Source organism: Lepus europaeus, chromosome 2, assembly GCF_033115175.1.
Source record: "Lepus europaeus isolate LE1 chromosome 2, mLepTim1.pri, whole genome shotgun sequence".
NCBI lineage: Eukaryota > Metazoa > Chordata > Mammalia > Lagomorpha > Leporidae > Lepus > Lepus europaeus.
The window spans coordinates 83066318-83207910 of NC_084828.1; the positions used below are offsets into that span (position 1 = coordinate 83066318).

Below are 141593 nucleotides of genomic sequence, written 5' to 3' on the forward strand. Positions count from 1 at the left end.
TGAAAAAGAGACATTTAGCAAAGTGAAGAGGCAACCGACAGAATGGGAGAAATTATTTGCAAACTATACAACTTATAAGGATTAATATCCAGAATACATAAAGAGCCCAAGAAACTCAACAACAACAAAACAAACAAGCCAGTTAAGAAATGGGCAAAGGACTTAAATAGGCATTTTCCAAAAGAGGAAATCCAAATGGCCAACAGTCATGAAAAAGTGCTCATGAGGTTTCCCCTTTCCCCTACTAGAATGGCTTTCATGCAGAAATCAACAAACAACAAATGCTGGCGAGGATGTGGGGAAAAAGGTACCCTAATCCACTGTTGGTGGGAATGTAAGCTGGTTAAACCACTATGGAAGACAGTTTGGAGATGCCTCAGAAATCTGCATATAGACCTACCATATGACCCAGCCATCCCACTTCATTTCCCAAGGGAAATGAAATCAGCCTATGAAAGAGAAATCTGTACCCCCATGTTTATTGCAGCTCAATTCACAATAACTAAGATATGGAATCAACCCAAATGTCCATCAATGGAAGACTGGATAAAGAAATTATGGGATATGTACACCATGGAATACTACACAGTGGTTAAAAAAGTGAAATCCTGTCATTTGCAACAAAATGGATACAACTGGAAAACATTATACTTAGTGAAATAAGCCAGTCCCAAAAGGACAAATACCATATGTTCTCCCTGATCTCTGGTAACTCATAGAGCACCTAAAAGGTTATCTATGGAAGTGAAATTGACACTTTGAGATGCGATGACTTTGAATAGCCCCTGTCTCGACTGCTGAGGAAGAGTTTTTTTTTTCTTCATACTGTTTGTTTTACTCTTTACATAGTATAGAATTATTCTTCTGTGTATAAAGTTAATTGAAAATAGATATTAGTGAAAAATAAGAATTGGAATAGGAGAGGGAGGAGGAAAAAGGGTGGGAATACAGGTGGGAGAACAGGTGCATGGAAAGAGTCACTATGTTCCTAAAATTATATATATGAAATGCATGAAGTTTATATACTTTAAATAAAAGGTTTCTGGGGGAAAAAAGAGTGCCCTAGGTCTTTCGTGATGATGATATCAAAGCGAAAAATATCAAAGCGAAAAATCTGGCTAACCGTCATTAGAAGCTACTAAGTTTTTATTGAGAGCTTCTAGTATTCAATTAGAGGTTGGAATTAAATACAGATTTAAGACAGGATTCCTGTTTTCATGGAATTTATTTATTTATTTAACAATTTATTTATTTATTTGAAAGGCAGAGGAGGAGAGAGAGAGAGAGACAGAGACAGAGAGAGAGAGAGAGAGAGAGAGAGAGAGAGAGGTTTTCCATCTACTGGTTTACTCCCCAGATGGAATTTAAAATCTAACTGGGTGGGGCCAGTGCTATGGCATAGCAGGTATAGCCATTGCCTGCAGTGCTGGCATCCCATATAGCCACCAGTTTGGCTGCTCCACTTCAATACAACTCTCTGCTATGGCCTGGGAAAGCAGTGGAAAATGGCCCAGGTCCTTGGGCCCCTGCACCCACGTGGGAGCCCCCAAAGAAGCTCCTGGCTCCAGCTGTTGCGGCCATCTGGGGAGTGAACCAGTGGATAGAAGACCCTTCTCTCCTTTCTCTCTCTCTCTCTTTCTCTCTCTCTCTCTGCCTCTGCCTCTCTGTAACTCTGCCTTTTAAATAAATAAATTAAATAAATTTTTAAAAATCTAACTGGGGACTCTTCTCCTCCTGGAACCACAAAGAGTGCTGAAGAGAAGAAGCCCTTAAGAAAATGCAACGCAATTTTTAGAGCTGCAGATCAAGTGCCTGAGAAAGAAGTTTGCTCAAAAGACACTCGGAAAGGCAAGGAAGAAGGTTCTCTATGCGAAAGCTGAGCTCTATCACAAGGACCATCGCTGGAGTCTGGATGGCAAGAACAGCTGGTAACCTCTATGTACTTGCAGAACCCACACTGGCCTTTGCCATCGGGACCAGGGACATCAATGGTGAAAGGTTTGAAAGGTGTTGTAGCTTCCCTGACAGATCCTCACTGACTCGTATGTTAATCTCAACAAGGCTTCAGTGAGCATGCGGAGGAGGTGTGTGTTTTGTGCTGTAGTAAGACATCACTTGGGACACCCATGGCCCATGCTGGGGTGTCAGGGTGTGAGTCCTGGCTCCACCGCCATTCCAGCTTCTTGCCAGTGTTCATCCTGGGAGGTAGCAGGTGACAATTCGGGTACCGGGGCCCTGCCACCCACATGTGAGCCCCAGATGGAGTTACTGGCTCCTGGCTTAGGCCTGGCCCAGCCCTGGCTACTGCAGCCATTTAGAGGGTGAACCCATGGATGGAAGAGCTCCCTGCCTCTCTCTCATGCTCATACTTCCTGCCTTACAAAAAATGAAAACAAATAAATTTCATAAAAACTTTTAGGCAAGCAGATTTGATGAACTTCTGCATTGCTGAGTACATAGGAGTGCTCAGAGGGTTGCACCCCAGAAGGGGGCATGGGATGCCCATGTCCCATGTCCCCATATGTTGGCCTATGCATCCGTACATCTGGCTATTTATCTGTATCCTTTGCCATATCCTTCACAGCTAACTGGTAAATATGTTTCTCTGAATTTCTAGGCAATTAATTGAACCCAAGAAGTAATGGGAACCCCAGTTTATAGCTGTATCAAAAGATAAACTCACAACTAATTTAATTATAGGTTTTTAGGGTAATTCCTAATCTGGGCAGCCTCTATTCTACAATTCAGAACAGGAGCTCCCACTAGGCAATAGCAGAACAGTGGGTTTTGTAAGGTGGAGACAAGGAAACAAGACAGGAAACACTGCTTGATGAACATCCTGTTACTTCAGGTTACTTTTTTGTAAGGGTTAAAGCAGAAGGAACTTTCTTATTACATGACTCAGGTAGACTGGAATTTGCTGTTTTCAGGAAAAACTGTTCTGTTTTAGGATCTATCTACTTCCTTAAAGTTTCAGTTGGATTGTGTGCATTGAGCATGAGGGACTCCATTTTAGTTTGGTCTGGTCTGTTGGAGCCTGTTGCAACAGCTCTGTCCAAAACAATGGCCTCCACTCATTTTTGTTTAAGAGCTGATTGGCCACAACTTGGTGCTTGTGTTTGCCGTGTGCAGTGGAAAGCGGTTTGTGGAGCTGAGCTCTTTCCCTAGACTCCAGCGAGAGAGGGTCAGGATGGAATTGAATGACAGGGCACCCAGCTGATGTCCGCTGGAGACCACTTGGTGTGTTTTGCAGTGAGTGAGTAGAGAGAAAAAATTGTGTGTTTTCCTTTATGGGTGTTCAGGATGGATCGAAGATAATAGGAATAAAACTAGAGATGAAGAAGCTGTGAAGGAGACTTTATTTTAAAAATTATTTCATTTATTTGAGAGACAGAGAGACCCCTCAAGCTCCCATCTGTCAAGGAGACCAGGACCTCAGTTTGGGTGTGAGGTCATGTCCTGGGAATGGAAAGACAAATTGACGGTTAGCAAGGACGAGGCCTCCTGCGGGTTGGAGGCAGTGAGTCCCACAAGAATCTTCATCAAAAGTTTGGGTGTCCTGGGGCGGGGGCGGGGCGGCGCGGCTGGCGCCCACGCGTCCCCATGGCCGCCGCGCCGGAGCCCGGCGAGCCCGGGAAGGGGAAGAATACCTACTGCGTGTTGGGCACTAAACCAGGTACTGAGGATCCAGCCCTGATCAAAACAGCCTTTTAAACTCCTAGGAATTTTAGATGTGGAAAACATTCCCTGTGCACGGGACTCAATATTATATGGCTCACTGGGATCTGCTGTGGCTGGCCTCGGACATTTTTTGTTTACTAGTAGAATCAGAAGATCATGCGATGTTGGAGTAGGAGGATTTATCTTGGTGACTTTGGGATGCTGGTTCCACTGCAGGTACAATTACGCAAAGCAACGAATCCAGGAAAGGATTGCCAGAGAAGGAATTAAAAATAAGATTTTATATGAAAGTACCCACCTTGATCCTGAAAGAAAACAAACCAACAGCAGTGGCAGCAATTAAGTCTGAAGCACTGAAAACCAAACAGCTGCTTCAAGAGTTGGGATCAACCACAAGAAACATCTTATGTACAATAAGAAGGCTTTAAGCAAGTAAATAAACCATGTTTTAGTTGTCATTTTTTGTTTACACTTGCATAAAAATCTGCCCATGTATTCTGGCCCCGCCTCTATCGCCAGGGTAGCATGCCTGTGTGTAACATACTGTTGTGATCTGCTGTATCCAAAGAATTATAAAACCCAGTGTTTAACAGGCTTGGAAAAAGAATTCTTAAAGGAAGCAGTGAATTTAATGATGAAATTTTCAAGAAATAAAATACCTATACTTGGATTTTTAATCTTGCCTTAGAAACAAAAATTACCAGGGTGCAGGTGGGAGGGAAGTTACTGGGGGGAAAGCCATTGTAATCCATAAACTGTACTTTGGAAATTTATATTTACTAAATAAAAGTTTAAAAAAGCCCCAATAAATTAAAAAAAAAAAACCAAAAAAAAAAAAAAAAGTTTGGGTGTCCTGAGGGAATCCAGCCCTTCCTTGCCTCAGTGGGAAGAAACTTGCTGGGGTTCTGGCAGCCCATCCAGTGGTCATCCTCCATTGCACCTGCTGCTTTGTTTGTGTTAACAAACATCTTCCATCCATGGCTGTGTGCTGGGTAGCCACAGGCTTCCGGGGAGCCTGTGCCCCTCTCCACTCTCGGGGGGGGGGGGGGGTGACTCTTCATCAGATTAAATCAACCACAGCAATTTCACCATCATTGTTATTATCATTGATTTAGGATTGGGAAGGTGGCAGAATTCTGATCAGGAAATGTGCAAAGAAGTCTGCTGTGAGGTTCCTATGGGGGAAAAAAATTTTTTTTTTTCATTTTATTTGAAAGGCAAAGAGGAAGAGGCAAGGGAGAGAAATTTAAAAAAAAAAAAAGGAAGAAAAAAATCCTCTTCTTGACATACTAGTGCAGATAAATATCTGGGCAGAATACACCACCCCCCCACCACTTTTTTTTTTTTTTAAGATTTATTTACTTATTTGAAAGTCAGAGCTACACAGACAGGGAGACAGAGAGATCTTCCATCTGCTGGTTCACTCCTCAGACAGCTGCAACGGCCAACACTGGGCCAAGCCAAAGCCCAGAGCCCAGAGCCCAGAGCTTCTTCTGGGTCTCTTTTTTTAAATTTTTTTTTAAATTTTTAAATTTTTTTTGACAGGCAGAGTGGACAGTGAGAGAGAGACAGAGAGAAAGGTCTTCCTTTGCCATTGGTTCACCCTCCAATGGCTGCCGCAGCCGGCGTGCTGCGCCTGGCACACGGCGCTGATCCCAAGGCGGGAGCCAGGTGCTTCTCCTGGTCTCCCATTGGGTGCAGGGCCCAAGCACTTGGGCCATCCTCCACTGCACTCCCTGGCCACAACAGAGAGCTGGCCTGGAAGAGGGGCAACCGGGATAGAATCCGGCACCCTTCTGGGTCTCTTATGTGGGTGCAGGGGCCTAAGCACTTGGGCCATCTTCAGCTGCTTTCCCTGGCACATTAGCAGGCAGCTGGATGGGAAGTGGAGGAGCCGGGACTCAATATGGGCGCTATAGAATACCAGTGTTGTAGGCAATAGCTTTACCTGCTCCACCACAACATCAGCTCCAGAATGTACCCTCTTAGAGACTGCATTGTGAGCCAAACCAGATTGGCAGCCCCTTGGGAAAGTTTCTTTTAATAACAGATCTGATTTCCATCCACATTTGCTTCTGTAATTAAACTTCTTAAAGCAAGGTAGTCAATAACTACTTTATCAAAGGCACCTTAATCTCTGGTTTAAAAAAAAACACACACACACACAAAAAAAAAAAAACCCAAAAAACAAAAAACAAAAAACTCAGGTCTTTTCCCTGGCTCAGAAGCCTCTGGCGATAACATTACCTTATTGGTAACTGTATCTTGGTCTCAGGGCTCAAAGTATCAGCATATTCAACTGTTAGCCCTTGATTCTGTTCTATCATAACAAAGACCTCTGCTGTTTCTAGGGACCTCTATCAGTGGAGCCAAGCACCATTTACTTGGCACTGGAGTATAACATCCTTCTAAGTTCTATTCCCTGAAACAGGATCTAAGCTGTAACTTTGTTATAAAGGAGTTGGTAGGAAAAAAATGTTTAAAGTCACATCTGATGCCGCTGCAGGTATTTGGGAGAATGAACCAGCAGCTTTCTGTCTCTGTCGCTCTCTTTTTCTGCTTCTCATATAAATAAATAATTTCAAAAATTAGTACATAAAATAAAACATTTTATCAAGCAATAATGAAAATTTAACATATAAAACTAGAAGGACACAGCTACAGGTGTACTTAGAAGGAATTTTATACAGTTTTAAATACATATATGGAAAAAAGAAGGCTGAAAATATTAAATGTTTAATCTCAAGATGTAAGGAAAAGAGCAAATGAATCCTAAAGATGTTAGAATGAAGGGCTGGTGCTGTGGCATAGCTGATAAAGCCGCCCCCTGAAGCGCCAGCATCCCATATGGGCGCCGGTTCTAGTCCCGGCCGCTCAACTTCCGATCCAGCTCTCTGCTGTGGCCTGGGAAAGCACATGTGGGAAACTTGAAAGAAGCTCTTGGCTCCTGGCTTCGGATTGGCCCAGGTCAGGCTATTGTGGCCAATTGGGGAGTGAACCAGCAGATGGAAGACCTCTCTGTCTCTCCCTTTCTCTGTTTGTAACTCTGCCTCTCAAATAAATAAATAAACTTTAAAAAGAGAGAGAAAGAAGAGAATATGAGAATATGCACCCCATGTTTCATTGAAATGATAGTCATAATGGCTAAGATATGGAATCAATCGAAGAGAGTGAAGACAATGTGGTATATCTACATAATGGAAAATTGGCCTCAAAAAAGGGGTTCCTGTTATTTGCAACAACATGAAAGAACTTCGAAAGCATTATGTTAAGAGAAATAAGTCAATACTGAAAGATAAATACTGAAAGATCTCACTTATGTGTGAAAATTGAAATGTCAAACTCACAGCAGCAGAGAGGAGAGCAATGGTTACCAGGGGTTTGGGGGTTGCTGGAGACCTTGGTTAAAGGATACAAAATTCCGAGAACTAGGAATGAGTTCAATGGAGCTGTCCTACAAAAGGATGATTAGAGTCAACAACACTGTATTTCATTCATGAAAATTGCTCAGAGAGGAGGTTTCAAGTGTTCTCACCACCAAGAAATGGTATCATGAGCTAATGCATGTCAACTAGCCTGACTTAGCCATTTAGCCAAAACATCATGGACACCAGAAATGTATACTGTTTAAATGCGTCAGTTAAAAATGGTCCTTTGAACAGACTATTAGTATTGAAAAACTCCTGACAAGACTGATATAGGAGTAGGTGGGGCAGGTGTTTAGGGCAGCAGTTAAGGTGCCTCTTGGCCTGCATTCCACAGTGAAGTGGCTGGTTCAAGTCCTGGCTCCTCTCCTTTCCTTCCAGCTTCCTGCCAATGCATTCCCTGGGAGGCAGCAGATGAGGTCTTGAGTACTTGAGTCCCTGACACCCACATGGGAGATCCTGATAGAGTTCTGGGCTCCTGGCTTTCAGCCTGGTCCAGTTCTGGCTGTTGCAGGCATTTGGGGGAGTGGGATAGTAAAAGTCTTTCTATTTTTTAAATAAAATGAAATATATATATATATATATATATATATATATGTATTTTTAAAACACCAACAGGGGTAGGTGTTGTGGCATAGCAGGTTAAGCTGCTGCTTGGGCTGCCCTGGTTCAAGTCTCAGCTACTCTGCTTCTGATCCAGCTCCCTGCTAACGTGCTTGGGAAGCAATAGATGGTGGTTCAAATACTTGAGTCCCTGCCACCCATGTGGGAGACCCGGATGGACCTTCTGGTTCCTGGCTTCAGCCTGGTCCAGTCCAGGTCTCTGTGGCCATTTGGGAGAATGAACCAGGGAATGGAAAATCCCTTTCTCTCTCTTTCTGTCTCTCTCTCTGTCTCTCTCTCTCTCTTTCTGTCTCTTTCCCTCCCCCTTCTCTCCTTCCCTCCCTCTCTCCCTTCTTCCTTCTCTCCTTCCCTCTGTCTGTTACTCTGCCTGTCAAATGAATAGATATTTTTCAAAGACTAATAAATACAAGAAAGAAGCCACAGACACCCAATAACAGGATCGAAGACAAAGACATCATTCTACATGTAAACAGACATCAAAGAGGATAACATAAAAAAAGTCATGTCAATACGTTGGAACATCTATACGGATGTCCAGGTAGTCCATGAATCAACAATTTGTTCCTTTTTATTCTGAGTATAAATGCACTCGAGTTTGTTTAACCTTTTTGGGGTCCATCAAAAATAGAGCTGCTGTAAACATTCGTGTGCAGTATCTCTCTGAGCTAGCTGCCCAGGGCTGCAGTTGCCAGGGAGCATGACAGTCGAGTGTTTAGTTTTGTAAGAATCTGCCAGACCACTGAGAGTGGCTGCACTATGACACAGTTCCTTCAGTGGTGTCTCAGGGGTTCGGCCTCTCCACTTCCTCATTGGCGTTCAGTGTTGTCATTATTATTCTGTACAATTTTAGTCATCCTGATAAGTATTTATTCTTGAAGGGTGAGTTGATCTGTGATATGCTAAATTACACTTCAATATATAAAATTAGTTGTTTTACTGGTAATCCTTTTTTTTTTTTTTTCTGAGAGATGGTATCCAGGCATCTAGATATATTTTCCAAATCAACAAGGGTGGGTCTAGTTTGTGGCCGGGGTTATGAATCACTGGTCTCAGATGATGAAAGCTTTGAAGGGAAAGTCATCCTTTGGGGAAACAGCCATATGTGATGATAGGAAGAGATAGTAGAAAAAGGTAGCACAATAGAGACGCCAAATGATGTTTCAGAAAAGCAAACAAGGAGTATGTGAACCTAGAAAATAATATTTTTAAAAGGTTTAGTTTATTTATTTGAAATTCAGAGATAGAGAAGGATAGGCAGAGAGAGAGAGAGAGAGAGAGAGAGAGAGAGGTCTTCCATCTGCTGGTTCACTCCCCAGTTGGTCTCAACGATTGGAGCTGTGCAGATCCGAAGCCAGGAGCCAGGTGCTTCTTCTAGGTTTCCCACGCAGGTGCAGGGACCCAAGGACTTGGGGCATTTTCTACTGCTTTCCCAGGCCATAGCAGAGAGCTGGATCGGAAGTGGAGCATCCGGGACTTGAACCAGCGCCCATATGCGATGCTGGCACTGCAGGCTGCAGCTTTACCCGCTGCGCCACAGCACCGGCCCCCAAAATAATATTTTTTAAAACACTTTTTTGAACTTCTGAAAATTCGAAACAGATTGCTTTTAAAAAATAACTACTTAGATCAAAAATAATTTTAAATCTGTCAAAATAATCAATGGTTACATAGAAGAAAAGTTCATTACTAACAAAAATTAGAGTTGAAAAGAGATACATAATTGTCTAACTCACCTATAAAAGCAAAAATAGGAAATGTTCCGGTAGTGGCTAGTAAAGTTAACTGGTTAATTTGAAGCCATCAAAGTGTCCTGTGACACGGGAAGGTTGTGGATCGTCACCAGAGGGAGCTAAACCTTCACAGAGCAATGAAGGAAAAGGAAGACATGGAAAATTCTATGAACCAAAAAAGTGATGCCTCGAGATCAGTGATGTCAATTGGAAAACCAGAGTACGCGGTTTCAAAAGGAGCAAGTCTCAGAGTGAGATGTGAGGGCGACAAGAAGAAAGTGCCCTGCCCCACTGTGCCTCTGCAGTGGGGTTCTGCCACACGTGCCCCAGAGCGCTGACTCATCTCAGAAGCAAGGTGGCACTTTGGAGAACTGGTGGCAACGCCGTGCAATGACTCGTCAGGGCTGGGCAGGGCAAAGTGGGACTGAGCAGCCAGACCTGCTCACTCTCTGGTGCTCCCTACCTGGATTTATGGCCCCAGGACCCGCCCAGTCACTGAAGCCAGAACCCGGGTTTCGTTCATGACTGGGATATCTCCTCCTGGTAACATACTAGTTTTCCTTCTGTGCTACCTTAGGGTTTACACTGAAGAATCCTCTGTGTTCCCCAGAACACCCCTTTCCACCGCAGATTAGGGCCTCTTTTTTAAAATTTATTTTAGATTTATTTATTTATTTGAAAGGCTGCTAGAGAAATAGAGAGAGGGAGGGAGAGGAAGAGAGAGACAGAGAGATCTTCCATCACTGACTCACTCCCCAGATGGCTGCAATTGCTGTGACTTGGCCAAGTCAAAGCCAGGAGCCAAGAACTCCAATAGGGTCTACCATGTGGGTGGCAGGGGCCAGAACATTTGGGCCATCTTCTGCTGCTTTCCCAGCTGCATCAGCAGAGAGCTGGATCAGAAGTGGAGCAACCTGGACTAGAACAGGTGCTCCAGTACAGGATGCTGGCATCACAGGTGGCAGCTTAACTCATTGAGCCAAGACACTGGCCCCTAAAATTTAAATTTAAATTTAAATTTAAATTTAAATTTAAATTTAAATTTATTTTGTTATTCATTTGAAAGACAAACAGAGAGAGATCGCCCTGTATTCTTTCACTCTCCAAATGCCTGCAAGTCAGGCCAGGCCAAAGCCAGGAACCAGGAACTCAATCTGCATCTCCCACATGGGTGGCAGGAACCCAACCACGTGGGCCATTACCACTACCTCTAAGGGTCTGCATTAGCAGGAAGCTGGATCAGAAGTAGAGCCAGGACTCTAACCCAGGTACACCTATATGGGATGCAGGGTTCCCACGTATTGACTTAACTCCTGCGCCAAATGCCCATCCCAAACTATGAGTTCTGACCTTTAAATACCCCCATATTCCCCAGCTACATCTGTGACCTAGACCTTCTTATGTCATTGGAGATATTAAAGGTCACTCAGGAGGATTTTCAATGGCAGTTAAAATGCTGCTTGGGGCACCCACATCCCACATCTGAGTGCCTGGGTTCAACTCCTGGCTCTGCTTCTGAGTCCAGCTTCTTGCTAATTCATACTCTAGGAGGTAGCAGGTGATGGCTCAAGGAATTGGGTACCTTGGGTTCCTAGCTTTGGCCTGGTCCAGCCCTGTTTGTTGCAAGCATGTTGGGAGAGAACTGTGGAAGGAAGATCTCTCTCAGTGTCTCTCCTTTTTTCTTTTATTTATTTGAAAGGCAGAGTTACAGAGAGAGAGAGCAAGACAGAAAGACAGAGATCTTCCCATCTGCTGGCTCACTCCCCAAATGGTCCCAACAGCCAGGGCTGGGCCAGGCTGAAGCCTAGAGGCAGGAGCTTCTTTTGGGTCTTCCATGTGTGTGCGGGGGTCCAAGCACTTGGGCCATCTTCTGCTGCTTTTGCAGGAGGTGCATTAGAAGGGAGCTGGATGGGAAGTGGAGCAGCCAGGACTCGAACCTGCCACCCACGTGGGATGCGGCATCATAGGCAGCGGGTTTACCCCCCCCCCCCATGCCACAGTGCCAGACCCTCTTCTTTTTTCAAGCAAAGAAAAATTAAAAAGAAAAGAAAATATGTTTGGATTTCCAGAGTTGACTGTAAATTAATTATTAATTTTTCTTGCATAACGCTGCTTAAATATGTCCAAAACCCACATTAGGTACAAATATTTTAGGCATATAACTCTTATACAACTGTAAAATCAAAACAAATCTACACATAAAATGCAAATTAAATGACAACTAATAAAATGAAGTTGACAGCATTAACGTGCTCTGATGGTTGTTTGCTCAAACTAAATCACCTCTCACACCATGGATTTGAAGCAAGCTGCTTTAGAGCAAGCTCTTTTGCATTTGTCAAGTTATTATCTTGGGCAGAGAAACGACTCAATCATAAAGCTTTTCTCTAACTCAGCCACATCATCATTTGTTATATGTACTGTCTGGTGCTATATATATATTTTTTTTGTGATATATTTTTGATTTAAAAACATTGAATATTTATATCTATCATTTATTCACTTTTTAAAAATATTTTTATTTTCTATTTTTTTTCAAGCCAAAGATTTGTTTAAAGATTTATTTATTTATTTGAAAGGCAGAGGTACAGAGAGGCAGAGGCACAAAGAGAGAGAGGTCTTCCATCCACTGGTTCACTCCCCAAGATGGCTGCAACAGCTGGAGCTGGGCCAATCCAAAGCAAGGAGCTAGGAGCTTCTTCTGGATCTCCCATGCTGGTGCGGGGGCCCAAAGACTTGTACCATCTTCTACTGCTTTCCCAGGCCACAGCAGAGAGCTGGATCAGAAATGGAGCAGCAAGGACTCGAACTGGTGCCCATATGGGATGCTGGCACTGCAGGTAGTGACTTGATCTGCTACGCCAGAAGACTGGCCCCCTAAACCGAAGATATTCTATGATAAACTATTCCTGTTCCTTCCACCACTACTGTTGCTGAGTGGAGAATTTATTACGAAATATTGGGGAGAGGGTTTGCTTATTTAAAACACTTTGAGGGGCTGGCGCTGTGGCATAGCGGTTAAAGCCACTGCCTGCTATGCCAGCATCCTATATGGGCACTGGTTCGAGTCCCGGCTGCTCCACTTCTGATCCAGCTCTCAGTTATGGCCTGGAAAAGCAGCAGAAGATGGCCCAAGTCCTTGAGCCCTGGAACCTGCATGGGAGACCCAGAAGAAGGTCCTGACTCCTGGCTTCAGTGGGCTCAGTTCCGGCCATTGCAGCCATTTGGGGAGTGAGCCAGTGAATGGAAGACTTCTTTCTCTCTGTCTGCCTCTGCCTCTCTGTAACTCTGATTTTCTAGTAAAATAAATAAATCTTTCCAAAAACATTTTGGGGGGCATGTGGGCATCCACTTTGGTGAGATGTCTGTTCAAATCTTTTGCCCACTTTAAATTGGATTGTTTGTCTTCTTACTGAGTTGTAAGAAAACTGTTCATATTTATGATATAAATCCTTTAGCAGATATATGTTCTACAAATATTTTCCCTTACTCTGTGGCTTTCTTTTGCATCTCCTAAATAGTTTCTTTTTAAACCAAAATTTTCCATTTTCTTTTTAATACATATATATTTTTCATTTGTTTATTTGAGAGACTGTTACAGAGAGAGGGAGAGACAGAGAGGTCTTCCAGCGGCTGGTTTATTCCCCTAATGTCTTCATGGCTACAACAGCCAGGACTGGGCCACTCCCAAGCCAGGAGCAAGGAGCTTCTTCTGGGTCTCCCATGTGGGTGCAGAGGCCCAAGCACTTGAGCCATCTTCTGCTGCTTTCCCAGGTGCATTAGCAGGGAGCTGGATCAGAAGTGGAGCAGCTGAGACTCAAACCAGCGCCCTTATGGAATGCCAGCGCCACAGGCAGAGGCTTAACTTACTATGCCACAGCACTGGCCCCAAAAGTTTCCATTTTGATTAGATACATGTCAGTTTTCTGAAAAAAGTATTTATTTAATTACTTGAAAGGCAGAGAGACAGACAATGAAAGCTAGCTCTTCAGTTCTCTGGTTCACTCCCCAAAATGCTCACAACACTCAGGGTTAGGCCAGGAATAAACCAGGAACTGGGAATTCAGTCCAGGTGTCCCACATGGGTGGCAGGGACCCAGCCACCTGAGCCATCACCCCTACCTCCACAGGCACTCGTCAGCAAGAAGCTGGGCTGGAAGCAGAATCAGAACCTGAACCCAGGGACTCCAGGGACTCTGATATGGCATGTGGGCATCCCATGTGGTGTCTTTTTTTTTTTTTTTTTTTTTTTAATTTTTGACAGGCAGAGTGGATAGTGAGAGAGAGACAGAGAGAAAGGTCTTCCTTTTGCCGTTGGTTCACCCTCCAATGGCCGCCGCGGTAGGTGCGCTGCGGCCGGCGCACCGCACTGATCCGATGGCAGGAGCCAGGTGCTTCTCCTGGTCTCCCATGGGGTGCAGGGCCCAAGCACTTGGGCCATCCTCCACTGCACTCCCGGGCCACAGCAGAGAGCTGGCCTGGAAGAGGGGCAACCGGGACAGGATTGGTGCCCCGACCGGGACTAGAACCCGGTGTGCCGGCGCCGCAAGGCGGAGGATTAGCCTAGTGAGCCGCGGCGCCGGCCCCATGTGGTGTCTTAATCGCTATGCAAAACCCCTGCCCCTGTCAATCATTTTTGATTCATTTTTTTATGTGTCCTAAGAAATCTGTGGCTATCAGAAGTCACAAAGATCTTCTTCTGTGTTTCTTTCTTTCTTTCTTTTTTTTTTTTGACAGGCAGAGTGGACAGTGAGAGAGAGATAGAGAGAAAGGTCTTCCTTTTGCCGTTGGTTCACCCTCCAATGGCCGCCGCGGTAGTGCACTGTGGCTGGCGCACCGCGCTGATCCGATGGCAGGAGCCAGGTGCTTCTCCTGGTCTCCCATGGGGTGCAGGGCCCAAGGACTTGGGCCATCCTCCACTGCACTCCCTGGCCACAGCAGAGAGCTGGCCTGGAAGAGGGGCAACCGGGATAGGATCGGTGCCCCGACCGGGACTAGAACCCGGTGTGCCGGCGCCGCAAGGCGGAGGATTAGCCTAGTGAGAATCGGCGCCGGCCCTTCTGTGTTTCTTACATTTTATAGTTTTAGCTCTTATTTTGGTTCCATTACCCATTATTTATGGTGTGAGGTAAGGGTTGTGGTTCATTTTTGGGTATATGGTATCTGATTGGTCCATCAACATCTTTTGGAAAGACCATAATTTCCCTCATTGAATGACCCTGGCACCTTTGCTGAAAATGTGTTTGCCATAAATGTGTAAGCCAATACCCACATGAAAGTAGGCTCAGCATCATTAGCCATTAGGGAAATGCCAAGCAAAGCTACAATGAGATATTACTGCACACTCACTCAGATGGCTATGATGAAACAGATAACAAATACCAGTGCAGATATGGAGAAACAGGAACCCTCATACTCGTACTTTAAAAAAATTGTTTATTTATTTGAAAATCAGAGTTACAGAGAGGGGGAGAGAGAGATATCTTCAATCTGCTGGGTCACTCCCCAAATGGCCGCAATGGCTGCGGCAGGGCCAGGCCAAAGCCAGGAGCCAGAAGCTTCTTCCAAGCACCTGGGCCATGTTCCACTGCTTCCCCAGGCCATCAGCAGGGAACTGGATGGGAAATGAAGTAACTGAGACTCGAACCGGCATCCATTTGGGATGCCAGCATCTCAGGCAGCAGCTTTACCCACTATGCCACAACACCAGCCCCCACAGTCATACTTTTGCTTCTGGGAGTATAAAATTGTGCAGTTTCTTTGGAAAACAATCTGGCTGCTTCTGAAAATATTAAACACCAGTTACCATAAGACCCATCAATTTCACTCCTAGGTTGTACACTTGTTCACAGCAGCATTATCATAACAGGCTCAAAGTGGAAGCATCCCAACAGCCATTAGCTGTAAGTGGTTAGATGAAGTGTGGGATATATGTACAACGGGGTACTATTCAGTCTTTTTTTTTTTTTAGAGAGAAAGGTCTTCTTTCTGTTGGTTCACCCCCCAAAATGGCCACCACGGCCGGCACGCTGCGCCAATCTGAAGCCAGGAGCCAGGTGCTTCCTCCTGGTCTCCCATGCAGGTGCAGGGCCCAAGGACCTGGGCCATCCAGAGAGCTGGACTGGAAGAGGAGCAACTGGGACAGAATCCGGCGCCCTGACCGGGACTTGAACCCGGGGTAATGGTGCCGCAGGCAGGGGATTAGCCTAGTGAGCCTCGGTGCCGGCTTATAAAGAAAGGAGATTCTAACACATGCTACAACATGGATGCATTTTGAAAACATAATGCTAAATGAAATAAGCCAGCCACAAAAGACCACGTATTACAAGATTCCATTAGTACGGAATGGCCAGAATTGGCAAATCAATAGAGACAGAAAGCACATTAACTACACTTAGAGTAGGGGAGGCACGGTGGGATAAGAGGAAATGGAACTTTACCAAGATGGTGCCGAAGGCGAAGAAGGAAGCTCCTGCCCCTCCCAAAGCTGAAGCCAAAAACAAAGACTTTGAAGGTCAAGATAACAATGCCGAAAGGTGTCCATAGTCACGAAGAAGGAGGAGGAGGGGGAGGAGGAGGGGGAAGAGGAGAAGCCGCAGCAGCAGCAGCAGCAGCAGTGCATGTCACCCACGTTCCAGCCACCCAAGACACTCCGCCTCTAGGGGCAGCCCAAATATCCTGGGAAGAGTGCCCCCAGCAGAAACAAACTTGACCACTATGACAACATCGATCCCCTGCCCTGAGTCTGCTATGAAGAAGACAGAAGACAACACCACACTCGTGTTCACTGTGGATGTCAAGGCTAACAAGCACCAGATCAAACAAGCTGTGATGATGATGTGGCCAAAGTCCACACCCTCAACAGACCTGATGGAGAGAAGGCGTGTTTGGATGTCTCTGAGCCCAGCTGGCTAATTCTTCTTTTTTTCTTTAATATTTATTTATTTATTTGAAAGAGTTACACAGACAGAGAAGGAGAGGCAGGGGAGAGAGAGAGAGAGAGAGAGAGAGAGAGAGAGAGAGAGAGAGAGAGAATATCTTCTATCTGCTGGTTCACTCCCCAATTAGCTGCAACAGCTGGAGCTGTGCCGATCCAAAGCCAGGAGCCAGGAGCTTCTTCCAGGTCTCTCATGTGAGCACAGGGGCCCAACCACTTGGGCCATCTTCTACTGCTTTCTTAGGCCACAGCAGAGAGCTGGATCCGAAGTGGAGCAGCCGAGACTTGAGCCAGCACCCATATGGGATGCCGGCATTGCAGGCGGTGGCTTCACCCGCTATGCCACAGTGCCGGCCCCAGGCTAGTTCTAAAATACATGTTTTTTCACCTTAAAAAAGAGGAAATGTAACTGCTACTGGATATAAGTTTTCCTTTTGAAGGGAGAGGGATTTTCTAAAATTAGATTGTAGTGATGGTGGTACAACTTTGATTTATTCTTGTTTTCACCAGTATTATAATTATTCCTAGAGTTTGAAACAGGAGTTGTCCTTTCTCTGACATTGTTAAAACTTTTTCTCAAGCCACAAAACACACATAAGCACACTAAGAGGTAAACGTTTGATAAGTTTCCCTGATGTGTCAGTTACACAAAGAACAGCAAGTTAAGGTAAAAAGAACACACAACAGAGAACTCTAGGCGCTGACTCAGCCTTACTCGGGCTCTCCCTGGATTCAGGGCGTCACCTGCCCAGTGAGAAGACGGGGGACTGTGCTTCCCTAGATCTCACGGGATGGTTGCAGCCCTGTGGCCTTCCAAATTCTCCTTGAATATTTTCCTGTTCTTCTCACTTTTAGGAACAAAAGTTTTCAACAGGTTTAAGTCCTCCTTCCAAAGAAGAGCTACAGGAGAGAGCCACGCTTCAGTTAAAGAGCAGCGCTCTGCCACCACCTACTTCACAATTTCAGCATGTGTGCTCACTCTTGCTGTCCTCAGCCCTGTCTTGAGCTCCTAAATCTGAGTCGTATACTTAGAACGCCTGCGAACAGCTGGCCAAGTCCCGGGCTTGGAAGGAGAGGAAAACAAGCTAAAAGAAAGGTTCTGGGCTGGTGGGAATGCTAGCCTAATCCTTCCCATTCTCAGGGAGAAGCACAAAACTTCAGAGGCGCCCCATCACATAGTGAAATGAAACCCACAGAACCCTGTGCCACGGCTCTATTCAATCTGTTCTCGATTCAAGTGCCTGATTGGTTCATTTGCTTTCCTCCGTGAGTATAGCACACCAAGGTACACCACCCTGTGGCTTTCCTCGCCAGTCTGTAGTTACATAACCCTGATATCTGGCACAATGTGATATTCTACTATATCTTAGTTGTTTGGGATAAAATATATGAACATATTGCATTTAAGATTTATTTACTTGCAAGTCAGAGTTACACAGAGAGAAGAGAAACAGAGAGAGAGAGGTCTTCCATCCGATGGTTCACTCCCCAATTGGCTGCAATGGCCAGAGCTGTGCCGATACTAAGCCAAGAGCCAGGAGCTTCTGGGTCTCCCACACGGGTGCAGGGGTCCAAAGACTTGGGCCATCTTCTACTGCTTTCCCAGGCCATGGCAGGGAGCTGGATTGGAAGTGGAGCAGCTGGGTCTCGAACTGGCGCCCATATGTGATGCTGGCGTTTCAGGCCAGGGCGTTAACCCACTGCGCCACAGCACAGGCGCCAACATATTGCATTTGTCTACCCACATATTGGATTATTTGCCCCAGATATAATACTTAATGAACTAATAGCAGAATTCCTGCGACTGTAACTAGTTATCTGTGAGTAAATTCAGGTTGGAAAGGTAGATTCAGATTTGGTCAAGTCTGCTGACTCCGAAGGCATACAATTCTTATAAACACTTTTCACTGTCCTGTTCATGATAAATCACATATTTGATGATGTACTTTGTCCAAGTTCTAAGTATTTAGGAGCCCTTCCTGTGACCTGTGTGTCACTGCATGCTCTGGATGCCTCTTATTCACTGGCTGGAATGACAGGAAAATCATGCTCCACTGAACGTCGGGCCACCCTCCCTGGGCATTGTTTATGGCTAGAGCGAGGGCCTGATGGAGACTCTACTCAACCCTGCCCCTTCTCCCACCAAGAGTACCAGGGGACGGCAGGGACCCTCTGCAGGGGCTGAGCAGCTGGTCTGGATTCCTCCCACGTCCTCCCCGCCGTGGACACTGAATCCTGCTCCCTGCCAGATGACTCAGGCAGCCGTGGTGAAGGCAGGAGCCTCGTTCACGCCACTAACACTACACACTCTTCCACAGTGTCCTCTGCTCTAGCAACCTTGTCCCTAAATGAACTCTAGCTCAGCGCTAGGGACAATCTTTTCCCTGAGACATCTCGCGAGAAGAGGGTTGACCACAAAGGAGACCTGCTTCTGCTTGGGCTACAAGGTCCCTCTTGCTGCATCCTGCCTGTACTATGATTATCCTGGAGAGTGTCCTTTTTCAGGAGACGCATGCTAAAGTATTTTGAGATCAACAGTCATGGTGTCCCACTTCCAAACAGTTCACAAAACATACACAGAGCGAACACATATGCAGTGTATGACTGGTTTTCACTAGTTCTCTGCTTGTAAACAGGAAAAGTGAGGTCAGGGCAGAGCTGTCATTCGCACCAAAACTACACAGGGGTCAGCCAGAGGGTGAATGACTGGTCCTGAAGGTATTTCTGCTCGTGGCAGGGAGGAATGATTGGGTGGCACTGCAGCAGCCCCAAGCTTGTGTGTTCTGGGTCACACCTGGATTGTAATTTGGAGAGGGAACATCGCATGTGAAGTGAGCATGCCTGAGAGTCTGCAAATGTGTCGCCCTGACAGCTGGTGTTAAGAGTAACCTGCAGCATAGGCGGAGGGTTTGGCCTGGTTCGCCTCAAGCTGACTATACTTTTTTTCCCCCTCTACATTTTTTTTTTAAAGATTTATTTGAAAGACAGAGTTAGAGAGAGAGGTAGAGACAGAGTGAGAGGTCTTCCCTCTGCTGGTTCACTTCCCAGATGGCCGCAACGGCCAGAGCAGCGCCGATCCAAAGCCAGGAGCCAGGAGCCTCTTCTGGGTCTCCCATGCGGGTGCAGGGGCCCAAGGACTTGGGCCATCTTCTGCTGCTTTTCCAGGCCAGAGCAGAGAGCTGGATGGGAAGTGGAGCATCTGGGTTTTGAACCAGCACTGGCACTTCAGGCCAGGGCATTAACCCTTTGCACCACAGCGCCGGTCCACCATCTACATCTTTTCATGTTTTCACCTTTTCCACATCCCTCGATTCACTGAATATTTAATGAGTACGATTTGTGTTGATGTGTGTGTGGGAGGGGGATTTAGGACAGACAACACCGTATACTCAAGTGAAACAGGGCAGTCTTTACCTCAAGCATCTTATACTCTAATAGGAAAGCAAGTGTACAAATATTATTTCTTCAATATAATCCTTTAAGGTTCACAACTGAAACAGATCTGCAAAGATCCTTTTACCAAATAAGGAAATATTTACAGGTTCTGGTAGTTAGTACGGATACGTTTGGGGGACATTTTTTGGCCTACTATAGGTAGGGTAGGACAGATGCGCATCTCTGAGAGGTGATCATTGAAGTTCCTTTGTCACTTGGGTGGACAGCTGGCTAAGAGAGCTAAGCTGTGTTCAAAATGATACCTCGTTCTCTGGAAGCGTAGGCAGAGGTGCTTCCTTCCACTTCACCCTTACGTATCCTTAGCCCTCATTGACTAAAATGTTCTTGGCATGCCTCCTGCACACTGAGAATCAAACTACAGAAAAAAAAAAAAAGCCAACATTCCTAAGAAGTTAATTTTGCACATAATTTTCACACTGTAAATTTTTTTTAATAACTGGTCCTTAGTTCCTGGGTTTTTTTTTTTTTTTTTTTTTTAAGATTTATTTATTTGAGAGTCAGAGTTACACAAAGAGAGGAGACGCGGGGGGGGGGGGGGGCTTCCATCCACTGGTTCATTCCCCAATTGGCCGCAACGGCTGGAGCTGCGCAGATCCGAAGCCAGGAGCTTCTTTTGGGTCTCCCACACAGTTGCAGGGACCCAATGACTTGGGCCATCTTCTACTGCTTTCCTAGCTAGAGCAGAGAGCTGGATCGGAAGTAGGGCAGCCGGGTCTCTAACAGGTGCCCATACGGGATGCTGGCGCTTCAGGCCAGGGCATTAACCCACTGCGCCACAGCGCCAGCCCTCATACTATAAATTTACTATAATATTTGGTTGTAGATTTTTGGGGCTTTTGACTCAGCCTGTAGGGTGGCCCCTTAGGCAACATTCACCTTCCAGGACAATGCCCTCCGAGCAGAGCGGATTCAGTCAGGGGTGAGAATGTGATGATGGACTAGATTCTCCTCAGATCTTGGGCCTTGACTCGGCATCGAGATGGATTGCAGATGTAGCCCTGAAATGCCATCTTTGCTAAGTGAAAGCTATTATGTACAAAGAAACAGAGCCAAGCTAATATAGGAAAGCAGTAAGGAGAAAGCGGAGGTCAGCAGCCTCTCCCTACCATCTCACCTACTCCCCCAACACGCCTCCCTCAACCTGTACTGCAGAAAACAGCTATTTCTGAGAAACCGCCTGGAACTGATGCCAGCTCAAAATATAAATGTGGCTGCTGATGGCATTCCCCCCACCCATGACATGTAGCGAATTATATCATTATAATAAAATTATCATGGTGACATACTTAAACCCTGCCCCAAACATGCTCCCATGAATATTCAATTCCTTCAGATCATATAAAGGGATAATCCTGAACCTCGCTGAGTGCAGCTCACTCTCAAGTGTGTTCAAACTCCCCTCTCAAGTGTGTACTTTTTTTTGACAGGTAGAATGGATAGTGAGAGAGAGAGACAGAGAGGAAGGTCTTCCTTTTTGCCGTTGGTTCACCCTCCAATGGCCGCTGCGGCTGGCGCATCTCGCTCATCCAAAGCCAGGAGCCAGGTGCTTCTCCTGGTCTCCCACGCAGGTGCAGGGCCCAAGGACTTGGGCCATCCTCCACTGCCTTCCCGGGCCATAGCAGAGAGCTGTCCTGGAAGAGGGGCAACAGGGATAGAATCTGGCACCCCAACCGGGACTAGAACCTGGTGTGCTGGCGCCGCAAGACGGAGGATTAGCCTGTTAAGCCACGGCGCCGGCCACAAGTGTGTACTTTTGCCTTGCTAATAAGCAACTTTATTCCTTGAATTCTTTCTTGCATAGGAGACAAGAACCTGGATCCAGTCATCCAACAACAAAATGATCACAGACTGGAAGTGCAAGTAACTCGCTTTTTGTTTTTTCTTTTTCAAAACAACTGTCTTTGTCTTATTTTACTGATTTATTTTCATTTTATTTGGGAGAGACAGACCAAGAGAGAGATCTTTCCTCTGCAGGTTTGTTTTCCAAAGGCCTGCAACAGCCAAGGCTGGGTCCAAAACTCAATACAGGTCTCCCATGTGGGTGGCAGGGACCCAAATGACTTGAACCTGCTGCTTTCCAAGGTGCTCACTAGAAAGCTGGAATCAGAAGTGGAGCCAGGACTCAAACCCAGTACCTCTGATATGGGATGAAGGTTTTCAAGTGATGTCTTAACCATTGCTCCAAACTCCTACCCCATGTCTTGGTTCTCTTTTTTTTATTGTGTGCTGAGAGTTTATTTATTTATTAAATTTTTGACAGGCAGAGTGGACAGTGAGAGAGAGAGAAAGAGAGAAAGAGAGAGAGAGAAAGGTCTTCCTTTTGCCGTTGGTTCACCCTCCAATGGCCGCCGCGGCCGGCATGCTGTGGCCGGCGCACCGCGCTGATCCGATGGCAGGAGCCAGATGCCTATCCTGGTCTCCCATGGGGTGCAGGGCCCAAGGACTTGGGCCATCCTCCACTGCACTCCCTGGCCACAGCAGAGAGCTGGCCTGGAAGAGGGGCAACCGGGACAGGATCGGTGCCCCGACTGGAACTAGAACCCGGTGTGCCGGCGCCGCAAGGCGGAGGATTAGCCTAGTGAGCCGCAGCACCGGCTTATTTATTTATTTTTAAAGATTTATTTATTTATTTGAAAGTCAGAGTTAGAGAGAGAGAGGAGAGGCAGAAAGAGAGAGAGGTCTTTCATACTCTGGTTCAATCCCCAATTGGCTACAACGGCCAGAGCTGAGCCAATCCAAAGCCAGGAGCCAGGAGCTTCTTCCGGGTCTCCCACAGGTACTGGGGCCCAAGGACTTGGGCCATCTTCTATTGCTTTCCCAGGCCATAGCAGAGCCGGGACTCGAACCAGTGCACATAGGGGACGCCAGCACTGCAGGCAGTGGCTTTACCTGCTACATCATAGCACCGCCCGCCCCCCCTTGGTTCTTAATGGCTTTCCTGGTTAGAGATCCAAGTGAAGCAGAGCTGTATCTCTCCTCTAGATTAAGAGAAATCTACTCCCTGTTCCCACCCTTCTCTGGATGATAATTTTCTTTTTTGCTTAGCCAGTCCTAAGTGGATGTCTCTTACTCATACTTAATAGCTAAAAAAATGTTGCAGTACCTTTTCAAAAGATCCTTCTAAAAACCCCAGATTGCCCAAGATTTTTCCTGACATTTTAATCAGATTAGAGCCATTAGAAAAGCATATAAGCACAATATTATGGTGGCCCTACTTTCATTTCCTAGAACAGTGGCATGGAAGATACCTTAGGGGACATCTAATTCAATACCTTCACTCTCAAATAAAGAAACAAAGGCCCCAATGGCCCAGAGTCTTGCCCAGTACTGGGATTAGACCCTAATTTCTGCTACTGGAACCACAGCCCTTTGTCATAAACTTCTCAGAGCCAACAACGGTACTCCCTTTTCCTTAAATTCTAAGTGAGATCATTAAGCAATGTTTACTGACTGCCTACTTACTGGTCCAGACTCTTAGTTACAAGTTAAAAATCTAGTTTAAACTAGTTTAAGGTTAAAAAAAAAAAAAAACACAAACAAACCGGTTTCAGGAATGGCGGCTGTTTTCATGCTCAAAATTGCTGAGTATTCTCTCTCCACCTCTAGACTTCCCCAAGGTGGGGCACTTCCAGGTCACACCCTGTCCGTGTAGTACACCAGCAGGACATGCCTGACTACTCTGCAACTTCTTAGATCTGTGAGTCAATGAATTTCTCTCTACTCCCTGAAAGCCAATTTGAATTTGATTTCTGCCATTTGTAACAGAAGTCCCAACTAGAAAAGCTTACTAAAAAAAGCTCCCCATAAACAAGGGTATTGGTAAACAGATTATCCCTTCAAAACTCTCTAAGAGTAGGCAGTATTAGAAAAAGATGCAAGAGGCCGGCGCCGTGGCTCACTAGGCTAATCCTCCGCCTTGCGGCGCTGGCACACCGGGTTCTAGTCCCGGTCAGGGTACCAGATTCTGTCCCAGTTGCCCCTCTTCCAGGCCAGCTCTCTGCTGTGGCCCGGGAGTGCAGTGGAGGATGGCCCAAGTGCTTGGGCCCTGTACCCACATGGGAGACCAGGAGAAGCACCTGGCTCCTGCCATTGGATCAGCGCAGTGCACCGGCCACAGCACGCCGGCCACAGCACGCCGGCCGCGGCGGCCATTGGAGGGTGAACCAACGGCAAAAGGAAGACTTTTCTCTCCGTCTCTCTCTCTTACTGTCCACTCTGCCTGTCAAAAAAAAAGATGCAAGAACGTGCAGAGGCAACGATGAAAAGAAACTTGTATTGACACACGACGCATGGCCTTTGCTCTATCTTGTATCTTCTAATCATTTACAACTTCCACTCATTGCTCCCACCAGCATCACATCCTGGATCGCTGCCTAACAGCCCCACGTGATTCAGCTATCCTGGAACCCCTTTCTCAGAAACACAGCAGGAGGTGACTGTGAGCAAAGCCTCTGAACGTTACACAACCAGGAAAAAAGATTCCTCTTCCAGCTTGGTAAACCTCCTTTTGACAACAAATGCTATAACTAATGCAGTGACTGCATTTGGGTCAGGAGGTGGGCTTCCCAAGGCGAAAGGCTTCACAAAACAGTCAAGGTCCTTTCCAGGCAAGTCACGGTGCCTGCAATCTTCCTGCATCCTTACGTGGCTTATCCTCTGAGTCTTGATTCCCATGCCACTAAAACAGGAGAAAAACCTCCTTCACTGGTTTGTATTAAGAAATGAAATATGTGTACAATGGGTAGAACACAGTCAGTACTCAATGAATAGTGATTCCAAATTTTAATGTCATTTACTATATGAAGTATGATCCAATTACCTTTCCAAATGTCTTAACATTTATACAAAGGAATGGTATGATTCTGCATACGATAAACAGTTCAAATGAAGAATCTAGAAGTTTTTAAAAAATACTTATTTATTTGAAAGGCAGAGTGAGAGAGAGACAGACCAGAAGCAAAGAGAGAGAGAGAGAGAGAGAGAGAGACATCTTATCCACTGGTTCATCCCCAAATGGTGACAACAGCTGGGGCTGGGCCAGGTCAAAGTGAGAATGGAACTCCATCTGGGTCTCCCACATGGTAGGGACCCAAGGCCATCTTCTGCTGCCTTCCTAGGAACATCAGCAGGGAGCCCGACTGAAATAGAGCAGCTATTGCTTCAAACAGGCATTCGGATATGGGATGCTGGCATTGCAAGCAGTAGCTTTCAATGTGCCACAATGCCCATCCCAGAATTCAGAATTTAAAAGAATTATTTATTTGACAGAGAGAGCGAGAGAGAACGCTCTTTCATCCATTGGTTAACTTCTTAATTGCCTGCATCAGCCAGGGCTAGGCCAGGCTGAAGCCAGGAGCCAAAACTCCACCCAGGTTTCTCACAAGGGTGGCAGGGACCCAAGTACTTGAGCCATCATTTGATGCCTCCCAGGGCGTACATTAGCAGGGAGCAGGACAGGAAGCAAGTAGCCAGGACTTAAACCCAGCACTCTGATGTGGGCTGCAGGCATCCAAAGCAACGTCTTAATCACTGTACCAAATGTCTGCCCCAGAATCTGGAAATTTTTAACCTAAAAAAAGTTTTACCAGCTGTTAGCTTGTTTTTATTGGATTTAAAATTCATTTAAGGGGTATACAGATATACAACTAGTTTGATCAGCTACTACTATATTTTGATGTCCCTTTATTTTTGTTCCCAAAAGCCAGTTCACTTTTTCTCCATGTTCAATATTTAGCTTTGGTGAAATTTTGCCAGAGTCTTCCTCTTCTGTTCCTGAAGCACTAGCATTTTTGCCCTGCTTGGTGTAAGTTGCTCTTTTAGTTTTCTTCCTGTGGGCGTGTTTCATAGGGCTCTTCTGTTTTCTGTCAACTTCACTACTCACATCCCACAGCCTGATCTTCCCATCATTCCCTCCAGTAAGCAGCAAATAGGATTCTGGCAGGAAACAGACCTGGGATACCCCCAATGTGTGGCCCTTAAATCCCAGTTCCTGTTCACACTTGACTCCCATCACCCTAAAGATTCGGACCTTACCATCTTCTGCACCACAACTAAAAACATTGCCACACGATGCCACAGAGACAGAGTGGGCTAGAGCAGGGTTAAAGAGCTGACCAGTTGACTGTGGGCCTTCAACTTCTTCTGTTCTATCCTCCTGTAAGTTTGTAATCCAGAGTGGCCGTGCTTTCTGAAGATTCCACAGCATCACCTGTAAACGAGAGGGAGTTACAGACTCACACGGAATGCTAGCCATTTTCTCAACTACCCTCTTATTCAGCATCTTAACAACAACAACAAAAAAAAAAAAAAAAAAAAAAAAGGAAAAGGAAAGAAAGAAATCAAATAGTCTGAGAATCTGTAGAATATGTTCCAAGCAATACTGAAAAGAGATAAAACCAGACACTATCACAATATGTCAGCTAAAACTAGAATGCAGATGGGAAGACAGGATTTGCAAAACAAGATCCTGCATAACTTTTGATTAACAAACCCCATTACGGTATAATTGTTAAGCAGCTGCTAGTTTCCAAATGTCTTTCCACCCTCAACTCTCCAAGTAAGATGAACGATTATGAAATTTGTTAATTTTATTCTATGCTAGGTACATCAGCAAGAAACTAAATCTGGAATATCACTGAAATAACATCTATCTAGAATGCCTTTCCGTCACATTACCCAAACCCCCCAGAAAGCGGCTTAAGCTCAAATCCCTGTCCTGCAAAAAGATGTTCCGATCTGGCCAGCCCACTCCCCTCTTTCCTATACCAGTTCTATTAACAGACATATACTACAGGCTTGTCAGTTTCTTGAAGATTTAATCTATCTTTGCTAATGCCTAGCATAATTCTTTGGAAGAAGAAATTCCAAACACGTTTGTTGATAATTTGACATCCTGATATATTATTTGGCTCTTTTTTTGTTGTTGTTCCCTTCATGATCTTGGATTTAAATTGCTTTAGACAAAATGGTAATTAACACCTGATTTTAGTGGCTGGTGCTGTGGCATAGCAGGTAAAGCCACTGCCTGTAGTGCTGGCATCCCATATGGGTGCCATTTTGAATCCCAGCTGTTCCACTTCCCATCCAGCTCTCGGCTATGGCCTGAGAAAGAAGCAGAAGATGGCCCAAGTCCTTCGGCCCCTGCACCCACAGGAGACCTGGAAGAAGCTCCTGGCTCCCAGCTTTGGATTGATGCAGCTCCGGCTGTTGCAGCCATCTGGAGAGTGAAGCAATAGATGGAAGACTTTCTTACTCTCTCTCTCTCTGCCTCTGTTTCTCTGTAACTCTGCCTTTCAAATAAATAAATCTTAAAAACTGATTAAAGCCGGTGCTGTGGCTCAATAGGCTAATCCTCCACCTTGCGGCGCCAGCACACCGGGTTCTAGTCCCAGTTGCCCCTCTTCCAGGCCAGCTCTCTGCTGTGGCCAGGGAGTGCAGTGGAGGATGGCCCAAGTGCTTGGGCCCTGCACCCCATGGGAGACCAGGAGAAGCACCTGGCTCCTGCCTTCGGATCAGCGTGGTGCGCCGGCCGCAGTGCACCGGCCGCAGCGGCCATTGGAGAGTGAACCAATGGCAAAAGGAAGACCTTTCTCTCTGTCTCTCTCTCTCACTGTCCACTCTGCCTGTCAAAAAAAAAAAAAAAAAGATTAAAAAATAACTTTTTAAATGGATTTTACACTGTACTGATTTCATTCTTTTCCTGTGTCAATTTGAAAAGAAAAATTAAAAAAAAAAATTACTAATCTGAAAGGCACAGAGAGGCAGAGGCAAAGAGAGAGGTCTTTCATCTGCTGTTTCACTCCCCAGATGGCCGCAATGGCTGGAGCTGGGCCAATCTGAAACCAGGAGCTTCTTCCGGGTCTCCCACGTGGGTGCAGGGGCCCAAGGACTTGGGCCATCTTCCACTTATTTCCCAGGCCATAGCAGAGAGAGCTGGATCAGAAGTGGAGCAGCTGGGACTTGAACCAGAGCCCAAATGGGATGCCGGTACTGCAGGCAGCAGATTCACCTGCTAAGCCACAGTACTGGCCCCAGAGAAAAATATTCTTAATACTTGTGCTTTCAAAGTGAATAGACAACTTTGCTTTACCATTCAGTATCATCTCTGAATTATAACTCACAATTTTAACGGACACTAGGCTAGACACACTCTTGTTTATGCAGTCAAAAGCACAGATCTGGGGGCCAGTGCTATGGCATAGTAGATTAAGGTTGAAGTCCTGGCTGCTCCACTTCCAATCCAGCTCCCTGCTAACGGCCTGGGAAAGCAGTGGAAGATGGCGCAAGATGCTTGGGCTCCTGCTCCCATGTGAGAGACCAGGAAGGAGCTCCTGGCTTTGGATCACTCAGCTTCAGCAGTTGTGGCCATTTGGGAATCAAACCAAGGGATCCAAGACCTCTCTCTAACTCTGCCTCTCAAATAAATAAATAAATAAATAAATAAATAAATAAATTTTTTATAAAGCACAGATTTGAATCAACAAGATTACCATCACTATACGATAAAGGATTTGGTCTTTTCAAGGTAACTTTCCTTATGAGTACTCCCATTGGCCTAGTTTCAGAGGTAGTCACATCTAATAACTTCTATTCTGCTCCTACTAGACAAAGTCTGTTCCTGGCTGGATTTATACTATTATATGTAGTGGTTAACATAAGCTAAAGTAAAATATCAGAAAACATAACACAAATGAATGAGTGCTGCAACTTGACATGAAAATTCTGTATAACAAAATCTGAACATAAGGAAAATGAACATTCCAGAACCTGCAGCTTAATTAATGACAGGCACCCCATGATCTTTCACATAGAGCCCCTGTAATGCCTGGATTATATTTTCTGTCCTTCTAAGGCATTCAATCACCAACTGCACCCAAGTGCTTCTAGCAACTCAGTTTTGTATTTGGCTTAAATCATCTGGCTGTGTTAACAGTCACCCGGATTCTACCACTTCAGAACCATTTCCAAGACTGAGAATTTACAGATTGTTCCTGCCTGGACATTCTCTTTACACTTCTTTATTCTTCCCAACTGCCAAAGACTTCCAGATGTTTCACACTCACTTTTTCAATCAGCTGTTCAAGCAGTTACCACCCTAAGACAGCTGGGGATACTGAAGAATGAAAGAGCCTGGGGCTTGGGGACCCTTGAAACATCAAAGGAAAATAGTTAGCTGGCATATGTTCAAACGTGATTGCAATTCCGTCAAAGTGGTCCTGCTCAAAACTCCTCCCCTTACAAAAGGATTTCTTTCCTATTAAAAGATTCATTTTTAAGATAAAAAGCGCTCCTCCAACCATCCTGATCCCCAAGTGTTGGCAGAGGAGATCTTACAAACTCAGAAAAAGAACAAACCTTTGAATCATTTGTTTTCAGATGCAGAAATGGGGAGAGGGAGTGAAATCGACAAGCCTGCTACAGAAACACAGGATGGTTTCAAATTTCCAAAGGTCTTTACACTTATTTATTTGTACAGTGTCTCTGACAAGTTTCTCTCATCCTTCAGCTGTACCAGTTTTTCTTTGCTTATTAAATCAGCCATTAGGTATGTACAAATAAATACACAGGTATTTATTTAATGTTACCATTTATATATTACACACATATTATTTTGTTCCTGTTTAATAAAAAATTTGGTAGTCTTAAGGTCTCTGCCTCTATGCACTTTGCCTAGTTATTTAAATCAATGTAAATCAAAAGAAATAACTTTACCATCTCTTTAATAACAAAGACAGGTATGTATAGAAAATGGCAGTAATTCTTGCCTTGAGATAAAATTTGTTTACTGAGAGAAATACTCAGAATTAATCTACTAAGGTTTCCCACTATTACACTTACATTCTTAGGCTGACCCATAGGCCAGCTATTATTAAGGTTTAGAGTAATAGTGTAGAAGGAAATTTCAATTAGAAAACTATGGACAAAATTATAGTTTCTGCTTCAGTTAAGGAAGTAATCCTTTAAAAGAATGGCTGTGCTATCTCAGATACTGTGCAGAAGTTAATCTACAATGAACTTTAAGCACTTTTTGCCAGGAAAATCAAAATGGGCAATTACCTAATGCAATTACTTTTTTTTTTGACAGGCAGAGTGGATAGTGAGAGAGAGAGAGAGACAGAGAGAAAGGTCTTCCTTTTTGCCGTTGGTTCACCCTCCAATGGCCGCCGCGGCTGGCGAATGCGGCCAGCGCACTGCGCTGATCTGAAAGCAGGAGCCAGGTGCTTCTCCTGGTCTCCCATGGGGTGCAGGGCCCAAGCACTTGGGCCATCCTCCACTGCCTTCCCGGGCCATAGCAGAGAGCTGTCCTGGAAGAGGGGCAACTGGGATAGAATCCGGCGCCCCAACCGGGACTAGTACCTGGTGTGCCAGCGCCGCAAGGCGGAGGATTAGCCTGTTAAGCCACGGCGCCAGCCACAATTACCTTCTTTTCATATTTGTTTCCTAGACTTTGTCTATCAGCTACCTGCTCTTTTTTTGACAGGCAGAGTGGACAGTGAGAGAGAGAGACAAAGAGAAAGGTCTTCCTTTTTGCCGTTGGTTCACTCTCCAATGGCCGCTGCGGACGGTGCGTCTCGCCGATCTGAAGCCAGGAGCCAGGAGCTTCTCCTGGTCTCCATGTGGGTGCAGGGCCCAAGCAGAGAGCTGGCCTGGAAGAGGAGCAACCGAGACAGAATCCGGCGCCCTGACTGGGACTAGTACCCGGCGTGCCGGCGCCACAAGGCGGAGGATTAGCCTGTTAAGCCACGGCGCCGGCCAGCTACCTGCTCTTAAAACGTCTTGCCTAGAACTAGAGACAAAATGGTAAATTCTGGATGTCCACTCCCTATCTAATCTGAAGAGGACAGGCGTCACCACCATTGCATACTTAATTGTTGCCATAACTAATGGCTGATTTAATAAGCAAAGAAAAACTGGTACAGCTGAAGGATGAGAGAAACTTGTCAGAGACACTGTACAACCTGCCTACCTGCAACAGACATGCACCTGGCTGTGCAGGTGTTTCTTGCCCACTACTTAGGCAGATTATCACCAGCATAGGGTAGAAGGCCTGTAAAGGGCGTGGTCAAGACCTAGGAGTGGAAAAGGAATTTTTGGAGAGTGACTGTCAAAGGAGGCCTTACAGACATTTTTGGCAGGACAGTTATCATTTGGGGACTGTCACAGCATTGCAGGATACCCAGTGATCCCATCTACCAAATGCTAGCAGCTTGAAAGAGACAAGGGACAATCACTGTGACACCAAAAAAACATACATCAATTCCTTCATTATAAGAGGTGGGCAAGGTGGAGGAAGGGGTAGTAAAGCCCACTGGCCAAGAAGATGCAAAGACAAAATCTTTGATGCTATTAAAAGGAACACAGAGTCTTAGAAGTAAGATACTGTATATTATCGGAAACACAGATCAAATGCCTACAACAGTACTGAGCACATAGGTCACTAAAAAAAATGGCTCTCTTTCTAAAAGCCACCTCCTCCCAACCAATGATATTCTGCTTGAATATCTCATGTTACAAAGAAAAAAAACCTCAGCTTTGGAGTCAGAGATAAGGTCTGAATCTCAGGCAGTTGTGTGGATATTTGTTTCCTCATCTATAAAAAAGAGACAACTGGCCGGCGCCGCGGCTCACTAGGCTAATCCTCCGCCTTGCGGCGCCGGCACACCAGTTTCTAGTCCCGGTCGGGGCACCGATCCTGTCCCGGTTGCCCCTCTTCCAGGCCAGCTCTCTGCTGTGGCCCAGGAGTGCAGTGGAGGATGGCCCAAGTCCTTGGGCCCTGCACCCCATGGGAGACCAGGAGAAGCACCTGGCTCCTGCCATCGGATCAGCACGGTGCGCCGGCCGCAGTGCGCTACCGCGGCGGCCATTGGAGGGTGAACCAACGGCAAAAGGAAGACCTTTCTCTCTGTCTCTCTCTCACTGTCCACTCTGCCTGTCAAAAATTAAAAAAAAAAAAAAAGAAGAAAAAGAAAAAAAGAGACAACTACCTGGGAAGGTCTGATCCAAATTTTTTTTTTTTTTTTTTGACAGGCAGAGTGGATAGTGAGAGAGAGAGAGAGAGACAGAGAGAAAGGTCTTTCTTTGCCGTTGGTTCACCCTGCAATGGCCGCCGCGACCAGCGCGCTGCGGCCGGCACACCACGCTGATTGGAAGGCAGGAGCCAGTGGCTTCTCCTGGTCTCCCATGGGGTGCAGGGCCCAAGGACCTGGGCCATCCTCCACTGCCTTCCCGGGCCACAGCAGAGAGCTGGCCTGGAAGAGGGGCAACCGGGACAGAATCCGGTGCCCCGACTGGGACTAGAACCTGGTGTGCCGGCGCCACAAGGTGGACGATTAGCCTATTGAGCCGTGGCGCCGGCCCTGATCCAAATTTAAAATAACATACTAAAGCACTGGCAAGTACTAAGTGCCTAAGATAGCTCAGCTGTACTCAGGAGCGAGCATATCCCACTATGGGAAAGTCTGAGCTATTGAAAACTCTTCATTAAACCAAAATCTGCTTCCTCATGACTTTGGCTGTTTAGACCAACATGGTTTTTTTCCCATAAAGGCAACTAAGAATTAAACTTCTTCAGCTCCCATATAATGGGGTTTCTAGATATACCTACCTTCCTGATGGCCTTGCTCTGGATTTGGGCCAACCTGTGATGCTCCTTTCAAAACCCAGCATTGAGCTCTCTCCTAATCTCTCTCTCTCACTCTCTCATACCCCATCAGGCTTCCCCCATCCGACAATAAACCTTTCCTCTAAACAAAACAAAACAAAACAGAACAAACAAAAAAAACTAGCTCTGACCCTGGTCATCAATACATAGTATTTCAAGTAATTTTTTCAGTGAAAACAAACCTATCCCCTCCAATTTGTTTTTTTAACAGGGTTTGTAGAGAAAAGGTAGATCAACTCCGCCTTCAGCAATCCCCTTGTTTAAATAGATGTGTAGAATCAAGTATTTGAATTCTCAAGTTTCAGGAATGTCTTAAAGCACAGAGAAAGAAAGATTAAAGGACTGATGATTACATTGTGAATAAAATCAACGAGGTTTTGTTAGGGTAGAAGTAAAGCTTATGGTTCATAAATGAGTAAGACATGTTAGCAGAGAACAGAAAATGCAGAGATATATTTAGCCTGATCAATAATTTGATTCTGTTAGCAAATCTCATTTGGAAATTACCCAAGTACTCTCTGCAAAAGCATCACCTGCATATCCAGTCCACAGGACACCAGGCTCAGAGGCCTCTGCGGTCGAAAAGCTACAGAGGAGCAGATATTGGAATGTCTCTTCAGGGATCTGCTGACTTTCTTGTTTTCCAAGTCTAGGATTTTGATGGCCCCAGAGTCGTCAGCAGAAGCCAGCAGGTTTTCAGTTTCATTTAATGAAAGACAATTGATTTCTTCTTCATTCACATGAAAGTGGTCCAGGCAACCTTTGAGGGACCTGACATCCAGTATGCTGATTATTTCTCCGTGTGAGGCATAGAGCTTGGTGGGGCAGGAAGGAGAAAATAAGACACTGGTAACATCATCAGCCCCTGGGAACCGTGTATGTCCTAATGGAGTCCCATCGTCACCCCAAGCCGTGAGATCTCCGCCTTCTGCTCCAGACGCCACCAGCCCTTCTTTACTTGCATTCAGGCAGAGCACCGGAGAGGAATGTCCACCAGTCCACCTGACTGCCATAACGGTCCAGAAGACTCTGTGAAGGGGCCAGAAACGGAGCTATCATCTCACGTGTTATCAATGCATCATTTAAATATTTTAAAAAGACATGTCAAAAAAAAACCGTCAACAAATAATAAAGATAAAAAAGACATTTAAATATCAAGTATGGGGGCTGGCACTGTGACAGTGGGCTAAGCCTCTGCCTGCACTCCATATGGGCACCAGTTCGAGTACCAGCTGTTCCACTTCTGATCCAGCTCTCTGTTATGGCATGGGAAAATCGGCGCTTTGGCGTAATGGGTAAAGCTGCCGCCTGCAGTGCTGGCATCCCATATGGGTGCCATTTTGAATCCCAGCTGTTCCACTTCCCATCCAGCTCTCTGCTATGGCCTGGGAAAGCAGTAGAAGATGGTCTAAGTGCTTGGACCCCTGCACCCTCATGGGAGACCTAGAAGAAGCTTCCAGCTCCAGATCGGCTCAGCTACAGTCTTTGCAGGCATTTGGGGAGTGAACCAGCAGATAGAAGACCTCTCTCTGCCTCTTCCTCTCTGTAACTCTGCCTTTCAAATAATTAAATGTTTAAAAAAAAAAAAAAAAGGATCAAGTATACCAAAGGCAGTTGAATACAGAGTTGTGTACTGGCTGGCAAATGCCTAAGTAGACTTCCCCTGCCATTAGGGACCAGGTAAGCTAATTTCTCCAGTCTTTGACATGAGAACATTAAAATAAACAATATTTATATTTAAATTTAGAAAAAAAAATTTAATTAATTATTTGAAAGGCAGAGTTGCAGAGAGGCAGAGAGAGAAGAGAGAGGTCTTCATCCACTGGCTCACTCCCCAGATGGCTGCAACAGCAGGAGCTGCACCGATCCAGAGCCAGGAGCTTCTTCCGGGTCTCCCACGCAGGTGCAGGGGCCCAAGGACTTGGGCCATCTTCTACTGCTTTCCCAGGCCATAGCAGAGAGCTGGATGGGAAACAGAACAGCTGGGATTCAAAATGGCACCCATACGGGATGCCAGCACTGCAGGCGGCAGCTTTACTTGTTACGCCATAGTGCCAGCCCCAAGAAAAATTCTTTTAAAGAAAGAGCTACATGATCATTAGATTATACTTTTTATCTAAATGTGTTAAGGAGTGAGCTTTCAGGTTTGTGCTGGGTGACTTTGGGCAAGTTACTACAAGTCTGTGACTCACTTTCCTTCTCTACTAAATGAGAATAACATTCTTTCGTAAGATCATTGAAAATTAGATGATACTATATGTATATGTAAAGCACATATAATACGGTGCCTGTTATGTAATAGTGCTTGACAGATATTCCTGTTGTTATTTTTCCTCTTTTTATTAGGTCATGGCAAAGAAGTACCATATATATGCTATATTGGTGGTCTTAAAGTGTCGTCCCCAGATTAGCATCATCAGCATCCCCTGGGAACTTAGAAATATAAACTGTTGGGGGGGCCAGCATTGTGATGGAGCAGATTAAGCTGCTGCTTGCAACACTGGCACCCCATATGAATGCCAGTTCAGATCCTGGGTGCTCCACTTCTGATTCAGCTCCCAGGTAGTGCTCTTGGGAAAACAGTGTAAGATGTTCTGAGTTCTTGGGCCCCTGCCACCCATGTGAGAGACTGGGATAGTTTGAGGATCCTGGCTTCAGGCTGCCCTAGCCCGGCTATTGCAGCCATGTCGGGAGTGAATCAATGGATGAAGCTCTCTCTGTCCTCTCTCTGAATCTGCCTTTCAAACAAATAAATTAAAAAATAAAAATACTAACAAATAAAACTTGTCAATTGAAGTTATTAGAAAAGGGTCTTCGTTATTTAAACATTTGAGATCCCTTTATATGAGATCCCATGCAAATTCTAAGAGCCCAGAGACTGAACTACTTACTGAATCTGAAGCTCTGGGTGTGGGTCAGCAGTGTGTCCGGTAAATCCTCCAGGTGATCCTGATGTATGCTGGAATTTCAGAACCTGTGTCACACTAATCATCATCTGGGGAACTGGTTGAAAATGCAGACCCTTGGGTCTTACCTCAGAGATTCATTCATTATTTAGTTTCAGTCCCTTTGACAGATAATAAAACTGAGTCTTAGAAATGCTAAATAATTTGACCAAGATCTCTTGGCTCTTAGAGTTGAGCACTGGATCTAATTAAAAGGATCCCAAATGTTTAAATAATGAAGACCCTTTTCTTATAACTTCACTTGACAAGTTTTACTTATTAGTATTCTTTGCAAATACAAGTAATGACCAAAACTTACCAATTCATTACTACTTTAAATATACTCACCTATTTTTAATTATATTATCATCTACTTACACTTACACAACAGGACTTAAGTACAAGATTTAGATTCCTCATCTTTTAGGAATCCCAAATATATAGACTAGAATTGCCACACATTATCACCCTGCCTTAACCGGCTATTGGTCAAGGCAACAAAGAAAATCATCGCAATCCATACAACTCTAATGGTCAGGTGAAAGGAAGCAAACAAATCTACCTGGACAAATTTAATTTTTCATTTTATAAACATAGGAAGAATTTACCAAGTGAAAAATCACCAGAACTGCTCCACTATTTTCAGATGAGAATCCTGAATTTAGTCTAATGGTACAAGGATAGGTTTTCTAATATTGTTTGGAAAAATCATTTAAAATAATCTGGCAATTTGTTTAAAGTTTCCATTCCTAACACAAACTTGTTTATTTTCTCCTACTTTTAGCACCACCCCCACAGGCACACACAATCACTAGATGATTAAACAAAAAGAAAAAAAAAAAATTCCTGATCTATTAGTAACTCAAGTAACAGAAACGTGGTCATCAAAACACACAGAGAGAGCAATTTTCATCAAGATGACAAAATGGGCAAAACATAAACATTTTTATTTCAGCAGAAGCATTGAGTTAGTATACAGAAGAAACTAATTAGATAGAGACTGAAGCAAATAAGATTTAAAGGAGAGGCTTGGAGAGGAAATGAGTCAGAGAAGGAGGTAAAGACAGGGAGCCCTGGTGGTTTGACTCTTGCTGTAAGAAAGACTTGTAAAATTCCCAGGCAGACCAAGAAAACAAGAACACAACGTAATTTCAAGTGAAAGATATTGATGTTATTTCGGCTTAGAAAGTGTCACAGTGACTTATATGACACGCAACACTATCCTACCTTAACATATGAAATCTGAATTAACTATTTTAAAAGGCAACTGAAGTTATAATTTTAATTGTTATGAACCTTTAGGATGTTGAGCACTTTTTTTCCTAAATTTTGCTATGATGAATCAACCTTAAAGTCAGGAAATCTGTCCTCTACAGCTCAGATTTGCTGATTTGTGGGCATACAGATTTTGTATCCCTTTTGGAATTTTTGGTTTTCTTTAAGACAAGAATGAGGCAAGTTTCTAGTATTTCTATTTCTCCATTACATATCTACCACAGGAGATCCAAATAAGACTGGCAGGCATGAGTTTCAGCAGATTTTCTAATTCTTTTCTGGGAAAGAGTACACCAATTTTAGAGGCATGTTTGGTTTAAGGTCTACCCCCAAAATGTGAGAAGTTAGGCAATAAGTGAAATCTGTATTTAAAGGGACTATTATAAAGAACACAGTTCCTATACATGTTTCCATGATGAAACAGCAGGAACTCTTGTTCTGTTCTCACAAGACCCAAGAATAGCTCTGCCTTAAACTGCATGCACCGGAGTGAGAAATGAATTGAACTGCTGATTTCTAAGACACATAGACAATATTTACTGTCACCCACCTGTCAGAAAAATTCAACTATTAACCTATTACTGGGAATGTTAAGAAAAAGTTGGGAAAGCCCCCAAAATACCATGTGAGGCTGATGATTTTAGTCAATGTTCCTCATGCAGAATACTGATCAGTAATTTAATCAGAGCCTCCAAAATCATGTGATTGCTTAGTCTGAAAAATTGAAAGTACTATCATTTGAAACATACCCAAAGACCATCATCAAAACGTGTTCATCAAACTGCTGTGGTGGAAGGGTAGTGGAAAAAAAATCATTAAATTGGAGTTAAATCAGAACAATCTTTCAGGAATGAGTTGGCAAGCCACCTTTTTCTTATTTTTTTCTTATTTTCTTATTCTTTTTTTATTTTTTTTTTTCTGGGACTGGAAAGCCTAGCAGAAACAGTTAAGTGCTACCACCCAATAGTCACGGCTCATGTCAACAAGCTTCTTTTTCCGATGTTACCTAAAGAGTCACAGTGGTCAATCATGTGCCATTGAGAATGACTTAATTAGATAATATATTCCTTCTTTCTAACACCCAAAGATATGACGGAGTCGGGGAGGAAAGGGTAGGGGCATTTCAGAGTCTTTCAGGGGTGGAGTGCCACTGACTAAGGGGAGCAGGCCTGGTGAGGAGAGGGATCAGCAGGTGAAAGATCTGTAAATAGAAAAGGAACTGATAAAGGTAATGTCTTCCTACTTCGAAACCCTACCTGGGTTACCTGGGGGAGAGCCTGCCACTGAGTCACCTCAGCAACTGGACTAGATTACCAGCAGAATTATGACGTGAGCACTTCGCAGGCTCCCCTCACCTTCACTGTGACATGGAGGAGGAAAGATCAGAGCTGCAAACAGCTCGGAGGTCCGTACTCTCAACACTCCTCTGCTTCACTCCTGTCTCCACTCACCCAGTTCCCTTTTCAAGTGCCCAGGCCCATAAACCTGCTCATCTTGCATGGTTCTGTACCCCCTTCTCAGATGGGCGACTCCACTTATCCTGGACGATTTAAAAGAAACACAACTGTCTTTTCAGGTAAAACTTAATCCAAACTCAAGAAATATCACCTGAGTCACCACCACTATAGCAGGTATAGGCCAACTCCTCTCTACAGGTTCCAGGTTTCGCAAGTTCCTCCTAATGTCAAGCTGGAGATCAATCAAAAACAATTGAAGGGCTGTGCCACTGGCATTACCGAGAATGAAAAGAATGTGGGTTACTGAGCTTGGTCAAAAAGACACCAGGAAAGAAGACATCAGCAAGTCATAACACAAGTAATTACATCAGAGTTTGAAAGCTAGCTGTTCTTCAGAGAGACCAAGAAATGGATTACACCCACAGAAAGGAGGCAAAACACTGGAGCCGACTAGGAAGGATGTTTGCAAACCTATTATTACCTTACCTACCTCATAGAGTTGTTTTGGGAATTAGATTAAAAAATGGGTCAAGGGCCCGACTATCGGGAAGTGCCCGGCTCACATCATGGATCAAATGGTGGTCACCCTTTTACTAAACGTCATTAAAACGCTGTCTGGGGGCCACCTAGAGAAACGCAGTATGATCAAATAATGCTCAAACTCTTCTCCCAAGAAAACACCTGTAATTACAGCCTCCACGTCATTCTATTGAAACGTTTAATGAATACTTAGCACACTGCCTTAATCTGCCTGCTAAGTGGTGATCTGGGAAATACCACATTTTGTCCAAAATACTGTAGCGCTTAATTAGTATTCAAATGGCACTTTAAGTTATCAAAAAAATTTTTTTTTATTTTTGGTGTGTGTGGGGGGGCAGTGGGATGGTGTTCTGATGTAGCCATCTTACTTTCCGAACGCTCGCTGGGACATCAGTTCTCTTAAGTACCGATACAGGGGGAGAACGACTAGGCCAGGCCAAGAAGAGACTGCCTCAGCTGCCCAGGGTAAAGATAACCATGCCGAAGGTGGCGGAACAAGGAACTAGCTACCAAGGCAAGTTTCATGCGTTAAGCTGCCGCGGGAAGCAGAGACCTAACTCTCGCAAGAAACTTCATAAGAAAAGCCACCCTGGAAAGCCGACGCGAGGCTGCTACCACAAAGAGGACAAGCTACAGGAAGACAGCGCCGAACCCACCGGCGCCAGCCTCGTACCTGCGTTTCCCGCTCCCCTCCTCGGCGCCTCGTGATGACCTCACCCGCGAGCGCCCAATCCCATCAAGCGTAGGGCGCGAGGCGCCTCAGCCAAACAGTCACATCCGGGGCCGAGAGGAACCGCGGGCGAGCTGGGCGTGCGCCCTTGCTTCGTGCCCTCAACCCGCATGGCGGAGCCACGGGCGCGCCGCGGGGAGGCCCGGCGAGTCGGGCGGTTCCGGCGCCCGCGCTGAGCCGCGGGGGAGGGGCGGGGGACGCCCGTGCAGCCGGCGCGTCTGCCCTCAGTGAGGCGGGGCGCGCGGCGGACGCCCCCGGGCAGGGGCGGGAGCGGTGGTGGCGCCGGCGGTTGGCACTGAAAGGGGCGGTGAGCGAGCTGCTCCGGTGTCAAGGCGAGGCTCGGCCTCTCGCGCAGAGACGGGGGGGTAGCGGCGGCGGCGGCGGCCTTCGGGCCGGCTGGTGAGGCGATGGCGGCTCCAGCCCCGGGGGCTGGGGCAGCCTCGGGCGGTGCTGGCTGCAGTGGCGGCGGCGGCGGCGGCGCGGGTGCGAGCTCGGGCTCCGGGTCCGCGGGGGCCGGGGGCCGGCTGCCGAGCCGGGTGCTGGAGTTGGTGTTCTCGTACCTGGAGCTGTCCGAGCTGCGGAGCTGCGCCCTGGTGTGCAAGCACTGGTACCGCTGCCTGCACGGCGACGAGAACAGCGAGGTGTGGCGGAGCCTGTGCGCCCGCAGCCTGGCAGAGGAGGCTCTGCGCACGGACATCCTCTGCAACCTGCCCAGCTACAAGGCCAAGGTGAGGGAACCCCGGGCCACGCCGCTGCCCCTGGCGCGCTCCTTGGCGCCGCTCGCGGTGCTTGCCCGCGAAGCTTCTGAGTCAGACGGCTCGCCTCGCCTCGCCATCCCGCCTTTGCACGCTCGCGTCGGTACCTTCCTCACCCTCCCGCCCCCGCAAAGATCGGCTTTTCTCTGGAATGAAGTTCTTCTCTTTAACCCGCCCCACTTCCGCGATGACTTTTTCAAAGGCGGCATGGTTCCCCATCCCTGATTTCCATCACTCTTTCCACTTTGGACTGACTTTCTTCCTAGAGAGAGACCACCGCTATTGTTGTGCCTTTCCATACTCACCCTGTTTCCCCTCTGGCCTCCAGATACTTCTGTTATACTAAGTCGTCTCGGTTGCTTTAACCTCGCCTTTCCAAGCTCTGATCCCTAACCATTTTTTTCTGTATTTTTGCCCAAGTTATCTTTCGTCCCCTCCACTGTTATTTCAGGCTTATGAGTGAGTGTGCCTGCTAACTTTGAAGATACAGGCACAGCCAGAACCTCCTGCGGCACCACTTAACCGGCGTGGTACTGCCTTGTGGCTGCTCTTAATGGCTGTTGGTTGCCAACTTTTTCATAGTCCCACCTTGGTGTGTCGGGGCTGTGTCCATGTGTCCTCTAGGGTGCTGATTCCAGTTTCACTACTGCTTTTTTTCCTCTTAGATTCTTGGGTATATTCCTGACACCTTCATATACCAAATAAAAATGACAGGTTATGGTAGGGGGAGAAGATTCTTCAGCTCATATAAATAAAAAGCCTTGGGCTTGCGACTGGGTGACATTCAGCACAACAGTGTGTGTGTGTGTGTGTGTATGCATATATGTCAGAGGATGCCCGACCTGAAGTGTGGGAGACTGCAGGGGCCAAGAGTTGTATCAGAGTAAGAAAGGCTTTTTTATGTGAAATACAAAATGTATTCTGTGAGACAGCCTTTAGTTAATAAGATAAGGAACTTGGCTGTTAAATATGTAAACTATCAAGCTGTTTTTTTAGCAAATAAAGTAACATTTACTAGGACAGTATGTGTATACTAGGTGAAATTTATGTGGGAGAGTGCAGAAAATTCAGTTTTGTCCTATTTTGCCTGGTCAGTATGCACATGTCTCAGGTTTTATTCAGCTTTTATTTTAACATAAAGTCTGTTGGTTTGGGTTTTAAATTGCAACTTTTTGGCAATTAATTTGTGACATGTTACATATGTTGGCTTAAGTCAAGATTCATATAGTATGTAATGGATAATGTGTCCATGTGAGTTAAGCTTCAATAGAAGCAAAATGAGATATATCGAAGTGTCTTCTTTTGGCCCTTGTCCCCCTGCTACCTAGTTGCCTGCTTGGTAGCAGTCTAAAGCTGTAATTTCTTCTGTATCCTTCCTGCAGGATTGTGGGTTTTCTAAGTCTTTAAGGCTTTGCTTTTCTGCAGTGTGCACTGGAGGTGCTGTAGGCTTGTACTAATCTCACGTTCATTCAGGTGTTGCAGGACTTTCCTTGAGTAACTTGAAGATAAGAGATTAATTTCAAAGAGAGTCAGGTAGGCTAATAGGGAAATCCCCAGGCTAATAGAAGAGAAAAAAATATTTAAAAGTAACTGTATTGCATGGTAGAAATTGTTCCATTGTATCAATGATAGAAAAAACATACAAGAAGGGCTGGCGCTGTGGCGCAGTAGGTTAATCCTCTGCCTATGGCATCGGCATCCTATATGGGTGCCATTTTTATTCCCGGCTGCCCCTCTTCCGATCCAGCTCTCTGCTATGGCCTGGGAAAGCAGAAGATGGCCCAGGTGCTTGGGCACCTGTACCTGTGTAGGAGACCTGGAAAAAGCACCTGGCTCCTGGCTTCAGTTCAGCCCAGTTCCAGCCATAGCGGCCATTTGAGGAGTGAACCAATGGAAGGAAGACCTTTCTCTCTGTCTCTCCCTTTCACTGTCTGTAACTCTACCTGTTAAATTAAAAAAAATCATGTTGGAATAGTTTCGTGACAGGAGAAATTTACAATTTGGAGGATTGGAGAAGATTTGAGGATGAATTGTATTTGAGCTGAATTTTGAGGATGATCTGAAAGTTGTACAAAGAGAGCAGAAACAGAACAACAGGAAGGCAAAGAGTCTGTACAATATATATTTTTATTTAAAAATATGAGTGCTGGGGCTGGCGCTGTGGCACAGTGGGTTAAAGCCCTGGCCTGTAGTGCCGGCATCCCATATGGGCACCGGTTCAAGTCCCGGCTGTTGCACTTCAGATCCAGCTCTTTGCTATGATCTGGGAGGGCAGGGAGGATGGCCCAGGTCCTTGGGCTCCTGAACCGTGTGGGAGACCGAGTGGAAGCTGCTGGCTCCTGTCTTCGGATCAGCTCGGCTGTGGCCGTTGCGGTCATCTGGGGAGTGAACCAGCAGATAGAAGACACCTCTTTCTCTCATTGGCTCTACCTCTCTCTGTAACTCTTTCAAATAGATAAGAGTCTGAAAAAAAAAAAAATATATGAGTGCCAGGCACCATGCTCAGTTTTGCACTTAAGGTTGCCTTGCCTTTTAGAGCTTGCAATCTAGTGTGGGAATGGCTGTTAACCAAATAATCACTCAAGCTGTGAAACTGCGTGGACTGAGTATAAAGCAGATATACATAGTGTCCTGAGTGCAGTGGAGGATTTGACCTAGGTAAGGAGGTGAGGGAACACTTTCTCACAGGTGCCTGTGAACTGAGACTTGAAGGATCAGGATACATAGGCCAAGGGGGAATAGAAGAGCCTTCTGGCAGGGAACTTGGTAAGTATAAGAAATAGTATGTCAGTGTGGCTGGAGCATAGAGAGCACAGGTGATGCCAGTTTGAGGTAAGGTGGAAGAGGTAGACCAGGGCCAAACTACAGGGAAGCCAATGCAAATTGTACACTACAGAGATTCAGGAGTGTGGGAATTGGTGTTGTGATTATTTTCCATTTTTAAAATATTTATTAGTATAGAGACAGCCAGAGAGCTTCCATCTGCTGATTCACTTCCCAAATGCCTGCAACACCTGCAGCTGAGCCAGGCTGAAGCTGGGAACTCAATCCAGGTCTCCTACTTGGGTAGCAGGGACCCGACCACCTGAGCCATCTGAGCCGTCACCAGCTGCTTCCCAAGATCCGCATTAATTGGTAGGAAGCTGGAATCAGGAGCCAGAGCCATGTACCAAACCTAGGCACTTCAGTGTGGGAGTGGATATTTTAAGCAGTGTCTTAACCATTAGGCCAAATCCCCACCTCAGACTGTTTTGCATTGTTAAGAGGTTATTTCTGACTTCAATGTGAAGTCATGTTAGAGGAGGACCTTGGAAATACAGTATATCAGTTAGGAAGTAAGTAGTGCGTGAGATGGAAAGAATTGAACAGATTTAGGAGGTAAGATCTATAGGACTTGATAGTGATTTTAAATGGATGAGGAAGAAAGATGCTGGGAATAGCTCTCATAATACAGGGATCAGTTGGGCTGGAATTTGGAGGAATTGCAATGAATTCAGTGATGGTAGGGTAGTTACCATGTTTTTAAGACAACTGAGATTTCAGGTAGGTAGCTGTTAGAAGTTGGAGCTTAGGGCAGATTAAGCTGCCAGCTGTGGTGCTGGCCTCCCCTATGGGCACCAGTCTGCTCCGCTTTCGATCTGGTGCCCTGCTGATGTACCTGGGAAAACAGTGGAGAATGGCCCAAGTATTTGAGCCCCTGCACCCACACGGGAGACCTCGATGAAGCAACTAGTGTTTGGCCTGGCCTAGCCATGGCTTTTGTGGCTATTTGGGAAGTGAACCAGCAGATGGGACGATCTCTCTCTGTCTCTCACTCTATTTGTAACTCTGTTCTTCAAATAAATAAATCTTAGAAGTTGAAGCTTCAAGGAAAGGTCTAAAGATATAAAATTGTAAGCAATTAGACTGAACAAAGGGCAATAGTGGGGAATATGATTATAACATGAGTGGCCTTGAAACAGCCTTCAGTATATAGTTTGGGCTTTGTTCTATATTTGGGAACTATAGAACTTTGAAAGGGGAGGTATTCTTAAATATAAAGATTGATTTATTTAAAGATTTTATTTATTTGAGAGGCAGAGTTAGAGAGAGGAGGATTTTCCATCCATTGGTTCACTCCCCAAATGGCCACAATGGCTGGACTGGGCTGATCCAAAGCCAGGAGCTTCTTCCTGGTCTCTCACATGGGTGCAGGGGCCCAGACACTTGGGCCATCTTCCACTGCTTTTCCAGGCCATACCAGAGAGCATGATCAGAAGAGGAGCAGCTGGGACACAAATTTGACATCCAGATGGGATGCCGGTGCTGCAGGTGGCCCCACAGTGCTGGCCCCAAAGATTTATTTTTTATTTACTTGAAAGGCAGAGAGGGAGAGAGATCTCCCATCCACTGATTCACTCCCCAAATAGCAGGGAGCTGGATGGGTAGTGGAGCAGCTGGGTCTTGAAGCTATATGTCACCTATATGGGATGTGGATGTCACAAGCGGGGGTCTGACTTGCCATGCTGCAACTCTGGACCCTTGGGGAGTGATTAAAAAAAACAAAGCAAACAAACAAACAGGCCAGCACAGGTGATTGGCCTAGCAGTCTCAAGGCCCTCACATTTCATATTAAAGTACTTGGGTTTGAGACCCAGGTTGACTTTTGACTCTGGCTTCCTGCCAGTGCAGACCCTGGGAGAAAGTGATAATGGCTCAAATAATTGTGTTCCTGCTACCCACATGGGAGATCTGGTTTGTGTTCCTGGCTCCCAGCTTTGGCACTGAGCCAGGAGCCTTTGTGGGCAGTTGGGGAATTGAACCTATAGATGTGTAGCTCTGTCTCTCAAAAACAAAACAGGCCATAAAATGAATCCGAGGGGGCAGAGGTTAGAGGTTAGTGCCTATGCCAGAGATACTAAAGACCTGAATAGATAGATAAGTGGAGGGAGAAGCAGGTGGCTAGGAAAGCTGTGGTAGAGAACAAATCCATACTCTTCTGCTCTTCTGATCAATTTAGATTAGATTCTGTTTTTCCCCCAGTTTTTTCTTTTACCAGAATAAAGTGGCTAGAGGTGCATTAAAAAGCAAGATCTATAGATTATATATTGTGTGATGCAAGCAATAATGAGTAGGAATTTAGGAGAGAGAAATGAGGGAACTTGGGTGGTCCTGGTTAAGAATAGCTTCCTGGAGCTGGTCTTAGAGGATGATGTGTGAGGAAAAAAGCAGATAGGATACCACAGGCAAGGACAGCATAGAGGTAGAAAGGGAAATAAGTGGAAGCAAATCTGAAGACTCTGAAAAACAGAAGAAATGACAGTTAATGATATTAAATATGGAGCTATCAAAGTTTATTACCTAGGACGAGATATATTAAAGGTGCTGTTTTAGAAACATCTGGAAGGACTGAGGGTTAAGGATTGACTTTGGAAAATTTTGTGGGGCAGAGGAAAGGTGCTCACCAGAAAAAAAAAAAATACAGTAAAGGATCCGTCCAGGAAAATAGGAAGATGTCACAGAAGTTTGAGAAAGAAGTTGTCGGAAGTGTCAGTGTGACAAGGAGAAAAAGCAACTGGAACTTACAACAATTGGATAAGTATAGGAAATTACTAATTCATTATTTTATAATGAGGAGATAATTATCTTTTTAAAATTTTATTTATTTTTGTCTAAAAGACAGAGATTTTCCTTCTGCTGGTATACTCCCCAAATGCCTGAAACAGCATGACTAGGCCAGGCCAAAGACAACAGCCTGGAACTCAATCCTGGTATCCTACGTGGTGGCAGAGACCCAACTACTTAAACCAGCAACTGCTGCCTTGCAGTGTGCATATGGCAAGAAGCTAGAATTGGAAACAGCCAGGATCTGGACCCGGGCACTTAGATGAGTTGAGAATGTCCCCAGCAGCATTCTTCTTTATTTTTTTTTAAGATTTATTTTTTAAGGAATATAAATTTCATAAGAACAACTTTAGGAATATAGTTATTCTTCCCACAATACCCATCCTCCCACCCCTACTCCTCCTCCTCCCCTCTCCCCTTGCCAGTCCCATTCTCCATTAAGATTCATTTTCAATTAACTTTGTACACAGAAGACCAACTCTGTATTAAGTAAAGATTTCAACAGTTTGCACACGTGCACACACACACACAAAACTGAGAACTAGTTCCACAGTTAACTCTCACAATACAACTCATTGAGGACAGAGGTCCTGCATGGGGAGTTAGTGCACAGTGACTCCTGTTGTTAATTTAACAGTTAACACTTTTTTCTTTCTTTTTTTTTTTTTTTTAAGATTTATTTATTTATTTGAAAGAGTTACAGAGAGAGAAAGAGAGAGAGGGAGAGGTCTTCCATCACTGGTTCACTCCCCAGTTGGCTACAACAGAGCTGCGCCGATCCGAAGTCAGGAGTCAGGAACTTCTTCCTGGTCTCCCACATGGGTGCAGGGGCCCAAGGACTTGGGCCATCTTCTACTGCCTTCCCAGGCCATACAGAGAGCTGGAAGAAGCTCTTGGCTCCTGGCTTTAGCCTGGCCTAGCCGCAGCCATTGCGGACATCATCTAACTGTCCTATTCTGGCTCTTGATGAATCTCTCTTTATTAAGTCCTCCTGGTTGAATTTAGATGTTGTTTGGGGGATTATTCGGTTTGGTAAAATGTGATTGGTGCTGTCTCAGTATATGAGTGATACCCAACAGGTAGACTAAGGACCTAAGGAAATTTGCGGTTACTAAAATTTTTCATTAAGTTTAGGTCTACCATGACTAAGATCTCTATTTTACATAAAACATAACTTTTTTATGACAGTGCTGCCAATATGAAAACTGTTCATCTCTTAGGTTTTTGATATACAAATTCAAATATAAACAAAAATAGAGGAAACAATCCTTCCCTATATTCATTTCCCAATGACTATTTCACGGTGCATTGAGTTTCGTGTTTATCCCACCCGCTCTCCAGTCCACCCGTGATACCTCAGAGCAATTCCCAGGTATCATTATTTCACCCATATACATTTCGTTGTCTCTAAAATACAAAGTGTTTTGTGTATATCTTTTGCTGTTTTAAGAAGTCTATTTAGAGAAATTTTACTACACTTTAGAATTTTGATCAGTGACAAAACAGTTGGTAGTTATTTTTAATATTGTACAATTTATTATGTTAGTCTCCTACTCAAACTTTATTATTTGGAAATTCTTATTGTGTTGTTTAAAACATACATAACTTGGCTGGCGCCGCGGCTCACTAGGCTAATCCTCCGCCTTGCGGCGCCGGCACACCGGGTTCTAGTCCCGGTCGGGGCACCGATCCTGTCCCGGTTGCCTCTCTTCCAGGCCAGCTCTCAGCTGTGGCCAGGGAGTACAGTGGAGGATAGCCCAAGTGCTTGGGCCCTGCACCCCATGGGAGACCAGGAGAAGCACCTGGCTCTTGCCATCGGATTGGCGCGGTGCGCCGGCCGCAGCGCGCCTACCGCGGCAGCCATTGGAGGGTGAACCAACGGCAAAAGGAAGACTTTTCTCTCTGTCTCTCTCTCACTGTCCACTCTGCCTGTCAAAAAATAAAAAAAATTAAAAAAAAATTAAAAAAAACCATACATAACTTTAATATTTAAAAATATATACCCTGAAGTTTGGGTATTTTTTTAACATCTGAGCAAAATAAAATTTCTGTTTCCTTTGATGTTTTTCTCGTCTTTTCAGGTACGTGCTTTCCAACATGCCTTCAGCACTAATGACTGCTCCAGGAATGTCTATATTAAGAAGAATGGCTTTACTTTACATCGAAACCCTATCGCTCAGAGCACTGATGGTGCAAGGACCAAGATCGGTTTCACTGAGGGCCGCCATGCATGGGAAGTGTGGTGGGAGGGCCCGCTGGGTACCGTGGCAGTGATTGGAATTGCCACAAAGCGAGCCCCCATGCAGTGCCAAGGTTACGTGGCATTGCTAGGCAGTGACGACCAGAGCTGGGGCTGGAATCTGGTGGACAATAATCTACTGCATAATGGGGAAGTCAACGGCAGTTTTCCTCAGTGCAACAATGCACCAAAATATCAGGTGAGAAACTAGATATTTTCTCAAGTGTGGGCTTTTGTCAAATCATGCTTTCATTTGTTTTAAATTTATACATTTTTGTAGCAGCTGTGTCTTTTTTTGGTAATTTTAAAATAAATGATGTCAGTGGCATGTCTCAGCATTTGTTTCCTAATACCTATTTGACTTTGGGCAACCCATCTTTGCTATAGGTCAGGGGTTGGCAGACTTTCTTGTGCAGGGCCAGATAGAAAATATTTTCAGCTTTGCAGTTCAGTTTTAAATTCTTTTGTTAACAGCGTGAAAGCAGCTGTAATAATATGTGAGCGGATGACCATGGCTGTGTTCTAGTACGACCTTACTTATGAGCCATAGGGCAGATTTAGCCCAGGGGTCTTAGTTTGTCAGCTCGTGTTGTAGATTGTCAGATTAGCTAAGTCGTAGCACATCTGATTGTTCTTTTTTCTCAATATTTCACTCCAGCTAGTGCACCTGTGTGCGTGCACACCATACTTGTGCTCTGATACTTGTTCATCTGTGTGTAGACTCAAAGCCCCTGGAGACTTCAGCGATTTCTTTTTTTTTTTTTTTTTTTTTTTTTTTACAGGCAGAGTGGACAGTGAGAGAGAGACAGAGAGAAAGGTCTTCCTTTTGCCATTGGTTCACCCTCCAATGGCCGCCGCAGTTGGCGTGCTGCGGCCAGCGCACCGCGCTGATCCGATGGCAGGAGCCAGGTGCTTCTCCTGGTCTCCCATGGGGTGCAGGGCCCAAGCACTTGGGCCATCCTCCACTGCACTCCCGGGCCATAGCAGAGAGCTGGCCTGGAAGAGGGGCAACTGGGATAGAATCCGGCGCCCCGACCGGGACTGGAACCCGGTGTGCTGGCGCCACTAGGCGGAGGATTAGCCTATTGAGCCGCGGCGCCAGCCTTTTTTTTTTTTTTTTTAAGGTTTATTTATTTATTTGCAAGTCAGAGTTACACAGAGAGAGAGAGAGGTCGTCCATCCACTGGTTCACTCCCCAATTGGCCACAATGGCCAGAGCTGTGCCAATCTGAAGCCAGGAGCTTCTTCTGGGTGCAGGGGCCCAAGGACATGGACCATCTTCTACTGCTTTCCCAGGCCATAGCAGAGAGCTGGATTGGAAGTGGAGCAGCCGGGATTCAAACCGGCGCCCACGTGGGATGCCGGCAGCACAGGCGGCCGCTTAACCTGCCATGCCACAGTGCTGGCCCCAGCATCAATGATTTCTGTAGAAATGCAAGTTCAGGCAAACTGCTACATTTTTATTCTTTCATTTTAGCCTTATCTGTACTCATATGATTCTAGAGTCAAAATTATAATTCCAGGGCAGGCAAATTTAGCCTAATGGTTAATATCCCCATGTCCCATGTAGGAGTACCTGGGTTCAATATGCAACTCTTGAGTTCTGACTCCAGCCATTCTTTTTTTTTTTTTTAAGATTTATTTATGGCCAGCACCGTGGCTCACTAGGCTAATCCTCCACCTGCGGTGCCGGCACCCTGGGTTCCAGTCCCAGTTGGGGCGCCAGATTCTGTCCCATTGCTCCTCTTCCAGTCCAGCTCTCTGCTGTGGCCGGGGAATGCAGTGGAGGGCCCTGTACCCGCATGGGAGACCAGGAGGAAGCACCTGGCTCTTGGCTTTGGATCGGCGCAGCGCGCTGGCTGCAACACACTGGCGGTAGCGGCCAATTGGGGGGTGAACCAACGGAAAAAGGAAGACCTTTCTCTCTCTCTCTCTCACTGTCTAACTCTGCCTGTCCAAAAAAAAAAAAGATTTATTTATACATTTGGACAGGTAGAGTTATAGAGACACAGTGGCCAGACCTGGGCCAGTCGGAAACCAGGAGCCAGGCCTTCCAGATCTCCAGCGTGGGTACATGGCCCAAACACTTGGGCCATCCTCTGCTGCTTTCCCAGGCATATTAACAGGGAGCTGGATCGAAGTGGAACAGCTAGGACTTGAACTTGTGCCCACAGTGCCAGAGGCGCCAGCCCCTGACCTCAGCATCTTGCTAATGCAGTCCCTGGGATGTAGCAGTGATAGCTCAAGTAATTGGATTCTTGCCATCCATGTGGGAGAACTGGTTTGAGTTCTTGGTTTTATGACTTCCGCCTGACCCAGGCCTGCTAGTGCCAGCATTTGGAGCTTGCACCAGTGAGTGGGAGCACATTGTCTGTCTCTCTTTGGCTTTTCAAATAAATAAGTGAATTAAAAACATTATTCATATTTTAAAAGCCATATTATTACCATAATTTTGTCAGAAAAACACAATCTGATATGAAGTTGGACATCTTTAGGAGCTATGGGTTGCATATTTCAGATTCATGTGTAGCTTGAAAGCCCTAGCTTCAGTAACAACCTCTAGTCAGGCATACTAAAGAAGAACTAAAAATATATCCCATTTCCTGAGGTATAAAAACTTGGAGGATGTATTTCATAAGAGTCCTTTCCTCATTGTCCTTTCAGCTCTGAGAATACCCTAAGGAAAAAGTTGTCAGGGCTTAATGATTACTGAAGGTACAGTCCTGTCATTACCTTTGTGATGATGTAGTGAAAGTACTTAAATCTTTGTTTTTAAAATAATATACTCTGTATGATTTCAGTCCTTTCAAATTTATTAAGACTTACTTTATTCCCTGAATATGATTTATCGTGGTGTTTCCTGTGTGCTTGAAAATAAAGTAGATTCTGTTGTTGAATAGAATGTTCTTTAAAAGGCAGTTTGGTCAAATTGGTTGAGAGTGTTCAAATCTTGTATATTGATGCTGATTTTCCTTGGTATTCTTCTATTTCTGAAGTCTCCAATTTACTTGCTAATTTGTCTCAGTTCTGTCAGTTTTTGCTTTACATGTTTTAGAATTTGTTATTAGATGCATATACATTTGTAATTGTTCTGTCTCCCCTTATTAATTTTATCATTATGAGTTGACCTTCTTAGTCTCTAGTAATTATCTCTAAGTTTGTTTTATTTGATATTGATATACCCACTCTAGCTTTCTTATGCTTACTATTGCAAATTTCCCTTTTTCCATCTGTTTACTGTAATTTTGTCTTTGTATTTAAAGTGAGTGTTCTAGATAGCAGGTGGTTGGATCTTTTTATCTAACGCAGTCTCATAGTCTCTGCCTTTTGAATGTTTGACCACTTACATTTAATGTAATTGTTGGATTGCTTTAAATTGTCTAGTTATATTCTTTTTTTTTTCCCTTTTTCTTTGGTTTGGATGATTTCTATTGCTCTGTCTTCAACTTCATAGGTTCTTTCTTCTGTTGTCTGAACTCTGCTATTGATCCAGGCTAGTGAACTTTGGTTTTTATACTTTTCAGCTCTACAATTTTCATTTGGTTTCATTTCTTTTTAAAATAATTTTACTGGGCTGGCACTGTGGCATAGAGGGTAAAGCCACTACCTGCAGTGCTGGCATCCCATATGTGCGTGGGTTTGTGTCCTAGCTGCTCCATTTTCAATCTAGCTCTCTGCTATGGCCTGAGAAAGCAGTAGGAGATATCCCAAGTCCTTGGGCCCCTGCATCCATGTGGGAGACCGGAAGAAGCTCCTGACTTTGGATCAGCGCAGCTCCACCCATTGTGGCCATTTGGGGAGTGAACCAGCAGATGAAAGACCTCTCTCTCTCTCTGCCTCTCTGTAACTCTGCCTTTCAAATAAATAAATAAATCTTTTAAAAATAAAATAATTTTATTTACTTATTTTGAAAGACAGAGACAGAGATCTTCCATCTCATCCACTTGTTCACTCCCCAGATGCCTGCAACAGCTAGGATTGGGCCAGGCCAAAGCCAGGAGCTGGAAACTCAGTCTGAGTCTCCCACATGGGTGGCAGGACCTAAGTACTTGAACCATTATCTCCTGCCTTCCAGAGTGCACATCAGCAGGGACCTGGAATCAAGAGCAGAGCCAGGACCCAAACCCTAGCACTCCATCCCAGGTAGTATCTAACTGCTACATTGGGGGTCGCTGTTGTGGTGTGGAAGGTTAAGCCTCTGCCTGCAACGCCAGCATCTCATATGGGTGCCTGTTTGAGTCCCAGCTGCTCCGCTTCCAATCCAGCTCCTGCTGATGTACCTAGGAACTCAGAGGAAGATGACCCAAGTCCTTGGGCCCCTGCACCCATGTGAGAGACCCACAGGAGGCTCCTGGCTTCTGGCTTTGGCCTGGCCCAGCCCCGAAGCGGCTGGCTGGCTGACTGGCTCTCTTTCTTTCTCTCTCTCTCTTTCTCTCTCTCTCTCTCTTTTTCTCTTTTTCTTTCTTTCCTTCTTTCCTTTTTCTTCCTTCCTTTTCTTTCTTGCTTCCTTCCTTCCTTTCTTTCTCTCTCTCTTTCGATTTATTTATTTATTTGAAGGCAGAGTTACAGAGAAGCAGAGAGAGAGAGATCTTCCATCTGCTGGTTCACTCCCCAACTGGCTGCAATGGCCAGAACTGCACTGATCAGGAGCCAGGAGCTTCCTCCGGGTTTCCCTACGCGAGTGCAGGGGCCCAAGCACTTGGGCCATCTTCTACTGCTAGCCTCGGCCATTGCAGCCATTTGGGGAGTGAATCAGCGGATGGAAGATCTCTCTCTCTCTCTCTCTCTCTCTCTAACTCTCTCTCTGCCTCTAACTCTCTTTCTCTGTAATTCTGACTTTCAAATAAATAATAAAATATTTTTTAAAAAATCTTACTACATCAAAAGCCTGTCCTGGTTTCTTTTTTCCTCTATTGAAATTCCCTATTTATTCACTCATAAATACTGTATCTTTTTTTCATCTTTGGACATATTTATAACAGTTCCTTTGAAGACTTTGTCAAATCGGAATCTTGGCTCACTTGAAGTTAGTTTTTATTGACTGCTTTTTTTTTCCCTCCCTGAGTATGAATCACACTTTCCTGCTTTTCATATTTAGTAAGTTTTAAATTAAAAACTGAACATGTGGGTAAAATGTTCTAATGATCCTAGAATGCTCTGTTTTTCTAAAAACTTTATTATTCTTAAGAGCATAGGTTTTGTTATAGTGGGTAGTTGACTGGACTCAATCTATGAACTCTGTCTCGCCTGTGGTGAATAGTGGCTGATGTCTTTGTTCAATTTTTTTTTCATCTTTGCTGCTTTCTCAGCCTGGTTTCCTCTACCTGTGTAATATGATGGTCACACAGGGATCTGGGCAAAGTTCATATCTCAGGTTGTAGAGCTCATCGTTTTTGTGGTTCTGTTGTTTCTGGAGTTCATTCTTTTTGCAGTTGCTCTGCTACCTCCATTTTACCCACTTGTACCTGCAGCTTGTAAGACTTCTGTCTGTTGCCTGTGCTGTGTGCTTGCTACTTGCTCATAGGTGGAGCACACTTGGAGATTTCAGCCAAAGTAGTTCTGTCTTCTTAATATCATCTTCTGTAAAATAGAGCTAACTCATAAGGTTGATGTGAGGATTAAATGAGATAATACAGATAAATCTCAAAATAAATACCCCACAAATTAGCATTTTATTCCTGTCTTGTTATTATTGTTCATGTTTTGTTGGTAGCTATGGTGGTAGTGATGATTTGGAGGTTCTTAGGTCCATCAAATAGGTTTTGGGTTAATCTGTGAGTAGGGTAAACAGTGGGAAAAAACATGTTGGGAATCATTTGTGACAGAATATACAAAAAAGGAGACTACATGACAACAGCAGGGGTTATCATAATCAGGAAGTATAAAATTTTGATTTTTGGTTGTAGATGTTGGGGCCTTCTGCCTCTGAGTATATAGATGCAACATTCTTATTTTTTTGCTTTTCCAAATAAGAAAAGAATTAGATATACTGAGCTTTCCATTTAGTTTAACAGGCCGTGGTACTGTATATATAATCAACAGATGTTTCAGAGCAGTGGACTGCATTGACTATTTTATAAGCCTATTCTGCATATTTAGAATTTGTAGTCAGAACTACTTCTGATTATATGTTTCACATGGTATATGGAACTACTTTCAAAGTTTAAAGACTTAAGTGTTATATTACAGTGATTTTTTTTTTAATTTTTATTGTGTTATATTCGGGGCAAGCGTTGTGGTGCAGTGGGTTAAGCCACTGCTTAGGACACCACATACCGTATCAGAGTGCCTGGGATCAAATCCATCCTCTGCTTCCAATCCAGCTTCCTGCTAATGTACCTGGGAGATAGAAGGATGGTCCAAGCACTTGGGTTCCTGGCTTCTGGCTTCTACCTGACCCAGCCCTGGTTGTTACGGGCATCTGGAGAGTAAACCAGTGGATGGAAGATCTGTCTTAGCCTCTGTCACTCTGCCTTAAAAAAAGATTATAGCATCATTTCCGTTTGTACATGTGCAATTCAGTGGCATTAAATTCATTCACAGTGTTATATACCATCACTGTATCTGTACCCAAAACTTTTATCATCCCCAACATAAAATCTATACCCATTAAAGAAAAACCCTCCACTTCCCCTATTCCCCAGTCCCTGGTACCCTGTGTTCCACTTTCTGTCTCTCTATATTTGACTATTCCAGGTACCTCATATAAATGGAATAATACAGCATTTATCTTTTTGTGTGGCTTATTTCATTTTAGCATAATGTTGTCAAGTTTCATCCATATTGTAGTATATGAGGGTACTTTAAAAAGCTTATGGAATAGTGGAATTAAAAGATCCATTTATTTTGGTGCAAAAAAGTTGCAGTCTGCATTGTTTTTTCATAATATGCATTTCCATGACCTGTTTAAAGACCATTTATTAGAATGTAATATCCTTATTTGACTGATATTCTCTAGTGTGTATATGATAATCTACAAGATTATTTAGAAAGTCTTTTATAGTAAAACATACCAAGGCTTAAGAAGAGGCTTTAAACAAAGTATAAATACAGTCTGGGGATTGTTTAGGGAGAACATTTAAATTGTCAGTAATTAAATGTAGATCGCATGTGAAGCTTTAAACAAAGTGATCAGAATAAGCATTTGCGAAGAGAATGATACATGTTTTGTTCTCTGGATGCTTTTCCCTGACCCAGAAAGCTCCCCCTCTGATTTTTCTAGATAGCTTTTAAGACATATTTCTTAATATTTTCAAGTTCTTGATTTGTGTCTGTTTCTTCTAGCTGTATTCTTGGTGGATTTTCTTCTGACCTTCTTTTGATGTCTATTTGCAGATAGGAGAAAGAATTCGAGTCATCTTGGACATGGAAGATAAGACTTTAGCTTTTGAACGTGGATATGAGTTCCTGGGTGTTGCCTTTAGAGGACTTCCAAAGGTCTGCTTGTATCCAGCAGTTTCTGCTGTATATGGCAACACAGAAGTGACACTGGTTTACCTTGGAAAACCTTTGGATGGATGACAGTGGCTTTCTTATGGTGAAAGAGTGGAGGAAAGATCTGCTTGTGAAAAGTAGAATCATGAAGTGACAGTTTCATATGTGCATGTCCAAGAAACATCCTGAAAACACATGAAGTTGTAAACTGGAGAAGCAACTCTACAGCAGAGATTATTTTAGTGTTTCCTCTTTCCACCGGGCCAGAAAAATCCTCAGGGTTGCAGTTGGTTGAGAGGGCAGTTGACCTATGCATGTTGCAACAGATTTTGTCTCTAAATTAGCAATGTGTCATTTCCAGCTTTAAAGGTGAAATTTTAGACACTGTAAAAGGGAGAAGGAAATAGCAAGATTTTTAAGTGGTATGTTTGTGAAGAAAGATTGATCCCATCTTACAACTGCCTGTTCTTTCTCCAGTCCCTTTTTTTCCCAGCCAGCTTGACTATTAGAAAAGTATGAAACTGGTTGGGTTTTATTTAATATTTTTAATATATTGAGAAGCATGGTCTGCTTGGACTGCACTTCTCTAACAGTGAGATATAAAATTGTGCAGCTATTTTAAAAGTTGTATATATAATATGTGTGTTTAAAAAACTGTAAAAAAATGGACAAAGGGGTTGCTTTGTTCTAGTTCAGTTTCTTAAAACCACTACATGGCTACATGGCACAAAATTAGAATAACATTTTGGGGCAATTGGATAACTACAAAGAAGAGCATTTTAAGAGGAGATGCGTTGTACTGGCTCATTTTGTATTGTTTTTGGCTAACAGTTCCCATAGCTTTTACAATCTGTGTTGGGTTCTTGGGTTTTTTTTTTAACCATCAAAATTATAGTAAAGATCTCTCAATTTCCTAGTTAAAGATTGAGGGAAGGCAAATCTATTTCTATTTATACATATATCAGCAAAGATATCTATCTAAGCATAATAGTGATGTGCATCTTATGGTGTCTGGTTTTATTTTTTGGCTGAGAAAGTGTCTCACAATATACAACATTGCTATTTGCTCCATGAAAGCAATTGTCATAGACCCTTGGAAAATAAAAGAATGATGGTCTTTTTATTTTGTAACTTTATAATGCTGTAGATAATGTCAAAAAGTTTTAATTTCATATTGTTTACATCATGCTACAGTCGAAGTCTCAGATTCTTCACTGGGGCTATCAAGAAAATGTTTACTCACCGACCTGAAACAGTGCTGACCTGAACCCAGGCTAAGAATATTTTTAATTTAATTATAAATAATTGCCCCCATGGGACTTGAAATATGACACCTGTTTTGAAAACTTCAGGTTGGCAGCATTTTGAGTTTCATTGTAGACGAGCTTAACTTTACTTCCTATTTTGACTTTACATCTTACTTATCACTGATACTCCTGAATTAACAATACAATATACATGAGCTGAGATTTTCTTTTGTTAGAAGAGAACCAAACATCATCTTTCTGTATGAAAGTATAAATTGTATGGTTTCAGATAATAAGAATTGACGAAGGCAAGTGAAATCTTTGTACTTTTGAGATTATTGCTGTATGTATATTTTGTTTTAAATCTAATAAAATTAGGGACAGCAAGCAGCTTGCAGGGGATCTTGGGTTGCTTTGAGAGTTAAAATGATCACTACTATGAAGCAAGGGATTTCAGCCATAGAACAAAGGTTGCTGTTGCCACCTGAAAGGTTTGCAAGTATTTATTGTGTATTTAGTATATCACTTGAAAGTGTGACATTTATTAAAGAGTTTTTGATATCTGTGTCAAGAAGAAACCTCCTTGTACAAAATGATAATGTTAAATGTATTAGAGTGTAGCTGATAAAAGAAATTGATTTTTTTGACATAGAACAACTCAATTTGGCAAAGTTTAAAACTTGGCTGAAGAGAACTGGTTCAGGATGAAGATTGGCTAGTTAGAAAGTGGTACTGTTCTGTAAGTACTTGTTTCTTTTTCAGGTTGTGATATGGCCAATTCCAAGAGCTTTTACTGAGAGTGTTATGACTTTTTTGTCTTATTAGTAAACATTCATTTGCAACAAAGTTTTGAAGGTGCAGAATGAAAAACAGAAACACATGGTTATTGCACATTAAACCTAGGATCAAATAACTGCCCAAATATTAACAACAAGCCACTCTTACATCAAAGATTGAAGCACCCAATATTCCATTTACACCTTTGATAGAATGGAGGTTCCTAGTCAGCAAGAGCATCAGGGCAGTGTAGAGCCTTCGTTTATAACCAGATGAATAAATATGTTCCTAGAGACCAGTAGTGTCTGCAGAATATTAAACTGCTACAGCGTTCAAGGACATGGGCCGTCTTTCTCATTGGTGCAGAGAGTTTTAAGGTGGAAGACAGTTGCACCTGAAGATTGAGTGTAAATCACCTAAGCCAGTGATTGTCTACCTTGGCTGTCCTTTGGAGTTACTGTGAAGTGTGTTTCTAGAAATACTGACTTTTGGGTCCCCTACCCCAATAGTCTGATACTGATGTGGAATAAAACCTGGCCATAATGATTTTTTGAAACTCTGAGGTGATTTCAGTATACCACTGCAGTTGAGAACCACTGATCTAAAATTCACCTTGAGTTTTCTTATCTGCAAAATAAAAACCCTGGCTCCCTCCCTTCACTACCTCATAAGGATATTGAGGGTAAAGGAAAAAAAAAAAGGGCAACTGCTTGTGTTACGAATGAAAAATGCTATTGAAAAAGCAAAGTAGTAGTTTTTCTATTTCAACCAAAACTGATCAGGAAAAAATGTGGTTGAATTTGCTTTGTTGACTTGGGAGATTGGGAGCACTTTCTTTGTTTCCTTAATGCAACATGCAGCTGCGGAAGCCGAGATTACGTGTATTCATATTGCAGTCTTCTGTTACATTTGAGATAGGCTGTGTTAATGGTCTGGTCTTATACAGGAAGGAAGAAATATTAAGGCTCAAAGCCTGTAATGATCAGTGGCTCATAATTAAAATTTTTCAAACAAGGAATTCTGTAGTTATAGATATCATTTCATAGTTTCCTTTACTTGGCGTTTGAATGTTGAGCCTTTATTTCGTCTCCCATTCTTACTCATATATGTTTGTATATAGATTTGATAAAGCACCTACAGTTGAGCTGGTTTCATCCAGTAGACTTTTTGGAATCATGGGCTCAGTGATTAGACATCTGCCTTTTAGATACGATTTGACTGGGGAAAGAGTTTCAAAAATAATAGCCCTTCACCATATGGAAACTCTCCTAGTTAATTTAAGTCCTCAAACTACTGTTTATAGAGACTGTAACATGAATAGTTTTTTATTGTTGTAAGAGGTAAACAGTTGAGTTAAGGAGCTTTAAAGATCAATGTTAAAATGCTTACTCTCCAGAGATGGAGACCAGCACAGTTGGGCCAGTGGCAGACGACCAGACCACTTTGAAGGAACCATCTAGACCCAGTGCAAACGCTGTCCACAGAGCGTTCCTCAGTTCCTCTGGCCAATTGTTATCTCCTTCCTTGACATTTCCTTAGTTTTATATTCTACCTGTACTTAATTCGTGCTATGTTACATTATACCTTGTATAAAACTTTTTATTTATTGATTATTTATTGGTGTCTTAGCTCCCCTAAACTAGGACAGGGTCCCTGACGGACTCGTCTTTGTGCCCGCCTTTTGGTGCTCACACACTTGCTGAAGAAACCGAGAACTCTACAGTGAGGCAGAAGCTCCTCTGAAGTCCCAGGCTAGAGTAGGGAAAGACAGATAGGAAGGACATTCTTTCTGTGTCTTAGTCCAGGTGCAGTCGTAAGGACAGGGATGCAAACCTGAGGCTGGTAAGGAGGAATAATGACTGTGAATGCATTTTAGCCATTCCCCCTTATTCATGAATACTGGTACACTGACTTTTAGTTCTTGGTGTAAGTTTCATTATTTGTTTAGATTTAAAATTAGAATTCTGTATTTTAATTTTTTTGGAATTCTGTTTTGCCTTAGTTTCCTAATAAAAAGTTAAACATTCACCACCTGTGATTGCTTACATTTTTAAAAAGTGAATTTTTTTACACATTGGTCAGAAAAATTTTGAAGTGCCTTTAGTAGCCAAAAGTTGTGACAGAATTTACCAGTAAGTTCCATGGCTTTTAATAACAGAATCCCCATTTCCTGTGTTGAGATGGAACCGGGCAGGGAGCAGTCCATGGGGACTGCGTTCTGTCGCCACTACCCACAGCTAACAGTCGCTTGCCACTGCCACTTTTGCCTAGGGTCCTAAGAGGCGCTGGCACTGCTCCTGAGGGAGCCCAGCAGGGGCTTCTGAGACCAGTTGGTGATGCTGCTGAAAGGTGCCTCATGTATTAATATGTGAAAACTTACACAAAGGGTTCTAATTTTCTAAGAGAAAACTAGGTAGGTGTCAAGTTTCCGAATCTTTTTGTTTAGTGGAAGGAGGCACCAGAAACAGCTTTAGCAGCCTGTTGTCCTAATTTCTTTTTTGGATCCTCCCCCCAAATGTTTGCTTTTTGTTTCCCCAGCTCATTAGAACGTTGTTTAGAGCAGCCTGTCTCCAAGTCTTCAGAATATCGCCTGTTCAAAGAAGCCCATCGGGGTTGAAGATTGTCACTCAGCTTCTGTGTGTACCACTTCTGGGCCAGTGACTCCAGCAGTAAATCATTTAGGGAGTGTCCTTTGCTCATCCTGTTGACAGTGTTTAATTTGTTTTCTTGAAAAAGATGGGGGCCGGCACCACGGCTCAATAGGCTAATCCTCGGCCTGTGGCGCCGGCACCCCAGGTTCTAGTCCTGGTCGGGGCGCCAGATTCTGTCCTGGTTGCCCCTCTTCCAGGCCAGCTCTCTGCTGTGGCCCGGGAGTGCAGTGGAGGATGGCCCAAGTGCTTGGGTCCTGCACCCCATGGGAGACCAGGAGAAGCACCTGGCTCCTGCCTTCGGATCAGCGTGGTGCGCTGGCCGCAGCGCACCAGCCTCAGCAGCCACTGGAGGGTGAACCAACAGCAAAGGAAGACCTTTCTCTCTGTCTCTCTCACTGTCCACTCTGCCTGTCAAAAAAAGAAAAAAAGAAAAAGATGGGGGAAGCACAAATCCCATCTCTTCATAGAATGGTACTTAGCGGGGTTGTATTTCTCCTCTCTTCTCTCCTCTGTAAATAAAAGGGGGAATCAAGTCAAATTATAGAAATGGGTTTGAGGTCTTGCCTCCCTTGAAAAGGACTCCCTGAAATCATTTGTTAAAATGCTCATGTCTCAAGTTAGATTAATTAGAGGCATTTTCAAAGGGAATAGGCCAGATATCTGCTTACTTGAATGTAGATAATTTGTTTTCTTTTTCCAACTGATATGTAAAGAGCGTGTTATTTTTCATCTGTGCCCTTGGTGTTGATCACCTTCATCTTCGAAGGAAAGGAGGCTTATGGCTGGAACCAGAATGACACCACTTCCTCTTCAATTAGACCAAAGAGTGATGCAGTATCTGACCAAATTGCCAGGAGCAGTAGCGGGCGTGGGCAGTTGGCTACCTGACGGAAGGTGTTGGTAGCAGAGACTGGAGAAACAAGCAAATGGCATCCACCCTTCCAGGCACAGCCTTAGAGGGGTGGTGATCCTAAGTGCCTATGGAGTCACCTGGAACAGATCGTGACTCGAGGCCTCTCTGGGTTTTCTGTGGCCATAAAACCACAGAGGCCACAGCCTCTGAGATTGTGAAGGAACTCTCCGCCCACCCATTCATTTAGCCAAATGAAAAAAGCAGAAAAGACAATTCATAGTTCAGACTTTCTAGTTCCCATCTGTACCAGACTCTTGCCAGGTACTAGAGATACAGAGATGAGAAGAAAAGCTAAAAATGAAAACAATCTGTTCCGAAGTGGCTCACAAGCTGGTGTGAAAGCCACTGTGGAACTAGCCTACCATAAACAGTGCAATGGTTTCTTTAATGGGATTACAAGGGAATTTAAAAAAGCTCTTGGAGGGTTGGGCATGTGGCATTCTACACTGAATGACAGGGTTAAAGTTCAACCTCTGCTTCCATTCCACCTTTCTGCTAATGTGCACCCTGGCGGCAACAGGTGGTGGCTGAGTGTGGCCTTTGGGAAGAGATTGGATTGGATTGGGTCATTAGGCGGGAGCCCCCGTGATTAAATCCTGGTGGCTTTCTCAGAGAACACAGAGACATAGGACAGACGCACGTGTTCCCCCTTGCCACGTGACGCTGCCTGCCAGCTCAGGGCTCTGCCAGCAAGAACAACCCAGCCGTCTTAGACTGTGAACCTCCTGAGCCATGAGCTGAAGTGAACTTTTTATTTAGAAAAATATATATATTTACAGCTATATGAAAGGCAGAGTGGGCCTCTGAGGAACAGTCTTACCACTTTGAATCTTTAAAAGGTCTCTTTAAATTTTTGAGGCAAGGGGCCGACACCGTGACTTACTTGGTTAATCCTCCGCCTGCAGCACCGGCATCCCATATGGGCACCAAGTTCTAGTCCCGGTTGTTCCTCTTCTGGTCCAGCTCTCTGCTGTGGCCCGGGAAAGCAGTGGAGGATGGCCCAAGTGCGTGGGCACCTGCACCCGTGTGGGAGACCAGGAAGAGGCACCTGGTTCCTGGCTTTGGATTCGGCGCAGCGCCAGCTGTAGCGGCCATTTGGGAGGTGAACCAACGGAAGGAAGACCTTTCTCTCTGTCTCTCACTGTCTAACTCTGTCAAATTAAAAAAAAAAAATTTTTTTTTTTGAGGCAAGACCACTGGGTTGGCATACCGTTCAGGAGCCCCAGCTTCTGCATCCTGCCAGCCGATGTGTGATTCCTGAGCAGATTTCTTCCCTTCTGGGGCTGTTTCCTTTCCTGCTACAATGAGGAGACTGACCCAGGTTCAGTGGTTCTCATTTGCAGATGCCCATGAGAACTACCTGGGGAGCTTTTTTATTTTTTAAATCAGCTTTACTGAGATATAACTAGCATACAATAAGCTATACTTTCTTTTCCCAAAGATTTATTTATTATTTATATGAAAGGCAGAGTTAATGAAAATCCAGGAGCCTGGAACTCTCTCCAAAGGTTGCAGGGGTTCAGGTACTTGGGCCATCCTCTGCTGCCATCCCAGGTGCATTACCAGGGAGCTGGATCAGACGTAGAGCATCTGGGACTATCTGGTGTTCATGCAGACACCAGTGTCATAGGTGGTGGCTTCAGCTGCTACATCACAATGCCAGTTGCAGCTCTACTTCTGATCCAGCTCCCTGCTAATGTGCCTGGGAAAGCAGTGGAAGATGATCCAAGTATTGGGAGACCCAGATGGAGTTCTAGGCTCTTGGCTTCGACCTGGGCCAGCCATGGCCATTGTGACCATTTGGGGAGTGAACCAGTGAATGAAAATCCCTCTCTCACTCTCCTCTCTCTGTAACTCTGCCTTTCAAATCATTAAATAGATCTTTTTTTTTTTTAAATGACAATGAAATGTGCTAAACCAAAGATGAGAAGCTTCATCTGTGATTTGTCACACTTTAGAATCAAACTTTATTTTAACAGTCAGGTCTGGACCAGGCTGAAACCAAGAGCTAGGAGCTTCTTCCGGGTCTCCCATGTGGGTGCATGAGCCCAAGCACTTGGGCCATCTTCCACTGCTTTCTCAGGCACATTAGCAGGAAGCTGGGTTGGAAGTGGAGTAGCCAGGACACAAACTTGTGCCCATATGGGATGCTGGTGCTGCAGGTGCCAGCTTTACCCGATGTGCCACAGTATCAGCCTCTGGAATCAAACTTTATCTCTTTGAAAAAAAGAGATGTGAGGGTACTTCAAAAAGTTCAAGGGAGAATGGAATTGAAAGATTTATTTTGGTGAAAAACTTTTTTTTTAAAGATTCATTTATTTGTTTGAAAGTCAAAATTACACACAGAGAGAAGGAGAGGCAGAGAGAGAGAGAGAGAGAGAGGTCTTCCTTCCACTGGCTCACTCCCCAATTGGCCACAACAGCTGGAGCTGCGCTGATCAGGAGCCAGGTGCCTCCTCCCGGTCTCCCATGCCGGTGCAGAAACAAGGCCCAAGGACTGGGGCCATCTTGTACTGCTTTCCCAGGCCATAGCAGAGAGCTGGATCAGAAGTGGAGCAGTTGGCACTGCGGGCAGTGGCCTACCCTCTACACCACAGCACTGGCACTGAAAAACTTTTTGAAATCCATGCATAGTTTTTATTTTCATACAACATACTACCTGGGAATTTTTTGAAGATCCTTTGAAATTCTGCAGGAAAGAAACAAGGAAGCCTAACGTTGTAGACTGAGTTGTGTGCCCCTGGGGTTCGTTTGTTCATTTGCAGGCCTCACCCCCAGCATCTCAGAATGGGACCTGCTTTGGAGATAGGGTCATTTCAGATGTAAATAGCTGAGGTCTTCCTGGGCCCCTAATCCAATATGATCCATGCCCTTAAGAAGCGATTCAGACACAGACGTGCCCACAGAGCAGATGCTGTGTGAAGATGACGGCAGAGGCTGGGGGAGCAGCCGGAAACCGGAGGAGTGAGGGCAGAGGCGTGGGGCAGGCTCCTCCCGGCGTGCCTCCCGGTGCTGAAGCCCTGACCTCCGACTTGCAGCTGCCCAAGCAGCCGGTCGGTACATTTTTGTTGTTTCAGTCACTGGGTTTGTGGGACTTTGCTGGGGCAGCTCAGGGACATGAAGTTCTCTCACTACCAGTTCTGCTCTTTCTCTCAAGGCAATTGCACTGTAGGGCCTTGTTTGGCCATTAGCCGTGGCAATGACCAACACAGTTTCAGGGGTGCTATGGATTGGCTGGCAGGCCTTTGGCCAGCTTCCATTTATATGGTAGTATGGTGCAGGACACGGGTTCTGGGGTCAAGACTTGCACAATTCAAGCCCCAGTCTGCCCCCTTATTAGCTCTAGTGACTTTGGGCAAAACCTTCAGTCTCTCTGTGCCTCAGTTTCCTTATCCGAAAAATGGGGGTGGGGTGGAGTAGGGATACCTACTTTATATATGTATTTTAAGATTTATTTATTTGAAAGAGTTTAGAGAGACAGAGAGAATCTTCCCTCTGCTGGTTCACTACACATACAGCTGCAAAGACCCTGGGCCAGGCCGAAGCCAGGAGATTCCTCCAGGTCTCCCACGTGGGTGGCAGGGGCCCAGGTGGTGGGAGACAGCCGCGGGGTGAGAGGGACAGGGGCCCAGTGAGGCTCGGCGGCTCGGCACGGTAGTGGCCAGGCCTCTGCTCCAGGAAGCCGGGGGCACGGCTCGGGCTGCAGGGGCTATCTCAGGAGCTCGCTTGCTGAACCAAGAGCAGGAAGCTCAGGTCCTTGGACCGTGAAGAAAGCAGCCATACGTCTTGGCTCAGGTTTCTGTTCTGTGCTTGAAGAAAGGGACTGAAGAATGGCCGAGGCTGAGGTCAGAGGACTCCGGCTCCGGGGGCGGCTTTTCCCTGGGCAGGTCTCCTGTCGTCCACACTCACTGTGAGACTGACAGTGCGGCCATGTGTGCTGCAGATGAGCGGCTTCCCCTCCTGGGGGCGGTGTGCTCCCGTCTCCCGCCAGGCTCGTCCTTGGAGACCCCAGGACTTGATTTTGGTTGCACTGGATGCCCGGGGACCCAGGCTGGGGGGGTGTTTGGGGATGACATGAAATGTAGACGTCAGGGGAAAGAGGACACGCGTCTTCTGTTCACAGAGCTGCGCGTCTGGGGCTAGACAGGAGCTTTGCGGGAAGATGGACTGGGCATCCACCCGGTGGGGGCCTCCTCCCCCCGCACAGGCCTGCACATGTCCCCTGACTGCAGGACTCCTGTGGCCTGCCACCCTCACACTTGCGGCCCTGACCTGGGGATCCCCAGGAAGAAGGCAAAGGCTCCTCCTGCAGCTGCCTCTCCCAGGAGGAAACCCGGACTGCGGCAATTGACAGGAGGCTTTCAAAGCTGGGTCTCCTGTGCACCCGTCTTTCAGGACCCAATCAAAGGCGGCTGGTGCGAAATGTGTGACTGTGGTCTTCTCATCTCTAGGATATTTTAAAAATATTTATTTATTGGGGCCGGCGCCGCGGCTCAATAGGCTAATCCTCTACTTTGCAGCGCCGGCACACCGGGTTCTAGTCCTGGTCGGAGCACCAATCCTGTCCCGGTTGCCCCTCTTCCAGGCCAGCTCTCTGCTGTGGCCCAGGAGTGCAGTGGAGGATGGCCCAAGACTTTGGGCCCTGCACCCCATGGGAGACCAGGATAAGCACCTGGCTCCTGCCATCGGATCAGCGCGGTGCACCGGCCGCAGTGCGCCAGCCGCGGCGGCCATTGGAGGGTGAACCAACGGCAAAGGAAGACCTTTCTCTCTGTCTCTCTCTCTCACTGTCCACTCTGCCTGTCAAAAAAAAAAATTATTTATTGGGTCAGTGCTGTTGTATAAGTAGGTTAAGCCTCTGCCTGTGGCTCCAGCATCCCATATGGGCACCAGTTCAAGTCTGGCTGCTCCACTTCCGATCCAGCTCTCTGCTATGGCCTGGGAAAGCAGTAGAAGATGGCCCACGCGCTTGGGCCCCTGCACCCACGTGGGAGACCTGGAAGAAGTCCTGGCTCCTGGCTTTGGATTGACTCTGCTCTGGCCGTTGTGGCTATTTGGGGAGTGAACCAGTGGATGGAAGACCTCTCTCTCTCCTCTGCCTCTCTCTGTCTGTGGCTCTACCTCACAAATACCTAAATAAAATCTTAAAAAAATAAAAAACCCCAGTCTGGGGCTGGCGCTATGACGTAGAACACGTGGTGGAAGATCTTTCTCTCTCTCTGTAATTCTGCCTCTCAAATAAATAAAATAAATCTTAGAAAACCAGAACCCCACCTAAGTCATCAATGCACAGCTCCCTTGCTCCCGTTGATAACTCCTCTCTCTTTTATTTATTTATTTATTTTTGACAGGCAGAGTGGACAGTGAGAGAGAGAGACAGAGAGAAAGGTCTTCCTTTTTGCCATTGGTTCACCCTCCAATGGCCGCCGCGGTAGGCACGCTGCGACCGGCGCATCGCGCTGATCCGAAGCCAGGAGCCAGGTGCTTCTCCTGGTCTCCCACGGGGTGCAGGGCCCAAGCACTTGGGCCATCCTCCACTGCACTCCTGGGCCACAGCAGAGAGCTGGCCTGGAAGAGGGGCAACCAGGACAGGATCGGTGCCCCGACCGGGACTAGAACTCGGTGTGCCGGCGAAGAGGGGCAACCAGGACAGGATCGGTGCCCCGACCGGGACTAGAACCTGGTGTGCCGGCGCCGCAAGGCGGAGGATTAGCCTATTGAGCTGCAGCGCCGGCCTGATAACTCCTCTCTCTTCCCAGCATGCCCTGAGCACCTCCCGCCTGCATTCACTCCAGGTTTTCCAGTATGTTGTGCTGAATATTTGGGGGCCCTCACTCTGGACCATCTCCTCATCATACCATTTGTTTTGCTCAACTTCTCAACAGTATTTACGTTTGATTGGAGAGGAAACGACTTCGAATGACTTGCAAAGGCCACAACAGCTTTCAGTATCAGAGTCTGCATTTGAATCCAGAGCTCTGACCCAGAAGTCTGCTGCCTTGTCACTCAAGGAGGTGGAGGCGGGGCCAGACATGCGGAACCAAGGAATGGTGGACACCATGGTGAGCGCACCCGGCGGGCGGCGAGGTGGCCGCCTTGTAGGAGAGCCGGCGGACGTTCTGCTGCTGTCTCATTCGCCAGGGCTGGGGGACACACGGGGACAGGCCACAGCCCCTGTCCTCCATGCTCAGCCAAGGTCTGGGCCGGCCCTTTGTGGCTTTGCTTCTCACTTCTGTGAGCCAAAGCTGTTGCTGTGACCATCAATGGCCACACAAGCCCTGGCCCGCGTCTGGGTTGCCAGATAAAACAGATGACTGGTGAAATGTTAGTTGAATGAATGTTTTTGGTAGAAGCATGTAGTCCATGTCACATGAGATAGAAAGATGCTAAAAGATTATTTACTATTTTTCTGAAGTTCAAATGTCACTGGGCACCTGCATTTTTTTATCATGAAAAAATGCACATATCATAACGTACCATCTTAACTATTTTAAATGGACAGCTCAGTGGTATTAAACACATTTATAATGTGGGCAGCCTCACCACTGCTTCTCCAGGACTCCTTCTGCTTATAAATTGAAAGTCTGCATCCATTGAACCATACCTCTCATTCCCCTAGCCTTCAAGCCCTGGCACCCCGGCTCCACTTTCTATCTTAATGATTTTGACTTCTCTAAAAAACTCATGCAAGAGGAAGCAAACAGATTTGTCTTTTTGTCTTGGCTCATTTCACTTAGCATAATGTCCTCAAGGTTCACCCATGTTCTAGCAGGTGTCAGAATTTCCTTCCCTTTTATTATTTTTAAATATTTATTTATTTGAAAGAGTTACAGAGAGGCATATATATATATATATATATATATATATATATATAGAGAGAGAGAGAGAGAGAGAGAGAGAGAGAGATCTTTCATCTGCTGGTTCACAGATGGCTGCAATGGCAGGAGCTGCACTGATCCTAAGCCAGGAGCCAGGAGCTTCTTCTGGGTCTCCCACGCAGGTACAGGGGTCCAAGCACTTGGGCCATCTTCTACTGCTTTCCCCACCCATCAGCTGGGAGCTGGACCAGAAGTGGAGCAGCCAGGACTTGAACCGGTGCCCATATGGAATGCCAGTGCCACAGGTAGCAGTTTTACCTGCTATGCCATAGCACTGGCCCCTCCTTTTTTTTTTTTTTTTTGTTTAATAAAAGATTTATTTATTTGAAAGTCAGAGTTACAGAGAAAGGGAGAGAGAGATTGGTCTTCTATCTGCTGGTTCACTCTCCACATGGCTGAAACCCAGGAGCTTCTTTCAGGTCTCTCACAGGGGTGGCAGGGGCCCAAACACTTGGGCCATCTTCCACAGCTTTCTCAGGCTCATTAACAGGGAGCTGGACCGGAGGTGTAGCATCTAGGATATGACCCGGCACCCATATGGGATACCAGCGTCGCAGGCAGCGATTCTACTCACTATGCCACAACACCCTTCCCTTCCTTTTTAAAGACAACGTAGTCTGTGGTTTGTCTGAGGGTAACCTCGTGTGACTTATCTGCTCATCCACTGGTGGACGCTTGGGTTTGCACCCATGTTTTAGCCACCGTGAACGCCACTGCAGTGAGCCTTGGTGGGCAGGAGCCTCCTTGAGACTCCGCCATCAATTGTGAGTGTACCCGGTAGTGGGGCTGCTGCATCAGAGGGTGAGTCTATGTTTAATCTTCCCGGGAGCTGCCATACTGTTTTCCACATTGGCCTCACAACCTTATGTGCCCTCTAACAGTGCACAAGGATTTGAATTTCCCCGTATCCTTGCCAACACTTGTTATTTTCTGTTTTTTTTTTTTTTCCATAATAGCCATCCTAATGGGTGTGTGGTGAAGGCATTCGATCATTTGCTAAATATAGCAACCTTAAAACCCAGCCAGAGACCTCTGCCTGCGCCGTCATCAGCTCACCCTTCCTTAACCTTGACGGCTCCGTGGAACATCCTGCTTGGGCTCCCGTCTCCCACGGTTACTCGCTATTGGCGGCTGCCTGAGCCCCTGCATAGGAGGTGGGTCCGCTGCCGCCCACGGGAGAAGCCCTTGTACTTTTCGATTTGCTTCCTCTGAGAGTCCAGGTCTGGACCTGAGGGCTGAGCAGACATTGGCAGAACTTGCTCTCAAAGGAAATGGTCCAAGAGAAGATGCTGAAACAGCAGATGGCGGTGGCCTAAAGCGCAAGCCGTGCGCTGGGGAGAGCCTCGGCTCTGAGGCTGGAGGAGGCAGGCACGGCTATTAGATGCCTTCTCCTTTACCCTTTCTCAGACTTGCTATCGACCTGCCTTGGGTCAAGACAGGCAAAACCCCGCCCCGCTGGCGCGCAGAGCCCAGCAAGTGCCCTGTCTGAACGGAAGTGAGACGCCGGGTGGAGCGCAGCAGTGCCCACGGGAGGCGCACAGGGGCGCCACACGCGCACAGCTCCTGGGACGGGCAGGCTTATCGCGGGTAACGCCCCGTGAGTAACCCTGGACTGATGTCACTTCACACGCACCCAGGATAAATGGGTCGCATTACAAGTAGTCCAAGATTCGTCTTGCAACTTTTCCTGCCCCAGCCCTGGAATCAATTACGTCTCCAATGAGCCCTGTTTCCTTTTAGTGGGGAATGCTATTTAGAAACCGAGATCTGGGCATCTGACAAAGATCTTTTAGTGAGACTCTCAGCAACTTAGAATGGTTAGAAGAAGCCTTCATTCTCCCTCATGCATGAATAACAGTTTGGCTGGTGCAACATCTGAAGGTAACTATTCCTTTTTTTTTTTTTTTTTGACAGGCAGAGTAGATAGTGAGAGAGAGAGGCAGAGAGAAAGGTCTTCCTTTTTGCCGTTGGTTCACCCTCCAATGGCCGCTGCAGCTGGCGCATCGCACTGATCCGAAGCCAGGAGCCAGGAGCTTCTCCTGGTCTCCCATGCGGGTGCAGGGCCCAAGCACTTGGGCCATCCTCCACTGCCTTCCCGGGCCATAGCAGAGAGCTGGCCTGGAAGAGGGGCAACCGGGATAGAATCCGGCGCCCCAGCCGGGACTAGAACCCGGTGTGCCAGCGCCGCAAGGTGGAGGATTAGCCTGTTAAGCCACGGCGCCGGCCTATTCCTTTTCTTAAGCGCTTTGAAAATAATATCCCAGGGACCAACGCTGTTACATGGTAGGTTAAGCCTCTGCCTGCAGCATTGGCAACCCATATATGGGCACCAGTTCTAGTTCTGGCTGCTCCTCTTCTGATCCAGCTCTCTGATTATGGCTTGGGAAAGCAGTGGACAATGGCCCAAGTGCCTGGACCCCTGCACCTATGTGGGAGACCCAGAGGAAGCTCCTGGCTCCTGACTTGGAATCAGCCCAGCTCTAGCATTGTGGCCATTTGGGGAGTGAACCAGCAGATGGAAGACATCTCTCTCTCTCTCTCTCTCTCTCGCTTGCTCTCTCTCTGTAACTCTGCCTCTCAAATAAATAAATAAGTCTGTAAAAAAATAAATTACTCCATCATTATCTTCTGGCATGCGTGGTGAGTGGTAAGGCTGTTGTCAGTCTGGCTATTGCTTCTCTAGGTGTTCTTTTTCTTCTGAGAGTTATTTATTTATGTATTTATTTTTTAAACACACAGCTTTATTGGGACAGCACCGGCTGGGCTCTCATCCCAATTTTTTTTTAAAGGTTTATTTAATTGAAATGCAAGTTACAGACATGGAGAGAGGGAGAGATAGAGATAGAGAGAGAGAGAGAGAGACAGAGGTCTTCCATCTGCTGTTTCACTGTCCAAATGGCTATAGTGGCAGGAGTTGGGCCGATCTGAAGCCAGGAGCCAGGAGCTTCTTCACTTCTGGGTCTCCCATGTGGGTGCAGGGGCCCACTGCTTTCCCAGGTCACAGCAGAGAGCTGGGTTGGAAGCGGAGCAGCCGGGACTTGAACCTGTGCTGATATGGGACGCTGGCACTGCATGCAGCAGCTTTACCTGCTACGCCACAGCGCCAGCCCCTTTGGGAGTTATTAAGATGTTTCCTTTCTCCCATTGCGGCACAGTTTCACTGCAGCATGCCGTGGTATATAATATCTACCCAGCCGTGCACCATGTGACAATGGTGTCATCAATGAGCAACCACATGTACAATGGTGGCTCCCTAAGATTATAGCGGAGCTGAGAAATCTCTACCAGGGAGTGACATTAGCAGCACTTGGCTCACATGTTTGTGGTGCCGCTGTAAGCACAAAAGAACAGCGCAGACAATCCCGTACAGTACGCGATACTTGCTAGTGGGGACAAATGGCTGGTGCAGGCTTTGTGTCTGCTCTGCTTTCAGTTGTTAGCATGATGTGTATGCCTACTCACGAAGAAGCTAACTGTAAAGCATTATGGCGCACGGGGCTGGCCGCTGCCTCCGACCCCCCGTGTGTACTGCAACTCTTGGTTGCCTCATTTTCTCTTGTGCTTTATTTGGTCTTGTTTTGTTCATAACGCCCTGAGGAGCGACAGGCTATGCAGGTAGCCCAGGCGTGTGGTAGGTTGCACCGCCTGGCTTGCACCAGGCCCCTCTATGGTGTTTGCACAGTACTGACCTCACTTACCACTGCACCCAGCAGAACACGTCCTTGTCATTCGGTGAGCCACAGTCTTGCTTGGTACTTACTGTGTACTTTTTTTATATGAGGACTCAGGCCCTCAATTCTCAATTCTAGAAAATTTTCACTATTCCATTTCTTTTTACAACTTTGTTCATATATCATAAAATTTACCCGTTAAAAGTATACAATTCAGTGGGTTTTTAGTATATTCTCAAAGCTGTGTAATTGTCACCACTGTCTAATTCCAGAATACTTCCTCCCCTCCTTTTTAAGGTTTATTTTATTTATATGAAAGACAGAGTTACAGAGAGAGGTAGAGTCAGAGAGAGGTCTTCCATCTGCTAGTTCACTCCCCAGATGGCCGCAACAGCCAGAGCTGAGCCGATCCAAAGCCAGGAGCCAGGAGCCAGGAGCCTCCTCCATGTCTCCCACACGGGTACAGGGGCCCAAGCACTTGGGCCATCCTCCACTGCTTTCCCAGGCCGTAGCAGAGAGCTGGATCGGAAGAGGAGCAGTGGGACTAGAACTGGTGCCCATATGGGATGCTGGCACTTCAGGCCAGGGCTTTAACCTGCTGAGCCACAGTACCAGCCCCCTAGAATATTTTTTAAAAATTTATTTTTACTTATTTGAAAGGCTCTCTCTCTATATCTATCTATCTATCTATCTATCTATCTATCTATATATATATAGGCTGTGCCAGGCTGAAGCCAGGAGACCAGAGCTTCATCTGGGTCTCCCACGTGAGTACAGAGGCCCGAGCACTTGGGCCATCCTCCACTGCTTTCCCACACACATTAGCAGGGAAGCTGGATCGGAAGTGGAGCAGCCAGGACTTGAACCAGTGCCCATATGGGATGCTGGCATCACAGATGGCTGCTTAACCTGGTTGACACCACCACACTGGCCCTTAATTCCAGAACTCTTAAACAGCAGCAAAAATAAACCTTATACCCAGCAACATTCACTCCTCTTATCTCCTTTCCTCCTAACCCCTGGCAACCGCTAACTTACTGTCATCATTAATTGTGCCTGTTCTGAATGTTGTGTATCAATGGAATCAATCATACAAAATCCAGCCTTTTGTGTCTGCTTTCCCTAAGCCTATTGTTTTTCAAGGTTCGTCCGAGGTGTGGCAGGTGTTAGCCATTCCCTTTCTGAGCTGAATAGCTGTTCTGTGGTTTGTGCGGACCACGTCTTGCTTGTCCATGCACCACTTTTTGGTACTGTGAATGATGCTGCTGTAAACATCTGTGTGCGAGTTTTTGTATAAACTTGGGCATGAACATGTGAGCGTTTTCAGTCCCTTTGGTGGGATTCTCTAGGGGCAGAGCGCTGGGCCACACATTCACTGCATGTTTCACTTTTCCAAGGACAGCCAGATTTCCCCACAACAGCCACAGCTTTTCATGTTCCCACCACGGGGCGGGGGGGGGGGGGGGGGGGGGCGGCACTTTCTGCATGTCCTGGCCATCACTTGTTAGTTTCTGTTTGTTTCAATTCTACCCATTCCCGATGTTTTTCAGGTACTATTGGACGTTTGTTCATCTCATTGCAGAAATGGCTGTTCAAATCCTTGGCTCATTGGAAAGTATCTAATTATTTATGAGGAATAAAGAGAGAGAGAGAGAGAGAGAGTTCCCATTCACTGATTCACTCCCCAAAAGCCCACAATGACCAGGGCTGGGCTGGCCCAAAGCCGAGAGTTGGGGAACTCCATCTGGGTCTCCCGTGTGGCTGGCAGTTGCTGCCTCCCAGGGCCTGCGTTTGCCGGAATGAGGAGTTGGTATGAGATCCCAGTATGGGATGCTGGTGTTCCAACTGGTACTTCAACCATTAGGCTAAACACCAATCCTGCTTGCTCATTTTTTTAAATGGATAATTTGCCTTTTTATTGTTTAGTTGTGGTTCTTTATGTATTCTAACAATGATGGTGTACTTTGTAGTACAAAATACTTTTGATGAAGTCCAATTTATCCATTTCTTCTTTTGCAAATTGGGCTTTTATACCACATCTAAGAAACCATTGCTCAGTTGAACCCACGCACTCTGATATGGGCTGTGGCATCTTAAGTGCCCACTCCCAAGTGAACTATTATCTTTCCAAGTATTCCTTCTTTATCATTGTCTCCATTATTGTCTTCTGGTGCTTTTAAAAGAAAAGAGACTCAATCTATTCTGTCTCAATTAGTCAGTGTTGCATTTTTTTGAAAAAGTATTACTTATTTGAAAAGCAGATTGAGAGGGAGAAAGGGAGATCTTCCATCCAAATGGTTCACCCTCCAAATGCCCACAACAGCCAGGAACTCCAGCTGGGTCTCCCACGTAGGTGGCAGGGGCCCAAGCACTTGGGCCGCCTTCTGCTGCTTTCCAAGGCACCTTAGCAGGGAGCAGGATCAAACGGAGCAGCTGGGAGTGAAATCTGCACTCTGTGTGGGATACTGCATCAGAAGGGCAGAGTCAGAAAGAGGCACTCTCGTAAGGGATGTTCCAAGTGCAAGCTTAACCTACTGCGCCACGATGCCTCCCCCTACTTTAACAATTTTCTTTAGGGGTTGGTACTGTAGTGTAGCGGGTAAAAAGCCACCGCCTGTAACGCTGGCATCCAGATGGGTGCTGGTTTGGGTTCCAGCTACTCCACTCCCAGTGGCCTCAGAAAAGTAGAAGATGGCCCAAATGCTGGGGCCTCTGCCACTCACCTGGGAGACCCAGATGAAGCTCTTGATTCCTGGCTTTGACCTAGCCCAGTCCTGGCCATTGTGGCCATCTGGGGAGTGAACCAGCAGATGAAAGACACCCCCACACACACCGTGCACACGATTCTGTAACTCTTCTTTCAAGTAGAAAAATAAGTCTTTAAAAAAATAAAGCTCTAAACATTTTTTTTAAAAGATTTATTTTATTTATTTGAAAGACAGAGTTACAGAGAGGTAGAGACAGAGAGAGAGGTCTTCCATCCGCTGGTTCACTCCCCAGATGGCCGCAATGGCTGGAGCTGCACCAATCCAAAGTCAGGAGCCAGGAGCTTCTAAGGGGTCTCCCAAGTGAGTGCAGGGGCCCAAGGACTTGGACCATCTTCTACTACTTTCCCAGGCCGTAGCAGAGAGCTGTATCGGAAGAGGAGCAGCTGGCACTAGAACCGGCACCCATATGGGATGCCGGTGCTTAACCCTCTGTGCCACAGCGCTGGCCCCTAAACATTTTTTCTTTATAATGTTTATCCTGTCATGTTTTAATCCACAAATTTTCTCTTTGCTTTCAGCGTGGAGTTTATTCTTTCTGCTGACTTTTAAAAATTGTTGAATACATATTATGTTTCCAAGATTTCCAATACATTTTTCTTCTGACTAAAACATAAAACATTATTTAATGAGTTTATTACTCTCAAATATGAAATCCAGACACGAAGCACAAAATTCAAATATAAAAATATAATGAAGAGATAATTGACTTTAAAAAGCATCCGCCTGTTCTTGTTTCATTTCTGCCCATTTTTGCTTCGTCATTTGCTGTTGGTGTGAGGTCTGTTACTCACGCAGCTGTAAGTGTTGGCGGAGGGGAGTGGGCGAGAGGACTGAGGCTGGAGAGGGTGAGAGGAGGAGAGTGAGAGTGTGGGAACAGCTCAGCTGGGTAGGAGCCGGGCCTGTCGAGGCCAGGCAGGTGCACTGGGCCAGGCTGTGCCCTTGGGAATGAGAGGCAAAGTAAGGACTGCCGAGGAATGTGAACATTATTCTCTCAGCCCTGTAGTCTTTGAAAACCTTTTTCTCTGCATAATTAGCATTGTGCTTTAGGAAGGTTACTATCTTCAGATGGCTCCAGGGGAGGTGCAGAGTGGAGGCCTCATTAAAAGCCTCCGCCCCCAGGTGGCCACCCTCTCCTTTGCTTGTCCTTGACCCCTTTAAGCAAGCCTATACTCTGATGAGAAGCCAGATGTTCCAGACACTTCCTGCAAGGACTTCGTCTAGCGTCTGGCCGCACTGAGGCTCTGTCATTGCTTAGTCCTCGGAGCGCCCCCTCTCCTGCCCCTGATGCGGGGGTGCGCCAGGTCCTCCCAGCAGGGGGCAGCAGCGGCTCACTGGAGGCGCTCAGGGTGGGACGGGGAGCTGCGGGATGCCCTGAGGGGCGGAGCTTGCTGGAGGAAACCCAGCGAGTGGGGACAGTCACCAGTTCCCGGGTCCTTCTGCGGGGCGGAGAGCAGGTTGCCTGCGAGCCTGGCCGTCCTCTCCTCTGGAAACAGGAGGAGGCCATCATAGCTTCTGGAGGCCCTGGCTCTGCTTTGCTTTTCCCTAATCCGTTAGCCTCTCTTTGGCAACGAGGGTTCCCGTTTCTCTGGCTCTCCCCTTCTTTTTTCTGTCATTTCCAACATTTCTTCCGTTTTCCCCACTGTCAGGATTCTGGATCAGGCCAAAGGACAGCCTTCCAGTCACCCCGGGACCAAGAGAGGGTGAGGTGTGAGTGGGGGGGAGGGTCCCCCAGCCTTCTCCTATCCAGAGGCTTCGCGCCAATTCCAAGGCCACACACATCCCCGTGGGCTTGGGGACCAAGGCTCAGCGGTGAGGAACAGTCTTCCAGGGATCCGGAAGATGCGCTCCTATGGAAACTTCTCAGGGCTTCCGCTGCACGCCCTTACACCACCTTGCCCGGCGGCTGCCACCGTAGAGCGGCGTGGCAGTAGTGGACAGTGCCTGGGGTTTCTCACAGTGGCCTCGCTGATAGGGGGCGAGTCTGTTTGCTCCCTCTGGGCTTTGGTTTTGTTACCTGTAAATGGGCTCGAGATACTCAAGGTGACAAGAAAGGGGCTTAAATGGCAGAGGGCGGCCGGCGCCATGGCTCCCTAGGCTAATCCTCCGCCTGTGGCGCCGACACCCCGGGTTCTAGTCCCGGTCGGGGCGCTGGATTCTGTCCCGGTTGCTCCTCTTCCTGTAGCCCGGGAGTGCAGTGTAGGATGGCCCAAGTGCTTGGGCCCTGCACCCCATGGGAGACCAGGAGGAGGCACATGGCTCCTGGCTTCAGATCGGCACAGCCGGCCCTTGCAGGAAGATCGCCCATTCGTCTTTATATCCCATCCAAACACATCAGAAGTGGCTCCAGAGGTCGAACTGCCTTGTTCTGTCTTCTCTGCAGCTGGGAAATACACGGGTCCCTGTTGTTTGTTTGCTTCAGATACAATATTTGCAAAGGTCAAAACAGGCCGGCGCCATGGCTTAACCAGCTAATCCTCCACCTTGCGGCGCCGGCACACCGGGTTCTAGTCCCGGTCGGGGCGCCGGATTTTATCCCGGTTGCCCCTCTTCCAGGCCAGCTCTCTGCTATGGCCCGAGAAGGCAGTGGAGGATGGCCGAAGTTCTTGGGCCCTGCACCGGCATGGGAGACCAGGAGAAGCTCCTGGCTCCTGGCTTCGGATCAGTGAGATGTGCCGGCCGCAGCGGCCATTGGAGGGTGAACCAACGGCAAAAAGGAAGACCTTTCTCTCTGTCTCTCTCTCTCTCACTATCCACTCTGCCTGTCAAAAAAAAAAAAAAAAAAAGGATCAAAACAAACCTTGCAATAACTTGCCTTGCAGCTTCTCTCCTAAGTCCCCCCCTTTTGGGGGTGGATTGGGATGGGGTGGGAAAGCTGGAGACTGAGCTGTCCTCCTCTCTACTCACGGACAGTCCCCAGGAGGGCTTGGCCTGGTCGGCCCTCCCTTTCTTATCAAATGAAATCAGCCCCCGAAGGAAATGGGCCTCTCCAGCTTGTTGAGAGACAGGAAGCAGCCCCGAGCAGCAGGGTCCCGGCAGGGAAACCAGAGATGGGAAATCAGCCAGGCCCAGCCCCCTTTCCTGGTTCTCGGTCTTGTGCTCGTCGCCCCTCTCCCCATCTGCCCTTGTCCCGGCCTGGCATCCAGGCTGCAGGGGGGGAGGAGTCATCGGGTTCAGCCCACACTGCCCGGTCCTTCCCAGAAGTCTCCCAGCCTGTGTCGGACGCCTCCAGAAATGGAAATTCCACCGCCTGTCCAAGAAATCAGTTCTGTTTTCCTTCTTTTTTGATATTTATTTCACCTACTTGAAAGGCAGAGCAACACAGAGAGAAAGAAGGAAGGAGAGAGAGAGAGAGAGAGAGAGAGAGAGAGAGAGAGAGAGATCTGGTGTTTCACTCCCCAAATGGCCACAACAGCTGGGGCTGGGCCATGCTGAAGCCAGGAGCCCAGGACTCCATCCAGGCCTCCACGAAGGTGGCAGGGGCCAAGCACTTGAGCCGTCATCTGCTGCTACGTCGTCCCAAGATGCCTTAGCAGGACGCTGGCCCAGAAGTGGAGGGGCTGGGGCTCACACCAGTTCTCCAACAGGGGACAAAGGCATCCCAAGTAGCCGCTGAACCCGCCGCACCGCAGCGCCCGCCTCCCTCTGGCTTTCTGTCCCCCGAGCTCTGCCTGCCGCAGTGGCTCCTGCTGGCCCACGGGGCCTCTCTCCTCCCGGGGACACCCTTTGGAGGCTTTCCTCTGCAGGCTAACCCGCAGGGAAGTCCCTCGGTGGAGGCACAAGTTTCTCAGAACTCACAAACCCAGGGAAGGTCAGGAGGGGGACTGGCAGGAAGGAAAAGCCGAGAACAATGCCGCCGTGGGCCTTCCCTTGCCAGGGAGACACGCGGTGGTTTCACCTTGATGCTCAGTGCGGCCTCAGCATACTGCTGCCCCCACTCCTGCTGCCCGCTGCCTGCTGGAAACATTATTTTTCCTGTTCAGCTCACTTTATTACTTTTCATAAAATATTTTTAAGGTATACTTAAAGGTATCAAGGTATGCTCCCATTCCTAAGTACTTCAGTATTTATTTTATTTATTTATTTCAATACATTTATTCATTTATTTCAGTATTTATTTCAGATTTATTTTATTTATTCGAAAGACAGTTACAGAGAGAGGTAGAGACAGAGAGAGGTTTTCCATCCTCTGGTTCATTCCCCAGATAGAGCTTCGCTGACCCAAAGCCAGGAGCCAGGAGTTTCCTCCGGGTCTCCCACGTGGGTGCAGGGGCCCAAGGACTTGGGCCATCCTGTACTGCTATCCCAGGTCATAGCAGAGAGCTGGATTGGAAGAGGAGCAGCTGAGACTAGAACCAGCGCCCATATGGGATGCTGGTGCTTCAGGCCAGGGCTTTAACCAGCTGCGCCACAGCGCTGGCTGCTTCAAAAAAAAAAAAAAAAAAAAAATATATATATATATATATATAGAGAGAGAGAGAGAGAGAGAGACAGATAGAGTTATACAGAGAGAGAGACAGAGAGAAAGGTCTTCCTTCCATTGGTTCATCCCCCCAAACGATCTTTATGGCTGGGGCTATGCCGATCCGAAGCCAGGAGCCAAGTGCTTCCTCCTGGTCTCCCATGTGGGTGCAGGGGCCCAAGCACTTGGGCCATCCTCCACTGCACTCCCAGGCCACAGCAGAGAGCTGGACTAGAAGAGGGGCAACTGGGACCAGAACCCGGCACCCATATGGGATGCCAGCATCGCAGGCAGAGAATTAACCAAGTGAGCCACAGCGCCGGCCCCTCAGTATATATATTTTTAGGATAAAAAAATAATTTCTGAGGCAGCACTGTGATGTAACAGGTAAAGCCACTGCCTACAGTGCTGGCATCCCATATGGGTGCTGTTTTGTGTCCCAGCTGCTCCACATCCAATTCAGCTCCCTGCTAATGCACCTGAGAAAGTAGTAGAGGATGGCCCAAGTGTTTGGGCCCCTGCAGCCATGTGGGAGACCAGATGAAGCTTCTGGCTCCTGGCCCAACCCCAGTCATTGCAGTAATTTGGGGAATGAACCAGCAGATAGAAGATATCTCTTTCTCTCTGTGTGTCCCTCTCTCTCTTTCTGTAACTCTGTCTTTCAAATGAACAAAATAAATTTTTTTAAAAAACAGATTTTGCAGGGCTGGTGCTGTGGTGTGGTGGGTAAAGCCTGCACCTGCAGTGCTGGCATCCCATATGGGTGCCGGTTTGAGTCCTGGCTGCTCCACTTCTGATCCAGCTCTCTGCTATGGCCTGGTAAAGCAGTAGAAGATGGCCCAAGCCCTTGGGCCTCTGCTCCTACATAGGAGACCCAGAAAAAGCTCCTGGCTCCTGGCTTCAGATCTGCGCAGCTCTGGGCCATTGTGGTCAACTGGGGAGTACACCATCGGATGGAAGACCTCTCTCTCTTTGCCTCTCCTTCTCTCTCTGTGTAACTCTTTCAAATAAATAAATAAATATTTAAAAAAAAATTTGTATAGTTAAAAGCAAAATATAACAGCTAACACAATTAACTATAATTTCTCAATTTTTAAAAAGATTTATTTATTTATTTGAAAGGCAGAGTTACAGAGAGAGAAGGAAAAAGAGAGAGAGAGAGAGAAAGAGAGAGAGAGAGATCTTCTATCTGCTGGTTCACTCCCCAAATGGCTGCAATGGCCAGGGCTGGGCCAAACTAAAGCCAGGAACCAGGAGATTCATTCTGGTCTCTCACTCAGATTCAGGAGCCCAAACGCTTGGGGCCATCCTCTGCTTCTTTCCCAGGCTATTAGCAGGGAGCTGGATCGGAAGTGGAGCATCTGGGACTCGAACTGGCTCCCATATGGGATGCCAGTACTGCAGGCGGCGGCTTTACCCGCTACGCCACAGCCTAGGCTCTGGGACTCCAGTTCTTGAGCCACCATCTGCTCCCCCTAGGATGAGCAGTAGTAGGAAGCTGGAATTGGAAACAGACGAGCCGGTGCCGTGGCTCAACAGGCTAATCCTCTGCTTAGCAGCGCTGGCACACTGGGTTCTAGTTCCGGTCAGGGCGCCGGATTCTGTCCCGGTTGCCCCCCTTCTAGGCCAGCTCTCTGCTATGGCCTGGGAGTGCAGTGGAGGATGGCCCAAGTGCTTGGGCCCTGCACCCCATGGGAGACCAGGAGAAGCACCTGGCTCCTGCCATCGGATCAGCGCGGTGTGCCGGCTACAGCGCGCCGGCCGTGGCGGCCATTGGAGGGTGAACCAACCGGCAAAGGAAGACCTTTCTCTCTGTCTCTCTCTCTCACTGTCCACTCTCTCTGTCTAAAGAAAGAAAGAAAGGAAACAGATGAGACTTTTATCCAGGGGTTCCAAAATGGAATGTGGACATCCCAAGGATAACATTTATTTTGGTGCAAAACACTTTTGAAATCCACACATATAAGCATTTTCCATGAATCTTTCAAGACCCTTCAATGCATGGATTTCAAACATTTTTGCACCCTAATCACTTATCTTTTAATTCCTTTCTTGAGCCTTTTAAAGCCCCCTCATGAGATTTACAAGTGATTTTCCTTAGTCTCTATTTTGTCTTTTTACTCTGTTGATTGTGTCCTTCGGTGAACATAAAGGTCTTTAGAAACATTTTGAACTGCAGTTCTTCCCCTCCTCTTTGGGCCGAAGCTGCAGTGTGAGGACCTTAACTTCTGTCCCCTCGGTAAGCAGTACCCTTTTATTACTGCCCCTTTGAGGATGCGCGTTTCAGAACAGCTCAGAAGTTAGTGTAGCGAGAGCGGGCCTCCTTGGCCTCCGGCCTCCTCCAGTGTCATCTTACCTGGCGCCGTCCCACCCCCCCCCCCCCCCCCCCCCCCCCCGCCGCACGCCCGGCATTATAACAACAGAGCTGGTTCTAGAAGTCTGTGGGATGTGGGTCTTCTCCCTCTCTGTCCAGTGTTCTCTCCATTTCCCCAGCACTGCGAGTCAACGTCCCACTTCTCCTGGGTATTTTAACAAACTTCTTGGAACCAAAACCAATTACAGGAAAAGACAACCAGACTAAAAGGGAATTTCATTCTATTGAAACCCGGTTATGGGGAAATCTGCATATTCCCTGTTACCGGGAATATATTTATATATTCGCAAAGCTGCTTACCTTCTGAATGGGACTCCTGTACCCATATCCTGGGATTGTGAGTGTGTTTCCTCGTCGATAGGGCTCGGGCTTAGAGCCCAGGAACAAGAGGTGGAGACCAGTGGTACTTCTCTGGGCAGAGCGTAACCTCCAGGTCTTCTGGGGAATCAGGGGTTCTCTTGTGAGTGGACGCTACAGTGTCTGGCCAACCTCCATCCTGCTGCTTCTGATGAAAGCACTTGTTTTCTCTGGGATCCTCATCCTCCTCTGTACTTAGGTCACGTAGTACAGGTGGCATTTCAGAAACAGGCACATGATCTGGGCCAGAAAAATCAGCACCCTCTGGGGGCCGGCGCCATGACATAGTGGGTAATGCCGCTGCCTGCAGGGCCGGCATCCCATATGAGCACTGGTTCGAGTCCTGGCTGCTTCTCTTCTGACCCAGATCTCTGCTGTGGCCTGGGAAAGCAGTAGAATATGGCCCAAGTCCTTGGGCCCTCTTACCCGTGTGGGAGACCTGGAAGAAGCTCCTGGCTCCTGACATTGGATCAGCCCAGCTCCAGCCATTGCAGCCATTTGGGTAGTGACCCAGTGGATGGAAGACTTTCTCTCTCTCTCTCTGCCTCTCTGTAACTCTGCCTTTCAAATAAATAAATATATTTTTTAAAAAATCAGCACATTCCATCCCCCAGCCACAAAAGTTGGTCAGGGCAGAGGCTCTCCACCCCAGGCCACACCAAGGAAGCTCAGGCCTGGGCCTTGTGCTGGACTCTTGAAAGAGGCCTCTTTCCCCTGGCCTTGGTAAACTAGTAGCCATTGGCCAGCAACTTCCGGGGGCCATCACTGGTGCTGCCTGGGGAGAGTCTGCCTGGTGACGGAGTGTCGTGAGCAACTTGACAAGGCTAATGCGACGTGTCGGAGCACGGGGAAGAATCACATAGAGTCGTGATAGTCTTTTCAATATAATTTATTATTCAGTATTCAACACCACTCAGTATATATATTCAATGCACACATCTAAAGGTCAGTACCACTCAATATGTCATTAGTCCACAGGTCATAACACACATCTAGGAGTAAGGTAACTTCCAGAAATATCCAGCAATATGAGCATAAAAGCATAACCAATCTAAAACACTCATGGCAAAGGATGTAATATGAATGCTGCGTTCTCAAGGTTCGTATCACGGTCACGAAAAAGTCAAAGTCCAGAGTCCACTTACAGGCAGGGGTTGTGGGATGACTCGCACTCTGGGCAGTAGGGTCGAAGTTCCAAGACGGATGGCAAGGTGAAGGGTTGGAGAGGTCACCTGATGAGAGGTCCGGTCCGGCTCCAATGTCAGGTCTGGCAGCGGCTGGGGCGTCCAGGAGAGGTGGGCTCCAGCAGAGTGGCGAACAGAGCTTCAGTCAGCGGAGCCTCGGGCAGAGTTTCACTTGCACTGAGCCATGGTCCCCGGGGGAGGAAGAGCAGTAGGGGTAGGTGGGCAGTGAAGGTGCCCTGGGGTGTCACCAATCACAAGCTCTTCTTTTTGGGTGCCACCAACCAGATGTTGGTGTCTGGGTGTGACCAGTGGTGTTTTAGGGGTCTTCTGGGTGTGGCCGATCATGGTGCAGTGGTGAGGGTGAAGTAATGCAGTTGCCAGCTGGTTGGCTGCTTCTTATGATGGAATGTCCCCCAGTCCTTCTCAGGCCTCACCACCTGTGTCTGTTCTGACAGGTGGTCTAGGCAGTTCCTTAGTGGCCTTAGCTTAAGTAACTCCATTTTGATTTTGTTTTTCTCTTTCTTTTTGGGTTAGCAGTGCTCTGTAACTCTTTTGGGACTCCTGGGGGATTCCCTGCACGGAGCCACACAGAGGCGAGCAGGGCTGGCAGCTGGACACACACACTTCTGAAAGTGCTTGAGCACCTGGATCCAATCCTGCCTTAAATCAGATATTTTAGTAACATGAGCCAATAAACTCTCCTTTTTATTATGCCAGTAATTTTTTTAGATTCATTTATTTATTTGAAAGGCAGAGTAAGAGAGAGAGAGAGAGAGAGGTCTTTTATTTGCTGTTTCACTCCAGCAATGGCCACACGGCCTGGGCTGGGCCAGGCCAAACTAAGAGCCTGTAATTCCATCTGGGTCTCCCACACTGGTGCAGGGGCCCAAGCACTTCAGCCATCTTCTGCTGCTTTCCCAGGCACATTAACAGGGAGCTGGATCGGAAGGGAAGCAGCCAGGACTGGAACTGGTGCTCATATGGGATGCCAGCATTGCCCACAATGGGGGCTTAACCTGCTGTGCCACAGTGCCAGTCCCCCAGTTTGAGTTTCTATCACAACAATTGAAATAATTCTGATTATTCCAGATTTTACTTTAAGATACTTGCATAAATTATTTGGAGGGTGATCTAAAAATGGGCAAATATTAAGACTATTGGTATTAAATTCTGGTAGGTAGTAGAAAGTCCAACTGGTAGGAAAGTTGTGTGAAACTATGTTAGCAGTATGAAAAGCGACTGCTAAGTTCAAGTTAGGAGGTAAGGGGCAGGTGTTGCAGCACAGCAAGTTAAACTACTTCTTGAGCAGTTGGGGTGTCTGGGACTGAGTCCCACCTCCTCCTTCCAATCTAGCTTCCTGCTAATGTGCTTGAGAAGCAGTAGCTGATGGCTCAAGTGCTTCAGTTTCTTCCACCCACTAGGGAGACCTGGACGGAGCTCCTGTTCCTGGATTTGGCCTGGCCCAGCCTTGGCTATTGTAGGCATTTGTGGAGTGAACCAGCAGATGGAATCTTTCTCAGAAGAAGAAGCCAGGAGCTTCTTCTGAGTGTCCCACTTGAGTGCAGGGGCCCAAGGACCTGGACTCAGGTGTACCAGCAGGGAGCTGGATCGGAAGTGGAGCAGCCAGAACTGAACTGCCGCCCAAATGGGATGCCAGCATTGCAGGCAGAGGGTTAACCTGCTGCGCCACAGCTCCGGCCCCACTGTTATAATTCATCTGAGATGTTCGCATTGTAAACTCCCTCGGGGACAAGATGGCAGGGATCCAGATGGCATCTAGTCCCCGGAACCACTGCCAGTGCCCACTGTCTCTCTCAGGTGCCATGACCATCTCATTAGTAGTTCATTTTTAATTTTTTTAAATTTGGGAGGCAGAGAGAAACGGTACATGCACAAGGACTCCGGTCCACTGATTCACTCCCCAGTGCCTACAACAGCCTAGGCTGGGCTTGCGGAAGCTAGGAAGCAGGAACTTAACCCAGGACTCTCACATGGTGGCTGAAACCCAAATACGTGAGCCAGCACTGCTGCCTCCCAGGGTCTTCATTAGCAAGAAACCGGAGTCAGAGCTGGGAATCCAACCCAGGCACTCCACCAACATGGGCTGTGGGGACATTAGCCATGAGGCTTAATGTCCACTCCAATAATTAATTTTGATTCTGGAATCCCATAAGCACAATGCTTGCTGTGTGTGCAATTCAACTTCTTCACTGCTTGGATAATTGTAGCAGGTGCTTGCCCCTGGAGGCCTGTCCCTTACCGTCCAGAGGGGCATTCCTCTCTGCAAGTCTCCCACACGTGATGTGTTCCGGTCTGATTCCCGGAACTCGGGGAGAGCCACTGGGGAAGTCTCTGCCACCTTGGGTTAACTTTTCCCCTGGGCATTTCAGCTCTTAGAGCAATCCTTTTGACGGAGGAAGCAGAAGCAAAGTACAAATTGCAGAGTTCTGCTTTCTCTGTCACCCACCAGGATGACAACACTGACCACAAGTGGTGTGTCCCTTTCTGGCTTTGAATGTGGCTTTCTGAAGCCCGGCTCGGGCCTCCGGTCAGGTGAGGCTTCCACTTTCTCAGAAGCTCCTCCGATGCCTCTTCCATCTGGGGTTCATCCTGGGCGGGGCGGGGCAGGGGGTCGGGGGAGCCCTCGCCTCGGTCTAACGTCTGCGGCCCGAGTATTTCTGGAAGCCCGTTCCCCTCTCCTGCTGGCGTGAGATCTCACAGGTGAAGTGAAGGCTCTGAAGAAGAGCGTCTTTCTAACATCGGCAGCAGCGGGGGTTTCTTTTAATTGTTTAGACCTGGGGAGTGTGTGGAACTGTGCCCCGCCACTGCTCCCGCTGTCCGAAACTTGAAGAAGACACAGTTGCTTTCTCCCAAGCTTCCTGTCACTCCCACTCTGCCAGCCAATTCCTCCTTTTGGCCCAATTTAGGTTCAGAGCAGCAGTTCCCCTTAACACTTCCTCTAGGCTGGAAGACGCCATTGTCAGCGGGCCGTAGCCATGGTTGACATCCCAGTTTCCTGGGTTATCTCCCAGGACATCTGCATCCACACCCCTGGTGATTTCGTGCACACAGATTTTTCTTTTCCTTCTTTTTTTTTAAAAAATATTTATTTTATTTATTTGAAAGGCAGAGTTACAGAGAGAGAGAATCTTCCATCTGCTGTTTCACCCCCAAGTGGCTGCAACAGCCAGAGCTGGGCCAGAATGAAGCCAGGAGCCGGGGGGTTCTTCCTGGTCTCCCATGTGGTTGCAGGGGCCCAAGCACTTGGCCCATCTTCCAGTGCTTTCCCAGGTTCATTAGTAGAGAGCTGGATTGGAGCAGCCAGAACTTGAACCAGCACCTGTATGGGATGCTGGCATCACAGGCGATGGCTTTACCTACTATGCCACAGTGCCAGCCCTGCACACAGGTTTTTCTTAATACCTTTGCTTCCTCCCACTTATAGACCTCTTAAAGACATGGCTGTCAGAAAGCAACAGTGGTACATCGCTGGGCTAGTGGAGTGTTCTAAGCAGAATAGTTATTCCTAAGATTCCCCCAAAATGGTTATGTTCTTTTCTTTTTTATAGAACTGGGTAAGTGGAGGGTGTCTGACATGGAGTTAAGATGCCACTTGAGACCAGTGCGTCTCATATGGCAGTCCCTAGGTTAGAGTTCCAGCTCCACTCCCAATCCAGCTTCCTGCTAATGCACGCCCTAGGAGGCAGCCGGTGATGGCTTTAAGTCCTTGGGTCCCCGCCACCCAGATTGAGTGGCTTTGGCCTGGCCCAGGCCTGGCTGTTGTAGGCATCTGGAAAGTGAATCAGCAAACGGGAGTGTGCTCTGTCTCTCTCTGCCTTTCAAATAAATGAATAGATAAAATTAGATTAGTATTTGGAATGCCACACCTTTTGAGTGTCCTTCCTTTTATTTAAATTTTTAAATTAAAAAAATTATTTAAGAGGCAGAGAGAGAACTGCCATCTGCTGTGCTGAGCTGAAACCAGGAGCTGGAAACTCAATCTTGGTCTCCCATATGGAAGACAGGGCCTCGATTACCTGAGCCACCACCGCGGCCTCCCAGGGTCTGCATCGGCAGGAAGCTGGAGTCAGGAGCCAGAGCTGGGACTCGAACCCGGGTACTGACACCGGACGCAGATGTCCTGACTGGCCTCCTACACTGTAGGCTGAATGCCTGCCCCTGGGTTCTGAAGTGGCCTCGTTTCAACCGAATTGCTGCCCAAGGCTGCTGTGGCTTCCATCATCGTTGTGAGTGCCTCAGACGTCGAGCGACAGACATCCCCAACAACCATGGTGAGAACAGCTAATGCTGAACTCCTAATAAATATGAGGACTCTGACCAACATCACAATATTACCCAACTTAATTATCACAACTGTGTGAGGTAAGCACTATTCTCAACATTTTACAAATGTGGGAACAGGCACAGAGAGGCCACAACTACCAGCCAGGTCATTTCTGCTGACAAAGCAAAGCCTACACAACTTCGTGTCTTTTACAAACTTTCCACTCATTATTTTTATTTTCAACTGATTCGTGTGATTGAAGCAGCCCTAGCTTGAAGGAAGTATCATTTGATTTAAATGATCTGAAATTCAAATTACCAACTTTTCCCTATAAGCCACTATAAACTTACCAAGTACTTTTTGTTGTCAGTAATTTCACTTATATATAACTGTAGAGCATTGTAATTTCTTTTTTAAAAAGATTTTATTTACTTATTTGAGAGGTAGAGTTATAGACAGTGAGAGGGAGAAATCGAGAGAAAGGTCCTTCGTCCGTTGGTTCACTCCCCAAATAGCCGCAATGGCCAGAGCTGTGCCAATCCGAAGCCGGGAGCAAGGAGCACCCACGTGGGTGCAGGAGCCCAAGGACTTGGGCCATCTTCCACTGCTCTTTCAGGCCACAGCAGAGAACTGGACTGGAAGAAGAGCAGCCGGGACTTGAACTGGCGCCCATATGGGATGCAGGCACTGCAGGCATAGGATTAACCTACTGTGCCACAGCACCGGCTCTAGAGCATTGTAATTTCAGAATAGCTTATATAGTAATTGTAATCCTAACTGCAAATAACCCTGTCCTATCACCAACTACAAGTCAGATATTTTTTAAAAATTATTTTATTTATTTGAAAGGCAAAGTTACTGAGAGAGATGGAGAGGCACAGATAGAGAATTCTTCCATCTGCTGGTTCACTCCCCAGATGGCTGCAAAGGCTAGGGCTGGGCCAGACCAAAGCCAGGATCCAGGAGCCAGGAGCTTCCTCTGGGTCTCCCACATGGGTGCAGGGGCCCAAGCACTTGGGCCATCCTCTGCCACCTTCCCAGGTGCATTGGCAGAGAGCTGAATCAGAACTGGAGCAGCTGGGTCTCAAGCCAGTACCCATATGGGATGCTGCTGTTGCAGGCCATGGCTTAACCCACTGTGTCACAGCACCGGCCCCTACAGGTCAATTCTTAAATGTGGTCCAAGATTACTCATGTATATACATTTATTGTCTATTCATGTTTCTTCTAATGTTTGGGCCTGTTTGAAATGTTTCAGCTTTTCCTGTATGATCATCCCATTGTAATGCTTCTTCTAGATGTTTCAGGTTTCAATTAGGCTACACCCACCAAGAAACATCATCTCAGAATTAGACACAACTGCCCCAGATAGAATCCTGTCATTCTGTCACTCCAGGGATTCAGTTTTGTCCAGAGTGATGGGCCACAGTCTCTGATTTGTGCCGCCTGAGTTGCAGCTCGGGTCCCCAGGCCTGGCAGCTTTGCTCTCAGTCCAGGTAATGTTGCTTTAGCAAGACTCACAGCTGTCACTGCTGTCTGAGAATTCCAGGAAAACCCTGTCTTACTTTTCCAAACCCCGATACCTCTCTCCTTTTCCTAGTTCCTTCTCTTCTTCCCCCATCCCCTGTGCTAACTTCAAAGGGTGTTTAGGTATGGTTTTTCTCCTCGGACAATGAGTCGGGGTTTTTGACTGCAAGCAACAAGAGCTGATCCTGGCTCCCCTGGGCAACGAGGAGGGCCTGGAGGGGTGGGGGGCGGATGTCCGCGCCCAGCACGGGGCAGGTGGGCAACAGTAACGAGAGCCACAGCCAGGCCACGGCGAGGACAGCCTGGTGGGAGGGCGGCGTCCCCACGGCTGCTGACCACGGTCCTGGCACAGCCACCGCCACAGCCTGGGCCAGCAGAGGCTGCTGCTCCCTGCCCTGGAGCCAATGGCTTCTTGGCATCCCTGGCCCCAGACTCTGCTTCCTGACACCCGTTCAAATGGCTGAGCCCAGCTGCGCCCTCATGGCCCAAGGACCGGGGTCTGTTTCATACCTAGACCACACAAGGGAGGGCGCCCCGAAACAGTAAAAGGGTTTGGAAGCTGAGCACTGCTCAGAAACCGCCCCAGCAAACATGGACTGTTAGAGATCCCAGCCATGGCTACCTAATCCTCCTTTTCCTGAAGAAGGGGCTGGTCTCTGCTCTCAATGGTGTGAGGGCCCTTGCTCCTTAACAAGGAGTACCAACTTCCTGCAACTTTTTAATATATCATTTACATATTTAAATTAGTTGCATTTGTAAATATATATCATGGTGGTTCACAAATTCATAGAAAATGAATTAAAAGATAAGCTTATTTGAGAGACAGAGAGAAAAAGACAGAAGCACAATGAGATCTCCATCTGCTGGCTCCCTCTCCAGGAACCTGCAACAGCTTAGCCAGGACTGGGCTGGGCTGAAGCAGACCTGGGAACTCCATCTGGGTCTCTTACATGGGTGGCAGGGACCTAACCACTCAAGCTGGGGTCAGTAGCTGGAGCTGGAAATCAAAACAAGACACTCCAATATGGAATGTGGCCTCCCAACTGGACTCTTAACTGCTAGGCCAAAAGCCTGCCCATAGAAAAAGGATTTTGTTGGGAAAAGAAAAAAAATTCCATGTACAACTTTTTCATAATACACATTTTCCAAGAACTTTTGGAAGCACCTTGTATTTATCTGTATTATCTTCATATAATAATTATATTTAATGAAATATAATGCCATAATATATAAAAATGTTGGATAATATAATTAATACATATTCCTGATCTCTTTTGCAACCGTTTTTAACATAAGGATCATCTTTTACATTTTTTATTAATTTTTATTCTATTTGAAAGTCAGAGAAAGAGAGAGGGAGAGAGAGAGAGAGAGACTCTTCCATCTACTGGTTCACTTCCCAAATGTCCACAACATCCAGGGCTGGGCCAGGCTGAAACCAAGAACCTGGAACTCCATCCAGATGTCCCATGTGGGTGGCAGGAACCCAAGTACTTGAGCCCTCCTCCACTGCCCCCCAGGGTGCACATGAGCAAGGAGCTGGGTGAGACTGAGCCAGGCACTCTGACACTGGACACAGGTGTCCCAGCAGCTTCCTAACCACTGCACCAAAGGCCTGCCCTGATGGCTGTATTGTAATTTTTTTTTTTTTGACAGGCAGTTAGACAGTGAGAGAGAGAGACAGAGAGAAAGGTCTTCCATCCGTTGGTTCATTCCCTAAATGGCTGCTGAAGCCGGCGCGCTGCGCCGATCCAAAGCCAGGAGCCAGGTGCCCCCTCTTGGTCTTCCATGCGGGTGCAGGGCCCAAGCACTTGGGCCATCCTCCACTGCCTTCCTGGGCCACAGCAGAGAGCTGGACTGGAAGAGGAGTAACCGGGACAGAATCCAGTGCCCCAACTGGGACTAGAACCCAAGGTACTGGAACCGCAGGCAGAGGATCAACCAAGTGAGCCGTGCTGCCAGCCAATAGTTGTATTGTAAATACGAAATCTATGGCTTCAAAATATAACATTTAAACAATTGTGAAAGAGGGAATTCAATAGCAGTGAAATATTTTCCCTTTGAGAAGGCAAATATTCATGAGACACTCAACAACTACAAAGAGAAACCGCCCACTGTGAAGTAGCGTGTTCGGGACAGCCTGCCGCTCCGCTCAGCCAGCGTGGAGATCCTGGCTGTTCTAGCGTCCCACCTGATTTACCCTGTGACAGCTGGGAAGCAAGAACCTTTAAATACCTATAGCTCCCAGGGAATTGGACACTATCAATTTAAGCACCAATCTTTTCCATTCTGGTTTCTTAAAAATTTCACACAACCCATACATTTCCCTTTCTTGCATTCAGGACACTGAGTCTATGTGATTCTGGATTCTGTTCTTTTTTTTTTTTTCCTGGTTTTATTTATTCCTACTTTTTATATAATAGCTCTATTGAGCTATAACTCCCGTTCCATTTAATCCACACATTTAACATGTCTGGGCCGATGCTTCTGTTGGCAAACTCAGAGTTGGGAAACCATCACTGCAATTCTTCATCTCAAAGAAAACCCACACTCATTGCCAATCACTCTCTATTTTCTCCCAACCCTCCAGAATGAGGTGCCCCTAATCTTTCTGTCTCTGTTTGTCTATTACATTCAAAATAGAATTATGTGATACGTGATCTTTTGTGACTGCCTTCTTTCACTTAGCACAGTGTTTTCAAAGCTTGTCCATTTTGTGGTCTTGGAGGCTGAGGGGGCCAGGTTCTTGTCTCCAATACATGAAAGAAATCCAGGTCTAGATGTAGATAAAGGTTAGCAGGAGAATCAGAGAATTTGTTTTTAGACAAAGTGAGAGCACACACTTGAGAGGGAGCACTGGCATGCTGTAGAGTGAGCTGTAATCCACAAAGTTGAGGTCATCCCTTTATGTGATCTGCAGGCATAGGCAGTGGTGCTGTGGGAAGAGTTCTCCAGGAAAGGGCGATGATTTCCAGGAATTTGGTGACTGCTCATTTTCTGATGAAGTCTCGTAAGTATCCCAGTGTTAGGTGCATGATGGGAGTGGGAGTGTCAGCCACGTAATTTCATTATGATGATATTATAATGGGCTACAGGTCACCGTGCGGACCCGATCGGCAGCCATGTTGGTATTTTCTGCTGGCATCAGTTCTAGCCATTTGGGGTTGTGGGCCATGGGAGGAGTATTGGCGGCAACTCTGGGAGGGTAACATGTGCTGACATAGTTTCTCCACCTCTTTCCCAACCCCAACCGTCTCCTTACCTGTAATAGTAGGATGCATCTGTAACTCATTCTTCTTCATGGCTGGGTAATAGTCCATTGTCTATTTATACAGTGGCCCTCCATACCTGCAGATTCTACATGTATGGATTCAACCAAGTGTAGATGGAAATATTCCAAAAAAAAGGTTATGTTAGACATCCTAGTGGATCTCAAGTAGAATCTCATTGTAAGTTTTTTAAATGTTTATTTATTTTCATTTGTTTGAAAGGCAGAGAGCCAGAAACAGATGGAGAGAGGTCATGTATCTAGTGGTTCACTTCCTAAACGCCTGCAACAACCAAGGCTGCGTCAGGCTGAAGCCAGGAGCCTGGAATTCCATTTGGATCTCCCAAGTGGGTGGCAGGGACCCAAGGACTTGAGCCATCACTTGCTGACTCCCAGGATGCACATTAGCAGGAAGCTGGATCTGAAGCAGAGCTGGGACTGGAACCAGGCATTTCCACAGGGGATGTGGGTGTCCCAAGTGGCAGCTGACCCTGCTGTGCCACAGCACCAGCCCCTCATTACAGCTTTGATTTGCATCTCCCGTGTGATGACTGATGCCAACCCTTTCATGTACTTATTGGTGATTTTTCTACCTTCTGGAGAGATGCACATTCTATCCTTTACCCATTTAAAAACTGGGTTCCTTGTACATCTGTTACCGAGTTTTAGAATTCGTTAGGAGGACACGCGCCTCCATCACAGGCCGGCTTTCACGGAGAGTCTGCCCGTCCGCACAAGACGCTGTCAGGAGGAACCAAAAAGCAGTTCTGAGCCTGTGTCCTGGGTTCCTGTTGGGTTTCCTTTCTCCTTGCTATCATCCCTTGTTCTCTCAGCTCCAGACACATAGTATTGCTCTGGGTAGAGGCCAAGGGTGCCTCAGTTTCTCCCATGAAGGATGGGACATCATTGGCTTTGAGACGGTTTCCTGCTGTGTTCGGGGCCAGTGTAGCGGCCAGGGGTCCGATTTCTGGAGGAAGTAGGTGGCATTTCACCTACATAGTCATAGGGTGGGGATAACTGGGGCAAATCCGGAGGAGGTTCGTCCGTAGTGAGATCTCCAGGTAGAGGGAGGAGACTCCACGGACTGCGAGGGCGGGGGCGGGGTGGGCAATGGCCCTGAGCGCTGGGTCCCGTGGAAGGGAATTTGCCAGGTAAGTGGGGAAGGCAGGTGCTTTTGGTCACTATGGTGAGAAGCAGTGGTGAAGTCTCCAAGCAACCTTTGAGCCCAGGGCTAGGCCGGTGATGCTAATGATTGGTTCTGATGGGTTCATCTTCCTCTGGTTTGCTGGTGTGAGAAAGAAAAACTTACTCCTCCCCATTTCCGCCTCACCAGCATCTCCTCCCCGGCCGACCCCTTCCTGCCCCCAGCTTGCGGCCAAACTGCCCAACTGCCAATTAAAACCCACACTTCCCAGCATGCCTTGCACCACCCAGAAGCCCCAGACCCCGCCATTCATCCTGCTCGGCGGCCGAAAGCGGCGCCAGCAAATCACCTGCGAGATGCGGGGCTTCCAGGGCAGGCCTCTCCCCCAGTGCCCTTCCCTGCGGCTGACCCTGCTACCACTTGACAGCAAACCGCACTCGACACAGGAAGAACAGGCCCATTGCCCTGGGCCTCCACGAAATCAACAAGGGCGTGCCTGCCCCCTCCCACGCAGGCTGCCTCCCAGCCTTCCGCCCTCGCACCCGCGCTCGCTTGGGGTCTCAGGAGGCCCTGCAAGAGAGCCCACCCCACCGCGGGCGCCTGATGCTTGACACGCAGAGTCTCTGGGGCAAGGTGGGTCTGAGATTAATCTGGGAGTTTTGAAGCTCTGCATTGCAGCCGTTTGCACCTGGTCTCAGTCACCAACTTCCTCCTTCCTCAGAACCCCCCACCCCCACCCCGCTGCTCAGGAAGCTGCAGCTGACCCCCGCCCCGACTTGCACCCCTCCCTGTTCTAGGAATCGGTCACCATGCTTGCTTCCTTCTCCCTGAGCAGCCAGGGCTGTGCCCCGCAGAGGGGCCTCTCTGCTGCCACTCTGAGTGACGCGGCTGCGGGGGAGCACGGTCATGCTGGGGACCAAGGCAGATTTCAGGTCCTCATAGGAGCTCACGGCTCTGAAACCCAGAAAGCTCCGAAAACCAAGGATGTGTTTTTTTGTTGCATGAGTTTGACCCCATCTCCTTTGGTTGCAAAACCTAGGCTGAACTGGCACAAGGATGTCATGTGTACCCACTGCCTGGTGGATGCGAATGGGAATGTTTGTGGCCAAAACATTGATGTATTGGTTTGGGGGTGTGGTTCTAGACTCCGTTGGAGGAATTATTAATAAACGGCAAATGCACTGTTGTTACCTCTCTCAGCCATGAAAAATTGTGAGCTTTGAAATACTTGTGGATCCCACGTTTTGGGCTAAGGGGTTGGGCCCTGTGCTATTACACTACAACAAAGAAGGCCAAATAGTTAATCCCAGGCATTCACACTACAGAACATGAGGGAGCTCATCACACTCACGTCTGTGCACATTAAGGACACAGGAAAAGAATTCCCACATGTTATAAATCATGTGTGCACGCTTTGCAACATCTAGCTTTCACTTTATGTCTGACAAGAGGCATGTGCCCGGGTGCAGCTGGGAGGGCAAAACACCACAAGGTTCACAGTGGGTTGTCTGCCTCCTGGGCCTGTGGGTAATCTTCTTAGCCTTTTTTTATTGGTAGTCATGTAATGTTTCTATAATCAGAAGTTAAAAAAATAAACCAGTGTTACTAAAAACAAGTTGGTACTGACACTTTCTGGTGTGTGACTTTGGTGAGTCGGCCCTGATTTTCTCTTCTGTAAACTGGGACTGTCAATGTGGAGCTGCCGTGCGGGCGGCCCTTCCCCTCTCACGGGGGACAGTCACCCCCACCCTTGCCGCCAGAACCCCCTTTCCAAGAGCACCTGTCCCTCCCTGTGTTGGCTTCAGTGCCTTGGCACTAATTAATCAATGCCTGGCTACACACACACACACGGGCACTGTGTTGTGAGAGCATCCATCCTTTCACTCACTCACTCATTCATTCATTCATTCGGGTAGAAATGTGTGAGCGCAGCATCTGTGTCGGGCTGCGGTCTAAGCCCTGGGATACAGCAGTGGACACACAGACGAAGTTCTTTCCCTCGGGAGTGCTCAGTTGAGGTGGGAAGGCAGATCATTGGCAGGTAAATAGCTAATAAAATGCCAGGCGGGGGCATAAGTAGAAAAAATACGGTGAAGGAAAAGCAAAACAAAGGAAAAGAGAGACAGGGGTGCCGGGTTAGATGCTGTGGTCAGGGATGGCCTCTTTGAGGAGGTACTGTTTGAGCAGAGGGTGGGAGGGCACAGAGCGCAGCCTCCCTGACCCAGCAAAGAGCCAACGGCAAAAGCCCAGAGACCTGCGTGGCTAGAATAAGGAGTGCCGAGGAGGGCTGTGTTCTCCGAGCGGCGTGTGTGAGGTCACCCTGGGCCCAAGCCGAGGACTCGCTTTATCTCTGTCAGCTACGGAGAAGGACCTCTTGGTGGCCAAGTCCTCGGCCTCTCCGGGAAATGACACTTGACCGTCCTTCATTTAGGAGAGGTTGCTAAGCACTTAGGAGACGCTGGACTCAGGATGGCTTCAGGATGCACGCACATGTAAGCAGACCACGGTCCCTGCCTGCGGGCACTTGCTGTCCCTGCGGACGGAAGATGGTGGTGACAAACACGATGCCCTGGGCAGCTCCATGAAGGAAGTCTCCTGGAGACACAAAGAGACGCCAGCAAGCCTCTCCCAGTCTGTCCTGGATGAGGCCACATCCTGATTCACCGTCTTCCTTATCTCTTCTCCACTCTGTCCCCATGCTCAGTCTCATTTCCTGTGGGGCCATTCAGGTGCCATGTCTTCCGGAAAGTTCTGTGTGAAATCTCCTGCCAGGTGTGCCCTCTTCCTCCCACTGCTCCCCGTCGCCTTATTCCTGGGATGCCTTCTGTTCCACCACGGCCGGTGGTGTGGCCCCTTCCCTCCTCCATCCCCCTGGCAGCCGGGCCTCAGTACACACAGGGTACGTCTAGAAGCATCGTCTCATCCCTGCACAGCCTGGAACCCTTTGTCTCATGTCGACACTGTTGTTGACATCTTCCTTTCCAGAAAAGGAAGGGGCCGTGTCCCCACAGAGCCGGTCCCGGCATGGCCGAGGGAGGCCGTGGGGAGCACGGAGCACGAGGAGCTGATCTAGGATCTGAGAGCCGGCCCCTCCCCGCCCCCACCCCGATGGTTAGTAACCGTGCCGGGAGCGACCCACAGCCAAACCCCCCTCCTCTGTACCCTCAGTCTCTACATTGGCCCCTAAGCCCTTCCGATAGCGGCATCACGAGGGACTGAGTGGCACCAACGTGGGCGGGGGGCCCCTCTTTTTCCATTTTTGACTTCTGGTTCTTAAGAACTCCATTCCAAATGAGGGAAATGAAACTCCCCCAACAGCCAGCTGACGTGGGGCCAGAGAACAATTCCCAGTTAGGGCCCCAGAGGAAATCCCCTCCCTGTCATGTGCTGAGGCTGTGAGAGGGGGGGGCCACAGCTCACTGCCCGGCCAGGCCCAGCCACTCCGGCCAAGGGCCGCCCTGTCCGTGGCCAAGGGCTGACGATCCAAGGCAGGGTGCAAAACACCAGGGACAAGGGCAAGAGGGCCAGGCTCGTGGGCCCCGTCCTGGTTCCCTGCACACCATTGCAGGGCATGGTGGACTCTCCCCCATCTCTCCAAGGGACCCCCTGCATATTGTCCCCTGCTCAGATGTGTCTCCCTCCACTGTCTTTTAGAGTCTGTAGCTCAGCTGGAGAAAGAAGATAGAGATGCAAAACAACGAAATCCTGGCATGAGAGATGTCACAAGGTCATTGGGCGGATGTCGCCGGCACGGGTCCTGTGTGCTCAGAGGGACAGGGAGCAGTGGCAGCAGGCCGAAGTCTCTCAGAGGACAGGGCAGAAGCTACACGTTTGGAATGGGGAGCGTGGTGGGGGCAGGAGAGAAGCACCTCAAGCAGGAGGGAGTGCAGGGAGGGGGAGCGTGCGTTGTGTGGCTGGGGGAACAGTGGAACCCACTTGCCCACCAGGCCAGCAGCCAGGCCCAGCTCCGTCTCGGCGAGGGCTCCGGACTTTCTCCTCCTTGACTTCCGCCTTCACTCAGCTCTCCCCGAGATCTTAGTGAGCTGCCCCACACTAACCTTGCTTTATTACTTTTAAAAAAAAAATATTTAGAGATTTATTTATTTATTTATTTGAAAGAGTTACACAGAGAGGCAGAGAGAGAGAGAGAGAGAGAGAGGTCCTCCATCTGCTGGTTCACTCCCCAGATGGCTACAAAGGCTGGAGCTGGGCTGATCAGAAGCCAGGAGCTTCTCTCATGCAGGTCCAGTGGCTCAAGGACTTGGGCCATCTTCCACCGTTTTCCCAGGCCATAGCAGAGAGCTGGATCAGAAGTGGAGCGGCTGGGACTTGAACTGTCGCTCATATGGGATGCCAGCGCTACAGGCGGCAGCTTTACCTGCTACGCCACAGCGCCGGCCCCCTTGCTTTATTACTAATGTGCAGGGGTGGGCACAAACACCACGATACACACGGTCAACTCAAAGCAAGCAGCCCCGGGGCCCCAGACTCTCACTGGCTGAGGGTGGGTGCGCAAGGCCAGGGCAGCAGCGCTGGAGGCTGAGGGCTGCGTTGAAGAAGAAGCACTCTGCTCACCTCGGCCTCTCAAGGCACAGCTGGGCAAGGGCCCAGAGCCCTGGGCCAAGCTAGAGAGTCCGGAGCTGACAGCCTCGCCGGCGCAGGACTGCTGTTTTCAGCTGCAAATTTGCTTTGGTTTCCGTTGGGAGTCAGGTGCTGCTTGCCACACCAGCCTGCTGCTAGGCCAGGAGAGACTTGTTGGTGCTGCTTTCCAACTAAGCTTGTGTCCAGGCAACCATCACGACCATCGGCTTTCTAAATTTTCTTGATGGGTCACAGCTGTCTTGTCTCAAAAGCAATCCCTGAGGCCGGCGCTGTGGCACAGGGGGTTGAAGCCCCGGCCTGCAGAATGGCATCACATATGGGCACTGGTTCGAGTCCTGGCTGCTCGACTTCTGATCCAGCTCTCTGCTATGGCCTGGGAAAGCAGTAGAAGATGGCCCAAGTCCTTGGGCTCCTGCACCTGCATGGGAGACCTGGAAAAAGCTCCTGGCTCTGGACTTCCAGTCAGCACAGCTCCAGCCATTGCAGTCACTTGGGGAGTGAACTAGTGGATGGAAGATCTCTCTCTCTCTCTCTCTCTCTCTCTGGCTCTACCCCCCTCTGTAACTCTTTCAAATAAATAAAATAATTTTTTTTAAAGTGCAACCCCTGATGTGTAAAACACATAACAGTGGGACTTGGTGGGCTGAGAAGGGGATGGAGAGCCTGAAGTCGCACCCAGCCAGTTCCTGGGCCTCTGGAAGGGATCTCTGAACCAAGTTTTAAACTGCGGGTCCAAGTTGCATCCAAGGATGTAGTGCCAAGGTATGGAAGGCTGTAAGCAGAGAGTGAGTTGATCCAACACACCTTCGAGAGAGATGCCAGGGGCTGCAGGCTGGAGTCTGTAGGGAAGCAGGTAAAGACAAGGGGTAGGGAGCCAAGGAAGCTGCAAAGTGGTCCAGGCATGAGTCGGTGAGGTCTACACCCAGGACCCTGGCCCACGACCAGAGAGTAGAGTTAGGTTCAAGACCTTTCTGAGTAAAAATCACAGGAATTGGTGACTAATTGGATGTGTGGGGAGGAGTCTCTAACCCAGGGCCAGGCTGCCGGGATCGCAGACTGCCACAGATGGTGATGGTCACACTGGGAGAGAAACATGCTGGGACACAGGCTAGGACTTCACTTTGGAACAGGTGGCATGGCAGTGGCTCTGGGACATCTAGGAGTTGGTTGACCAGAGAGAGTTAAAAATATAGGTCTGAATCATTGCCCCAGGAGAGATTTGGAAGTAGAGCTCAGATTAGAGAATGCGAACACAGTGCGAAGAAAGAGGCCAGAATCGAACCTGGGCTTGTGAGAACTGAACGCGCAGCATTTGCACGGATGTCATCACTACCACCATCATGAGTGGATGGTTCAGAGAGCACACAATGTGCCACATGTTTGATGTCTGAAGCAAACAGGACTTCCTCCTGCTCTCGTGGGACAGACACACCAAGCATAGCAATGCCATACAGAATCACAAATGACCAGGCTGACAGGCGGTGACCCTGTCCAGCTCCGCCAGAAGTTCCAGCGCTCCAGCTCCGCAGGGAACTGAGAGAGAACAGGAGCCCCCTCCCTGACGCTCTGTCTGCAGTTGTCTGCATCGCCCGGGCGGCATGCTGGGGACACCCTGAGTGCTTTGCCTCTTCCAGGCTCCAAGATATTGCATGTAGAAGTCTCTCTCTCTCTCTATCGCTTTTTTTTAAGATTTATTCATTTATTTGAAAGTCAGAGTTACACAGAGAGAGGAGAGGCGGGAGGGGGGTCTTCCATCCGCTGTTTCACTCCCCAATTGAACTCAACGGCTGGAGCTGTGCTGATCCGAAGCTGGGAGCCAGGAGCTTCTTCTGGGTTTCCCACGCAGGTGCAGGGGCCCAAGGACTTGGGCCATCTTCCACTGCTTTCCCAGGCCATACCACAGAGCTGGATGGGAAGTGGAGCAGCCAGGTCTCGAACCGGCATCCATGTGGGATCCGGGCATTTCAGGCCAGGGAGTTAACCCACTGTGCCACAGCGCTAGCCCCTCCTTGTAGAACTCTTCACAATGCCTGTCAGCCTTCTGATAGCAGCTGTTTCATAAATTCACATTATTTTTTTGAATTCTTGGCAGGAGCTAACATAGAACTTTTAAAATTCCCAATAGATGTACCAACTGATGTTGTGGCATAGAGGGTTAAGCTGCCACCACATCCCATATGGGCACTGGTTTGAGTCCCGGCTGCTCCACTTCTGAACCAGCTCCCTGCTAATGTGCCTGGGAAAGCCCGGAAGATGGCCCAAGTTCTTGGGCTCCTGCACCCATGTGGGAAACCCAGAAGAAGCTTCTGCTTCCTGGCTCCTGGCTTGGGCCTGGCCCAGCTCTAGCTGTTGCAGCCATTTGGGGAATGAACCATTAGATGGCAGATCTCTCTCTTTCTCTTTGTAACCTTTCCTTTCAGAAAAATAAATAAATACATTTAAAAAAAAGAAATTCCAATATGTGCAAAAGAAAAAAACAAAACAGAACAGAGTGGGCATTTAGCCCACTGGTTTAGCCCACTTCCAGGCATTTAGCCTGGAAGCCGCCCCCCCCCCCTCGCTCCCACCCCATGTTCGAGTACTTGGGTTCCACAGCCAGTTCTGGTTCCAACTCCAGCTTCCTGCTAACGCACACCCTGGGAGGCAGTAGGTGTTGGTCCAAGCAACTGGACCCACGCCAGAAGACATGGATTGTGTCCGCTCCCAGCTTCTGCCGGCACTGTGTTGGCCATAGAAGATAACTGGGGAGTGAACTAGTGGATGGGAGTGTGCTCTCTCTCTCTCTCTAAAAAGATAAACAGTACAAATAAAAATGTTTTAAAAACCCACCCATTCATGCAGCTGATTATCAGGAAGCTCGAGGCACTCTCCAACAGCCCAGTACAACACAACTCCCCTTCCTTTCTTTCATTCATTTTTCTTTTTTTCACAGCTCGGCACTGGGCCCATAAAAGGAGACCGTTATTAAAGACTGGGCTGAGGGGCTGGCGCTGTGGCTCAGCTGGTTAACACCCTGGCCTGAAGTGCTGGCATTCCATATGGGCGCCGGTTCTAGTCCCGGCTGCTCCACTTCTGATCCAGCTCTCTGCTATGGCCTGGAAAAGCAGTAGAAGATGGCCCAAGTCCTTGGGCCCCTGCACCCGTGTGGGAGACCTGGAAGAAGCTCCTGGCTCCTGGCTTCAGATCGGCGCAGCTCCGGATGGCCGTCTGGGGAGTGAACCAGCGGATGGAAGACCTCTCTTTCTCTGTCTCTACCTTTCTTTGTAATTCTTTCAAATAAATAAAATAAATCCTAAAAAAAAAAAAAAAAAAAAAAAGACTGGGCTGAAGGGGAAGGACTCTCCCCTTCTATAACTGGAAGATCCCTGAGCTGCCCACTTCCCAAATCTGCCTCAACACGCTCTTTGGACATAATTTGGGAAATGCATTTCCAGGCAGACAGCCCTAGAAGGCAAGGGCCCCCAGGGGCAAACCCTAAGAACAACCAAGAACCCCTGGGGAGTCCAGTCCGCTTAGTCTGCTGGGGGCTCCTTGGCGACCGTGCGGCAGGTGCTGCAAGGGCGCGTCCCAGCCCCCGCGCCGCAGGGGGCAGTTCCCTCCCGGGGAGGCTGAGCGCTGCTGAGTCGTTGAGCTGCAGCTCGAGCTCCATGTGACTTCAGTTTCCGTCCGTTCCTTCCGCAAGTGCTAAAATAATCCGATGCCCCAGAGAGGAGGCAGCCCAGCCCCGCGTTTGGCTGCTCTCGAGGAGGCGGGAGCCCCTGGAGAGGATGCGCCCCGCGGAGCCGCCTGGGCCTGCGGGAGCCGTGAGTATTTTCCGCGCGGGGGCCTCCCGGAGGTGGGCGCGCCGGGAGGCTGGGCAGTGGGAGGTTGGCGCCCTGGCCGGCAGCACGGAGCGCAGCGGGAAGTTGAGGCTCGCTGCGTCCCAGGTCGGCCGCCGCTGCAGCCCAGCCTGGCTTGGGTGGGAACAACTCCCTGCAGGAGCGCTTAGGACTGAAAAGGTGGGGTGGTGCAGTAGCAACAGTCGGGGCCTCAGCATCAGTCGTGACTGTGTGTGTTGGCGGGGGAGAACGTGAGCAGGTCGGCAAACGTTTCTGAACCTCAGTTTTCTCACCTGCAAAGTGGGAACAAGCGACGGCTTGGCTCTCCCTTCCTACCCCTACCCCTACCTCTACCCCTACCCCGCACCAGTTCACAGATGAGACCGTCCTGGCCACCACCCTCTACCCACGATGTCCTCCACGTGCCAGGCCCTGGGGATGCCGCTGTGGCTGTTGGCAGAACCCCTCCCCCGCAGAGCATTTGTGTGTGGGGGGGTGGGATTCAGCAGGCTCTGTTCCTTGGGACCCCAGATAGTAAGTGTCAAAGGGAGACTAGAACTCAGCCCTTCCGACTCCTTGTCCAGTGCTCTTCTGGGGCCCTCCTGGCCTCTGGGTGCAGGCTGGGTCGTGTAGGGCAACATACATCCCCCACAGACCCAGGAGATGTAAGGATGCAAGAACGTGGCTCCTGCTGCCCTCTGCTGCCCTCGAGGGGGCTGGCAGCTCCACTGTGCCCCCAGAGGAGGTGGACACGTGCCTGGCTGATGGTGGCTGGGCCTGCAGGAGGCTGAGGCTGGTGGCAGGATTGGGGCCTAGGACACAGCCAGGGAGGGAGGCACCTGCGGTGGGGGTGGGACACAGGAGGACTGTGCGGTAGAGTGTGCGCAGCTGGCCCTCCCCGATTTCCTGTGCTCCTCCTTCCTTCCCTGCTGAGGCTGAGATGCACCCCGGTGGCCAGGGATGCTGGTGGTTTCCTTGGCGTTGTGGCGCTGAGGCGTGCTTATTTTCCTCACACAGCCCACAGATCTGTACATGAAACCCTGAGCTCCTGGGACTCCAGGACTGTGGGCCCAGGGAAAAAATCCCAACTCCTGTCCGTAGGTTAAACCCCAAACTCCAGGCTCAGGTGTTTGGCACCGAGGTGAGGCTGCCTCTTGGGACGCCCACATCCTACCTCAGAGGGCCTGGGTTCAGTTCTTTCGATCCCAGCTTCCTGTTAATGTGCGTCCTGGGGGGAGCAGGTGCTGGCTCGCATGCTTGGCCGTGGCAGACCCAGGTGGGGTTTCAGGCTCCTGACTAGAGGACCCAGCTCCACCTGTTGCAGGCATTTGGGGAATGAACCAGCATATGGATGCTCTCCCTCTCTGTCTCTTTGTGGCGTTCAAATAAACAATAAATAAACAAAAACACAGCCTTGCCAAGAAAAGTGCTTTCATCAAATGGGTCCCCTCCTGGGAACTTGGTGAAGAACCCTGTGCACTTGAGCCCGAGGCTCCCGATGCCTGTCATCCAAGTGCAGGAGCTTCCTAAACAGAGAGCAGGCTCGCCGTGTCTTGCTTCTGGGGTATGGGTTAGCAGTGCGCTGGGCTGTCTCTGGTCCTGACTGTCTGCAAAGAACAGTGCTCATACTGGCGGTGCCCTGCGCACTGGCTGCAGTGGGCACCTGCATCACAAAGCAGAGGCGACCCTCTTGCAGGGACAGCTCCACGTGCCTCACCCAATGCTCGGGTCCGCTGAGTTAGGGAGGCTGAGCTTCCCAGCCTGCTCAGGTCGAGCTTGTGGGTAAGACGCTTACAGGTGCCTGCTCACTGGTGCTCAGTGCGCATCACTGACAACTGGTTACAGTCTCCTTTGGTTTTGGCTTTTACTTTTGGTCTCTTTTTTTTTTTTTTAAATAAAAGATTGATTTATTTATTTGAAAGGCAGAGTTACAAGAGGCAGAGGCAGAGAGAGAGAGAGAGGTCTTCCATCTGCTGGTTCACTCCCCAGATGGCTGCAATGGCCTGAGTTGCACTGATCCAAAGCCGGAAGCCAGGAGCTTCCTCTGGGTCTCCCACAGGTGCAGGGGCCCAAGGACTTGGGCCATCTTCCACTGCTTTCCCAGGCCAGATCGGAGAGCTGGATCGGAAGTGGAGCAGCTGGGACTCGAACCAGCACCCATATGGGATGCTGGCACTGCAGGCGGCAGCTTTACCTGCTATGCCACAGCACTGGCCCCATTGGCATCATTTTTTATATTCATTTTCTTCCCCAAACCATTGTTCTCAATTTCATCCTTGAATAAATGTGTGTATTCAATTTGTAAGGCACTCGGTTAGTTAAGGTGATGATTTAAAAAAATTCTTTACTCAAGAGGCAGACAGACAGACAGACACACACACACACACATAGATAGCTAAAGGGAGCTCCTGTAGGCCTTGTGGCACAGTAGGTTAAGCCCCAGCTACTGCAGGCATTTGGAGAATGAACCCATTGATGGGAGTGTGCTTGCTCCCTCCTCTCTCTCTCTCTCCTAAATATTTATTTATTTATTTATTTATTTATTTTAAAGATTGTTTTTAAAAAATTTATTTGAGAGGCAGAGTTACAGACAGAGAGAGGTAGAGACACAGAGAGAGGTCTTACATCCGCTGATTCACTCCCCAAATGGCCGCAATGGCTGGAGCTGTGCTGATCCAAAGCCAAGAGCCAGGAGCTTCTTCTGGATCTTCCACATGGGTGCAGGGCCCAAGGACTTGGGCCATCCTCCACTGCTCTCCCAGGCTATCAGCAGAGAGCTGGATCGGAAGAGGAGCAGCCAGGACACAAACCGGCACCCATATGGGATGCCAGTGCCACAGGCAGAGGCCTAGCCCACTACGCCACAGCGACCACCCCTATTTATCTATTTGTAAGGCAGTTCAAGAGACAGATAAAGACCTTCCATCCACTAGTTCACATCCCAAATGCCTTCAACAGCCAGGGCTGGCTGTGGCTGAAGCCAGGAGCCTGTAATTCCCTTCGGTCTCCCACGTGGGTGCCGGGCACCCAGCACTGGCGCCATCGCTGCTGCCTCTCAGGGCACCATTAGCAGGGAGCTGGATCAGAAGCAGAGGAGCACTCCAGGCGCTCTCGTATGGGACGCAGGAGTCCCCAGCGGCATCTTCACCTCCTGCTCTGGATCCCTGGGTCTCATAAAGCCTCCTGTGCAACTGGAGATCCATGAGACAGGTTTCTTTTAAGACGTAAATGACCCAAAAACCTCAACTTTGCTTCAACAAGGGGATTTATTGGTTGAAATCACTGAAAAGCCTACGGCTCAGTGGTTCAGACATGGCTGGCTCTGGGTGTTAAAGCAACATGGCCGGAACCATACATCCCCTTTCCTCAGCTCTGTTCCCCTCGTGTGGGCTTCATTATCAGGGGGTGCTGGGCTTGGTGACAAAGATGGCTGCCCATCACCCTAAGCTTAATTCTCACTGGTTTAGCATCTGAAGCACAAAGAGGAGGCCCCTTTCCCATTAGTTCTTCTTTAATTATTCATCTACTTGAAAGGCAAAGTGATAGAGAAGGAGAGACAGACAGACAGACAGAGAGAATCTTCCATCCACTGGTTCACTCCCCAAATGCCGGCAACAGCCAGGTCTGGGCCAGGCGGAAGCCAGAGGCTCCATCCAGTCTCCCACCTGGGTGGCAGGGGTCCAAATGCTTGGGCCATTTTCCACTGCCTTCCAAGGTGCATTGGCAGGGAGCTGGACTGGAAGAGGAGCGGTTGGGACATGAACCAGCGGTCTGCGATGTGGGATGCTGGCATCGCAAGTGGCTGCCTAACCTGCTGCTCCACATGGCCAGCTCCTCTCTCCCTTTCACTCTCACACTCATCCTTGGGGTCTTGTCGCTGTGGTTGGGAAAGTAGGATGCTCTAATGGGTCCAGCATTAATCACAGGCCGTTCTCTGGAGTCAAGAGTTGGGATGAGAACCAGGCATGGACATCTGATGAAAGGCAGGGGTCGGTGACCCCGCAGTGCGCATGTCAGGCTGCCGAAGTGCGCTGTTAGAAGTGGATGATGCATTCCGTCAGAATTAACGTCCTCTAGAAAGAAGAGAAAGGAGAACCGTGGTTTCCTCAGGGGGAACTGGGGAGCTGTTACCAGAAGGAAATGAATGTGGAGAGGCAAAACCAGCTGATTTCCAGAGCAAACGTCAGGTGCCCAGGGCAAGCCACGTGGAGACGGTCGTACAGCGGTGTGAATGTCCGTGATGCATCCAAGTGGTGTTTACCACAACAACAATGGAAACAGCACCTCTGGCACAGAGCTGGTGCAGGTAGCAAATGTGGTCAAAGGTCTCCAGGAAGTCTTCACAGCCTCCATGGCCATTACTGTTATGGACCGATGATAGTATTACATTACCATCCACTTCTCTTTGCTTTCTCCAACAATTCCCTCAGCACCATTATTTGTTTTAGAGAGGATACTTTTTAAAGAAACCACACGATTCCCTTTCCTCTCTGAATTCAAATAAGTTCCAGAGGGAAGGGGCCAGCGCTGTGCTGCAGCAGGTTGAGCCCATGCCTGTGACATGGGCATCCCATATCAGAGTGCTGGTTCGAGTCCCAGCTGCTCCGCTCTCCAGCTCCCTGCTAATGCATATGGCAGGCAGCGGAAGATGGCCCATGTATTTGGGCGCCTGCCACCCATGTGGGAACCACAATGGAGTTCCTGGCTCCTGGCTTCAGTGGGGCCCAGCTCCAGCTGTTGTGGCCATTTGGGGAGTGAACCAGTGGTTTGAAGATTTCTCTCTCTCTCTCTCTCTGACTCTGCACCTTTCAAATACATAAATAATTAAAAAAATAAAAGTTCTAGAAAGGAAAAAAAGAAAAGAAAACTTAGAACAAGTTACCAGTGTAATTTCAGGGATTTTGAAAAGGACAAAATGATGTCCCTCACCTGAAACTACACCAGGCAAACATTAACTTTCATTGTTATATGTATGAAAGCCAGGGAAGAGCTGTGCGTTCCAGAGGATATCAGTTATTCACTCTTCACCATGAGCTACTTTCTTCCTAATTCCAGCTGAGAGCACTAAGCTGGTAGTTATCAAATCATTTTGTCTGTCTGCTTTTTTTTTTTTTAACAACATTGGAATTTTTTTCAAATAAAATAGTTATGTGATCTTGGGATGCCCTTCAATGAAACTGATTCAGAAGACTGAAAAAATAGCAACATTTCCAACAAGTGAAGTCACGGAATTATTTATGGGAAAGTGTTCTGAAGACTAATTTATCTTGAAATGCAGAAACAAATTAAGTGAATTAAAGGGTGGATACGATAGAGGCATGGGCAGACATTTGCTAAAGCAAGTACAGCAAAGTGTTCATAGTATAATCTAGGTCGGTGGTATATCACTGATTGCTGTCAACATTCTTCCAGTTTTGCTCTATATTGACAATTTTTCATCAGGGTCAGTGCTGTGACACAGCAGGTGGCATCCCATATGGACGCCAGCTCAAGCCCTGGCTGCTCCTCCTGCTAATGTGCCTGAAAAAGCAGCAGAAGATGGATCAAGTCCTTGGTGCCCTGCCGCCCATGTGAGAGACCTGGATGGCTTAACCTTGGCCCAGCGCCAGTGGCTGTAGCCATCTGGGGAGTGAACCAGCAGACAGAAGATCTCTCCGACTCTCCCTCTCTTTCTCTAACTCTGACTTTCAAATAAACAAAAGCAAATATTTTAAAAAAATGTTTTTCATAATACAGTGTTAGGAGAAAGTTAAAGAACTAACAAGACCTAGTGACTGCTCACATTTCTTTCCATAAACATAAAAGTTAGATAATTTTTAAAAATAACACTTTTACAGGAGCTATAACTACCTCTAATAAACCCTTATGTGTGTACTGTTGCTCAACTGAACTATTAGCTACGATGAGGACAGCGTTGATGAAGAGGAGTTTGTCAGGGGAGTGAGACCAGAGGCAGGGCCTCCTCCGCAGAGCAAACAGCGTGTGAAAAAAAAAAAAAAGCATGATTTGGTTGAGGAGAGCGAGTACCTCCGGGCCGGCTGGGCTTGTGGTGTTGAGGTTGAGTCGCTGCAGCACTCACAGACCCGGCTTGAATCGTAGCTCCAACACTCTCCAGCTGCACAGCCTGTGAGTTCACCGCGTGTGAAGTGGTAACAGCGCCTCGTGCGGGTTAGACTAGGTAAAGCGCCTGGCAGAACACTTAGCTCAAGGTGGGCACTCCCTGACCGGGAGCCGTTACACTGAAGAGCCTGGCGGGGACCTGGGAACTATTAGGCAGATCTTGCCCACCCTAGCAGTCAGCTTTTCACTACTGCAACTAAGACTGCCAGGAGAAGCTACTTACAAGTGGAGATCGGTTACTTCTGCTCAGTTTTGGAGAATCACTGTCTAAGATCAGCGGCTCCGTTAGTCACTTGGTGTCTGATGAGGGCAGTGGATGCTGGAAGGATGTGGAGGGGGGATCACACAGCAGGCCAGGAAGCAGAGAGAGACAGGAGCATCCTGCTGCCCATGTCCATCTCTCTCTCTCTCTCTCTCTCTCTCTCTCTCTCTCAGGACTTATTTATTTTGAAATGCAGAGTTACAGAGAAAGGGAGAGACAGAGAATGAGAGAGAGATCTTCCTTCTGCTTGTTCACTCCCCAAAGGTTGTAATAGCTAAGGCTGTGCTGGGCTGAAGCCAGGAGCTTGGAATTAGATATGGGTCTCCCATGTGGGTGCCAGGGGCCATGGACTTGGGCCATCCTCTGCTGCTTTCCTAGGCGCATTAGCAGGGCGCTGGATTGGAAGTGGAGCATCCGATACTTGAACCACTGCTCATACGGGATGCCAGTGTTGTGGGTGGCAGCTTAACCTGCTGTGACACAGTGCTGGTCCCCCATGTCTCTCTTTAGAAAGCTGCCATGACTTCATTGTGGGGCTCCACCCCAACAACCTCAATACCACAAGCCCAGCCACCCTGGGATACTCGCTCTCCTTGGCTGAATCATGCATTTTCACATGCTGTTTGCTCTGTGGGAGAGGCTCTTCCTCTGGCCTTGTCTCCTGACAAACTCCTGTTCACCCTTCAAGGCCCATTGCATGCTGCCTCATCCTAGTTTCTAGTTCACTTGAGCAGTACTCTGATAATTGGACATACTCATGAGAGTATGTCCAATCTACTACCACTGGGCAGACATGACTCCATTAACCAGTAACATAAGACTGGGAGCTAAGCCCCTTAACACCTGGGCCTTCTGGGATACCCAGAGTGTCCCGCTGAGCTGAGTCGGCCCCTTGTCAGGCGTTCACATCAGTTCATTCCTCGGTTGTGCGCTTCTGTAGGAAAATCAAGTTGGTGCGGTGGGGTGTTTTTTCCTTCTCATCCCACTGCAGCCCCTAAGCCTGTAAGCTCTGCCCACAGTCCCCACAGCCTGGTGGGCTCGTCTCACCGCCCCTGAAGGGCCCAGGTCGACATGCTGCAGCCCGCGAGGGTGGGAGAAGCTGCTGCTTTGTCCTTGTGTTGTTGATTTCAGTGCCAGCTGCCCCTCTGCAGGGAACGCTGCTGTTTCGCTCTGCCTCTGCCTGCTCTCCCTTTGGGAAGCGTCTGCCCGGTGGTGGGGGAGAGGCCCTCCTCCTGCAGCCTGGGAGGAACTGGTCCCCCGCCCCGCACACTGGAGATCCACAGTGTCCCTGACGTGGCCCAAGCTTCTCCACACACTCCCTCGTTCTGTGTTGGCACAACCCTGTGAGAGCAGCAAGGCAGGTGTTATCATCCCTCACGGCCACCACTGGCGTGAAGGAGCCAGGCTTGGCCCAGGGTCTCTTAGTCCACACAGATCTCACCTGCTTCTCTTTAGTTTTCTTTCTTTCTTTCTTTCTTTCTTTCTTTCTTTCTTTCTTTCTTTCTTTCTTTCTTTCTTTTTTTTTTTTTTTTTTTTTCAGGTAGAGTTAGACACTGAGAGAGAGACAGAGAGAAAGGTCTTCCTTCCTTTGGTTCACCCCCCAAATGGCTGCTATGGCTGGCGCGCTGCACCGATCTGAAGCCAGGAGCCAGGTGCTTCCTCCTGGTCTCCCCTGCCCAAGCACTTGGGCCATCCTCCACTGCCTTCCCGGGCCACAGCAGAGAGCTGGACTGGAAGAGGAGCAACCGGGACTAGAACCCGGTGCCCATATGTGATGCCAGCGCTGCAGGCGGAGGATTAACCTAGTGCATCATGGTGTCGGCCCCATAAATATATTTTTAAAACTTATTAAAAATAATGATAATAAATCTTTGGATTCAGGAGTACAGATTTCTCCAAAACATACAGGGATGGCAATAAACAAATGAAAAGTTGCCCTCTCTCCTTGCTCATTAAGGAAATGCAGATCAAAACCACCATGAGCTACAAGCTACCCTTCACGCTCACCAGGAGACTCCAGTGATGAGAGGCACTAGCGAGTGCTGGAATGTGGAGACGTGAGAGCCCTCCTGCACTGCTGGGGCAGCCGCGGTGCAGCCACCCTGGAGAACGGTCTGGCTGTCCCTTCAAAGTTGACGCATTATGTCACCATATGGTTACGAAGTCCTGCAATTCTGCGCCCAGTCAGATGTCTAGGAGAACTGTGCCTTCCCCCTGCACACTTGTCCATGAGTGTTCACAGCGGCCTTGTCCATGGTGGCCCAAGTGTCCATCAGGTGATGGCAGAGCGGAGAGTGTGGTGCATTCGTGTGATGGAATACTGATCAGTGTGGGGAGGAGGGCCTTCCTGACTTACGAGGCCACGTGGATGAAGTTTGAGTGCATTATGCATGCTAAGTGACAGAAGCCAGGCACAAGAGGCCACACCTTGTATGAGTCTATTTATGGAAAATGCTCAGAATAGGAAATCCATAGAGACAGGAAGTAGAGCAGCAGTGTCCAGGGGGTGGGGTGAGGGGAAGCTGGCATCGGGGACAACTGCTAACAATGTGGCATTTCTTTGGGGGCCATGCGGATATTCTAGAATTAGTGATTATTGTTGCACAGCATTGTAGATATGCTAACACAGTGACTTGTACACTCTGAGGGTGAATTTTATATGAATTATATGCCAATTTTAATAAAGTACACATCGTGGGTTACTTTTAGGAAAAGGGACCGCGTGGTATCTTTTAAAAAGGTGTTCCGTGTCTCCCTTGGGTTTGATAACAAGCTATCAAAGTAATCCTAAGATCACTTCTCAGCAGTGGAATGGTTTTCTTATTAAATTTAAAGTTTGGTTCACATGGCTGGGTATCTCTCACCCCGTCTGTCTTCTTTCCTTTATCAGCTGATGTTTTCAGCAATAAATACACTTGCATTTTGCAAAAACTATTTGATGTAAATATGATTTCTCCAAGCAAAATCCTTGCAAATAAAATTATTTTAGGCACAGATTATTTTTTAACATGATGATTTGTGAATACCCCAAAAAGAAATTGTTTTTCCTATTTCACATGAATCTGATTAGCACTAGAATGCAGTTAAAAAAATGTGTGTGATGCAGAGAGACAGAAAGAGACAAGACAGAGGGAGAGCTGCTATCTGCAGGTTCACCCCCCAAGTACCTAAAACAACCAGGACTGGGCCAGGCTGAAGCCAGGATCTGGGGACACAGTCTAGGTCCCTCATGTGGAGACAGGAATTGAATCACTTCAGCCATCACCTGCTGTCTCCCAGGATCTGTACTGTATCAAACCCAGGCACTCCATCGTGGAAGACAAGTGTCTTAACTGCGAGGCTGTGCACCCAAGTGTACTTTTGAAAAAGTTTGTACCTTTATGTGTTAATTTTCTGTCACCTTATTTTTAAGTTTATTTTTATTTGCTTGAAAGGCAGAGTGATGGAGAGGCAGGAGAAAGACAGAGATCTCCTATCCACTGGTTCACCCCCCAAAGTCCAGCTAGGCCTGCACCATGCTGAAGACTGGAGCCTTGAACTCAATCCAGGCCTCCCACGTGGGTGGCAGAGACCCAAGTGCTTAAGCCATCATCTGCTGTCTCACAGAGTGCGCATTAGCAGGAAGCAGAGATGGGACTCAAACCCAGGCACTCTGATATGGGATGATGGTGTCCCAAGAGGTGGTAAGCCAGCTGCACCATGATGCTCATTCCTCTTGTAGTTTTTAAAGATTGATTGATTGATTGATTTGAAAGGCAGAGTGTCAGAGAAAGAGACAGAGAGAGAAAGCTTCCATCTGCTGGTTTACTCCTCAAATGGCCTCAACAGTCTGGGCTGGACCAGGCTATAGCCAGGAGCCAGGAATTCAATCTGGTTCTCCCATGTGGATGGCAGGGGCCCAAGCACTTGGACCATCACTTGCTGCCTTCCCAGGCACATTAACAGGAAGCTGGATTGGAAGTGGAGCAGCCAGGACTTAATATAGCACTCTGCTATGAGATGCCAGGGTTGCAAGCCTTGGCTTAATTAACTGCATCACGAAGCTGGAGCCCTTTTATTTTATTTTAAAGATTTATTTATTTATTTGAAAGGCAGAGTTACACAGAGAAGGAGAGGCAGAGAGAGAGAGAGAGAGAGAGAGAGAGAGAGAGAGGTCTTCCATTTGATGGTTCACTCTCCAAATGGCTGCAACATCTGGAGCTGGGTCAATCCAAAGCCAGGAGCCAGGAGCTTCTTCTGGGTCTCTCACGAGGGTGCAGGGGCCCAAGGACGTGGGCCATCTTCTACTGCTTTCCCAGGCCACAGCAGAGAGCTAGATGGGAAGTAGAGCAGCCAGGATTTGAATTGGCACCCATATGGCACGCCGGCACTGTAGCCAGCCCCCTCCATTTTATTGATTTATTTATTTGTTTGTTTATTTATTTATTTTTTACAGGCAGAGTGGACAGTGAGAGAGAGAGAAACAGAGAGAAAGGTCTTCCTTTTCCCTTGGTTCACCCCACAATGGCTGCTGCGGCTGGCGCGCTGCAGCTGGCATACCGTGCTGATCCAAAGGCAGGAGCCAGGTGCTTCTCCTGGTCTCCCATTGGGTGCAGGGCCCAAGCACTTGGGCCATCCTCCACTGCACTACCGGGCCACAGCAGAGAGCTGGCCTGGAAGAGGGGCAACCGGGACAGAATCTGGCACCCCATCTGGGACTAGAACCTGGTGTGCCGGTGCTGCAGGCGGAAGATTAGCCTATTGAGCCGCGGCACCGGCCCTTATTTTATTTATTTATTTATTTATTTATTTAATTTGAAAGAGTTACAGAGAGAGGTAGAGACACAGAGAGAAGTCTTCCATTCTCTGGTTTACTCCCCAAATGGCCGCAACAGCCAGAGCTTTGCCAATCCGAAGCCAGGAGCCAGGAGCTTCTTCTGGGTCTCCCACGTGGGTGCAGGGGCCCAAGGACTTAGGCCATCTTCTACTGCTTTCACAGGCCATAGCAGAGAGCATGATTGGAAGTGGAACAGCCGGGACTAGAACCGGCACCTATATGGGATGCCTGCGCTTCAGGCCAGAGCTTTAACCTGCACCACAGCACCAGCCCCCTCCCTTTTATTTTCAAATGAAATTTCAAACTTACTGAAAAGTTAGAAGAATAGACTAAGGGAGTCACATAAATGCTTTACCGGGATTCAAGAATTGTTAGCATTTTGCGTTAAATTTGTTTTCTCTCTGTCTGTATATATAGATAGATATCTATCTATATCTATGTTACATACATACACATACATATTTATACACATGCATATAATTTTTAGCACATATTTTCTAAGAACAAGGACAGTTTCTTTGTGTCTTTATAGCACAAGATATTAAAATAAATCTTCAAAGTTAAAAAAAAAGGAGCAGGTGTTCAGCCTGTGGTTAATACACTTGAGGCCCACATGGAAGTGCCTGGGTTCCATTCCTGACTCTGGCTCCTGATTCCAGCTTCCTGCTAATGCAGACCTTGGGAGGCAGCAGGTGATAGCTCAAGTACCTGGGTCCCTGCCACGCACGTGGGAGACCTGGATTGTGTAACCCACGCCTGGCTCCAGTCCTGACCCAGCCCTGTCTGTTGTGGGCACTTGGGGAGTGAACCAGCAAATGGGTGTGCACTTTGTCTGATTATCAAATAAATAAAAATATTTTGGAAAATTTGGAAAGTTAACATTGCTACAACACCATTATTTCATTCAATTTTTCTTTTATTTTATTTTATTTAATAAAATATTCAAGATTGAATTTTGAAAATGTTCAAAACTCCCCTTGCAACGTCTTTTAAAGCAATCTGAGGTATATGCTGATGTCTCCACCACAAATCTGCTGTTTTCACCTTTGTGAGATTAATAAAAAGCCTGTAGGGAGACACTTTGAAACTGTATTATATCTTATTTTATTGCACGTTTTCCCTCTCTGGTTTTACATCTCTTGACGATTCTCATCCTTGAAAAATTCTGTCCTGGACATCGATCGTAGCCAGCCTCTCTCAGTTCCGGGTGGCCTCATAAAGCCTGCACGCGCTCTCCGGGCACTGAGCAGTTCGGCCCTTTGCACCTGAGCTTACCCAAGGGCCCAAGTCCTGTCTAAGCCGAGTTTTTGTTGCCAAGATGCAGGATTTTTTGAGTCAGCCCTTGAGGTCATGAGAACACTGGAAACTTGGAAATTAACTCGGCCTTGTAAAGAGTCATCAGGAACCCTGAGAGGCAGCCGGGGGAAGAAGCCGTGGTCCCCACCCTCCCTCAGCCCCCGTCATCCATCCTCCAGTCATTCTTCCTTTCCCCATTCCTCTCGTCTTTGCCCTCTGTCCATTGTGCCGTTGTTTTCTGTTCGCGCACCTGGGCAGCTACCTCCTTGGCAAGTCCCCTACAGAAGGCACTTCTGCCTTCTCCCCCTGTGCCTCTGCACTGCCACCCTCACGGCTGGGAGCCACCGCTCGCCCTTGTCTCTGGGTGCCGGCACCAGGAGTGCTTGTTGGGTGCTGGCAGCAGCGGAGCTCTGACCTAGTCTTGGTCAGGCACTTCCCCAGGACTCTGTCAGCTTGGCGGTGCTGAGGGCGTGGGATTCTCCCAGGAGTGGCCCCTCCAGAGGGCTGGGGGTGGTGGATGCTATGCCAGGCCATCGACCGCATTTCCTGAGCTACAGTCAGGACACATAATCTGACACATTCGTGTGCTCTCAAGCATAAGGTGCCATCTGGAAGCTCTGGTTTGAATGCCAAAATGTTAGAATTGTCAGGATATTTTTTAAGGCTTCTGTGTATTTGCATTTCTAGTTGAACAAATGAGCACCTTTCTGAGAGGAGTTTGTGAGGAAAGTTTGACAGAAATTCCTGGAAATCTGGGGATGCACTGCTATCATAATTTTGTTCCCCCTTTAGGAACATCAATATTGATTTTTCTTTTCCTTTTTTTTATTTTGAAAAATTTCAATTTATAGAAAAGTTCAATGAAAGTACAGTGCTAAATGTACCACTTGGGGATATTTTATTTTGACTCGGCCAAGCCATTTGCAAGTGCATGGTGCAAATGACAGCCATTGGGAACGCTCACGCCGAAATACGTCAGTGTGCAAGGCCTAGGAATCAGGACCTTTGTCACCTCATCACATCGTTACCATACTTAAGAAAATTGGCACTGATCTGATTATAACTGTATGTAGGCCAGTGCCGTGGCTCAACAGGCTAATCCTCCACCTGCGGCGCCGGCACACCAGCTTCTAGTCCTGGTCAGGGCGCCGGATTCTGTCCTAGTTGCCCCTCTTCCAGGCCAGCTCTCTGCTATGGCCCGGGAGTGCAGTGGAGGATGGCCCAAGTGCTTGGGCCCTGCACCCCATGCGAGACCAGGAGAAGCACCTGGCTCCTGGCTTCGGATCAGCGTGGTGCACTGGCTGCGGCGGCCATTGGAGGGTGAACCAACAGGCAAAGGAAGACCTTTCTCTCTGTCTCTCTCTCTCACTGTCCACTCTGCCTGTCAAAAATTTAAAAAAACAAACAAACAAACAAACAAAAAAAACAACTGTACGGACACCTCTGAAAACATTTCTCTTAGTACAGACTTGGGTCTGTCTCCGATTTTTCTTTTAGAGATTTTTTAAAGCCCACTCCGAGTTCATGCCTTGTAGCTGGTTTTATGCTTCTTGGTCGCTTGCAATCCAGAAGGGACAACCTTGGTTTCTGCGGATGAGTCAAAGCCAGCTGTCTTGCAGGGCATCTCACAGCCCGGAGCTGTCACATTGCTCCCTCGTGACTGGATCAGGGAACCGAGGTTTTGGCAAGGGCACTGCCAGCGTGGTGCCCTGTGCCTCCAGTGCCCCCACTCAGGGCTCAGAGTGGCAGGTGGTCTCACTGTGGAGAACGCTGAATTTGAACATTTGGTTGAAGAGATGAGGTTCCGTTCTTTAGTCTCTGTGGTCTGCGACCAGCTGCCCTTCCCTCTCTCCCAAGATTCCAGATGTGATTTGTTCTTTGGTTTTTATTTTCTCTTTTAAAAATTTTACTTATGTATTTGAGGGGGAGAGAGAGAGAGAATCTTAACGTCTACTGGTTCCCTTCCCAAATGCCTACAATTGCCCCAGCTGGGGAAGGCAGATACCAGGGACTAGGCTCTCCATTCCATCTCCCACATGAGTGGCCGGGACCCAGGTCCTTGAGCCATCACCTCTGCCTGCTGGGGTGCATTAGCAAAAAGCTGGACCGGAAGTGGAGGTGCGACTGGATTCCAGGCACTTCCGTATGCAATGCGGGTGTCCCCAGCAGCTGCTCCGCTGCTGCACCAGGTACCGCCCCTCTTTGACCCACTTTCTTGGAGAGCCGCTGTGTTCTGTGGTGTCACCCTCCCTGTGTGGCAGGCTCCTGCTCTCCTTGCTCTTGGAGAATCCCTCCCTGCAGGCCAAACTATAAACACTGGCTTCTAACCCAGAGTATCTCCGCCAGCGACCCATTTTCTCCACAAGACCTCTTTCCTTGAGGGTTTTTCTCAGCTCTAATCCTTTGGAGGAGGACCTTCTCGATCGCATGGTAGTGTATGTACAACACCTGCTAACAGCTCCTTCAGCCGAGAGGCCGCCCTCCCAGCTCTGGAGGGGCTGTGGCTGGGGCAGGGTGGGACACAGAGGAGGCGCGGGCGTGGGTGCAGAGAACTGGGGGATGAGGGTGGGGAGAAGTCTAGAGAGCTGTGGTGCACAGGCCTTCCCCCATCACTGTCGTCTCAATGCTTTTCTGGGCTCCCCCTGAACATTAGAAATCCAGCATCTGAGTTACTCCTTAGCATTCCCAAACTTTTTGAGTGTGAGGCGCGCTCTCTCTCTCTCTTAAACATTATTTATTTATTTATTTATTTGGAAGACAGAGTTATGGGAGGTGGGAGAGGGGTGGTGAGAGAGAGATCTTTCATCTGCTGGGTCACTCTCCAAATGGCCACAGTGGCCGGGGCTGGGGCTATGCCAAACTGAAGCCAGGACCTTAGAACTCCATCTGGGTCTCCTACGTTGGTGGCACTTGGGCTGTCCGCCACTGCTTTCCCAGGCACATTGGCAGGGAGCTGGACAGGAAGTGGAGAAGCTGGGAGGAACGAGCATTCACATTGGATGCTGGCACCACAGGCAGCGACCCCCAGGGGATCTCGTTATGACCGGAGACACCTGTAGGTTGTGCCCTTACCTGATGGTAGCCGTGCTTGGCTGTCGGCTGAGTGAGCCACTACGTAATGACAGAAAGCTGTCTGGAATGAATAACCCTTAGGAGAAGACATTTTTAAAATTATTTATTTATTTATTTAAACATTTTATTAATACAGAAAGACCTATATACATTTTTGGGGGGGAAAATAAAACACATATGCTTGGTCACAAGGCCCAAGTTTTATGATGGTAAGGAAATGGACATTTCAAGACATTGGAAAGCAAGGGTAGGTGAAAGATTCCTTTAAAAAAAAGTGGGGTGGGGCTGGCGTTGTGACGTGCCTTTCATATAAATCAGTAAATACCTCTTTAACAACAAACAGGTGGAGTGGGCATTCAGTGCAGTGGTGCAGCCTCCGCTCGGGATACCCACACCCACATCAGAGTGCCCCTTTCCAGTCTTGGTCTCTCAGCTTGCTGCTGATGCTCCCCCTGGGCGGCAGCAGATGATGGCTCGGGTACTTGGGTTCCTGTCACTCACATGGGAGACCCCAACTGAGCTCCAGGCTTCTGGCCCCAGCCTGCCTCAGCCTGGCTATGGGAACGTTTGGGGAATGAACCAGCAGGAAGAGCATCTCTCTGTCTCTCTGCTTTTCAAATAAAATTAAAACTTAAAGATTTTCCCTACCCCTTATTCCCTGTCCATTGCAAAAGCAAGTGCCACCCACATGTCACCCACACGGGAGCCTCTCCTTGGCCTGCTGCACACAGCGGTTTCCATCCGTCCAGGCAGTCCTGCGCCTGGTGCCGGTGTGGTCACAGGGATGGCTTTGGAGCAGTTGCCGCAGCTTGCAGCCGGACCACGGCCAGCACGATCAGGAGTGCCCTTTCCAGAGGGGGTGAATGTTGCCAGCCCCCCACTGTTTCCCACAGCCGGTGTGGGCAGCCAGCCAGTCTTCTTTTACCCAATTGGGTCAGTGAGGCAGGAGCTTCCCTTCATTACTGTGTGCAAACAGAGGAAGCAAAAGAGCACCATTTCTAAGGCAGATTTGAATTTCTGCAGCGGGCATGTGCTCTACTTCCTGGAGATAGTGTTCTCATTCAGAAGGTGGGCGTGATTATGTTTTTATGGAAGGAACCTGTTTTCCCCATGTACTTGTCATGTCCAGGTCTGCAGGGAGAAAAGCCACACTAAAGTTACACTGTCGTTCTCCCTGCAAAGGAACAGCAGCTCTTTTTTATTTATTTTTTAAAGATTAGGCCGGCACCACGGCTTACTTGGCTAGTCTTCCACTTGCAGCGCCAGCACCCCAGGTTCTAGTCCCGGTCGGGGCGCCAGATTCTGTCCTGCTTGCCCCTTTTCCAGTCCAGCTCTCTGCTGTGGCACGGGAGTGCAGTGGAGAATGGCCCAAGTCCTTGGGCCCTGCACCCGCATGGGAGACCAGGAGGAAGCACCTGGCTCCTGGCTTCGGTTCGGCGCAGCGCCGGCCGTAGCAGCCATTTGGGGGGTGAACCAAAGGAAGGAAGACCTTTCTCTCTCTCTCTCTCTCTCTCTCTCTCTCTCTCACTGTCTAACTCTGCCTGTCAAAAAAAAAAAAAAAAAAAAGGCCGGCGCCGCGGCTCAGTAGGCTAATCCTCCGCCTTGCGGCGCCGGCACACCAGGTTCTAGTCCCAGTCGGGGCACCGATCCTGTCCCGGTTGCCCCTCTTCCAGGCCAGCTCTCTGCTGTGGCCTGGGAGTGCAGTGGAGGATGGCCCAAGAGCTTGGGCCCTGCACCCCATGGGAGACCAGGAGAAGCACCTGGCTCCTGCCATCGGAACAGCGCGGTGCGCCGGCCGCAGCGCGCCAGCCGCGGCGGCCACTGGAGGGTGAACCAACGGCAAAAAGGAAGACCTTTCTCTCTGTCTCCCTCTCACTGTCCACTCTGCCTGTCAAAAATAAAAAAAAATAAAAAATAAAAAAAGATTTATTTATTTGAGAAGAAGAGACAGAGTACAGCAGCTCTTTTAGACAAGGGATGGCTTTGGGGCTGAGTTACCGGTTCCCATGAGGACCAGTGAGAATGCACCCGTTTTCCAGATGTGCCAAATCTTGTCAGGACAGGAGCAGCAGACAACCTGGGGAGCCCAGCTCCATGGGGAGCTGCAGCGGCCATTCTACCTCTGTGGCTCTTTCCCTTTTAAACCAAGCACGCGCATTCTGGGCACGCTCCTGCATAGATGCTCTCGGAAGCCAGAGACACTGTCGGGAGCTCTGATGCTGAGTGTGGGAGGAGAAGTCAGGGTCACGGGCTTCCAGCTGAGGCGGGGCGTCCCCAGGGTTTATCTTGGATTCTTCGCCATGCCTTCTGCAGCTGTACACTCTAGGAAGAGTGCCTCTCAACCCGAATGGTGGCTTTAGAAGCCTTATATTTCTCTTCAAAGTCCTCCCATACTTTTTCATTCAGCACCATTCCAAGGCCATCCTCATCTTGTTGTGTCAATCAGGGTTCAACAAGGAAGCAGAAGCCACCCAGAGGGTTTTTTTTTTAATACAGGAAACTGACACTATATAGTGGGGGAGGAGGTGCCAAACAGAAAGTAGGCAGTGACCCCAGCAAGTTCAGGAAGCCCTAGGTAGATGGAGGACCAAAGGGAGGGGTGGTGTGTCTGTCTAAGGCCACCGGTAAGGAGAGGAACTGTGGGCGCTCTCCCCTCTTCCTTCCAACCCAGCAGTGTTTCCCATGGACCCAGCCTGCTGCAGTGCGGGAAACAGCCCGCAGGAGTCAGCCCCTGCCCGGGGGAGCAGAACAGGCCAGGGGGACCAGCTGGCTCTGAGGACAAACAGCTGTCCACCGGCAGTGTCGTCTGTTCCTGGGATCAGCCTTGTTTTAGAAATTTATTGATGGGGAATTTTTAATCCAAGCTTCCTCATGGCTTTTTACACGTTCAGTTAGTATAGTGCTACGGTCACCCTGCAGCCAAGTGAGTCATTCCTTATTCCTGGCTTTGTTAGCTGTCAAATTACCTTGCAGCGATCACACAGGAACAGCTAACTATCTCTCAGCCAGCTCACAGCATTTGGGATTCATGAATAGTAATTATGTTATTAACCACCTTCACAGGGAGTCAACAAAGCATTTTGACATGCTGTATACTGTAATTCCCATCAACCTCTGTGAGTAGCTGTTATGCCTGTTTTGTAAAAAGGATTTTCTGCGTCTTGGACACAAGGTCTATCCACGCGCCAGTCTGACGTGTCACCGGCTCCCAGATGAAACTGCCCCCGCGCCCCCTATGCATCCAGATTCGGTGTTTCAAGCTGCAGGGCTGGCGGTTCCAGAAAGGTCAGAGGCAGCATGTCCCAGCCCAGGCCTGACAGAGAGGGTGAGGGAGGAAGGCAGGGAGTCTGGCCACAGTCCCGAGTCCTCCGTCCTCCTGAAGGAAGCGCGAGTGTCAGATAAACACGTGTTTAGTGTGAGTGTGCCTCTGCCGTCCGAGCGGCGTCCTGCAGGTGGCTAGATGGCACAGCCACATCTCGAGGTGGGCAGCGATCCCAAGGTTCCAGGGTTGTGGGGGTGAGCTGGGGGATGCTGGGGACAGGAGTCCACGTGGCTCTGCTTTTATCAGTATTGTGGGCCATGAGCTGACGGCTCCTGCACAGGCACAGAAGTGGCAGGAGGGCGCGGGAAGGGGCTTCCAGGTGTCCGGCGTGTCCTGATGCATTCTGAACCGGCGTCATCTCTGTGGTAAGCAGAGCTGGCCTGGCGTAAAGGGAAGGTCGCGGTTGCTGAACCTGGCGCACCTATTCTTTCTGTTACTCTGTTTTCCCGGGTGATGGTTTGCGACCTGACCAGGAAGTTAAAATTAGCCTTTGGGATGTGCCAGCTTATTTGCAGAAAAGGAGACGGAGGAGCAGACCTGCGTGCTCCTTGCAGGTGCGCAGACGCAAGGAGAGGAGGGGACGGGGACAGTGCCGGGCCCACCCCCTCTGGTTCTGACCAGCGCAGACAGGGGCTGGCAGTGCTCCAGACAGGAGGGCAGTCACTGCACGGGCAGCTTCACGGCGTGAAGTCAGCCCGGCTCCTCCTGAGCTCAGGGAGGGAGACCCAGGGCAGCTCTCAGCACTGCCACCGAGTCGATGCGCCATCTTGAATGAGCTGCTGCTCCCTCTGGGCCTTTGCCTGTGATGGCGGGGGAGATTCAGATGTACTTCGGAAAGCTCATAGATGGAATGAAAGGGTAGGTGCACTTTCTGTGAACTAGTGGAAGCGCCGTAGCCCACATTACACGCATCCATCTTTCCTCTTAGTTCCACAGCACTGCCGGGGTAGGTGTCATTTTCCTTCTCATGGCTGCAGACCTGTGTGCGCTGGTCATCAATAATCTTTATTACATCTGAAGGTTGCCTTTTCATTCTCTAATTTTGTAAGAATTTATTTATTTATTTCAAAGGCCGTGTAACAGAGACACACAGAAAGATGGAAAAGTAACTTCCATATGTTGGTTCACTCCCCAAATGGCAACAGCTGGGACTGGGCCAGGCCAAAGCAAGGGGGCAAGAACTCCATCTGGGTCTCACATGTGGGTGGCAGGGGCTGAAGTACTTAGGTCATCCTCTGCTGCTTTCCCAAGTGCATCAGCAGGGAGCTGGATTGGAAGCAGGGCAGCCCAGATTTAAAAACTAGCACTCTGATACTGAAAACCAGCATCTACAAACGGGGCCTAACCTGCTGCACCACAATGCCAGTCTCCCCCTTTAGTGTTTGTCCTAATCCTGGCAAAACATCAAAATCCTTTTGTCCAAAGGGCTATATTCAAATAGGTTAGCCAATGAGATCTATGCTTTTCTAAAAGCCACGTTAGCAAAACAATTAGTAATTTTTTTGTGTGTGTGACAGGCAGAGTTAGTGAGAGAGAGAGACAGAGAGAAAGGTCTTCCATCCGTTGGTTCATTCCCTAAATGGCTGCTGAAGCCGGCTCGCTGCGCCGATCCAAAGCCAGGTGCTTCTCCTGGTCTCCCATGAGGTGCAGGGCCCAAGCACTTGGGCCATCCTCCACTGCCCTCCCCGGGCCACAGCAGAGAGCTAGACTGGAAGAGGAGCAACTGGGACAGAATCCGGCGCCCCAACCGGGACTAGAACCTGGGGTGCCGGCGCCACAGGCAGAGGATTAGCCTAGTGAGCCGCGGTGCCGGCCAACAATTAGTAATTGTACAGGTCCAGAGGCTACAGTTAGTATTTCAATCCCAATTCATCCTTCATCCATTCCCTCATTCATTCAGCAAACATTGCGCTCATGTGATGCATCAGGTTGGTTTGAGCTGCAGGGAGGAAAAGTAGCAGAACTACAAGACACAGGAAGCAACAGGTGACTTGAGACCTGGTTCCTTAAGTCCTTTGCTTCTCCTTTCTGGGTAGACTCCAGAGTGTGTGTTCAGCCACCTGTCCCTCAAAGCGAAAATGAGTCCTTGCCAACAGTTTCAGTGAAAGGTTGAAAATGTTGGTTCAACTGGAGTATTTGAATAATCTGTGGTTCCCACCTCCATGTGGCTGTGGCCTCTGAGCCCGGACGCAACCAGGAACTGGCTCCTTCTGCTGAGCATGCAAAGCAGCACCCTGAGATGTCCCTCTCTGACCCGGTTCCCCTCCGCCCTCTGTCCACAGGGCTGCCCTTGAGATGGAGTTGCTGTCCCTGTGGCTCTGCCTGGGTTTTCACTTGTTAGCACTGCAATGGAGGAACAACGGCGGAACGGCCACCGCCGCTTCCCAAGGGGGCTGCAAGTTGGTGAGTTTTCTCTTGAACCCGGAGTCGTCCCTTGCCCCTGTCCTGACAAGGTCAGGTCCATCTGCGAGAGCTGACGGACCGTCAGCCACGAAGGGCAGGGAGTGAGAGACGTAGTCACTCTGAATCTGCCTGGCACGATGCTGTGTGCTGGCTGCTGTTCAACCAAAGGTTTTTAAGATTATGCCTGGGAAAGGCCACACCACTTCTGCTCTACCTTTCTCATGCCTACAGAAGACAGGAGGCCCCAGACACAGGTGCAGGTCAGCCCCCTGTAACAAGAACACCTTGGTAAGACTAGATGATCGCGCTCTGTGCGTGGTGTCAGAATCTCCGGGTGAGGCGCATTGAAGTGGGAGAAGCCCTGGCTCAGCGGTGTGTGGATGAGCTGGCAGCAAAGACTTCACCACTTGTACGGAGTGCACACTGCCCGTGCTGCCCGGCACAGCAGTCCTTGCCCGTGCTTGGGCTTCAGAGGATGCACGGGGGTTTCCGAGCCTTTACAGCTACCTTCTCCAGAGCTGTCACGCTTGGCTCATAACTGAAATACATTTCCAGAGATTTGGAAACAGACTTGGGTCACGATTAAGCACATTTCCATGTTATCCTCCGCTTATAACTCAATGATCAAAACGTATGCTGAAAAACATAAATTTAATGGGCATTCCTTGAGCCCTATTATATACCAAGCCCTGGGAAGACCAACTGGATGTCAGGGGAAAGACTTACATTCAACAGTGAGTTCTCAAGGCTGATTAATCTGAAAAGCCTAGCTGTCATGGTTCCTGACCACTTGCAGTAACCTCTAACCACCATGCTAGAGTGTGCTCCAGTATGGGGTAAGGGTTATGAGCTAGACTGACCATGTTAAAACCCCAGCGCACTACTTCTTAGCTGGTGACCTTGAGGCCCCTCTATGTCATGGTTTCCCCATCTGTACAACAGAAAGGTAATAATAGTACCTACAGGTCGTACCGTAACTGTGGATTGTTATGACGATTAAATAATATCTATAAGTATAAAGCAATCAAGACAGTGCCTGGTGTGGAGTAAGTGCTATGTGCTTTACCTCTTATCAGTAATATTATTATTACTGTCTGTTACATTTGACCTTCACCATTCCCTTACAGAGGCAATAAGAGATGAACTCTCAGGGCTTACCAGGCAGAGGAAGAGGGAGGAAGAAAGTGAATTCTCTGCCTGCCTTTCAGGGTTTAGGCTGGATCCCCTGCCTGACCCTCTCCGACCTGGTGAGCAGCCTAGGGACCTGGCTGCCAGGGAGCTCACAGAGTGGATTTCCTGTGATGCGTACGGAACGAGGCTGAGAGTCTGAGAGCACAGTGCCCTCCCCTGCCCCTTGCTGCACTAGCCACCTACTGTGACAGTCACGCAGACGAGGTCAGGTGTTCTGGGCTCTGTGCGCCACGCGGTCTTGTGCAGCACTTCGGCGAGGCCACGGGAATGGCAGAGGCCTGACCCTCATAACTGCAGTAGTCACAGTGGAACTGGCTCTCATGGCCTGAGGAAAGCCCCTAACCACAACCCTCTCCACAGAGTCCCTGAGGAGTGGAGAAACCAACACTTACTCAAATAAAGAAATACACCTTGTTTCTGGATGGGGAGATTCATTTTTGTAGAAACATAAATTTCCCCCCCTAACTAATCCGTAATTGTAATGCCATCCCAGCCAAAATTCTGAAGACTTTTGTTGGGGTGAGTGGAGATATGGAAGGAACATAGCAAGTTCATTCTAATGTTCATCTGGAAATTACAAACAATTCAAATACTCAACAAGAGGAGATTAATGAGCTCATGCCAATAACTATAGCTAACATTTATTAAGCACAATAAATAACAACTGTGTTTTACATAAACAATCACCTGCAAGCCTTGGAGGGAAAAAAAAAAAAAACCTGTAAGAAAATTACAAGGCAGGTTAACGGTGGTCCTGATGCATTAGGGAACCAGCCAAAGGTAGCCCATTGGCTAAAAAGCAGAGCCAAGTGGACTGACCTTAGAACTCTTTCTCTCAAACAGTGCTATTCATAAATGAACTCATATAGCTAAAAAGATCAAATTTACCACCACCAAGGCAATATGGCTATCATACATTATTGAAGGGGAAAGAGTAGACCACTAAGCAGTTTGTAGAATATGGTCTTTTTAAAAAATTTTTATTTATTTACTTGAAAAGCAAAACTACAGACAGAGAGAAGGAGAGATAGATACAGAGAGGTCACCCATTCATTGGTTCACTCCCCAAATGGCCACAAGGGTCAGGGCTGGGCCAGGCCAAAGCCAGGAGCCAGGGGCTTCTTCCAGGTCTCCCATGTGGGTGCAGGGGCCCAAGCACTTGGACCATCCTCTACTGTTCTCCCTGGTGCATTAGCAGGGAGCTAGATCAGAAGTGCAGCAGCCAGGATACAAACTGGCACCCATATGGGATGCTAACATTACAGGCAGCTGCTTTATCTGCTATGCCATAATGCTAGCCCCTGGTCTCATTTTTTTTCCTAAGGTTTATTTATTTATTTGAAAGACAGTTACAGAGAGGCAAGGCAGAGAGAGAGAGAGAGAGAGAGAGAGAGAGTCTTCCACCTGCTGGTTCACTCCCAAATGGCCACAATGACCAGAGCTGAACTGATCTGAAGCCAGGATCTAGGAGATTCTTCCAGGCCTTCCACATGGGTGCAGGGGCACAAGGATTTGGGCCATCATCTACTGCTTTCCCAGGTCATAGCAGGGAGCTGGATCAGAAGTGGAGCAGCCAGGATTCAAACCAGCGCCCATATGGGATGCTGGCACTTCAGGTGGTAGCTTTACCTGCTACGCCACAATGCCGGCCCCCTCATGATTTTATTTTGTTTTTTAAAGATTTTATTTTTATCTATTTGAAAGAGTTACAGAAAGAGGTAGAGACAGAGAGAGAGAGGTCTTTAATCCACTGGTTCACTTCCCAAATGGTCACAATAACCAGGGCTGGGAGAGGCCAAAGTCAGGAACCAGGAGCCAGGAGCTTCTTTCTGGTCTCCCACATGGGCATAGTGGCCCAAGCACTTGGGCCATCCTCTGCCGCTTTCTCAGGTGCATTAGCAGGGAGCTGGATCCGAAGCAGAGCAACCAGGACTGGAACTGGTGCTGCAAGCTGGGGCTTTAACCTGGTGCGGCACAGCGCCACCCCCGCCCCATGTTTTTTAAAGATAGATGACATCTTTAGGAAAGAGCCAGAAAATGTAACAAAAGGCTAGCAGCATTTCTCTGAGGACAGACTGATATTACTGAAGAGTTTAGTTTTCTCTACTTCTGTATGATAAATTTTTTTCTATATGATAAATTTTAATTACTAGATTTTAAACATTAATTTTATGTATTTAAAAAGGCAGAGTGCCAGAGAGAAAGGGAGACACAGAAAGAGAGAGCTAGATCTTCCATCTGCTGGTTCATTCCCCAAATGCCAACAACAGGGGCTGGACCAAGCTGAAGCCAGGAGCCAGGAATTCTTCAGGGTCTCCCACATGGGTGCCAGAACCCCAAGGGCTTGAGCCTTCATCTGCTGCTTCCCCAGGCACATCAGCAGGGGGCTGGATCAGAAGTGGAGCAGCCAGAATTTCAACTGGTGCTCACAGGGGATGCTGGCATCACAGGCGGTGACAACCCACTGCACCACCACACTGGCCCCTAAAAAGTTTTACTTTAATGATGCAACAGAGACTTGAGGTTCCGAAAGTTAACTCCTTGCCAAAGGTCCCAGGCTAGTGACAGAGCCGAGGTCCTGTCCTCCAGTCCTGGGCTGCCTTTCTCCTTGTTCTAGTTGCCCGCTGGCCTCGTCTTACTGAGAAGTCGTTGCGCTTCTCTCGAACGCTGACCGACAGGCATTGGATGGTTGACTGTTTTTGCCAATTTTGTAAAACACGGGGCTTAGTCTCCCGACTCCCGTGATTTCTGCAGTGAGACTTGGGTTGCACCATTCCTCCTGCCTCCTTACACCGTACAACAGTGTTCAGGAAATGACCTGGGCATTCAGGGTGCTGGTGCCAGCATGGCCACTGGCTCTTCACGCCTCCTCTCCAGACCCGCTGTACTTCTCTGTGTGATTCACAGGGTGGATGGACAGCTTGAAAGCCCTTTGAAGCTGTAAATGTGTCAATCTAGAGTGTTGGGAGCCTCCGGGCAAAATTACTTTGGGTGACACAAAGATGCCACAGCTCTGCTGACTGTTCGGCAGTGACTCTGTTAAAGACATCTGTGCCACCTAACAGTGCTAACAACGCAGTGGTGACCAAGGCTTACCAAGTGCCGACTGTGCCAGGCACTGGGCTCAGGTCTTCATGAGCAGCTGCTGGTTTAATCTCACAACAGTCCTCCAAGGTAACTACTACTTTTGTGTCCATTTTTTCAAATGACAAATGTGGGCTAAATTGTTTGCCCAAGGTCACACAGGAAATACACGGCAGAGGCGGAGTTCAAATACAAGTAGAGGTCTGGTCCAAAATCCTTGCAGCTATAGCTAGACCACAAGTACAGTTGCCACCTCTCAGCATCTGATGAATAGCTGCTCAAAACTGTAATTGTGTGTGTGTGTGTGGGGGGGGGTTAAATTAAAATCATTTCAAAAAGGGCAGATGGCTGTGGTGTAGTAGATTAGGCATCTGCCTATGGTGCAGGCATCCCATATGGGCGCCATTCCGATCCAGCTCCCTGCTGATGGCCTAGGAAAGCAATAGAAGATGGCCCAAGTGCTTGAGCCCCTGTACCCACGTGGGAGACTTTGAAGAAGCTTCTAGTTCCAGGCTTCGATTCAGCCCAGCTCTGGCCATTGCAGCCATTTGGGGAATGAACCAGAAGATGGAGTACCTCTCTCTCTCTCTGCACCTCTGTGTCTCTGTAACTCTGCCTCTCAAGTAAAATAAATAAATGGTTTTAAAAATTTTTTTATTTAAAGACACAGAGCTCCCATCGTTGATTCACTCTCCAAAAGCCAGCAATGGCCAGGGCTGGGCCAGACCAAAGCCAGGAGCTGGGCACTCAGTTCAGGCCTCCCATGTGGATGGTAGGGACCCAACTACCCTAGTCATCACTGGCTGCCTCCCAGGGTGTGCATTAGCAACGGGAGCAGAGCCAGGATCTGACCCCCGCACTGGGGCACTCCCATGTAGGACACGGGCATCTCAATGCACAGCTTCACTGCCCCACCAACTCATTCTGTGTTTAAAGTAAGGCCTGGAATTCAGCTCCCAGCTACGTGCAAATGTAAATAATACCTTCCTATCTGATCTGAAAAGCTGCAATGTCGAAGGCTGGTGCCGGTGGTCGCAGGGGCCGCCAGATAAAAGCACCAGCCGGGTGCCCTGATCGGTGTGTTTCTGCCCGCAGACGGATGGAGCCGCTGACTGCCGGGGGCAGGGCCTGGCTTCGGTGCCCAGCAGCCTCCCACCGCACTCAAGGACGCTCGTCCTGGACGCCAACCCCCTGCAGACGCTGTGGAACCACTCTCTGCAGCCTTACCCGCTCCTGGAGAGCCTCAGCCTGCACGGCTGCCACCTGCAGCGCCTGGGCCGCGGCGCCTTCCACCAGCAAGGCCGGCTGCGCAGCCTGGGCCTGGCTGACAACCGCCTGGCGCAGGACTACAGGGAGGCGGCCGCGGCGCTCCGCACCCTGCCGCGCCTGCAGACGCTGGACCTGGCGGGCAACTCCCTGACGGAAGACATGGCGGCCGTGCTGCTGCACAACCTGTCCTCGCTGGAGGCCGTGTCCCTGGCGAGGAACACCATCATGAGGCTGGATGAGTCGGTCTTCGAGGGCCTGGAGCACCTCCGCGAGCTGGATCTGCAGCGCAACTACATCTTCGAGATCGAGGGCGGCGCCTTCGACGGCCTGACGGAGCTGAGGCGGCTCCACCTGGCCTATAACAACCTGCCCTGCATCGTGGACTTCCGCCTCACGCAGCTGCGCTTCCTGAACGTCAGCTACAACGGCCTGGAGTGGTTCCTGGCGTCCCGGACCGAGGCGGCCTTCGAGCTGGAGACGCTGGACCTGTCCCACAATCAGCTGCTGTTTTTCCCACTCCTGCCCCAGTGCGGCAAGTTGCGCACGCTCCTGCTCCAGGACAACAACATGGGCTTCTACAGGGACCTGTACAACACCTCGTCGCCGCAGGAGATGGTGGCCCAGTTCCTGCTGGTGGACGGCAACGTGACCAACATCACCACCGTCCACCTCTGGGAGGAGTTTGCCTCCAGCAGCCTCCCGGACCTCCACCTCCTGGACTTGAGCCAGAACCAGTTCCAGTACCTGCCCGAGGGCTTCCTGGGGAAAATGCCTTCCCTCTCCCGCCTGGACCTCAACCGGAACTGCCTGATGACACTCCACATCCGGGAGCAGGAGCCCCCCGGGGCGCTCACCGAGCTGGACCTGAGCCACAACCAGCTGTCCGAGCTGCACCTGGCCCCGGGGCCCGGCGGCTGCCTGCGCAACCTGCGCTCCTTCAACCTGAGCTCCAACCAGCTCCTGGGGGTCCCCCCTGGCCTTTTCGCCAGTGCCAGTAACCTCACTACAGTCGACATGAGCCACAATCGGATCTCCCTTTGCCCCTCACCGGCCCCTTCGGGCCGGACGGCGCCCCGCAGCTGCGTGGACTTCAGGCATATGGCGTCTCTCAGGAGCCTGTCTCTGGAGGGCTGCGGGCTGGAGGCATTGCAGGACTGCCCGTTCCAGGGGACGCCCCTCACTCACTTAGACCTGTCCGGCAATTGGGGGGTTCTGAACGGCAGCGTCACCCCTCTCCGGGACGTTGCCCCCACGTTGCAGGTCCTGTCTCTCAGGAATGTGGGCCTCAGCCCCAGCTTCCCGGAGTTGGATTTCTCCGCCTTTGGGAATCTGCGCGACTTGGATCTGTCGGGAAATGCCTTGACCAGCTTCCCGAGGTTCGGGGGCAGCCGGGCCCTGCAGACCCTGGATCTCCGCAGAAACTTGCTCAGGGCCCTTCCCCAGAGGGCTGTGTCCGAGCAGCTCTGGCGAAGCCTGCGGACCGTCTACCTCAGTCAGAATCCCTATGACTGCTGCGCCGTGGAGGGCTGGGGGGCCCTGCAGCGCCTGCAGGCCGTGGCCGACTTGGCCTTCGTCACTTGCAACCTCTCCTCCAAGGTCATCCGCGTGCTGGAGCTGCCGGGTAGTGTGTCTCAGGACTGTAAGTGGGAGCGGGTGGACACAGGCCTGCTCTACCTTGTGCTCATCCTTCCCAGCTGCCTCACCCTGCTGGTGGCCTGCACCGTCATCTTCCTCACCTTTAAGAAGCCTCTGTTCCTGCTCATCAAGACCCGCTGCCGCTGGTCCTCCGTGTACTGACCCAGCTCTGGGCTGCACATCCAAGGACAGCTCCGTGCTGGGTCCCAAGCCGAGGTCTAAATTAAAAGTTAAAATGGTTCTATCCCTTACCCTCTGCCCCCACCCCCAAGTTCTTCATGGTGGTCCATCTTCCTCATCCTGGTCAAATATTTATTAAGTGACATTACATGAAAATAAAAGACAATGTGTCTCCTAAATATTTTTTAAATCAAGTGTAGCTTGTGTTTTTTTTTTTTCTTTTTCTAAAGTTCTTTGGTTTCACCTAGATTTGTTTTTCTTGAGACTTATTTATTCATTTGAAAGGTAGAGTTAGAAACAGAGAGAGAGAGAGAGAGGTCTTCCATCCCCTGGTTCATGCCCCAGATGGCCTCAGTGGCCAATGCTGAGTCAAGCCAAAGCCAGGAGCTTCATCCAGGTCTCCCATGTGGGTGGCAGGGCCCCAAGATTTTGGGCCATCTTCCACTGCTTTCCCTGGTGCACTGGCAGGGAGCTAGATTGGAAGCAGAGCAGCTAGGACACGAACCAGCGTCCATATGGGATGCTGACATCACAGGTGTTGGCTTAACCTGCTCCACCACAGTGCTGGCCCCTCACTAAGATTGTTTTTCAGTGCCCTTCCCCTGGTGACATCCATGGGACCAAAAGGGTGGCAACTCAGTGTTCCCCTCTGGCAAAAACAGCTCCAAGAGCACATCCTGGGAAGGGTGGGAGTCAGTGCCCCGGAGGTCCACCAGTGACAAGCATTTCACAGCATGACTGGCAGATCTGGCAAGGGATAAGTCCCACCCCCTGTGTTGGCTGGCAAAGATGGTCACCGCAGTCAGAAAGGCCATGGCAGGGTCTCTCCAGGTGCCCTGGATGCATACCTGCAGTCTGGCAGGAAGACATGCAGCCCTCCCGTGGGAAAACTGAGAGAACAGTAACTGGGCCCCCAGTTTATCCATCAGTAAACTGAACACCAGGCACAGCCTTGGTTCCGAGAAGCACGGGGGACTGCAGAAAGGAATGGAGTTGGCTAACTCGCGGACCAGCTTAACTGTTCCCAGAAAAGTCAGCTTCTCGGTGGAGGTTCAGAATCTGCCTTTACCACTAACCTGGTTCCCCTTCTGCCTCCACTCCTTCAAGGAACAGGAAACAGCACCTGTACCCCCTCGCCCCTCGAGGGGGTAAGACAGTAAAGACACAGCCGCTGCCCTGCTGAGGGTCCTTGAACTTTGCATCCTCGCTTATTAAATGCAGAGAGTGGTGGCGGGGGTGGGGGTAAGAGGTGGGGGAGGCGAGAGGGTGGAAATCCCACAGGCTGACGGCTGTCTCCACGCAGACGAAATGTCAGCAGAAATGTCGGGGCAAATCAGAGATCAAATCAGCGATCTGACTCTGACACAGCAGAAACTTTTCTCGGGTGTTCCACAAAGCCATGGGCTTGGTGGCAGCCCCGGTCAGACTGTGCCCTTGTTGTCACCTCCCTCTGCTGCCAGCATGGCTGTCTTTATCCTGCGCTGCCCCACTCCTGGAGGCCCCTCAGGTTGCCCTGAAGCCTCAGTCCAGTCCTGGGCAGGCTCCATCGCCCAACAGCGCACAAGACCACACTCTCCGGATTTCCTCCCCCCACCAACAAAACCCTGGGGCCGTGCTGTTTCCCCGAGTGGCAGCTAGCTAGTTAGTTGGATGAATCTATCTGAGGCCATTATGTTAGATCAGTCAGGGTTCTTGAAGAAGACTCTGCCTGGGAATTCAGTACAAGGATCTGGGGAGCTCTGGACTCTGGGAACAGAGGGGAACAGGCTTGGAAGACGGGCAGGAACAGGGGATGCTATGCAGCAGTGGGGGGTCACAGCCCAAACCAGGCCATAAACAGCAGTTGGCGGAACGTGGCTGTGGCCAGCCCTGAACACTGGCTGCTGCGGTTGGCGCTGCTGCCACCCACTGCCCAGTCAACACTCCCCAGATGCTGCTCTTTGTCTCGGGACCCCCTGACGTGCACAGTCTGAGCCAGTGTGTGATTGGCTGACCGCACATCATGTACCCCTGCCCTGGCTGCGCAAAAGGCTGGGAGAGCAAAATGCTGTACCTTTTGATTTTGCGTCTGTGGGAGAAGGTGGGCTCCACCTCCTCCAGATACTCATAAGGGGCGCAGTCACCCAAATACAGAAGGGAAGTGAGACTGAGCAGACGACAGAACGACAGAACGACAGGAGAGCGCCTCACACTTCCAGCAGCAGGGACCTTTTAGCAGAGAGCTTCCAGAAGTAATTGCTTTAGCATAAAGGAATGACAGGAACTTCGGACAGAACCTCAAGCGAGCAAGGAGATGGTTTGGGGTCTGTCAGGTCTTTTGAGGTCCCTCCCCCAAGTCAGACCATGTAGCGGACCAGCCACTCTTCCGCTTCTTAGGGGCCAGTGTGGTAGGATGGGAGGGTTGAGATGCTGGGACAGAGCCCTTCCCTGCCTGCTTGTAGCAGCGACTGTGGGAGGCTGTGGGCTTTCCCTGCTCGCTCAGTCCAGCACTAGGGTCCAGAGCTATTTCCCAGATTTCTTTCCGTCTGGCAAGAATGTTGGCTCAGGTAGGTGGATTTCTGCCTCTAATCCCGAGCTGTGGCTTGCCCGGCACATTCTGTCCCTGTGCCCTGCCTGCCTAGCCCACCCCTGCCTGAAGGAGGGAGCACCGTGCACTTGCTGCTGGAAAGGGTACAGGTTCCTCGGTGAGACCAGAATGGTTTTATGCTAAAGAGATCCCCTTCAGCCAGTTTGAGCACCAAGTGTTGGGTGGGAAGTGGGAGCTACCTCCTGTTGCCACATGTCATAATATTCAGATAGGAGAATGTTCAGAAGCAAAGATAAATCATGTCAGGGACTGGTCTGTTAGCGTGAGTAGCGGTGATCAGATTCTGAGAACCTGGTCTAAAAACAAAAAACTCCAGGTTTTGCTAGAGCCACAGCATAACTGGGAGTCAACTGATTCTCTGAAGCCCCCAGCAGCAAGGGGGTGAATGAACTACAACCCCTAGTTCCTGTCACTGTGTTGGTCACCGTCGCTTGGTGTGTGCACAGCCCACTTTTATTTCTTTAATGTCCCAGGATCTCATGAGTGCCCCTCCAGATCCACTTTCCACTCTTCTCCACGCCACCCCAGGAAGCCAACCTCAAGGGGGTCCCTTTTGCTCTCTGGCTTCTGATTGCATTTGGCTAAAAGGGAGTCCAGCAGATTTGAGAGGAGAGCGTGAGGTGGGGATATTTATTCTCCCAACTCCTCCTATGGAGTCATCTCATACTGGCTGTACCTGTCAACCAAAGGTCACAGGACTCTCAAGGTGGCCCTTTCTGGACAGATCTCAGCATTGTGGTTCTAGGAGCTGCTGACCCCACTGCTCCCTCCCCTTTGGGCCTAGAGATAGGTAAGGACTCTGTCTCACCAGCCTCTGTGTCTGTGTTATCCTTTGTGGCTTGCCTTTCCCTATGTACTCCCCTTTGTAAATAGTCCCTTTATAAATCCTCCTCGGACTATTTTTGTTTGAATGTGCCATCCAGTCCTGCTGGGACCTGGAACAATGCCATGGGTTCATTGTTTAGTAATTCTGAGCCACAGAAATCCCAGAACTTGCATCATGGAGCCCCCAGCACGCCAAGAGTGCAGCCAGAGCTAGGAGTACAAATCGCTCAAAGATGGCGTTCTTCTGATTCATTGTGGGTGGACACGAGGACGATGGCACATTCATCACATTACAGACAGATTCAGATTTCACCCAAACTGGAGTGGGAGAAGTTTCCAGCCTTGGAGAACTTCTTGAAAAGACTGTGGATATTGTCATGGCCCAAGGATTAAGCCAGGAAAAGCAGACAATGGAGCTATGGAAAAGGTGTTCGTATATGTGTATGTATGTGTATACATGAAAAAGGAATACTTCTGTCTCACCAGCCATCTTCTACTTCATCCTCATCAACAATTACCAAGCACTTATTTTGTGCAAAGTGCTCTAGATGAGTGATTTCACTGACCCTCAGGGGAAACCCTAGGCTGAGACAGTTAGGGTTTGCACCAGGTCATGCAGAACGGGGGTAAGGGTGTTATCTTTGTGCTGAAGAGCAGGCAGCAGCTCAGCAACTTGGCCGTCTTTATCGAGTCCATCAAACTGTCAACCATAGGCAGTAGGAGGCTACTGAACAGCACACATTTGCTAATTAAACAGCCATGGCGGAGAAGGTCTGTGCGGGGCACAGGCAGGGGAGCCACAGTGGTGGAAGATCCCCCGCTTCAGCTGAGACTGCAAGGCAGCGGCGTGATCTGGCCATTCACCGAGGGCTCTCACTCTGCCCCTTCCCTCTTCAGCCATCTCCCTCCTGGACAAGCAGGTGGATGTACGAGGACTTGGGTCTTCACCATGAGTTTAAAGGTGCATTACGGGTATGAGGACCAATTAGGGAAACCAGTTTGCCAGGGAGGAGGCTGTTTCTGGAATAATCATCTCATCCAAGAACCCAAGTGTTGGAGACGCAGTTTCTCCGGAAAGAAGTTAGGTTGAATGCCCATAGGCGTGGTGTTGGGTCAGTGGTGTGAGGTTGTTGAAACGTTCACTCCAGGACCTCGGAGAGCACAGGTAGTCTTGGTTCTCAGTGTTACCGTGGATGGCAGAAAAGGGCTGACTAAACCCAGGGAAGACTTGAAGGAGGATCGCAGTGTGCAGGAATGACACCCCAGGGGGAGCCTCTCTCGGATTACACTTCTACAGGCTCTTATTAAAAACTGTCCTGTGCAGCTGGCCTTTGGCCTGGCAGTTAAACACCTGCATTCCACAGAAGAGCACCTGGCTCCGGCTCCTGACTCCTGCTCCCCGCAATGCGCACCCAGGGAGGCAGCCGTGATGACTCAAGTAGCTGGATTCCTGCCACTCACACAGAGACCTGGGTTGAGTTCCTGGCTCCCTGTTTCAGTCCCAGGCCTACCTGTGCAGGCACTGGGGAGTAAAGTAGCAGATGGGAGTCTCTCTGTGTGTCTCTATATGTATGTATGTAGGTCTCTGTGCAACTCACCTCTCAAATAGATTTTTTTTTAAGTCTTCAGTGACTCTTCTCAAGAGCTGTGTGTGCATGCCACTGCTCCAAGACCCAGCTTTGGTGTTAATTGTCCCATCTTCATGCCAGTGCAATGACCATCCCCAGCCACTGAGGAATGGCCGGAGTCATCCTTGAGGCACTTATCCTGTGCCTTCCCCCTCCCAGATGTAGAAATATGAAAATTAGATTCCAAAGGAACCCGTAGCGTCTGTAACCTCACTTTGTTCATTCCAGGGGTGTTTAGGGGGCAGCACAGCAGCCATTTTCCATACAAGAACATGCAAAAGCAGTTCTGACAGCAGCCAAGTCTGCGCCAGCAGTCGGTGTTCATCAACTTCACACAGCGTCCTCACACGCTCTGCTGAGCCGGGAAGAAGTGTTAGCAACATCTTAAAAGAGATGCTATGAGCAGATGTCAGTGTGAAAACAGTCTTCCCGCAGGCCTGAAAAATAATTATCTAATAGGAGTGCACAGGCACAGCACGTGGCCAACCAGATTTCAATGGGGGCAGGACTTTTGGTGGTTTGGGGAGTGAAACCAGTGGATGGGACTGTTGTGTCTGTGTGTGTGTGTGTGTCTCCATCTCTCTGCCTCTCAAATAAATAAACAAATAAATATTAAAAGATATTTTCAGTGCTGGTGTTGTGGCCTAGCAGGTAAAGTCGCAGCCTGCAGTGCCGGCATCTCATTAGGGCACTAGTTCAAGTTCCAGTTGCTCTGTTTCCAGTCCAGCTCTCTGCTACAGCCTGGGAAAGCAGCGGAAGATGGGCCAAGTGCTTGGGCTCCTGCACCTGCGTGGGAGACCTGGAAGAAGCTCCTGGCTCCTGGCTTTGGATCAGCTCAGCTCCAGCCATTGCAGGCATTTGGGGAGTGAACTAGCAGCTGGAAAATCTCTCTCTCTGTGTCTCTCTGTCTCTCCTGTGTAACTCTGCTTTTCAAATAAATAAATATCTTGGAAAAAAAAGACATTTACAATGGGCATAAAGTTGGCTGGCCTGGGCCGGCACTGCGGTGTAGTAGAAAAGCTTCCTTCTGCGGAGCCAGCATCCCTCTTCAGATCCTGCTCCCTGCTATGGCCTGGGAAAGCAGTGGAGATGGCTCAGGTGCTAGGGCCCCTGTATCTTCATGGGAGACCCTGAAGAAGCTGCTGGCTCCTGGTTTCAGATCCACCCAGCTCTGGCCGTTGCAGCCATTTGAGGAGTGAACCAGCAGATGGAAAACCTTTCTCTCTGTCTCTCCCTCTCTCTCTATTTGTAACTCTACCTCTTAGATAAATAAATAAATCTTAAAAAAAAAAGTTGACCAGCACTCTGGGGTGGCCTGGCAAGGACTCCAGTGAGGGCTGTGGCGCCAGCCTGGAGGAGGCACCAGAGCGAGGGGGGAGGGGGAGGGCTGTGCTTTCTGGGGGTGGGTGTGCTTCTCTCTTTTCCGGCTACTGTTTTCGATGTGGTGAGCACATCCCTTCAGCTGAATGCCCTGGAGAGGAAGCCTAGCGCTTCCTGTTTTCTTACCAGTGCTGAGAAATGCAACTGAGAATAAAGAAAAAAGAGGAAAGGGGGAAAATAATGGGACATTCTCCTGGCGAGGCCAGGGACGGCAGCCTTGAAGAGGAAGCTCAGCCCACTTTTTCCTGGACATGGAGAGGAGGAAGCGCGTTCCAGATGTCAGTTGCTTTTCAAATCAGTCTGGGTCCAGAAAATAATCTCTCCATAAAAAGAACATTTTGAAAAATAACAGAATCGCTGAAAAATCTTAAAATCTGAATAAGGAGAAATGTCTAGGGCGAGATTGCCAAAGAAATATACCTGTCCCTGCTCCGTGTTCTTAAAACGCTTCTGATTCGTGAGACTACCCCAAAGTTTTGCAGTGTTGGGAAGAACCTTTTAAAATTTTTGTCATTTATTTATTTATTTATTTGAGAGAGAAAGAGAGAGAGAGAGAGATAGAGAGAGAGAGAGAGCTCTGTCAACTCCCTGTTCACTCATCAACAAGAGCAGGGACGGGGCTGGGCCGAAGCTGAGAGCCAGGAACTTAATCCCGATCACCCCGTGAGTGACAGGATCCCAGTGACATGAGCCATCACCACCGCTTCCCAGAGTGTGCATTAGCAGGAGGCTGGAATCAGAAATCCAACCCAAGCATTCCAAGGTGAGGCGGAGGCATTTTACCTGGAGTCTGTCTAGTTCCCGGCCAAATGCCCAACTCCAAGAGAATCATTTTTAATTCCAGATTCTGGTTTGTTGTTTGACTTCTCTGAGTCTCTTCACCACCTTTGGACACTTCATGAGATTTAGCAGGAACTGGCTGCTGGGCTGGAGCAGACAGGTGGTGCCGACACGCCACTGTGTATTTGTATATTTATTTATAGCATCATAAGTCAATATAAACAAATTTATCTCTTATGTTACAATACAGTTTTTCACTTACAAAAATAGCCTGTTATGCCTTGTTTTTCACCAAAAACCTTTTTTTCTTTCACTCTTAAAACGGCAAGGCCAATTTTAGCCCCATCAACATTTTGTTTGAGAGTGGGTATTTGGTGCAGCATCTAAGACCCCGCTCGGTACCCACATCACACCGCAGAGAGCCTGGGTTTGAGTCCTGACTCCACGTCTGATTCCAGCTTCCTGCCAATGCACACCCTGGGAGAGAGCAGATAATAGTTCAAGTAGCTGGGTCCCTACTACTCACATGGGAGACCTGGATTGAGTTCCTGGCTCCCAGCTTTGGTCCCAGCCCAGGCCAGGCCACGGTAGGCATTTGAGGAGTTGTGAACTAGCTAGCAGGAGTTGTAAACTAGCTAGCAGGAACTCTGTCTGTGGTCTCTCTGCCCACGCACATCTCTATCTACCTATTTATCTTTGTCTTTCATAAAAATTTGTTTTTTGTTTGGCTGTCTGCCTTGCCCTTCCCTCCTCCCAGACGACATCTTTGGGAGATCCGTGGGAGAGACTGGATTCAAACTGCAGTCTACTAACACTACAGCTCCTCGTGTTTTGCAATTATGCAAGAAACTTCTCTTTAACGTTTCAAACCCACCCTGGCTTTTTTGAGTTCAAGTTCTTGAATAATATCATCTTCCTCTATTGCCTGTGCTTCCCCTAGTAGCACCTCCTTCCTCACAAACAGAGATAATGGCAACAACGAGTCCAGTTTGATCACAATGGTTTGCTAGAAAAGGGAACGGGTCCAGTTTTCTAACTTTTCAAAAAATACCGCACTTCCTCCGGTAAGATGATTCAGCAGCTCCATTCCCTGCAGTTTTCCTAAAAGGCAGCTGTTGACTGCCTGACAGGTGAAAAAGAAAAGCAAACAGGCTTGGAGTCCTTTGCTTCTCTTTAATCATGCCGTTTTGTTTCTAAAGATAATGCTTTCCTACTTCGATCTTTACCAACGTACTTTCTTAATTTAAATATATAGACATTTACTTGAGAGGCAGAGACAGAGAGTAAGGTTGAGAGAGACAGAGGGCAGAGGTCTTCTATCTGCTGGCTTATCCTTCAAGCCCACAAGGGTCATGGCTGGGCTGGGCTGGGTGGAAGCCAGAACCAGGACCCCAGTCTGGGTCTCCCATGTGGGTAGCAGAGACCCAAGTATTTGCACCTGCTGCCTCCCCGGGGTCTGCATTGGTGGGAAGCTGGAATCAGGAACTGGAGCTGGGGATTGAGCCAGGCACTCTGGTGTGGGATATGGGCATTCTAACCAGTGTCTTAAACACTAAGCTCCCAGCCGGCGCCATGGCTCACTTGGCTAATCCTCCACCTGCGGCGCCGGCACCCCAGGTTCTAGACCCGGTTGGGGCTCTGGATTCTGTCCCGGTTGCTCCTCTTCCAGTCCAGCTCTCTGCTGTGGCCCAGGAAGGCAGTGGAGGATGCCCAAGTCCTTGGGCCCTGCACCCGCATGGGAGACCAGGAGGAAGCACCTGGCTCCTGGCTTTGGATCGGCGCAGCGTGCTGGCCGTAGCAGCCATATGGGGGGTGAACCAACGGAAAGGAAGACCTTTCTCTCTGTCTCTCTCTCACTGTCAAAAAAAAAAAAACACTAAGCCCCCAGCCATATTTTCATTATCTTCTGAACCAATTTTTATGGAAGACTGTCAAATATTCTGCAACACAGATCACATCCCAGAGAAACAACCGCACACATATGGCTGGCGACAACCTGAAGTGAAGGAGAGCCACAAGGGGCGCTGCCCGGCAGGCGCTCCGCTGCAGTAGGGAGCATGGTGACAGACTGAGTTAGGTTCTCTTTGCCTTTGCACTGTTGAGAAAAGAAAGAACTATCATTAATTGCACAAGTGGAAACAAATTCTATTATGGCATACAATGCAAATATTAATGAAGAAAAGAAAGACTAATGGCAGGAATTTGGCCTAGAGGTTAAGACACTGCTTGAGGGGCTGGCACTGTGGCATAGCGGGTAAGGTCGCCACCTGCAGTGCCGGCATCCCATATGGGCGCCGGTTCGAATCCCGGCTGCTCCTCTTCTGATCCAGCTCTCTGCTATGGCCTGGGAAAGCAGTAGAAGATGGCCCAAGTCCTTGGGCCCCTGCACCCATGTAGGAGACCCAGAAGAAGCTCCTGGCTCCTGGCTTCAGATCAGCGCAGTTTTGGCTGTTGCGGCCAACAGGGGAGTTGAGCATTGGATGGAAGACCTCTCTCTCTCTGCCTCTCCTCTCTCTGTGTAACTCGGACTTTCAAATAAATAAATAAATCTTTAAAGAAGAAAAAAGGGGTTCCATTAGGCCTCTTAGGGGCCAGCATTATGGCCTACCTAGCAGGTAAAGCTGCTGCCTGTGATGATGGCATCTTATACGGTGCCTATTTGTGTCCTAGTTGCTCCACATTCGATCCAGCTTCCTGCTTATGTGCCTGGGAAAGCCATGGAAGATGGCCCAAATCTCTGGACCCCTGCACCCATGTGGAGACCGGGAAGAAGCTCCTGGCTTCAGCTGGTTCACTCCCCAAATGGCCAAAATGGCCAGGACTGGACCAAACCAAAGCCAGGAACCAGGAGCTTCATTGGGGTCGCCCAGGTGGGTGCAGAGGCCCAAGCACTTTGGCCATCCTTCTGCTGCTCTTCCCAGGGCATTAGCAGCTGGATCAGAAGTGGAGCAGCCAGAACATGATTCCAGCATTGCAGGCCGTGCTTTAACCCACTATGCCACGACATCAGCCCATTCTACTGGATTTTTTGGGTCTCCCACTTCCCTTCTCCCAACCTCATTCCAGCACCCAGGAAGTGGGTCTTCCACATGGGTGCAGGAGCCCAAGTAACCTGGACCATCCTCCACTGTTTTCCCAGGTGTACTAGCAAGGATTGGAAATGGAGCAGCAGGAACTCAAATTGGTGCCACAGATGGCAGCTTCGCACACCACACCACAGCGCTGGCCTCCTCCTTTTCTTCCATTTAAAAGAATTATTTATTTATTTGAAAGACAGAACAACAGAGAGGGGGAAGAGGGAGAGGGAGAGAGAGAGGGGGAGAGAGAGAGAGAGATCTTCTATCTGTTCATTCACTCCTCAAAGGGCTGCAATATCAAGAGCTGGGTCAGACTGAACCCAGGAGCCAGGAACCCCACGCGGATCTCCCACATGTGTGACAGGAACCCATGCACTTGGGCCATCATCCGCTACCTCCAAGCACATTAGCAAGAAGCTAGATTGGAAGCTGAGCAGCTGGGACTTGAACCAGAACTCCGAAATGAGGTGCTGGCATTGCAAGTGGTGGCCTAACGTCTTTGAGCCACAACACTGGCCCCCCTTTTCTTTCATTTTTAGGTTGCTCTCTTGAATGTATTTTTGTGAGTTCATATTCAAATTTTACTTCTTTTGAGGGACTTCGTGTTTTAAACTTTACTTATTTATTTTATTTGAAAGTGGGGGGAGAGAGATGGGAGAGAGAGAGAGATCTTTCATCCTGTGGCTCACAACACCAGGTCAAAGCCAGGAGCGTGGAATTCAGTACAGGTCTCCCATATGGATGGCAGAGACCCCAGCACTTGAGCCATCACCTGCTGCTTCCCAAGGTGAGCATTAGCAGGAAGCCGGATTGGAAGCAGAGTGGACAGGACTTACCATACCCTCCAACATAGGATGTGGGCGTCCCAGGTGGCGACTTAACCACTGCACCACACTCCTGACTTTGGGCTTGGTTTTCTATGTTCAAGTCTTTGTCCCTGAATGTAAGTCTCTATAACTCTCACCAAATGTTGTGCTTACTGCTTATTTTGTATTTAATTTTGTATTTTGGCTTTCATCCCTGTATCACGTACTGCTGGAGGAGCCGCATTCTTGTTGCAGTCACGGAGCTGGTGACTGCCATGATGGATTTGTTAGGACCAAAGCAATGCCTGAACTTTGATGTCATGACTTTTGTTCACTCTAAGGATAACTTACCTGTTTGTAAAAAAGACTTATTAATTAATTAATTTGATAGGGTTACAGAGAAGAGAGGGAGAGACAGACAGAGAAAGAGAGAAAGATCTTCCA

At 48.4% G+C, this 141593-nt stretch overlaps 4 protein-coding genes across 6 annotated transcripts; 3 read left to right on the plus strand and 1 right to left on the minus strand.

The window, feature by feature from the left end:
* The first annotated feature begins 3603 nt into the window (after window positions 1-3603).
* On the plus strand, window positions 3604-4351 carry LOC133748448 (cytochrome c oxidase assembly protein COX20, mitochondrial-like). Its single transcript, XM_062177245.1, has 2 exons — window positions 3604-3657; window positions 3707-4351. Exons 1-2 carry the CDS (start codon window positions 3604-3606, stop codon window positions 4022-4024), a joined length of 372 nt encoding a protein of 123 aa, XP_062033229.1. The 3' UTR covers window positions 4025-4351.
* Window positions 4352-24753: 20402 nt separating this feature from the next.
* WDR53 (WD repeat domain 53) lies at window positions 24754-39513 on the minus strand. 3 transcript variants are annotated; one of them, XM_062177257.1, is made up of 4 exons: window positions 39405-39493; window positions 35406-35581; window positions 33048-33543; window positions 24754-26061 (listed from the first exon to the last, which is right to left on the minus strand). In XM_062177257.1, exons 2-4 carry the CDS (start codon window positions 35507-35509, stop codon window positions 25465-25467), a joined length of 1197 nt encoding a protein of 398 aa, XP_062033241.1. In that variant the 5' UTR covers window positions 35510-35581; window positions 39405-39493; the 3' UTR covers window positions 24754-25464. The 3 variants fall into 3 exon arrangements, with proteins under 3 accessions (XP_062033241.1, XP_062033248.1, XP_062033256.1); XM_062177264.1 differs by lacking the exon at window positions 35406-35581 and having other exon boundaries at window positions 39405-39513; XM_062177272.1 differs by lacking the exons at window positions 35406-35581; window positions 39405-39493 and having other exon boundaries at window positions 33022-33096.
* A 355-nt stretch (window positions 39514-39868) lies between these two features.
* FBXO45 (F-box protein 45) lies at window positions 39869-59472 on the plus strand. Its single transcript, XM_062209582.1, has 3 exons — window positions 39869-40189; window positions 47902-48258; window positions 55395-59472. Exons 1-3 carry the CDS (start codon window positions 39869-39871, stop codon window positions 55578-55580), a joined length of 864 nt encoding a protein of 287 aa, XP_062065566.1. The 3' UTR covers window positions 55581-59472.
* Window positions 59473-101321: 41849 nt separating this feature from the next.
* Window positions 101322-130201, plus strand: NRROS (negative regulator of reactive oxygen species). The gene is made up of 3 exons (XM_062177284.1): window positions 101322-101401; window positions 122587-122707; window positions 128078-130201. Exons 2-3 carry the CDS (start codon window positions 122600-122602, stop codon window positions 130046-130048), a joined length of 2079 nt encoding a protein of 692 aa, XP_062033268.1. The 5' UTR covers window positions 101322-101401; window positions 122587-122599; the 3' UTR covers window positions 130049-130201.
* The last annotated feature ends 11392 nt before the right edge of the window (window positions 130202-141593 follow it).

What these genes read in the sequence shown, in the direction of transcription:
- LOC133748448 (XM_062177245.1), top strand. Translation starts at nt 3,604, where the DNA reads ATGGCCGCCGCGCCGGAGCCCGGCGAGCCCGGGAAGGGGAAGAATACC. An exon ending in AGGGGAAGAATACCTACTGC is followed by an intron (nt 3,658 to 3,706) that starts GTGTTGGGCACT and finishes TGATCAAAACAG; the next exon opens with CCTTTTAAACTCCTAGGAAT.
- WDR53 (XM_062177257.1), bottom strand. Translation starts at nt 35,509, where the DNA reads ATGATGATTAGTGTGACACAGGTTCTGAAATTCCAGCATACATCAGGA. An exon ending in CACCCAGAGCTTCAGATTCA is followed by an intron (nt 33,544 to 35,405) that starts GTAAGTAGTTCA and finishes GCCCCTTCACAG; the next exon opens with AGTCTTCTGGACCGTTATGG. An exon ending in CCTGTGGACTGGATATGCAG is followed by an intron (nt 26,062 to 33,047) that starts GTGATGCTTTTG and finishes TCTCGTTTACAG; the next exon opens with GTGATGCTGTGGAATCTTCA.
- FBXO45 (XM_062209582.1), top strand. Translation starts at nt 39,869, where the DNA reads ATGGCGGCTCCAGCCCCGGGGGCTGGGGCAGCCTCGGGCGGTGCTGGC. An exon ending in TGCCCAGCTACAAGGCCAAG is followed by an intron (nt 40,190 to 47,901) that starts GTGAGGGAACCC and finishes TCGTCTTTTCAG; the next exon opens with GTACGTGCTTTCCAACATGC. An exon ending in ACAATGCACCAAAATATCAG is followed by an intron (nt 48,259 to 55,394) that starts GTGAGAAACTAG and finishes GTCTATTTGCAG; the next exon opens with ATAGGAGAAAGAATTCGAGT.
- NRROS (XM_062177284.1), top strand. Translation starts at nt 122,600, where the DNA reads ATGGAGTTGCTGTCCCTGTGGCTCTGCCTGGGTTTTCACTTGTTAGCA. An exon ending in CCCAAGGGGGCTGCAAGTTG is followed by an intron (nt 122,708 to 128,077) that starts GTGAGTTTTCTC and finishes TTCTGCCCGCAG; the next exon opens with ACGGATGGAGCCGCTGACTG.